Source organism: Chrysemys picta, unplaced genomic scaffold (genome assembly GCF_011386835.1).
Source record: "Chrysemys picta bellii isolate R12L10 unplaced genomic scaffold, ASM1138683v2 scaf44, whole genome shotgun sequence".
NCBI classification, from domain to species: Eukaryota; Metazoa; Chordata; order Testudines; family Emydidae; genus Chrysemys; species Chrysemys picta.
Window position 1 is genome coordinate 122,136 of NW_027052751.1, and position 127,865 is coordinate 250,000.

The window sequence follows — 127,865 nt, forward strand, 5'->3', positions numbered from 1 at the left end:
AAGAGACAGGTGACTGTACTGCTGGATAAAGGGCCAGGTTGTAACACCTTGCTTATCTGGCTTTTGTTTTATTTTATCAGTTTGTCAATTTGGCTTTAGTTCTTTTTTCTATCTTGGGGAGGGGAGGGAAATGTTTATTACATGGGGGGCATCGATATTCTGTCTTGTGTTTGGGCAGCCAACGTGCCATCACTTCGATGTTGTTTTCTGAGTGAGCTTAAGGTTTGTTTTCCACGATGATCAAGGGGTGGAAAGGAGTTGCTGTAGCTCTCTGGATGGCTGAGTTCTTGTTGAAAGGATTATTTTGATGGTGCTGGGATTGTATTGTATTAGTAATGACATGTTAGGGGACCTCCAACCTTGGACAGGCATCTTCATCATTTTAAACCTAATACAGCCACACTCTCATGTATTCATTTAGATGGAATAAATGGGCTAAAGGTGTTAACGTAATCCAGTCACTGTCCAACATTAAACAGTGTTAAAGAAGGTCTGGAACTTGGTGTACAGAAACCTCAGCTTGCTTCACACCATGGCAAACACACCATTAAAAATCCACTATTAAGCCATGTCCTCAGCTGATGGAAAGCAATGTAGTTGAAGTCAATGGAGCTATGTTGATTTACAAGAACTAAGGAGACAGCTCATTGACTTCATCAGCTCCCATAAACTTCAGACCATACACCATAACCCGAACTCTACCTTCCCAACGTCCCTTTCTTCACACACCCTGTCACTGGGTGAGCTGGGCCTTTATGAGGGAATGGATCCAACCTATCTGTGCCTTATTAACAGTCTCTCAATGGGGACTGATCGAGAGCAGCTGGTCTTTCTAGAGAGCCGGAGAGGAACAGGAAATAGGAGAGGAAGCTGTGGCAGAGGCTGCAGAGCTCAGGAGGCACCTACAGGAGACAGACCTTTGACTGAGGGGAGAGCAGAAGCAGATCCTGGGAAGGGATGAAAAGCTGTTCCCAACTTGGAAACTTGAAGATAGACAGAGAGACCTCAGGGAGAAGGGGCTGGGTCCAGCTTGAGCCCAAGGCTGGAAGACTCTTTCGTGCTAACTTTGAATTTTATGTTAATAAGCCAAACCCTAAGAAGGGACACATGCGCCTTTGTGGAGTTATTGAGGAGCTCCAAGGAAGGAAATGGTGGCCAGGCACTGCAGAGTCATCCCATGTCATGAGGTGGCATTCCAGAGATGGCCACACTATTTACACATCCCTTTACAAACTACCCTTTCCTATCCTATCCACATAATTTGTGGATATTGATGTAGTAGAGTTTTGTGCAGGGAGGGGTTAGTTTGATCCATGGTGGAGACAGAAGACTGGCAATCCCAGAGGAGCAGAGTTAAGGTTGCTAGAGGAAATCTGCCTTTAGTTTTTCCCTTAACTTCTTTCAAGGACTGTTTGGGATTTTTCACATGAGAGATTTTTCCCTTGAAAAATGTGATTTCATCAAAATTTACGTTTCCTGCTGGACAGCTGGGAGCTTGGGAGCTGAGCAGCTGGGAAGCCAGACAGCATGGGCATCTGAGCATACGAGGAATTGGGCAGCAGTCAAGCTGAAGTCAACCAGGAGCCTGCCTGATTTCCCATAAAAGTTTCAATGGATTCAACGCATTCCAATGAAAAGTTCCTATTCTGTCAAAACAGCATGTTCCAGTGGAAAATTGTTCAATGGGATAATTTTTTACCAGCTCTAATCATTATATTTTAACATATTTATCCCACTGACAGGGGTAATGTGCAAGTTATTATCAAGGCCACTCAGAAGAAGAAACGGGACTCCGACTCAGAGATCGTCAACTTCTCTGCTCAGCCCATTATGTGAGTAAGACTTTGGGTACAACATTGCGTACCAAGCTATAGTGCCCAGTTCCTTACCAGCAAGGATCAATGGGAAATTTGGGTAAGCAAGGAAAGCAGGGTTAGGACTCCAGGACTTTACTGCTTGTAGTGATAAATTATTTATTGCTTCAGATTTACCAGAGCACTTATCCTCTATTAAGCCAACTGCTAACTGATTAGGATACATGGGGACTTTCCATGGAGCCATGGTATTCCACCTTTCAGTTTTATCAAAAAGAAGACTGAGAGGTGACTTGATTAAAGCGTATATGCTCCTTCATGGAGAGAAAGCACCTGGTACTAAAGGGCACTTTCAAATTAACAGGATAAGAACCAATGGCTGGAAGCTGAAGCCAGACAAATGCAAATTAGAAATAGGGCACAAATGTTTAACAGTGAGGGTTTGAAGGGGTACAGTGACCCCGCACTGTCTGGAAAGAGGCTAATGAGGGCCTGGGCGCTCAGTCAGCCCTACCCCGTTACACCTATGAGAGGGGTCAAAGCCTGGAGGGAGCCATTGAAAAAGGGAAAGCCCAATTCAGTAGGGGCTCAGCAGGAGAAGGAGTGGACCTCTTGTGCTAGCACCTTGAAGGAAGGCCTGACTGGGGTCAGAGAAAACCTATAGATTGTGTGGAGGCAGGCTGGTCTGGAGCCAGGGGCTGTCTTGAGCCTGCTACGTGTCAGATCCTCTTTGGGGCAGATAGACCCAGTGTGGGACCTGTACATTGGCTTTGTTCACCATAATGAACCCTTTTTCCTTCTGGGAATCTGTGGAGGAGTGAGCCTAAGAAGAGGCTGTAAGAAAGGCTGAGGGATGGGCTTGTTGGTCTAGGGGTATGATTCTCACTTGGGGTGCAAGTGAGCCTGGGTTCAAATCCCAAATGAGCCTTCTTGAGGTTTTTCTGCAGAAAAGGACCTAGGGATTACAGTGGACGAGAAACTGGATATAAGTCAGCAGTGTGCACTTGTTGCCAGGAAGGCCAATGGCATATTGGGCTGTATCAGTAGAAGCATTGCCAGCAGATCAAGAGAAGTGATTATTCCCCTCTTTTCGGCACTGTTGAGGCCACACCTCAAGTATTGTGTCCAGTTTTGGTCCCCCACTACAGAAAGGATGTGGACAAATTGGAGACAGTCCAGCAGAGGGCAACAGAAATTATTAGGGGGCTGAGGCACATAATTTACGACGAGAGGCTGAGGGATCTGGGGTTATTTAGTCTGCAGAACAGAAGAGTGCGGGGGGACTTGATAGAAGCCTTCAACTACCTGATGGGGTGTTCCAAAGAGAATGGAGTTAGGCTGTTCTCAGTGTTGGCAGATGACAGAACAAGAAGCAATGGTCTCAAGTTGCAGTGGGGGAAGTCTAGATTGGATATTAGGAAACACTATTTCACTAGGAGGGTGGTGAAGCACTGGAATGGGTTACCTAGGGAAGTGGTGGAATATTCATTATTAGAGGTTTTTAAGGCTCGGCTTGACAAAGCTCTGACTGGGATGATTTAGTTTGTGTTGGTCCTGCTTTGAGCAGGGGGTTGGATTGGTGACCTCCTGAGGTCTCTTCCAACCCTATTCTTCTATGATTCTATGACAGGCTCAGTTAGAAAGTAGCCGAGGAGGAGGCAATGGGTGTGAATAGACAGATCTGAACTGCTTACTACAGAGTAGATAGTAAGCCTGGGTTCCCCTACCAGCCCCTCGAGGACGGTGGCACGAAGACCCCAGACATGTGCTGGAAGGTCAATAAAGCCTCAAGTCAGGATGAAGATCTGGCATGAAGCCACTGGACTATTGAATAGCTAGACTGGGTTTACCTCAGATTGGGTGGGAATATATGCGACTTTGCTGGAGGGCTGAGTTATGAGAAGTAGACCACAACATGGCCAGAGTGACAGTCAGCATGGAGTGCCAAAGAAGAAGACGACCTTGCTATGCCATGCCCAGCCATGAGGAGACACGCCAGCCAGGGAGACACACTTCTAGAGAAGTTGATTAACCATTGGAACAAGCTACCAAGAGAAGTGGTGAATTCTCCATCTCTTGATATCTTCAGATCAAGACCAGATGCTTTTCTGAAAGTTGCTTTAACCAAGCATAAGTTATTGGGCTAAATACTGGGGTAACTGGGTGAAATGTAATGTCCTGCTATGTACAGGAGCTCAGAGAAGATGATTCAATGTCCCTGCTGGCCTAAGATCAGTGAATCTATCAACCCTCTGCTAAAGCAATTGGTACTAGATAATTCAGAGACAGGAGAGTGGACAAGGTGGATGACTGGCCTCCTCTAGAATGGCAATTCCTATGTTCCTGAGAACTGGTAAAGAGAAACACCTCCTTTGATGTTAGACATTTTCCTATCTCCATAACTATTCCCTTGAAGCTAGAAGTTGTCCTATCTCCACAACTTTCTTACTGAGGTTAGGAGTTCACATATTAAACTTGTTTGTAAGTTCTAAAAATAAAATGTTGCATTAACGCTGCCTTTGCGGCAGTTGTAAATTCCCATTAGCGTAAGTTTCCAGGGAGTTGCTTCACTCTCATATAATGAATCAGTAAAGGCATTAACTTTTGGGGATCAGATAAAAGCCATCTGTGCGAATCAGGAGACTAGAACAGGGGATCCTCTGTAGAACTCTTAGGTCTCTTTACTGAGGTCCGTGGTGATAGACTCTGGATCCTGGTCTCTGAAACGCTGCATGAAGAGGTGACATCAGAGACTCCAGCTTTTATTATACCTGTTTTTGAGGAAGCACAACCTTTCTCATCAGATTCACAGAAGGTAAAGAATGATTTATATTGTCATGAATAATGTGTAACAGAGATACTGTGTTTCTGTGAGACACGCCCTGAACAGACAGTTTTAGATGTATGTAGAACACCCTGGGTTTACTCAGAGTCAGCCCTAGCCATAGCTAGATGGCAGGAATTTGTGAGGATTTATGAGAATTTGTGTCTCCCCAGTCATTCACTGCATAAAAGCCAACCTCCATGATCAATGCCAGTAAAAGTCCAGCGGCAGTGAGACCCCCGGATGGAGGGAGAGAAGGTAGAAACTCAAAAAATAAACTTATTCTGACGGTAACATAGTTAATGCATCTGTTAATGCATAGTTAATGTAACACATATTCAGTAGGAGGAACAAAGCTTAGAATAGGAAATCTTAAATGAGGTATCTAGCTAGCTAACTGTCTGCCCATCTGTCGCTATCTATCCTTCCCTCCACAATCTAGCTTTATTTCTGCCTCTCTATCTAGCAGTGTGTCTCTGTCTCCCCTTCATCTATCTACCTATCTATCTAACTTCATTAATTTGCCATCCAGAGTGATTTTTAGTTACAGAAGATAAAAGCAACCCTAAAACACACGAGTTTACAGTTCAATATGACTGCAAAAAATGCAATGTCTAGCAGATATGAAGAAGAAATAGGCAAGTATTAAAATGAATATTGTAGTGTGTCTGATATTTGCATGGCTAGTATTTGTAATCCTGTTAAAACTCCCTGAACAAAGACATAGAATAACAAACAAACAACTAATATTGTACTGCTTAACTCAAAATTCACATACAAATTCATCAGTAACTAAGGCATCAGGAAAAAATTCAGATACGTGTGTGACAAGGAGGTAGAAGAATAAATCATAGAACTGAAGGGCTGGAAAGGATCTTGAGAGGTCACCTAGTTCATCCTCCTGTGCTGAGCATCTAGGCCATCTCTGACAGGTGTTTGTCTAAGCTGCTTTTAAAAAAGTCCAATAATGGGGATTCCACAACCTGCCTTGTAACCTGTTCTGGGGCTTCCCTATCCTTAGAGTTAGAAAGTTTTTCTACTGTCTAAATTAAATCTCCCTTGCTGAAGATAAAGTTGATTCCTTCTTGTGCGACCCTCTGTGGACATAAAGAACAATTGATCGCTGTCCTATTTATAAAAACCTTTTACATGTTTGAAGACTCATCACGTTCCTCTCAGTTTTCTCTTCTCTAGACTAAACATGCCCAATTCTTTCCACCTTTCTTCATAGGTTAGGTTTTCTAAACCTTTTATCATTTTGTTGCTCACTTCTAAATTCTCTCCAATTTGCCCACATATTTCTTATTGTGTGATGGCCAAAACTGAACATAGTCCTCCAGCTGAGACCTTCTCGGTGCTGAGTAGAGCAGAACAATTACCTCCTGTGTCTTACATACAACACAACAGATGTGTTTGGCTTTGCTTGTTAGTGTGTACAGAAAGCTGTGAGTGATCTCATAGCACCATGAAGACGTTAAGTAACTATGTTTCTCAGCAGATGGCAAGCCAGTTTATAAAGGGCATAAAATATTATTCTGATCTTTTACAGCTGGAGAAAGTGAGGCACGGAATGATATGATTTACTCAAGGTCATGCTGGGTCAGGATTGAAGCCTTGATCTCCAGACTCCCAGTCTTGCCCATTATACTGCACAATGCTAAAGTGAACAGTGTTACTGGGGATAACTGAGGTACTAACCCAGCAAAAGGGTTTGGGGTTAGAGCATGTACGGGGACATTGATGATATTTGCAGGGCAAAGGTTCAAGAGCAGAAATCCAAGACAACCTGTCTCTCCCTCTATAACCAGATTTAAACATCAACAAAAACAAAGTAACCCCTTCCCCCCAAAGGTATCTGTTTCATGTCATATTTCACAAGCTATTATTACTACTTTTTAAATATTATTTTTCTTCCTAGAACCCATGGCAGACACAAAAGAGATAAATCAAACGTCCATCACAGGATTTATCCTCCTGGGCTTTAGGAATCTCCATGAACTGGAAATTCTTCTCTTCCCGCTGTTTCTAGTGATCTACATTGTGACAGTGGCTGGGAACATCCTCATTGTTGCACTAGTTGTGGCTAATCAGCACCTTCACACCCCCATGTACTTCTTCCTGGGGAACTTGTCCTGCTTGGAGACCTGCTACACCTCCACCATCCTGCCCAGGATGCTTGCAAGTCTCCTGACTGGGAACAAATCCATTTCTGTTAGTGGCTGCCTCATACAATATGATATCTTTGGTTCTCTCTTAGCTACAGAAAGTTGTCTCTTATCAGTGATGTCTTACGATCGGTATTTAGCCATATGCAAACCGCTGCACTATGCAGCCTGCATGAATAGTAGATTTTCCTTCCAGCTAGCAGCTGGGTCTTGGCTAAGTGGGTCTGCAGTCAGCACGATCACAGCATGTTGGCTATCACAATTGATTTTCTGTGGCCCCAATGAAATTGACCATTTCCTTTGTGAGTACACCACCTTGATAAAACTGTCCTGCAGTGACACCAGCTTGATGGTTCTTGTGATTTTCCCTCTCTCCTTCATATTCATTCTTCCCCCATTTCTATTAACCCTGACATCTTACATTTATATCATCAGCACTGTCCTGAGAATCTCTTCCAGCACTGGGAGGCAAAAGGCTTTTTCCACCTGCTCCTCTCACCTCATCGTGGTGACAATATTCTATGGGACCCTATTCATTGTCTACTTGCTCCCAGACGCTGCTGCACTGCAAGACCTGAACAAAGTGTCTTTTGTCTTCTACACCATCCTGACTCCAATGGTCAATCCCTTCATCTACAGTCTGAGAAACAAGGAGGTCAAGGAGGCCCTGAGAAAAGCTCTAAGTAAGACTATGACTTTTATAACCAATCACAAACTTTTTTCTCAACATTTATTGTAATAAAATGTATATAATGGGAGCTCATCATGTGGTGTAATGTAGCAAACCACAGCGCACATGAGAGCCCTGAATTATTTGAGCTGTTCTATTACCTACAATGAGACCCCTGGTGTGCAGAAGGGCCAGTTTATAAGTATTGATTGCAGGGCCAGTCTGATGGACCCTGGATCTGCTTGGGGTAATGTGAGCTGAAAGAGCTGCACTGCGAGATGAGCAGAGCATGTCCAGCCCACCCTGAACTGAATTCCACTGATGTCAGTGGGGACTTAAGGGGTTTATTCATGATGAAGTTCCCTACAGTGCAGAGGGTCTACGCGAGGTATACGTTGTTTGCAGTGTTGTTATAGCCGTGTTTTTCCCCAGGATATTAAAGAGACAAGGTGGGTGAGGTAATATCTTTCATTGGTCCAGCTTCTGCTGGTGAAAGAGACAAGTTTTTGAGTTTACACAAAGGTCTTCTTCAGATCAGGGACAGGTACTCGGCATGTCACAGCTACATACAAAGTTTGAAAAGATAAGGCATTAACACATGTTGCAAGAGACTATTTAAGGTGAAGTGGGCAGTTAACTCCTCTCCAGTCATAGGACAAAGAGGGTTAGTGAGTTACAGATTGCTGGAATGAGCCATAAATCCAGTGTCTTTATTAAGACCATGATTTTTGCTGTGTAGCAGATTTATGAATTTAAGTATCATTAAACAATTACAATCCATACTCACTGGGGACCACATTCTGAATGACATCTTTCCAAAACCCTTCCTTTGGCCTTCAAACACACCCTTGCAACCTCTCCAACCTCATTATCAGAAAAACGCTCCCACAGTCCAGTAGCTGCCAAGTCAAAGAGGCACCAGCCCCTGCCATAACAACAGTTGCAAAATCTGCCGACATATCTCCAGTGCACGATGGTAAACACCCCCCACAATACACATTTCCAGATCCATGGGCCCTACACATGCCTATCACAACATGTGGTGTATCTCAGCCGGTAGGCTTTCTCAGAGCAAGCCCTACCAAAGGCGGGAAGAGGGGACGGCCTCTCTTATAAACTTTAGCCCACCGCTTAGGGCAGTCACCAAGAATATTGGAGACCCCCGGTTCAATTTCCCTCTCTGCCTCAGAGGAAGAAGGGATTTGAACATTGGTTTTCTACGTTTTAGATACATGCTCTAACCCCTGGGCAAATGGTAGGCTTGAAGGATTAGAGTTTTATCTGTAAATGACCCGTACACATCAATTTTACCGCGCACACACAACATATTGAAAAAAATATTTCCATTGCTAAGAATAGAAATTTACAGAGTAAGTTTCTTACAGGCAAAGTAAGAAAAATACTGCTTGAGAATTTATTAAAGTTTAATTTAAGCATATTTGTTTTATATATTTTGATACATGATGTTGTTAACGTGTGATGTAACGGTTGTAAAGCTTTAACTTTTAAAAATCAACATTTCCTGTCATTAAATAATTATTGCCTGACCAAATCTGTTGAGTGACTCACCCTCACAATTTCCCACATCTGTGATAGTTTAAATCAATAAAAATCAGAAAAAGATCCTTAAAACTCATAATTTTGCACAACTGTGAAAATGAAAATTGATAAAAATAGAAAAAAATGCTTAAAAGTACACACTGATATTATACATTGAAATTATAAAAAAATAATAATTGAATTCTGCCAAGCCTAACTAAAAGATATGCTAATATGGTGCTCTTCCAATCTCTCCTGTTGAAGCTGTTTCACTGTGTATAAACAATTAAATATGCACTGGGCCCATAGTGAGCAAAAGTGATTTTCTATCCCAGTGGTCAGGTCAGTCATTTGAGAGATGGAAGATCCCTGTTCAAATTTCTTCTCCTGATCAACCAGAGGAGGGAATTGACCTGGGGTCTCCCACAGCCCAGGTGGGTGCCCTCACCTCTGGGCTAAATTTTATAAGGGAAGATGCTGCTGTTGCTTCCTTTTCATCCCATGTCTGTTCAGGAGTGCCAGAAGCTCCCTAGAAGTGTGGGGAGGCTACCAGTGCCCGAACCATGACCCTGCCCCTTCTGCCAAGGCCCCACACCGCACCTCCTCTTCCCCCCCCAGGCCACACCCTCATCCCGCTTCTTCTCTGAGGCCCCAACCCCACACCACCCCTTCCCTGAGTCCCCACCCTCGTGCCACTTCTTCCCATGAAGGCCCCGCACCTTGCTAGCTCGTATCCACCCCCCTCCTCCTGTCGCTTGCCCTTAAGGCCAGTAAAAAGTGATGGGGCCATGGCCCCCTGACTCCCCCATTCCAGTACCCCTGTGTCCCTCTGGCCATTTTGTGTAGAGTTATGTGTGTTCAGAGCCTGCCTACTGGATGAGGTTTCGCAGGTGAGATATGCTGGGCGACACCTATCTTTACAAGTTTGTGGATCATGCTGGAGCTTCCCGAGATGCATACCCAGAGGCACATGCCCAGAGGCCAAAAGTAAGACACTTGGGGAATGTTTACAGTGCAAATTTAGGTGCCTAGGGCCAGATTTTTAAAGGTATTTTTAAAGGTCGGGATTTCAATGGGTGTTAGGTGCTTAGATGCTTTTGAAAATCTCACTAAGCAACTAAATACCTTCAAGAATCTGGCGAGAAGTAAGTTTAGGTGCCTACAGAGTTAAGTGGCAGCAGAGCGAGTGTTTGTGGATTGCAGTGGTGCCTAAAACTGCCTAAATCTAGTCTTCAGATGCCTAAGTCCCTTTGTGGAGCTGAGCCTGGGTAACCAGAGGTCACCGGAGTCTTCTTCATTCATTGAAGCAGGAAGCCACTCACATACTCTGAATTTTAGCTCATTTTCACCTGCTCTGCTGCTACCAGACCTATTTATTGAGACCTTTACAGAATAGCTCTGAGATATTTGTTGTTACTCCAGTTATACATTGATTGAAACTCCTGAAATCAAAGCTATTGTGTTGACATAAAGCAGGGTGTTGAATCAAGGCTAGTATGTTGAAAGTTCAGCAAGAATATCAAATTGTTAATCTTCACATAGGTAGTTAGCTATCATTCCCCCCATTTTGTAATCAGGAAGATCAAACAGAAATTTATTCTTATTTATCATTTTTAGAACACCACGAATGGTTGCATGGGGATTTAACGTACAAATAAAGAAAAATGTATGTTGCCCCAAAATCATGTTGTGCTAACTACTCTGATTTTGTGTGATAAATTAATATTATTGTTGTCATTACTGTTGCTTCTTTTTATTTTCGATTCATATAATAACATTTTATTTTGTTTTTATCACCATGGTAGCTTAAAAACATAACAATACATAAAATTACCAGCCAACCATATAGATAGATAGACCCCAGTCTCAATGTCACCCACTGAATGGTACGCATCTCCCAGTGTCCATTGGGCACCCAGCAACCTTGGTATCCTGGGAAACTCCCAGCCCAGGACCCTCCCCCAGCAGGATATTTTCCAAATGGCAAAATTTGGAAAACAGTAAGAAAGTGGGGGGAGGCTACTTTCTGACCTTCCTCTAACTTTTGCCATTTGGAAAATAATAATAAAGTGCTGAAAATATTACTGTCAGAGATAAAGCAATAATTTCACTTTTAAAGAAAATGCTTTCAACACTTAACAATATTCAGTGTTTGGTGGAAATAGTTTGGAAACAGTAAGCAAGTATGAAAAAAAAAATACTTTCCTATAATACTTTCTTATATTTTCAAAATTTCTTTTAGGAAAATTGGAATTTCCAGACAGGAATCTTTCTAATGGGCATTTTTCTCATAAAATATTTCACAGGAAAAATGCTGATTTTCCCACCAGCTCTACTCAACATCAAGAGTTTTCACATTACCACCAGAAAGAACAGGGAATCTCTCTCCATTCACAGAACAGGTCAAGTGTTCACTTCAGCAATGCTCCACCCACTGCTGATCCGCATCTTGTCAGTTAAACATGACCCATGTGCAGTGATAATCAAAGAGTTGTTTGTAAGCCACGTGTTCTACACCGAGCTCTCAGTGATAGGTTCAGAATGCATCATTTGGGGTGAAATATTACCCTCCCCAGAGTGCCAGCATTAGGCCTACACAACACTTCAGCCATATTTTGAGGACTTAACTGGGAGTCAAGGGGTGCACAAGTGTTGTATTGATCTTCTGAACAGCAGTGATTTTCACCCTTTATGAATTTGGCCTGGTCCAAAGCTCACTGACTTCAGTGGGAGTCTCTCCATTGACTTCATTGGGCTTTGGCTCTTTCCCTAATAGGATTGATAGACTCAGGAGTTGGCCAAAGGATCCGTGAGAAAAATTCTTTTTTGTAGTGTACCTAGAATGGAGAAATTGGAGAACAACCAGCCAACTGGCCTACTTTATATGGACCAATTCTAGGAAGGAGAGGGAAGTATGAATGTCCATTGCCTTGCAACTTGTGCAATCATTCACACCTCTGAATGAGAATATAAATGCTCAGAACCTATTTCTCCTCTGACTTAGGCCTCTGATGGCAGTGCAGTCGCTTCTGATTTACACTGGTGTCAATCAGAGAAGAATCAGGCGCTATCATTCTGCTCTGGTAGCATTTTACATCAGCTCTGTAATTGCTTTGTACAAGTGTAATTGACTAGAGAAGATACAAGGCCATGGAGATTCATGGCATCATACTCCATGGTTTCTTTCAAACCTTGGCCAAACAGGGCAGGGATAAATGAAAATACAGAGGAATTTTCCTCACGCATAGACACCTGTAACATGAAGGAATGACTGAACCACCAGCTTACCTTGTCACAGTCAACCAAACATTCATAATTAAATTAATAGCATTTGGTCAACATTAACCTTAATGGTGAAATGAACCTAGACGTGATTCTGTCCATATCCCCTTCCCAGATCCATGCAAGCCTTTCCCAATAAATACAGGTATCTAGAAGACAATCATATACACATGTGGTCTCCAATACAGTGATTTTACATAGAGAACATTAACATTATTTTCCAAAATTAGATATATCAACAACCTTCTTCATTGCAGTTTTAAGTTGAAATGAAAACAATGAAAGCCTATTTATATTAAATGCGGATGATTTTTGTGATTTTTTTTCCAGTGTTTCAATCAGCTACAGAGATGATCATTAGTTCTGAAACTTCGATGACTTTTTTTGGCCAACATTTCTAATTCCAAGGCACACAAAAATTTGACCAAACAGTAACATTTTATGTGTTTCTTTGTGCAGTTTTTGGACACTAGTTCAACCATAGCATTGAATGCCATTGACTTCAAAGGAGCTACTCCAGATCTGCACAGTTGTGTAACTGATATCAGAAAAAGGACACATATCCAAATTACTTTCTATGAGAAAATATTTTTCTCTTCCTCATGTCCCCTCAGAGCCTCTTTCACCTCCTTGTTCCTCAGGCTGTAGATAAAGGGGTTCAAGGTGGGGGTGACAGTTGTGTATATCAGAGATAGCACTTTGTTGCTGTCTGGTAAGTTAATGGAGTTGGGTCTTAAATAGATCAGACTGCTGCACCCATAATACAATGTCACCACAATGAGGTCTGAGGAGCAGGTGGAGAAGGCTTTGTGTCTGCCTTCAGCCGATGCCATCTTTAAGACGATGGAGATAATAAAGATATAGGACAAAAGGATGAGAGTAAATGGAGTGAAGAAGACCAGTATAGCAGCTGAGAGGTGTCAATGCAAGAAAGCTTCATCAATGGAGGAATGTCAGAAGAAATAGTTAATCTTATTGGATACACAAAATGGCAAGGTGAAAACCCAGACTGTCTGTATGAGGGACACCACATTACCACTGAACCATGAGAGAACTGCCAATGAAAGGCAGACCATCCTGTTCATGATGAGCCTGTGGGTTGAATACGGCCACATGGCGGTGTCATAAATATAAAGAAAGGGTAGCATAAAATCCCTCGTTGGAAGATACTGAATCACTTTACCTGTAAGGGGTTAAGTAGCTCAAATCACCTGCTGGCGCCTGACCAGAAGGACCAATGAGAAAAGAAGATACTTTCAAATCTGGGGGGAGGGGGAGGACTGTTTGTGGCTCTCTTTGTTTTATTCCCTCTCCAGACAGAGGGAGACACCAAGCAGGTACAACATCTCCTGAAAAAATACCTGGAATAATCCATCTAAAATTACATAAATTGTAAGTAAGGCAAGGAATTGCGTTAGGTTATCTTTTGTTTTGGCTTGTGAATTTTCCTATGCTACGGAGGTAGTTTTTTTCTTGTTTTTGTAACTGTGAAGCTGAGCCCAGTGGGGAATCCTTTGTGTTTTAAATCTTTTTATTACCCTGTAAATTTACCTTCCATCCTGATTTTGCAGGTGTGATTCTTTTACTTATTTCTTTATAAATAAAGTTCTTCTTTTAAGAACCTGATTGATTTTCAGTGTCCTAAATACAAAGGGTCTGGTCTGTGCTCACATTGCTAAGCAACTGGTTGGTATATTATTCTCAAGCCTCCTCAGGAAAGGGGAGTGAATGGCCTTGGGGGGATATTTTGGGGGGATAGGGATTCCAAGTGACCCTTCCCTGGATTTTTGTATATATCACTTGGTGGTGGCAGCAATACCGTCCAAGGACAAGGAAAGGAATTTGTGCCTTGGGGAAGTTTTAACCTAAGCTAGTAAAATATTAGCTTAGGGGGTCTTTCATGCAGGTCCCCACATCTCTACCCCAGAGTTCAGATTGGAGGGGAGGAACCCTGACAAGCGGTCATACTCCATGGCGGCCAGAAGGAAGCACTTAGAGGCCTGGGTTCCCCGACCAGGCTCCCGATGATAGTTCCACGAAGACCCCCAGAGATGAACTGGAAAGCCAATAAAACCTCAAGTCAGGATGAAGACCTGGTGTGAAACCACTGGACTACTGAGGAGCTAGACTGACTTCAGCTGACTTGGATGGAGGGCTGAGTTACGAAAAGTAGACCACAGCATGGCCAGAGTGACAGTCAGCATGGAGTGCCAAAGAAGAAGACGACCTTGTTATGCCATGCCCAGCCATGAGGAGGCATGCCAGCCAGGGAGACACACTTCTAGAGAAGTTGATTAACCATTGGAACAAGCTATCAAGGGAAGTGGTGAATTCTCCATCTCTTGGTATCTCCAGATCAAGACCAGATGCTTTTCTGAAAGTTGCTTTAACCAAGCACAAGTTATTGGGCTAAATACTGGGGTAACTGGGTGAAATGTAATGTCCTGCTATGTACAGGAGCTCAGAGAAGATAATTCAATGTCCCTGCTGGCCTAAGATCAGTGAATCTATCAACCCTCTGCTAAAGCAGTTGGTACTAGATAATTCAGAGACAGGAGAGTGGACAAGGTGGATGACTGGCCTCCTCTAGAATGGCAATTCCTATGTTCCTGAGAACTGGTAAAGAGAAACACCTCCTTTGATGTTAGACATTTTCCTACCTCCATAACTATTCCTTTGAAGCTAAAAGTTGTCCTACCTCCAAAACTTTCTCACTGAGGTTAGGAGTTCACGTATTAAACTTGTTTGAAAGTTCTAAAAATAAAATGTAGCATTAACGCTGCCTTTGCGGCAGTTGTAAATTCCCATTAGCGTAAATTTCCAGGGAGTCGTTTCACTCTCATATAATGAATCAGAGAAGGCATTCACTTTTTGGGATCAGATATAAGCCAGTTTTGCCAAGCAGGAGAATAGAACAGGCAATCCTCTGTACAACTCTTAGGTCTCTTTACTGAGGTCCATGAAAAAATGGTGATCGACTCTGGATCCTGGATCCTCATCTCAGAAAGGCTGTATGAAGAGGTGACATCAGAGACTCCAGCTTTTATTATATCTGTTTTTGGGGAAGCACAACCTTTCTCATTAGATTCACAGAAGGTAAAGAATGATGTATATTGTCATGAATAATGTGTAACAGAGATCCTGTGTTTCTGTGAGACACACCCTGAACAGACAGTTTAGATGTATATAGAACACCCTGGGTTTACTCAAAGTCAGCCCTAGCCAGAGCTAGATGGCAGGAAATTGTGAGGATTTATGAGAATTTGTGCCTCCCCAGTCATTCACTGCATAAAAGCCAACCTCCATGATCAATTCTGGTTAAAGCCCTTCGGCAGTGAGACCCCAGATGGAGGGAGAGAAGGTAGAAACTCAAAAAATAAACTTATTCTGAGGGTAACATAGTTAATGCATGTAGACAAAAACAAATGTAACAAATTCAGTAGGAGGAACAATCCTTAGAATAGGAAATCTTAAATGAGGTATCTAGCTAGCTAACTGTCTGTCTGCCCATCTGTCGCTATCTATCCTTCCATCCACTATCTAGCTTTATTTCTGCCTGTCTATCTGGCAGTGTGTCTCTCCGTCCCCTTCATCTATCTATCTATCTATCTATCTATCTATCTATCTATCTATCTAACTTCATTTACTTGCTATCAGAGTGATTTCTAAGTTACAAAAGATAAAAGCAACCCTAAAACACACAAGTTTACAGTTCAATATGACTGCAAAAAATGCAATGTCTAGAAGATATGAAGAAGAAATAGGCAAGTATTAAAATGAATATTGTATTGTGTCTGATATTTGCCTGGCTAGTATTTGTAATCCTGTTAAAACTCCCTGAACAAAGACATAGAATAACAAACAAACAACTAATATTGTACTACTTAACTCAAAATTCGCATACAAATTCATCAGTAACTAAGGCATCGGGAAAAAATTCAGATATGCTTGTGACAAGGATGTAGAATAATAAATCATAGAACTGAAGGGCTGGAAAGTATCTTGAGAGGTCACCTAGTTCATCCCCCTGTGCTGACCATCTAGGCCATCTTTGACAGGTGTTTGTCAAAGGTGCTTTTAAAAAAGTCCAATAATGGGGATTCCACAACCTGCCTTGTAACCTGTTCTGGGGCTTCCCTATTCTTAGGGTTAGAAAGTTTATCTACTGTCTAAACTAAATCTCCCTTGCTGAAGATAAAGCTGATTCCTTCTTGTGCGACCATCAGTGGACATAAAGAACAATTGATCATTGTACTCTTTATAACAACCTTTTACATGTTTGAAGACTCATCAGGTTCCCCCCAGTTTTCTCTTCTCTAGACTAAACATGCCCAATTCTTTCCACTTTTCCTCATAGAGGGGAGGGATAGCTCAGTGGTTTGAGCCCTGGCCTGCTAAAGCCAGGGTTGTGAGTTCAATCCTGGAGGGGGCCACTTTGGGATCTGGGGCAAAATCAGTACTTGGTCCTATTAGTGAAGGTAGGGGGTTGGACTTTTCAAGGTCCCTTCCAGTTCTAGGAGATAGGATATCTTCTTTAATTAATATTTAATGATACATTGAGTTTTTTAAACCTTTTATCATTTTGTTGCTCACTTCTAGATTCTCCCCAATTTGTCCATGTATTTCTTACTGTGTGATGGCCAAAACTGAACATAGTCCTCCAGCTGAGACCTTCTCGGTGCTGAGTAGAGCAGAACAATTACCTCCTGTGTCTTACATACAACACAACAGATGTGTTTGGCTCTGCTTGTTAGTGTGTACAGAAAGCTGTGAGAGGTCTCATCGCACCATGTTCAGTAACTATGTTTCTCAGCAGATGGCGAGTCAGTTAATAAAGGGCATACAATATTATTCTGATCTTTTACAGCTGGAGAAAGTGAGGCACGGAATGATATGATTTACTCAAGGTCATGCTGGGTCAGGATTGAAGCCTTGATCTCCTGACTCCCAGTCTTGCCCATTACACTGCACAATGCTAAAGTGAACAGTGTTACTGGGGATAACTGAGGTACCAACCCAGCAAACAGGTTTGGGGTTAGAGCATGTACGGGGACATTGATGATATTTGCAGAGCAAAGGTTCAAGAGCAGAAATCCAAGACAACCTGTCCCTCCCTCTATAACCAGATTTAAACAACAATTAAAACAAAGTAACCCCCTCCCCCCAAAGGTATCTGTTTCATGTCATTTTTCACAAGCTATTATTACTACTTTTTAAATATTATTTTTCTTTCTAGAACCCATGGCAGACACAAAAGAGATAAATCAAACGTCCATCACAGGATTTATCCTCCTGGGCTTTAGGAATCTCCATGAACTGGAAATTCTTCTCTTCCCGCTGTTTCTAGTGATCTACATTGTGACAGTGGCTGGGAACATCCTGATTGTTGCACTAGTTGTGGCTGATCAGCACCTTCACACCCCCATGTACTTCTTCCTGGGGAACTTGTCCTGCTTGGAGACTTGCTACACCTCCACCATCCTACCCAGGATGCTTGCAAGTCTCCTGACTGGGAACAGATCTATTTCTGTTAGTGGCTGCCTCATACAATTTGATATCTTTGGTTCTCTCTTAGCTACAGAATGTTGTCTCTTATCAGTGATGTCTTACGATCGGTATTTAGCCATATGCAAACCCCTGCAATATGCAGTCCGCATGAATAGTAGATTTTCCTTCCAGCTAGCAGCTGGGTCTTGGCTAAGTGGGTCTGTAGTCAGCACCATTACAGCATGTTGGCTATCACAATTGATTTTCTGTGGCCCCAATGAAATTGACCATTTCCTTTGTGATTACACCACATTGATAAAACTGTCCTGCAGTGACACCAGCTTGATGGTTCTTGTGATTTTCCCTCTCTCCTTCATATTCATTCTTCCCCCATTTCTATTAACCCTGGCATCTTACGTTTATATCATCAGCACTGTCCTGAGAATCTCTTCCAGCACTGGGAGGCAAAAGGCTTTTTCCACCTGCTCTTCTCACCTCATCGTGGTGACAATATTCTATGGGACCTTATTCATTATCTACTTGCTCCCAGACACTGCTGCACTGCTAGACCTGAACAAAGTGTCCTCTGTCTTCTACACCATCCTGACTCCCATGGTCAATCCCTTCATCTACAGCCTGAGAAACAAGGAGGTCAAGGAGGCCCTGAGAAAAGCTTTAAGTAAGACTGTGACTTTTATAACCAATCAAAAACTTTTTTCTCTACATTTATTGTGAAGTTGCAATAAAATATATATAATGGGAGCTCATCAAGCAGTGTAATGTAGCAAACCACTGTGCATGTGGGAGCCCTGAATTATTCGAGCTGTTCTATTACCTACAGTGAGACCCCTGGTGTGCGGAAGGGCCAGTTTATAAGTAATGACTGCAGGGCCAGGTATTCGCTAACACGTAAGGCACATTCTGGATGGACCCTGGATCTGACTGGGGTAATGTGAGCTAAAAGAGTTGGACTGTGAGATGGGCAGAGCATGTCCAGCCCACCCTGAACTGAACTCCTCCAATGTCAGTGGGGAATTAAGGGATTTATTCATGATGAAGTTCCCTACAGTGCAGAGGGTCTACATGAGGTATACGATGTTTGCACTATTGTTGTAGCCGTGTTTTTCCCCAGGATATTAAGAGACAAGGTGGGTGAGGTAATATCTTTTATTTGTCCAGCTTCTGCTGGTGAAAGAGACAAGCTTCTGAGTTTACACAGAGCTCTTCTTCAGATCAGGGACAGGTACTCGGCATGTCACAGCTACATACAAATGTGGAACAGATAAGGCATTAACACATGTTGCAAGAGGCTATTCAAGGTGAAGTGGGCAGTTAACACCTCTCCAGTCACAGGACAAAGAGGGTTAGTGAGTTACAGATTGCTGGAATAAGCCATAAATCTAGTGTCTTTATTAAGGCCATGATTTTTGCTGTGTAGCAGATTTATGAATTTAAGTATCATTAAACAATTACAACCCATGCTCACTGGGGACCACATCCTGAATGACATCTTTCTGAACCCCTTCCTTTGGGCTTCAAACACACCCCTGCAACCTCTACAACCTCATTATCAGAAGCAAGTTCCCCACAGACCAGGAGCCACCAACTCAAAGAGGCACCAGCCCCTGCCATAACAACAGATGTGAAACCTGCCGACATATCTCCACTGCCATGATGGTCAACACCTACCACAACACGTTTCCAGATCCATGGGACATACACATGGCTATCACAACATGTGGCATACCTCAGCTGGTAGGCTTTCTCAGAGCAAGCCCTACCAAATGGCGGGGAGTGGAGAAGACCTCTCTTATAAACTTTAGCCCACTGCTTAGGGCACTCACTAAGAATATTGGAGACCCCCAGTTTAATTTTAAATATTGGTTTTCTACATTTTAGATACATGCTCTAACCCCAGGGCAAGAGATAGGCTTGAAGCATTAGATTTTTATCTGTAAATGACCCGTACACATCAATTTTACCGCACACACACAAAATAATGAAAAAAAATTTCCATTGATAAGAATAGAAATTTACAGATAGGCAAAGTAAGAAAAATGCTGCTTGAGAATTTATTAGAGTTTGATTTATTTATATTTCCTTGTATATTTTGACACGTGATGTTGTCAGCATGTGTTGTAACGGTTGTAAAGCTTTAACTTTTAAAAATCAACATCTCCTGTCATTAAATAATTATTGTCTGACCAACTCTGTTGTGTGACTCACCGTCACAATTTCCCACACCTGTGATTGTATAAATCAATAAAAATCAGAAAAAAAATCCTTAAAACTCATAATTTTGTGCAACTGTGAAAATGAAAATTGATAAAAATAAAAAAAAATGCTTAAAAGTACGCACTAATATTATACATTGAAATTATAAAAAAATAATAATTGAATTCTGCCAAGCCTAACTAAAGGATATGCTAATATGGTGCTCTTCCAGTCTCTCCTGTTGAAGCTGTTTCCCTGTGTATAACCAATTAAATATGCACTGGGCCCATACTGAGCGGAAGTGACTCTGTATCCCAGTGGTCAGGTCAGTCGTCTGAGAGATGGAAGATCCCTGTTCAAATTCCTTCTCCTGATCAACCAGAGGAGGAAATTGACCTGGGGTCTCCAACAGCCCAGGTGGGTGCCCTAACCACTGGAATAATTTTTATAAGGGAAGATGCTGCTGTTGCTTCCTTTTCCTCCCATGTCCCTAAAAGACCACCAGAAGCTCCCTAGAAGTTGGGGTGTTACCATTTCTGGAACCATGGCCCTGCCCCTTCTGCCCAAGGCCCCGCCCCCACACTGCCGCTTTCCTGAGGCCCCACCCCTACACTGCCTCTTCCCCCAAGGCCCCGCCTCTACACCACCCTTTCCCCCGAGACCCCACCCTCATGCCGCACCTTCCCACACAACCTCTTCCCCCGAAGGCCCTGCACATTGCTCATTCTTCTCTGCCCCCTCCCCCCTCCCACTTGCCCTTAACTCCAGTAAAAAATGATGGGTCCCCTGGTCCCCCCTATTCCAGCACCCCTGTGTCCCTCTGGCCATTTTGTGTAGAGTTATGTGTGTTCAGAGCCTGCTTATTGGATAAGGTTTTGCAGGTGAGATAAGCTGGGTGACACCCATCTTCACAGGTTTGTGGATCATGCTGGGGCTTCCAGAGATGCATGCCCAGAGGCACATGCCGAGAGGCACAAAGTAAGACACTTTGGGAATGTTTACAGTGCAAATTTAGGTGCCTAGGGCCAGATTTTTAAAGGTATTTTTAAAGGTCGGGATTTCAATGGGTGTTAGGTGCTTAAATCCCACTAGGCACCTAAATACCTTTAATAATCTGGCCAGAAGTAAATTTAGGTGCCTACAGAGTTAAGTGGCAGCAGAGCGAGCGTTTGTGGATTGAAGTGGTGCCTGAAACTGCCTAAATCTAGTCTTCAGGTGTCTAAGTCCCTTTGTGGAGCTGAGCCTGGGTAACCAGAGTTCACTGGAGTCTTCTTCATTCATTGAAGCAGGAAGCCACTCATATTCTATGAATTTTACCTCATTTTCACCTGGTCTGCTGCTACCAGATCTATTTATTGAGACCTTTACAGAATGGCTCTGAGATGTTCATGTGTTACTCCAGTTATACATTGATTGAAACTCCTGAAATCAAAGCTATTGTGCTGACATAAAGCAGGGTGCTGAATCACGGATAGTATGTTGAAAGTTCAGCCAGAATATCAAAGTGTTAATCTTCACCTGGGTAGATAATTATCATTTTCCCCATTTTGTAATCAGGAAGATCAAACAGCAAATTATTCTTATTTAGCATTTCTAGAACACCACAAATGGTTGCATGGGGATTTAACATACAAATAAAGAAAAAAATGTTTTGCCTCAAAATCATGTTGTGCTAACTAATCTGATTTTGTATGATTGATTAATATTATTGTTGTTGTTACTGTTGTTGTTTTTTAATTTTAATTCATATAATAATATTTTATTTTGTTTTAATCATCATGGTAGTTTAAAAACATGACAATACATAAAATTACAAGCCAGCCATATATATAGATAGACCCCAGTCTCAATGTCACCTACTGAATGGCACATATCTCCCAGTGTCCATTGGGCACCCAGCTCTCTTGGTCTCCTGGGAAACTCCCAGCCCAGGAGCCTCCCCCAGCAGGATATTTTCCAAATGGCAAAATTTGGAAAAGGATAAGAAAGTTTGGGGGGGGGGGAAGGCCCTACTATTTGACCTCCCTCTAACTTTTGCCATTTGGAAAATAATAATTAAGTGCTGAAAATATTACTGTCAGAGATAAAGCAATACCTTCACTTTTAATGAAAATGCTTTCAACACTTAACAATATTCAGTGTTAAGTGGAAATAGTTTGGAAACAGTAAGAAAGTACGAAAAAAATACTTTCCTATAATACTTTCCTACGTTTTCAAATTGGAAAATTGGAATTTCCAGACAGGAATCTTTCCAATGGGGATATTTCCCATTAAATTTTTCACAGGAAAAATCCTGATTTTCCCACCAGCTCTACTCAACATCAAGAGTTTTCACCTTATCACCAGAAAGAACTGGGAGCCTCTATCCATTTACAAAACAGGTCAAGTGTTCACTTCAGCAATGCTCTGCCTACTACTGATCCGCATCATGTCAGTTAAACATGACCCATGTGCAGTGATAATCAAAGAGTTGTTTGTAAGCCACGTGTTCTACACCGAGCTCTCAGTGATAGGTTCAGAATGCATCATTTGGGGTGAAATATTACCCTCCCCAGAGTGCCAGCATTAGGCCTACACAACACTTCAGCCATATTTTGAGGATTTAACTGGGAGTCAAGTAGTTCACAGGTCTTGTATTGATCTTCTGAACAGAAGTGAGTTTCACCCTTTAAGAATTTGGGCCTGGTCCAAAGCTCACTGACTTCAATGGGAGTCTCTCCATTGACTTCATTGGGCTTTGGTTCCTTCCCGACTAGGAAAACCAAGAAATGTGTTGCTTGCCAGGAGCTAGGATTCACAATGTGACGGAGAGACTGCCGAGACTCATCAAGCCCTCGGATTGCTACACCTTCCTGCTTCTCCATGTGGGCACCAATGATACTGCCAAGAATGACCTTGAGTAGATTACTGAAGACTACATGGATCTGGGAAGAAAGATAAAGCAGTCTGAGGCACAAATGGTGTTCTCGTCCATCCTCCCTGTAGAAGGAAAATGCACTGGTAGAGACCGTCGAATCATGTAAGTCAATGAATGGCTATGCAGGTGGTGTTGGAGAGAAGGCTTTGGATTCTTTGACCAAAGAACGGGATGATGTTCCAAGAAAAAGGACTGCTAAGCAAAGACGGGCTCCACCTAACGAAAAGAGGGAAGAGCATCTTCGCAAGCAGGCTGGCTAACCTACTGAGGAGGGCTTTAAATTAGGTTCACCAGGGGAAGAAGCCCAAAGTCCTGAGGTAAGTGGAATACCAGTAAGAAGCATGAGCAGGAATGCACAAGGGGGAGGACTCCTGCCTCATACTGAGAAAGCAGGACGATCAGCAAGTTATCTTAAGTGACTATACACAAATACAAGAAGCCTGGGAAACAAGCAGGGAGAACAGGAAGTCCTGGCACAGTCAAGGAATTATGATGTGATTGGAATAACAGAGACTTGGTGGGATAACTCACATGACTGGAGTACTGTCATGGATGGCTCTAAACTGTTCAGGAAGGACAGGTGGGGGAGTTGCATTGTAGGTAAGAGAGCAATATGACTTCTCAGAGCTCCGATATGAAACTGCAGAAAAACCTGAGAGTCTCTGCATTAAGTTTAGAAGTGTGAGCAACAAGGGTGATGTCATGGCTATAGACCACCAGACCAGGAGGATGAGGTGGACGAGACTTTCTTCAGGCAACTAACAAAAGTTGCTAGATCACAGGCCCTGGTTCTTATGGGGGACATCAATCACCCCAATATCTGCTGGGAGAGCAATACAGCAGTGCACAGACAATCCAGGAAGTTTTTGGAATGTGTAAGGGACAATTTCCTGGAGCAAGTGCTGGAGGAACCAACTAGGTTGGCAGAGATCTTCTTGACTTGCTGCTCACGAACAGGGAAGAATTAGTAGGGGAAGCAAAAGTGAATGGGTACCTGGGAGGCAGTGACCATGAGATGGTCGAGTTCAGGATCCTGACACAAGGAAGAAAGGAGAGCAGCAGAATATGGACCCTGGACTTCAGAAAAGCAGACTTTGACTCTCTCAGGGAACTGATGGGCAGAGTCCCTAGAGAGAATAACATGAAGGGGAAAGGAGTCTAGGAGAGCTGGCTGTATTTTAAAGAATCCTTATTGAGGTTGCAGGAACAAATCACCCCAATGTGTAGAAAGAATAGTAAATATGGCAGGCAACCAGCTTGGCTTAACAGTGAAATCCTTGCTGATGTTAAACACAAAAAAGCTTACAAGAAGTGGAAGACTGGACAAATGACCAGGGAGGAGTATGAAAATATTGCTCAGGCATGCAGGAGTGAACTCAGGAAGGCTAAATCACACTAGGAGTTGCAGCTAGCAATGGATGTTAAAAGTAATAAGAAGGGTTTCTTCAGGTATGTTAGCAACAACAAGAAGGTCAAGGAACGTGTGGGCCCCTTACTGAATGGGGGAGGCAACCTAGTGACAGAGGATTTGGAAAAAGCTAATGTACTCAATGCTTTTTTTTTTTTGCCTCTGCCTTCACGAACAAGGTCAGCTCCCAGACTACTGCACTAGACAGCACATCATGGGGAGGAGGTGACCAGCCCTCTGTGGAGAAAGAAGTGGCTCAAGACTGTTTAGAAAAGCTGGATGAGCACAGGTCCATGGGGCTGGATGCACTGCATCCGAGGGTGCTAAAGCTTGCTGAATGTGATTCAAAAGCCATTGGCCATTACACTGCTCTACAGCCAAAATGCTTCTGAAATAAATGTAGTCAAACTTTACTAATTCTGGGTCACTGAGAATGAAAATGATGCTTAAAATTGTTGATTGGCTCTAGTTTTCAAGATATGCTATTGGGTCAGTATATACAACCCTTGACTTGGGAATGGCGGAGGATAAGTGAGTTATAAAGGGAAGGGATCTCAATTTAAACCAGAAATGACTAAAATACATCTTTGACTGGATCTATGAATAAATCTATGACTGGGTTTGGACATTACTTGCTTTTTAGGCAAAACAATGAATGATGAAATCTGAAGCTGGTATTGCGTCATACATTATATGAATTGCATCATGTTATTCCTAGAAGTCGTGGATGATGTAATCATAACGAAGCTTACATCACTCTGCTGAACAAATTGCCCTATATCAGCTCTAGAAATCATACAGTGTCATGCTCTCTTATTTGTCAGTGTTTGATTTTGCAAAGGGACACATTTCTGTTTAGCCAAAGTGAGAAGAAAGGCCTCATACTTGTGTGAACAGTGCAGATAACTTCTGCTATGTTTGTGGTGAAGTGACTTTTGCAACCCAAAAGCGCAGTATAACCACTATGGTTAAGAAAGCCTATCACCTTTATTTTGGCTGCAAAATTGGAGATCAGGACAAGAGATGGGCCCCACACATATGCTGCAACACTTGTGCAACAAATCTTCGCCAGTGGTCGAACAGGAAAAGGAAATCTATTCCTTTTGCAGTGCCAATGATTTGGAGAGAGCCAACAGATCATACCAGCAATTGTTACTTATGCATGGTGCCTCCAGTTGGGAAAGGTGTGTCAAAGAAGAAAAAGTGGACTGTGCATTATCCAAACATTCCATCAGCTATACGCCCAGTACCCCACAGAGAAGGACTGCCGGTTCCTGATGCACCAGAAGCATTCTCACTTGAGTCAGACGAGGAAGAGGAAGAGGATGAAACTTCTGGTCCTGAACCATCAATGTCACAGGACCCACATTTTCTCCCATCCTCCTCCTCTGAACCACACCTCATAACACAAGGTGAACTGAATGACCTTGTCAGGGATTTGGAACTACCCAAGAGTAAGGCAGAGCTGTTGGGCTCCAGACTACAGCAGTGGAATCTCCTGGCAGGTGATGTTAGGGTTTCCATGTTCCGTGACCGTCAAAAGGATCTTGTCCCATTCTTCTTCATGGAAGGTGATCTTGTAGCCTGCAACAACATCGATGGTGTGATGGCAGCCCTCTACATCGTTCACAATCCAGATGAGTGGAGACTGTTCATTGATTCATCGAAGATGAGTCTTAAAGCTGTTTTACTGCATAATGGCAATGTTTTGCCATCAATTCCAGTTGGTCATGCAATCCATATGAAGGAAACCTATGATAACATGAAACAACTTTTGAGGTGCATAAACTATGACCAACATCAGTGGCAGCTTTGTGGCGATGTGAAGGTTGTTGCTCTCTTGCTTGGTCTGCAGACTGGATACACAAAGTACTGCTGTTTTCTCTGTGAATGGGATAGTCATGCAAGAGATTCCCACTACATCAAGAAAGATTGGCCACTCTGACAGTCATTGGAGCCTGGGAGGAAAAGTGTTCAGCATCCACCACTTGTTGAATCAAGGAAGATTTTGTTACCACCTTTACACATCAAGCTGGGTCTGATGAAGAACTTTGTCAAGGCCATTGACAAAACACAAGCAGCTTTCAAGTACCTCCGTGGAAAATTGCCAAGGTTAAGGGTATGTCTACACTATGAGAGTAGTTCGATTGTACTTAAATCGAATATGTGGAATCGATATTACAAAGTCGAATGTGTGTATCCACACTAAGAACAGTAATTCGACTGTGTGAGTCCACACTAACGGGGCAAGCGTCAACATTGGAAGCGGTGCACTGTGGACAGCTATCCCACAGTTCCTGCAGTCCCCGCTGCCCATCGTAATTCTGGGTCGAGCCCCCAATGACTGCTGGGGAAAAAAATGTGTCGAGGGTGGTTTTGGGTAACTGTTGTCATCCAACCGTCACTCCCGCCCTCCCTCCATGAAAGCGCCGGCGGGAAATCAGTTCGCGCACTTTTCTGCTGAGTGACATCGTGGACGCCACAGCACTGCGACCATGGAGCCTGCTGCAACCATCGCTGCAGTTATGGCCATTGTCAACACCTCGCACCTTATCAGCCACCTTTCCCAGAGGCAGATGTTGAGAAATCTGGAGAGGAGGCTACGGCAGCGCGGTGAGGACCTGAAGTCTGAGAGTGGCACAGACCTCTCACAAAGCACAGGTCCCCGCGCCGTGAACATAATGGTGGCAATGGGTCATGGTGATGCTGTGGAACGGCGATTCTGGGCCCGGGAAACAAGCACGGACTGGTGGGACCACATAGTGCTGCAGGTCTGGGATGAATCACAGTGGCTGCGAAACTTTCGTATGCGGAAGGGAACTTTCCTGGAACTTTGTGAGTTGCTGTCCCCTGCCCTGAAGCACAAGGACACCCGGATGCGAGCAGCCCTGATGGTCCAGAAGCGAGTGGCCATAGCCCTCTGGAAGTTTGCAACACCAGACAGCTACCGGTCAGTCGCGAATCACTTTGGCATCGGCAAATCTACCGTGGGGGTTGCTGTAATGCAAGTAGCCAACGCAATCGTTGAGCTACTGCTGTCAAAGGTAGTGACCCTTTGAAACGTCCAGGTCATCATAGATGGCTTCGCCGCGATGGGATTCCCAAACTGCGGTGGGGCTATAGATTGTTGTACTTAAAGTACTGCACAGGATCTTTTCAGGGGGAATAAGACAAAACGCCACATTTATTAGTAATCCATGTATTCATTAACACTGTATTATATGCATATAATATATTACACTTACACTTACACTCACACACACACACAAACACACTCCGTCTTGTTGTTACCAATTAGTTGCTCCCCTTAACTTCACTGGCCAGGTGAGTTAGATGCGGGAGGGGGTGGAGCCGGGCTTCTGCCGATCCGGATCGATGCTCCCATGTTGACAAGACGAGACCCGGGGTCCTCTGCAAGACACCTTACTTTTATAGCAGCTTTCCTTTTATGCAAATCTATACCAGATTTAAACTCTGTGTTTGTGTCCATTGGTCCTTTGTGCTGCTTTCTTTTGAGTGTTGTCCCAATGCTGCAAAGAGGGTGTTTCCAAAGAAGGTGCTTGCTTCTAACCCCCGAGGCCGTCGGTATGTCTGCTTGTCTTTAATGAGCCCACTTGACACGTTTTATTGTCCTTGGGTCTGGCTCCCAGCCCCTCTCCAACAGTTGAGGCTGTCTGGAGGTGCTGCCTTTTATGCCTTGCTCATCCACACAACAGGGCAATTGATTAAGAGTGGGGGGGGAGAGCTCTTGTTCTACTGCTAGCAAAAAGAAATTTTTCTTCTATCTTATTCTATCCTTAGGGGCTATAATATTATACCAAGGGCAATGCAAAGTTTCTAAATGAGGCTTTGATACAAAGTTCCATGAAAACAGAGGTAACACGTGGGTAGACCCACCACAAGATTATATGAAGAGGCACAATGTAAAGTCATATGAAAATTATCAGAGATTTATCTACATTGTCCCCCTTTTGACCTCTCAAGAACAATTCTTGAGTGGTCACCATATAAATCTTTTGTATTTGTTGCAAACAAACCAAACAATTATAACCAGGTGAATATAACTAAAACTATTAGAATTGACTAAACACCAGATATAACATAAACACAAATGCAAACAATTATAATTATAATAATTGGAAATACAACAAAACCATTACCATTACAATAATTGGGTACATTGACAAACAAAATGAGGCCCAAGTTTGATGCTACAATAGCCATCAAACAATAAAAGTCACTGAGGTCAGGACCTTTTTAAGCACACACAACAAATAAGATTTTGTAGGAGTACCACAGTTGTTATGCAAGGTTAAGCTGATTTGGACTTAAACTAACATTTAGTTGCTAAAATGTTGTAGAATTCCCTATTTTTAACAGTTGTTCTCAGAGGTTTCTGGGGACCTGAAAGATGGGGCCATTCAATTATGGGCCAAGGTCTTACAGGTTATGGGGGCCCAAGAACTACCGTTTAGGGCTTGGGGAAGAAGAACCAGAGTGCATAGAGGACAGTGTGGAATTAACAATACAAGCAAATGTAACTAACAATACAAATGTATTAATAACAAAAATTAACAACAAAATGACTATTAGAGAACCTAACAAAAAATAAACCTGATGCACTGGGGACCAAAGTGTTTTGGACACAAGTGGTATTGATAAATTGGATGGACATGGGGGAAGTAGAGGGAGGAAAAGACATTTGCCCTGTTTAGTGTAGTATCCCCTCTTTTTCTAGACCCAATGCTAGCACAGGACACCACTAGAGACAGACACAGAACATGCAACACAGAACACTGAACACAGACTTTGTCATGACACTATAACCATGGTATTTTATAACTCTTCAGCTGGTACCAGCTCTCCTGATGTTCTGGTCCAGAGCCTGAAAGATAGAAGCTTGGAAACAAATTAGCACAGTGCTTTCACCCTGGCAGAACCTGCTTGGTCTCTGCCACAGTGTGTTTGGTACTTGGGGCTGCACAAATGCTAATTAAGTGGTGCATTTTTTTGTGAGTGTAAATTCTCCCTTTCTCTCAGTAAAAGGGCGTTAACACTCCATCTAGAAAAAAAATTCTGTTTTAAAATCTCCAGCCATTTTGCCATGGCGTAGACCCACCACAAGGTTATATGAAGAGGCACAATGTAAAGTCATATGAAAATTATCAGAGATTTATCTACAAGATGGAATTCACATCCCTATCCTGGGACCAGACCACCAGGCCAGCCAGTACATTAACCGAAAGGGCCACTTTTCAATGGTGCTGCAAGCACTGGTGGACCATAGGGGACGTTTTACAAACATCAACGTCAGATGGCTGGGCAAGGTTCATGACGCTCATGTTTTCAGGAGCTCTGGTCTGTTTAGACGGCTGCAGGAAGGTATTTACTTCCCGGACCAGAAAATAACTCTTGGGGATGTGGAGATGCCTATAGTGATCCTCGGGGACCCAGCCTACCCGCTAATGCCCTGGCTCATGAAGCCCTATATAGGCGCCCTGGACACTGAAAAAGAACTCTTCAACTACTGTCTGAGCAAGTGCAGAATGGTGGTGGAGTTTGCTTTTGGACATCTCAAGGGGAGATGGAGAAGCTTACTGACTCGCTGTGATCTCAGCGAAACCAATATCCCCATTGTTATTGCAGCTTGCTGTGTGCTCCACAATCTGTGTGAGAGCAAGGGGGAGACCTTTATGGCGGGGTGGGAGGTTGAGGCCAATAGCCTGGCCGCTGATTACGCCCAGCCAGACAGCCGTGCGATTAGAAGAGCCCAGCGGGACGTGCTGTGCATCCGGGAGGCTTTGAAAGCTAGGTTCCTCAGTGAGCAGGGTAACCTGTGACTATTAAGTTTGTTTAAAGAGAAGCTGAACCTGCCCCCATTTCTTTACCCACTTACTGTTGACTATCCTCTCCAGCTACATACCCCGTTCACCCCATCCCCCCCCTTCCAACACACGTTTAAAAATAAAATAAATGGAACTTTGTTAATGAACACCGTTTTCTTTATTACGTATTTCACGGTAAAGTGTTGAAACTGGGATGCAGACTGTGGTAGGGAGCGGGCGTAGTGATGGAAAGAACGCTTCTAAACTCAAGGAATGACAGGCTCCTGCTCCTAGAGTGGTCCGCAGTGGTGGACTGGTTGTTTCAACGGAGCCTGCCACCCCTCCTTTTTGGGACTCTGTGTGTGGGGGCTATGTGACTTTGTGGTGGGGGAGGATGGTTACAGATCCCCTGCTGCGTGGCTCTGTGATCTAGGATAAGGACCGCTGCATAAGATCTCTATCCACCCTCCCACACCACAAAGTCACATGGCCCCCCACACACAGAACATGAAAACCACCTCCCAGACTGACCAGGGTGCCTAGTGACTGCAATGTGTGTGTGACCTTCTGCTGAACCAGCCCCCGTGTCTGTACCCTGGTAAAGGTAACTGTCCTCTCCAATTACCAACCTCCTTTCCCCCCTTCAAACACACTCTCCCCTAAAAGAACATGATGGAAACAGTAATTAACAGAAACGTATCTTTTATTAGCAACTAGACAGTTAGGGGATGAAACTGGGATGGGGGCTTGGGTGAGGCGGGAAGGAAAGGACTTATCAAATTTTTGGGAATGACAGCCTTCTGGTACTTGAGCGGTCTGCAGGGGTGGAGTGACAGTTTTCATGGCCCCTGCCGCCCCTCCTTCTTGGGACTTTGGGTGAGGGGGTATGGGAGTTTGTGGCGGGAGAGGGCGGTTAGAGATAGACTGCAGCGGGGCTCTGTCCTCCTGCCTCCAGTCCTGCAGAACATCCACAAGGTGCCAGAGCGTGTCCGTTTGCTCCCTCATTAGTCCAAGCAGCGTTTGAGTAGCCTGCTGGTCTTCCTGCCGCCACCTCTCCTCTCGTTCGCTGTGTGCTCACTGGTATTGTGACATGTTCTCCCTCCACTGGGTCTGCTGGGCTACATCGGCTCGGGAGCAGCCCATAAGTTCTGAGAACATGTCGTTCCATGTCCTTTTCTTTCTCCGCTTAATCTGCGCCAGCCTCTGGGAGGGGAATGCCAGGGTAGGTCGGGAGACAGTCGCAGCTTGTGGGATGGGAAAAAGGGAGTGAATTCCTCACAAAGATAATTTTTTGTGAACAATGAACATAGTCTTTCTCTGTGAACAAGACCATGCACAGCACCTATCACATGCGCACTCAGGACAAGGTCGAATTTTTGGCCTTCGCATTCAGTGCCTGGGGTCTTGCAGTGGAGATCAGACAAGCGAGGCAGCACAGCAGAATTCGGGTAGCAGGCTGACAGGCTAAGCCGTAGACTTTTGGCTGCTTAAAACTTAAATTATAGCAGTGCCCTCCTTTCACATTCAAAGCAATGCTCCTATCGTTGGCCAGTTCCTGCTGCAGGCAATCCGGCAAGCATGAACTCTGCCCCTGTCCCACCCCCTCGCAGCTGTCCCCAGGAAAGATCCCTGTATGCTGCCCCTCTCTCGCCTCCACCGCGTGGCTGTAAACTGCCGGTGACAGTTCTGTAAAGGAACAGGCAAGCAGTCCCAATAGTAACATTCCCCTAATTCTAAGCAGGTCACCATGAGTGACATCACTCTGCTGAGAATTTCTGAGACTGAGAAAGAACGCATGCTGCGTGAAAGCCAGCAAAAACCAGGGCCATATGCCGCCATGCTCTGCAAGGCAATGATCCCAGAGTACTTGATGATAACCTGGCAAGGAAAAGTTTCCTACCACGGAGGACACAATAAGGCCGCTCTTCCCAGGAACCTCATGCAAAGGCTTTCCAATTACCTCCAGGAGAGCTTCGTGGAGATGTCCCATGAGGATTTCAGCTCTATCCCCAGACATATAGACCTTCTTTTCCAGTAGCTGCACTGGCAAGGACTAAAAAGTAGAGCGCCTAGGGCAAACTAATCATGATAAACCAGACATTGTTAGATTCTTTTGCAGTAGTTGCACTGCCAAGGACTAAACGTTAAGCGCCTAGGGCAAACAAATCATGAAAAACCCATTGTTAATATTCCTGTTCTGTTCAAAATAAATGTTTACATGTTTAAAACACTTACCGACTGATCCTTCCCCTGATTCAGGGTCTGGATTAACGCCTGGGGACAGTTGGTAGGGGATCTCTGTGAGGGTGATGAAGAGATCCTGGCTGTCACAGAAATCAAAGTTGTAAGCGCTGTTGACTGCTTCGTCCTCCTCCCCACCTTCCTCATCTTCCCCATCCGCTAACATTTCCGAGGAAGCGGCCGTCGACATATCCCATCCTCAGAGTCCACGGTCAGTGGTGGGGTAGTGGTGGCGGCCGCACCTAGAATGGAATGCAGTGCCTCGTAGAAACGGCATGTCTGGGGCTGGGATCCAGAGCGTCCGTTTGACTCTTTGGTCTTCTGGTACGCTTGTCTCAGCTCCTTGATTTTCACACGGCACTGCATTGCATCCCGGCTGTATCCTCTCTCTGTCATGGCTTTTGAGATCTTCTCGTAGATCTTTGCATTCCGTCTTTTCGATCGCAGCTCTGAAAGCACGGACTCATCGCCCCACACAGCGATCAGATCCAAGACTTCCCGATCAGTCCATGCTGGGGCCTTCTTTCTATTCTGAGATTGCATGGCCATCTCTGCTGGAGAGCTCTGCATTGTTGCCAGTGCTGCTGAGCTCACCACGATGTCCAAACAGGAAATGAGATTCAAACTGCCCAGACAGGAAAAGGAATTCAAATTTTCTCAGGGCTTTTCCTGTGTGGCTGGTCAGAGCATCTGAGCTCGAACTGCTGTCCAGAACGTCAACAGAGTGGTGCACTGTGGGATAGCTCCCAGAACTATTAGCGTCGATTTCCATCCACATCTACCCTAATTCAACATGGCCATGTCGAATTTAGCGCTACTCCCCTCGTCGGGGAGGAGTACAGAAATCGAATTTAAGAGACCTCTATGTCGAACTAAATAGCTTTGTTGTGTGGACAGGTGCAGGGTTAATTCGATTTAACGCTGCTAAATTTGACATAACCTCCTAGTGTAGACCATGCCTAAGTGAAGCTAAAATAAAGGAAGGTGTCTTTGTTGGTCCTCAGATTTGTGAACTTCTTCGAGATGCTGCATTTGACCATGCACTGTGTGGCAAGGGAAAGACGGCATGGAAAGCCTTCCAGTTAGTGGCAATACATTTTCTCGGAAACAACAAGGCAGAAAACTACAGGTTGTGGGTGGAAAACCTCCTCAAGGCTTACAAAAGCCTTGGTTGCAACATGTCACTAAAGATACATTTTTTGCACTCTCATCTAGATTTTTTCCACCGAACTGCGGAGCAGTGAGCGACGAGCACGGCGAGCGATTTCACCAGGACATTGCAACAATGGAGAAACGCTATCAGGGTAAATGGAGCCCATCAGTGCTTGCAGACTATTGCTGGACAGTGACAAGAGATGCTCCATTTAATGAATATAAGAGACAAGCCAAGAAGCGCTGAGTAGACACTGAATAGGAAATTTTTGCCTTTTGTTTCATAATCAATTTTATTTATATAACCCTTTTGCTGATTTTTAAAGTGTTACATAAACAGGACAGGTGAAATATTATCATGTAAAGCAACCATAAACCCATGAAAAGACCTAGGTTTACAATTTATGATTAAAACTCTACTATCTACACAATATACATACAAAAAATGTAAAAACTTAAATATCTTAGAAACAGTAGCCAATCAGTTGTTTTAATTGTCATATTTGAATTCAGCACATCAAAATACATAATAAATAGCACATTTTATCTCTGAAGTAGACGACTTCTCAAAAATTCTAGACCAGTGTTATCTTTGAAAATTCATGGCAATCGGGGGGGGTCCCGGATGACTGGAAAAAGGCTAATGTAGTGCCCATCTTTAAAAAAAAAAGAAGAAAGAGGATCTGGGGAACTACAGGCCAGTCAGCCTCACCCCAGTCCCTGGAAAATCATGGAGCAGGTCCTCAAGGAATCTGTTCTGAAGCACTTAGAGGAGAGGAAAGTGATCAGGAACAGTCAGCATGGATTCACCAAGGGCCAGTAATGCCTGACTAACCTAATTGCCTTCTATGACAAAATAACTGGCTCTGTGGATGAGGAGAAAGCTGTGGACTTTAGCAAAGCTTTTGATACAGTCTCCCACAGTATTCTTGCCAGCAAGTTAAAAAAGTATGGATTGGATGAATGAACTATAAGATGGATAGAAAGCTGGCTAGATCATCGGGCTCAATGGGTATTGATCAATGGCTCCATGTCTAGTTGGCAGCTGGTATCAAGCAGAGTGCCCCAAGGGTCAGCCCTGTGGCCGGTTTGTTCAATATCTTCATTAATGATCTGAAGGACGGTGTGGATTGCACCCTCAGCAAGTTTGCAGATGACACTAAATTGGGAGGAGTGGTAGATATGCTGGAGGGTACAGAGGGACCTAGACAAATTAGAGGATTGGGCCAAAAGAAATCTGATGAGGTTCAACTAAGAACAAGTGCAGAGTCCTGCATTTAGGATGGAAGAATCCCATGCACTGCTATAGACTAGGGACCAACTGGCTAGGCAGCAGTTCTGCAGAAAAGGACCTAGGGGTTACAGTGGACGAGAAGCTGGATATGACTCGACAGTGTGCCCTTGTTGCCAAGAAGGATAATGGCATTTTGGGCTGTATAAGTAGGAACACTGCCAGCAGATCGAGGGACGTGAGCATTCCTCTCTATTTGGCATTGGTGAGGCCTCATATGGAGTATGAGGTCCAGTTTTGCACCCCACACTACAAGAAGGATGTGGAAAAATTGGAAAGAGTTCAGCGGAGGGCATAATAATGATTAGAGGGTGAAGCACATGACTTAAGAGGAGAGGCTGAGGGAACTGGGATTATTTAGTCTGCAGAAGAGAAGAATGAGAGGGGATTTGATAGCTGCTTCAACTACCTGAAAGGGGGTTCCAAAGAGGATGGATCTAGACTGTTCTCAGTGGCACCAGATGACAGAATAAGGAGTAATGGTCTCAAGTTGCAATGGGGGGAGGTTTAGGTTGGATATTAGGAAACACTATTTCACTAGGAGGGTGGTGAAGCACTGGAATGGGTTACCTAGGGAGGTGGTGGAATCTCCTTCCTTGGAGGTTTTTAAGGTCAGGCTTACAAAGCCCTTACTGGGATGATTTAGTTGGGGGTTGGTCCTGCTTGAGCAGGGGGTTGTACTAGATGACCTCCTGAGGTCTTTTCCAAACTTGATATTCTATGATTCTATGATTCCCTAATAGGATTGAGAGACTCAGGAGTTGGCCGAAGGGTCTGTGGAGAAAAAATCTTTTTTGTAGTGTACCTGGAGTGGAGAAATTGGAGAACAACCAGTCCTCTGGCCTACTTTATATGGACAAATTCTAGGAAGGGGAGGGAACTATGAATGTCCACTGCCTTGCAACTTGTGCAATCATTCACACTTCTGAATAAGAATATAAATGCTCAGGACCTATTTCTCCTCTGACTTAGGCCTCTGATGTTAGTACAGTAGCTTCTGATTTACACTGGTGTCAGTCAGAGAAGACTCAGGCACTGTTATTCTGCTCTGGTAGCATTTTACATCAGGTCTGTAATTGCTTTGCACAAGTGTAATCGACTACAGAAGTTGCAAGGCCATGAAGATTCATGCCATCATATTCCACGGTTTCTTTCAAACCTTGGCCAAACACGGCAGGGACGAATGAAAATTCAGAGGAATTTTCCTCACATATAGGAAGGAATGACTGAACCACCAGCTTACCTTGCCACCGTCAACCAAACATTCATAATTAAATTAATAGCATTTGGTCAACATTAATCTTAATGGTGCAATGAACCTAGAAGTGATGCTGTCCATATCCCCTTCCCATGCAAGACCTTCCCAATAAATACTGGTATCTAGAAGACAATCATATACACATGTAGTCTCCAATACAATGATATTACATAGAGAACATTACCATTATTTTCCAAAATTAGATATTTCAACAACATTCTTCATTGCAATTTTGAGTTGAAATGAAAACAATGAAAGCCTATTTATATTAAATGCAGATGATTTTTTGTGATTTTTTTCAGTGTTTCAATCAGCTATGGAGATGATAATTAGTTCTGAAACTTTGATGACTTTTTTTGGCCAACATTTCTAATTCCAATGCACACAAAAATTGGACAGAACATTAACATTTTATGTGTTTCTTTTTTGCAGTTTTTGGACACCAGTTCAACCATAGCATTGAATGCCATTGAGTTCAAAGGAGCTACTCCAGATTTGCACCGTTATATAACTGACATCAGAAAAAAGAGGTGTTCCCAAATTACTTTCTATGAGAAAATATTTTTTCTCTTTATCATGTCCCCCAATATTCTCCTCAGAGCCTCTTTTACCTCCTTGTTCCTCAGGCTGTAGATAAAGGGGTTCAAGGTGGGGGTAACAGTTGTGTATATCAGAGATAGCACTTTGTTGCTGTCTGGCAAGTTAATGGAGTTGGGTCTTAAATAGATCAGACTGCTGCACCCATAATACAATGTCACCACAATGAGGTGTGAGGAGCAGGTGGAGAAGGCTTTGTGTCTGCCTTCAGCCGATGCCATCTTTAAGATGGTGGAGATAATAAAGATGTAGGACACAAGGATGAGAGTAAATGGAGTGAAGATGACCAGTATAGCAGCTGTAAACAACTGCATTTCATACTGAGACGTGTCAATGCAAGAAAGCTTAATCAATGGGGGAATGTCACAGAAGAAATAGTTAATCTTATTGGATCCACAAAATGGCAAGGTGAAAACCCAGACTGTCTGTATGAGGGACACCACATTACCACTGAACCATGAGAGAACTGCCAAAGAAAGGCACACCATCCTGTTCATGATGAGTCTGTATCTCAGTGGGTTGCATATGGCCACATAGCGGTCATACGCCATGGCGGCCAGAAGGAAGCACTCGGAGACCCCAAGAAAGAGCAGGAAATACATTTGTACAAAGCAGCCCATGTAGGAAATGCTCTTGTCCTCTGAGAGGAAGTTCACCAGCATCTTGGGGACAGTGACTGAAGTATAGCAGATCTCCAGGAAGGATAAGACCCGGAGAAAGAAATACATGGGGGTGTGAAGGGCTGGGTCCATGGTGATTGTGATGAGAAGGATGTTCCCAGTCAGGGTAATGGCATAAAATAACAGATAAATGGAGAACAGAGGCACTTCCAGCTCGCGGTGGTTGGACAGTCCCAGTAAAATGAATTCAGTCACCACAGTGAGGTTCCCCCTTCTTGATTCTTCTGCATATTTCATCTGTGGGGGACAATAAATATCTAGATAACATGTGAAGGAATGCCCCACTGCAGGAACTAAGGGGGGGATGTTCAAAGGCACATATGGAATTTATGGACCCAATTCCCATGGACATTCAATAGGAGTTGTGGCCAACCTCCCCAAAGGTATGTGAGTGACTACTAGGGGAGTTAGGCACCTAAATACTTTAAAGTGTCTGGGAGCCTGACTGCCACATGTGCCTTTGAAAATCTTCCCCAAAAGCCACATGGGCATATTCTCTCTTCATGTCACCCACTTCAAATCTCATTGAGGCTCCTTCCAAAATCCCTGTGTGGGTTAATTGGCATTTCCATACTTTAGATATGGCCAGAAAACAGGAGAAAATGTCTCAAGGAAAAGAATCACCCCCAAAAGTTCATAATTTCTGTGTGAGCAGTCAGGACTGCCTGGAAAGGACGCCTCAGTTAGACAGATAGACTCACAGATAGACCAATAGAAAGACAGACAGACACACAGGCAGACCAATAGAAATACAGATAGACCAATAAATAAATAGACCAGTAGACCAATGGATAGATTTCACTTGGACCCAAGTTACTTGTTTAAATTCTATCCTCTTTCACATTCCTTTAACCATCCCACCTTCCCTCCTTCTCCAATAAGGATACACAGTTTGTACTTGTGGCACCTGAGAGACATAGGCTAGGTCTATACTACCCGCCTGAATCGGCGGGTAGAAATCGACCTCTCGGGGATCGATTTATCACGTCCCGTCGGGACGCGACAATCGATCCCCGAATCGGCGCTCTAACTCCACCAGCGGAGGTGGTAGTAAGCGCCGCCGACAAAAAGCCTCAGAAGTCGATTTTGCCGCGTCCTCACAACGGGGTAAGTCGGCTGCGATACGTCGAATTCAGCTACGCTATTCACGTAGCTGAATTTGCGTATCTTAAATCGACTCCCCCCTGTAGTGTAGATGTACCCTAACAAATTTGTTTGGGCATAAGCTTTCATGGACTAAAACCCACTTCATCGGATGCATGCAGTGGAAAATACAGTAGGAAGATATATATACACAGAGAACATGAAAAAATGGGAGTTGCCATGATACTGATATGGCAACATCCATTTTTTCATGTTCTCCGTGTATATATAGGCAAGTCTCATCTTACGCGGGGGTTCCATTCTGCAGTTAGCGTGTAAAGAGAAAACCGCGTATAGTGAAACACTCATTGAGTTCAATGGCTGGCAGAATCGCCCGCACTACAAATGCAGTTTTATATTGTTGTTTTTCTTTTTTCCCCATTTTTGCCTACCGCGCAAAGCTGAATTCGCGCATGTTAAATGCGCCTAAGATGCGACTTGCCTGTATATCTTCCTACTGTATTTTCCACTGCCTGCATCTGATGAAGTGGGTTTTAGCCCACGAAAGCTAATGCCCAAATAAATTTGTTAGTCTCTAAGGTGCCACAAGTACGCCTCGGTTTTTTTTTTTTTGGTTTTTTTTTTTGCTGATACAGACTAACACGGCTACCACTCTGAAACCATTTTCTGACTTGGTAATTCATAAGGAACAGATTGACTACACTGTGTTCTAAATGGTATACCATGCAGATCCCCAGGTGGTGCAGATCAGCAAAGCTGCTTTGAAGTAAATGGAGCTACTCTGATTTGCACCAGCATTTTACCCCTAGAATTCCATCTAATCAGCACAGAGTTTTCTGCCCTGCTCGGTGAATCTGAAGTATGAAGACATTACCAGAGACCAGGAGTATGTGACTATAGGTCTACAAGGAAATGTAACAACTGTATATGACATGTAGAAAAATGTAATAAAAAGTAGAACTGGTTTAAAAAATTTAGATAAATGTTTTCCCCATAAGAAAATGCGAATTCAACAAAATCTAAATGTTTAGCTGGAATGCATTGATTTTGTCAAAATTTTCCATGGGAAATTGATAAGGTTGAAATATTTTGTTTTGTTAATATAATATAATATAATATAATATAATATAATATAATATAATAATAAAGTCCAAATGAAAGATAATATAATAAAATGATAAAGTTCAAATGAAATGTTTCAACCTTATTAAAAAAAACATTGTTCCTTATTGATATGCAATATTTCAGAATATTTTGTTTCATGAAAAAGTTTGGGATTTTGACTTTTTGGCCTTATTTGGAATTAAAACAAATTTTGAAATCTATGTATTTCTTGCAGGACAGAAATTCCATTTTTTGACCAGCTCTGAAAAAGAGGTAAGGCATTGCTCTTATTCTTATTTGTAATAAATAAATAAATAATAATAATAATAATAATTAATAAGCTGATTCTTTGAGCCCATTATGCTAGACTTACTGATTATCATTTCAATTGTTCCATGAGCAATTCCACAGAAACCATTGTGATAATTTACAGAACAAGGTCCCATTCAATATGAAGGTATCACAGTCTGTCACCTATCATTTATATAGCACCTTCCATCTGAGGACCTCTAAACAACTAACATCAGTTGTGTCAGCCTCACTACCACTGGCTGAGACAGGTCAGTATTTACCTAATTTCTGCAGATGGGGAAACTGAGCCACAGAGCAGCAAGACATGATTCTCTTCCAAGGTTGAACAGCTAATGTGTGCGGGGCAGGAAGAGATTCCAAATCTCATAAGTCACCCTGGTTTAAGCATAGAACTTCCCCTGAATATTCCCTATACATGTGAGAGTATACACCTCTGCAGAAAATCAAATATATAATTAATCAAACTATAGAGATGGGGGTCATATATATATATACAGAGCGATGGAAGACAAACAGTTCATTTCATGCATCTACCAACCATCAACACAGTCCCATTGTTTGGCTCTCAAGCTGCTCCATTCTAAAGACACCAGTAAAGGCTGCATGAATACAGAGGCTGCAGAGACCACAGCCTTGACAGCTTGGATTTGGGGAATAATAATATCTGTCACTGCATAGGCGTAGTTTGATGTCTATATTTGGGGGGAGGCAACTCCATCAGGCCAATGGAGGGCCCGCATGTGTGTGGGGGGGGGCAAATTCCATGCCTGCCTGATGCTTGAAGTTTTGGGGAGGGCAACACCCCTCCTGCCCTCCCTCCAAACTACTCCCATGGTTAGGGGTCGCCTATAGCCAAAGGCTCTGATTTAGCAAACTTTGCCACATAAAGAGTGTCATTTGTGTGTATTTGTGAAACTGAGCCCCGGATAAATGTGTGATAAAGCACACAGTCCTATCTGGTTGCTAAACACCTCTAATGTTACAGAATTAGGAAGTTCTGTGTTTATCATATGACCAGGCAAAATTAAAATGTAATTGGCAATGGCCACATTCAGAGTCTGAGATTTCTGGAAATCACAGACAGCTCAGTTAAACAGGGAATTAAAAAACAAGTAAAAAAAAGCAAAACAAATACTTCATCATTAGTGTTAATTTTACACAATCTCTTTCGACGAAAATAGTAATCAAACCTGATGCAAACTCCCATTTGCCTTCAACTTAATTATAAGATACTGATTTATCTCTTTGCAGTTGTTAGAATCTGCCAGATATCTCTGTCTGGTTTAGTAGTATGTTTGGGTCTGCATCGCTTGTTGGACACATTTTCTTTCTTTCTTTCTTTCTTTCTTTCTTTCTTTCTTTCTTTCTTTCTTTCAATTACCTTAATAACTAGGAGCCCCAGTCATTGATTAGGACCCCATTGACCTATGCGCTGGATGAACCCAGAACAAAAAGACAGCCCTAAGCCCCCAAAGAACATACACCCTAATTCCATCATTTCACACTCTGTATACCTTTTGGAAGATTTTACATTTCTATATGGAGCCCTGAGATGGCTAATGCCAGGAACTTCCGAAGATGGGCACCTATTTAATTGTAGTTTTAAATTTCTTGAGAAAAGCAAGAAAAAGAAATACTAAGGGGCTGACTCTCAGGTGGTGAAAATTCTTTGTTACAAATGACGCTAGCTGAAAATCTGTCCCAGGTTTCTATGCTGAGATAGTTCAAGTTACAGGACCAAAAGCAACATGCCCTCAGCTATGTTTTCAATCTATGTAAAAGTGAACATTAACTAAAATTGAGTTAGATTCAAAATAAATTCCTCCTACCGCCAGCTCCTTCTTCTCACCTCTCTGCAGGATGAATGTGCTGGTTTCTATGGTCTATTTCAACCCCCTTAGATGACCTTTGGGGCGGTATTGTGCCAGAGTTTACACGCAACACACTGGGGGATTTTACACACGTATTCCCATTGCTTCTCTCTGATTGGGCTGTAAAAAGACTGCAGCATTAGGATTTTCAGTGTAAACTTTTCCCTTTTTTGGCTTGAGAGTCCCTAGGCCTAATTCTCATTCACATTAAAACCACTTCACGTGGCTCTCACGATGTAACAGAGCCTTGTGGTGGGAGTGAATGTAATTTATGTCCATTTTCAGGCACTTTTTACACTGCTAGAGTCGTACAAAGCAGCCTCCATATCAATGCGATTCGGGACAACTAAGCCAAATTCTACTCTAAGGCTACATCTACACTGGGAGCTGGGGGAGTGGCAGTACAGGCTAGCTGCCTCAAGTATACACCCACGTGGTCCGAGCAGGTTTGCACTCAGGGTGACTAGCACACGGTACTGTCGCTTCCCGCTGCCTGTGCTACTGTGGCCACACTCCTAATTTTAGCACACTGGCTCAATGAGAGCTAGCACAAGTATGTTTACACCAGCTGGAAGTCACATTCCTAGCTCCAAGTGTAGATGTTAGCCTAAGTTACACCCATGTGAATCAAGATTAAGTCCTCATATTGCAAACCCATTAGCCTGATCCAAAGACAGACCTGGTCTGTTTTGAACCTTTTTTGGAGGGGGTGGGGGTGACTTAGAAATTGGAATATTTTGCAAAACTAGCGTTTTGTTTTTATCAGCATTATAAAGAACCAGACACACCCAATAGCTGCAACACAGTGCCAGAGACCACTTGTGGAAGGAAAAGGTCTTTACTTTCTTTGAACTGGAAGCCAGGATCGGGGCCAGCCAAGTCGGATCAGTGCTAGCAACACCAGCCTTCCCAGTGGACAAAAGGCACCTGCCAGTGAAAGGCCCGGTTCATGGACTCTCAGTGAATGATCAGCATTTGGGGCCCATCTGAATAAGGGAAATCTGCAGTAAATTGGAGCCGACTCTGTCCATGCAGACTGGACCCTTGTCAACACACACATCCTGAAACTGACTAGCGCCTCTGACATGAACTGGCCCCATTCGGTATGTCTACACTGCAGTGTAAGGCTAAGGTTAGTAGAACTAGAGTTGGCAGAACCTGTGTTTGGTAACCTAGGGCTTGAGAGTCTACACTCATTTGTAAACCCAGTTTAGGAATTTTTGATCCCTGTGTTCCAACCTGGGGCTCCAGCATCTACACTGTATTATGTGGGCCTGAGTCCAATCCCTGACTTCCTAGCATCCTCCCCAAATTCTCTAGCCATTTGTTCATAGGGCAGCACGGGAAAACTTAACTGTCTACCAAACTTGACTGTCTAGAGGACAAAGGAAGCCGGCCCATGGGATTGTGGAATGCTTTTGATGGATGACCATTGTATCTCTACATTGCAATTAAACACCCACAGCTGGCCAATGATAGCTGACTTGGGCTTGAGGGGCTCAGCCTGTGGGGCTGTAAAATTGTGGTGTAGATGTTCGGGTTCAGGCCGGATGCCAGGTTCTGGGACCCTCCCTCCCTGTGAGGTGTTTAATTGCACAGTAGACATACCCCCAAAGCACAAATCCAGTGGGGCTGTGTCTACACTGCAAAGCAGTAGGGTTTGAACCCTGGTCCTGGCTTGACTCAGGCTTGGATCCTCCACCCCTGTGGGATCCTTGATCTGAGCCCTGGGTTAGCACAGTTTGCATGTAGATGGAAGGGGGATTAGGCTTGAGCCTGCGTTTGAACCCCGAGTTTACACTACAGTGTAGACATAACCTCTGAGGCCAACTCCAGCCAAAGAGGCTGAGAATTTTGGAGGCAATGGACCTACAAAGGGCTGGCCACTGTTAGGCACGGATCTATGGATATGTCTACACTGCAATTAAACACCTCCACCTGGCCAGTGTCAGCTGACTCGGTCTTGTGGGGCTCATCTCTTTCCGTGGAACTCCTTTCTAGGCAGTCATTTCCCATTTTGTACGTGTGCAACTGATTGTTCCTTCCTAAGTGGAGTACTTTGCATTTGTCTTTATTGAATTTCATCTTATTTACTTCAGACCATTTCTCCAGTTTGTCCACATCATTTTGAATTATAATCCTATCCTCCAAAGCACTCGCAATCCCTCCCAGCTTGGCATTGTCCACAAACTTGATAAGTGTACTCTTTATGTCATTATCTAAATCATTGATGAAGATATTGAACAGAACTGGACCCAGAACTGATCCCTGTTTATATGCCCTTCCAGCATGACTGTGAACTACTGATAACTACTCTCTGGGAATGGTTTGCCAACCAGTTATGCACCCACCTTATAGTAGGTCCATCTAGGTTGTATTTCTCTAGTTTGTTTGTGAGGTCATGTGAGACAGTATCTAAAGCCTTACTAAAGTCAAGTTATAACAAATCTTCTGCTTCCCTCCTATCCACAAGGCTTGTTACCCTGTCAAAGAAAGCTATCAGGTTGGTTTGACATGATTTGTTCTTGACAAATCCATGCTGACTGTTACTTATCACCTTATTGTCTTCTAGATATTTGCAAATTGATTACTTAATTATTTCTTCCATTATCTTTTTGGGTACAGAAGTTAAAATGACTGGTCTGTAATTCCCAGGTTGTTCTTATCTCCCTTTTTATAGATTGGCACTATATTTTCCCTTTTCCAGTCTTCTGGAATCTCTCCCATCTTCCATGACTTTTCAAAGATAATCACTAATGGCTCAGATATCTCCTCAGTCAGGTCCCTGAATATTTTAGGATGCATTTCATCTGGTCTTTGTGACTTGAAGACATCTAACTTGTCCTTTCCCTATTTTAGCCTCTAATTCTACCTCATTTTCACTGGCATTCATTATGTTAGATGACCAATCGCCACCAACCTTCTTGGTGAAAACCGAAACAAAGAATACAGTAAGCACCTCTGCCATTTCCACATTTTCTGGTATTGTTTTTCTCCCCTCATTGAAGTAACAGGCCTACCGTGTCCTTGGTCATCCTCTTGCTCCTAATGTATTTACATAATGTTTTCTTGTTACCCTTTATGTCTTTTGCTAATTTAATCTTGTTTTGTGCCTTGGCCTTTCTAATTTTGTCCCTACATACTTGTGTTATTTGCTTATATTCATCCTTTGTAATTTGACCTGGTTTCCACTTTTTGTAGGACTCTTTTTTGAGTTTTAGATCATTGAAGATCTCCTGGTTACGCCGGGGTGATTTCTCACTATACTTCCTATCTTTTCTATGCAGTTGGGATAGTTTGCTATTGCGTCCTTGGACATGGTGCTGTCCACACCGGCGTGTCTGTCGGTGTAACTTATGTCACTCAGAGGGGTGTTTTTTCACACCCCTGAGCGACGTAAGTTACACCAATAAAAGTGCTAGTGTAAACATAGCCTAAGACTCCTCAAGTGAGTAAGGTCAAGATTTTAAAAAGATATTTAGGCACCTAACTCTCACTGAAATCACTGCTTATGAATGAGAGTAGGAGTGCCGTAAGCTGACACCTTTGATCTTTTGAAAGAAAGAAAGAAAGAAAGAAAGAAAGAAAGATTCTTAGATTATGCTTTGCCAAACCACAGTGAAGATAGAAATTCACATAATGAAAACAGACAGAATTCATATCTCTTCATACTTAGATTTTTTTTTCCAAATGGTACATTCTGAATTTCATTAATTAAGTTTGCAGGTTAATAGTCTGGGATTTCCATGGTAAATGCTCATAGTAAATTTGATCTGGCAAAACATAACGCACCAAAAACCTCCCCTGAAGTCAACGTGATGTTACCCTCAAAAAATGCTGCAGAACTGGGCTGAAAGTGTGTTTTTCATTTCATGACCAAATCAAAAGGGAAATGATTTTAAGTTGTTTGTTTCACTAAATGTATTGCATCTTAAAAGGTAGAGTAAATGGGCCTGATTCTCCATACATTTATACATACTTTAGAACAGTGCAACTGCATTTACTTTAGTGGAGTGACTCCTAATTTAAGTCAAGGTGAATGAGAGAGGAATCAAGCCCATTGACTCCAGTGGTGTTATTCCTGATTTACATCAGGATTAGTGAGAGGAGAATCAGACCCACAGATTTGAATGTGGCTACTAGTGATTACACCTGGATGAGTGAATGCTCCTGATTTACATAAATAAATATGAGTGAGATTTGAAACAAGACCACTTACTTTATTGAGCTGGGTTGCAGACATGACATAGGAGTATTGTACATAGATGATCCAGTTTAACATGGACTCTATCAGTTGCCAGTACCTGATACAGGTGTCACATTGTTCACCATTTCCAAACAGCTACCTCCCCAGGCATCAGTGATAATTCAAGGACCAGATCTTGAGGTGGTGTAAATCAATGTAGATACACAGAAGTAAAATTGGCTACACCAATTTACATTACCTAAGGATTTTGACTGAGGTCATTCCTATTCAAAGTATATGTAAATATGCAAAAATATATAGAAAGTCTTTATTATTTTAAATATATTTTATGGTTATGGTCAGTGTTCTGGAAGGTGAGAAGAACAAAGGAATTGCCATGCAGCAGCATCCTGTCTCCAATGGTGGCAAGTATCATCTGTTTCAAAGGCAGGAGAATTGTATGATAAATCATGGAGAAAATGTATTCCTAACTCAGACAGGCAGTTGCTGACTATTATCCTGAAGCATGAAGTCACTATACATATCAAAGCCATTTTAGAATTATGAGAATACATTTGACTAAATAATATCCAGTGCAATGAGTTCCACTGGTCGGCTAGTCAGGTAAGGGGAAAGACAGAAAGAGAGCGAGAGACAGACACACACACACACACACACAGAAAAAAAAAATTGATAGATTGATAGATAGATGATACTGTGAATCAGAATGATTTGCTTGTACTTGCACAAAAGCTACGCCCAACAAGAAAATAAACATTTGCTCAGAATTTGATGTTGTATTGCACGATACCTTGACCCACTGAGTTTCAGCTCTATTTTCAAAGACACTGTTCATTTTTTCAAACATTTCTTGCCCACAGTCCTTTTAAAGAATCTTTCACTTCCTTGTTTCTCAGGCTGTAGATGAAGGGATTCAACATGGGAACGAAAAGGATATAAAACACAGACATCACTTTTGTTGGGAACAGAGAAGCTAGCCTAACGGGCTGGGTGTACATCAAAGCAGTGGTCCCATAAAATAAAGTCACAACCAACATGTGGGAGGTACACGTGGAGAAGGCTCTGTGACTGCCCTCAGCAGAGTGAATCCTGAGGATGGTGGAGATGATATAGATGTAGGAGATGAGCACAATCAGGGCAGTGCTCACTATGATGAGGCCACATAAGGTAAACATCACAAGATTATTGACATACATGTCACTTCAGGAGAGACTGATCAAGGGAGGGCCATCACAGAAGAAATGATTAATCTCATTAGGCCTACAATAATGCAGCATAAAGGTGAAGCCTGTTTGCACCATGCAGGGGTGGCTCTAGCTTTTTTGCTGCCCCAAGCACAGGAGGCAGGCTGCCTTTGGCGGTATGCCTGCGGGAGGTCCACTGCTCCCGCAGCTTCGGTGTACCTGCCACCGAATTGCCGCCGAATCCAGGGGACCGGCGGACCTCCCACAGGCAAGCCACCAAAGGCTGCCTGACTGCCGCCCCCACAGGGACCGACAGGGTGCCCCCCGGGGCTTGCCTCCCCAGGCACGCGCTTGGAGCGCTGGTGCCTGGAGCCGCCGCTGGCACCATGGCATTCACATAGCCGCAGATATACGACACTGCCACCCTCTGAATGCAAACCCACTTGGACATGGTGACAGAATACAGGAGCGGGTTGCAGATGGCGGTGTATCGATCATATGCCATCACTGCCAGGAGGTACCCTTCAGTGGTGAGGAATACAGTGATGAAGCAGAATTGGGTGTCACATCTGTTGTAGGAAATGGCTTTGCTCCCTGCTAGGAAGCTCGCCATGGCTCTGGGGACAATGGTGGAGAAGTAGGTCTAAGAGTGACAGGTTCATGAGGAAGAAGTACATGGGGGTGTGAAGGTGAGAGTAGGCTCTAATAAGGAGGACCAGGATGGTGTTTCTCAGCACGGTTATCATGTAAATCACCAGGAACATCACAAAGGGGACAATCTGGAACCACAGACTTCTTCCAAACCCAAGCAAGATGAGTTCTGTCACTGCTGTGTGGTTTCCCCCTCTAACTGCTTCAGTAGCTGACATTTCCTTTAGAAAATAGAACAAGATAAAAAATTTTTAAAAGGTCAAATACAGATGATACATTGAAGCTTCTCCTAAGTGTTCTTCATCTCAATTGGGGTTAGTCACCTAGATACTTTGGAAAATCCCACTAGGTGCCTAAATACCTTTAAAAATCTGGCCTCAGTTTTTTGGGGTTTTTTGGAAAATTTTGCTATGAAGCCCAAATTAACCAACTTTCCCCTACAATCATGATTCAGGACTCCTCTTCTTGGCTGATTAAGACGTGGGTAAATCCTTCATGAGAAATGCCATTGATTTATAAAAGGGTTATAGAAACAAAGCCTTTTACTTTGATTATTCTATTACTTTCAGTCTGTAAATCAGTATATATATGACTATATGATTTAATTAATCATTAATTAAATTTAATATATTAATATATATTATTTAATTAATAATCATTTCTGCTCCTGAGAGATTGCAATAGTTCTAGCTGAGAGCTTTAACCTTTGTACAGAATATCCTTACTCAGGAACATTTAATGGGAGTTTTGCCTGAGTATTGACAGAGTAAAGTCTGAGTACGAATGTAAGGACTTGGTATTTGCTTTTAACTACAAGTTCCTTCAACTGTGGCTGGATTTTGTGTTAAGTGTCTGATTCTGCCACCCTTATTCATACTGAGTAGTACCTTCCTGCCAGTGAAGCCTCCTTGATAACAATGGATTGTTCATTTCAGTTGTTTTATAATTAACCTTACAAGTATGTGTATTCAGGCTCCCTTTCCCCACTGTGTCTAACAGACGGCTTTGTCAGGGTGACCCAGGCACATTCAGTGTTGATGTCTTGTCCCTCTATCTCCCAATAAGGTCTATTGCACTTTATGCCTCCTGTGGCAGAGCTCTGACCTTGTCCCTGTGGGTCTTGCACTTCCAGGCAGTTTATGTTAGCTTCAGAGGCTCACTGCAAGCCTCCATGTAGCCCTTCTCTCTCTAGGGCCAGGGATACAGTCTACTGAGCCCTTGTCATCATAAGCCAGCAAGGAGGTTGGTGAGAGAACTCCCACAGTCTCTGTTGCTCCTACAGCCTTGTACCAAAAAAGTTTAGCCTCCTGTCCTGACAGTGGCCTGTCTTCCCCTCCCAGGAGGTGTTTCTGTAGTGGTGGGTTGGGGGGAACCTGGGCCCGCCCTCTACTCCGGGTTCCAGCCCAGGACCCTAATGGTAGCAGCTGTTGGCAGCCAACCTTTTACTGCTACATTTCCCTGGGCCACTTCCCCACAGCTCTCCTGCTTCTCCCTTACCAATGACTTGAGGGTGTCTTCATTAACCAGCCCTTCAGCCACACTTCCTCTCCTCTGGCTCCCTGGCTCTTCTCTGCCTGACTGGAGTGAAACCTTTTATAGTATCAGAGGGGCCTTAATTAGAGTCAGGTGGTCACATTAGCTTAATGGTCTCACCTGACTCTTTGCAGGTTAATTGAAGTCAGGTGTTCTCATCAGCCTGGAGCAGCCCCTGCTCTGGTCAGTCAGGGAAGAGAAAATTGTTAATCCAGTGGCCAGTATATCTGTCTTCTACTCTGCTGTGCCAAACTGGCCTGGGTTTATCACACTCCCAAACTCAAAATTTAACACACATTAACCAAAATGCTTCACACTGTCATGTAAATACAATGCAAAAGAGGACGGGCTCATCCAGTCAATTCCATTTGCTCTCCAATAGACAGTGGCAGAGAGCTCCTTCAACGATGGAGTCCTTCCACAACTGCAGTTCTTAAGTTGTTCTGGGCTCCTGTCAGGGTTCCCTCCCCACTCTGAACTCTGGGGTACAGATATGGGGACCCGCATGAAAGACCGCCTAAGCTTATTTCTACCAGCTTAGGTTAAAACTTCCCCAAGGCACTGCCACCACCAAGTGATTAAGACAAAAATTCAGGAAAAAGGGCCACTTGGAGTCCCTGTTTCCCCACAATATTCCCCCAAACCCCTTCGCCCCCTTTCCTAGGAAGGCTTGAGAATAATATACTAACCAATTAGTTACAAAGTGAGCACAAACCAAACCCCTGGGTTTTTAAACACTGAAAATCAATCAGGGTCTTAAAAGAATAATTTTATTTAAAACAAAAAAAAAGTAAAAGAATCATATCTGCAAAATCAGGATGGAAGGAAACTTTACAGGGTAAATAAAAAGATATAAAACACAGAGGATTCCCCTCTAGGCTTAGCTTCAAAGTTACAAAAAACAGGAATAACACTCCCTCTTAGCATAGGGAAAATTCACAAGCTAAAACAAAAGATAATCAAATGCATTTCCTTGCCTTTACTTATAATTTCTGTAATTTTATATGTATCATTTCAGGTATCTTTTCAAGAGATGGTTTACCTGCTTGGTCTCTCTCTCTCTCTATCCAGGGGGAGAGGCTTTGTTTGTCCTCTCTTTGTTTATTCTCTATCCAGAGAGAGCACAAACAAAGAGAGCACAAATAAAGCCTCTCCCCCTGCCTCAGATTTGAAAGTATCTTCTTTCCTTATTGGTCCTTTTGGTCAGGTGCCAACCAGGTTATTTGAGCTTCTTAACCCCTTACAGGTAAAGTGATTCTTTACCTCTGGCCAGGAGGGATTTTATTTTACTGCATACATAAAGGTTGTTACCCTTTATATTTATGACAGCCCCTCTTCCCTCATTTCATCCACAGGTGACAGTTCTGAGCTCCCTTATTTCTACTTACAGATAGAGAGAGAGAGAAAGAGAGAGACTTTCCCTGTTGGATATTATATAGGATTTTTTAAAGAGATTTTTCTTCAAGGGACTGCAACATCTTACAAATCAAACTACTCTCTGGAATTTCTTTTGCCTGCTATTATCACAATTATCACCTGAGATAACTGTTAGTAAAAGAGCTTAGAGAGCAAATATTATTCCAGGTTATCCAGCGAGATCACTGCATGTTTTAGACATAAACTATCTGTGTAGAGTCATTTTCTGTGTTTCCACCCTTAACTGGTCAGTTGTCTCTGTCGTTTGTGTTACAGTTTAACACTTCAGCAGGGAAAGAAAGCATTTTAAAATAAATCATAAATCCCCAGCAGATGGCAGGAGCACTTAGAATCATATGCCACACCTGCAACTCTTTAAAATCTATCTCTCTATCCTCATACACACACATCTATCTAACTATGTATCTATCAACTGAGTAGATTGCTGGTTGACAATGTCCGTATCAGGATCCTGATGCTGCAAACAAATACTTATGCCTGTGAAGAACTTGTCTCAAACACCTCTCAGGGATTGTCTAGGCATACTTAATTCTGCCTCAGGAAAGGGAGCCCAACTAGATGATCTCTCGAGGTCCCTTCCAGCCCTACAGTTCTGTCATTCTCTGGTAGCAGTCTCACTGAAATCAATAGGCTTATTTCTATCAATAATTGTCCTCATGTTCTTTATGTGTTTCCAGGGTCAGGCTCTTTCTTTCTTTCTTTCTTTCTTTCTTTCTTTCTTTCTTTATTTATTTATTTATTTATTTATTTATTTATTAGCCAGAGCAAGTACTTTTGTGGGTGGAAGGGAAGAACTAGTTCTTGCTAACCATGTAGCAGTTTTGGACCCAGTTCTTCAAGCACTTCCCTTCAGGCATAGTCTTTACTATGGTGCGTTCTTCCATTGACTTCAGTGCTATGCCTGGCAATATTTAACTGAAGAAATGGGCAAAAAGGCTTTTCAGTGCTAGGCTAAAATAAGGTATAATTCAGACCTGGCACTAAGGAAATCTGTGGGAGTATTGACCTAAAATCGATTACAATTGAGAGCATATAGACAGAATAAGAAAGAATAACCAGGAAATCAATAAGAAAATATACCTTTAAATACATAATGCCTCAATACCTTACCTTGTTTGGAATCCAGGTAAAGTCACCAGACTATCAAGTGTCTGGGGAACTGGTGCCTGTTTTATCACGGTGTTATGGTAAATCTCAAAAGCAGTATATGAAGAGATCACACTGGGCACTCAGCAGAGAGGAGTTTGTTCTATTGTAGGCTACATGGCTCATCTACCTCAAACATAAACTCCAGATCTTCGCTAAACTAACTCAGCAGCAGCACAAAGCAAGGTTTGCACTGTCTCCTCTAACTGAGACAGCACTACTTCTAACGGTTCCACCAGCCTTTGAGAGGCAGGGCCAAAGTGACAAAAGAATTAAAGAGATGTCCAAGGGAGCTGATGTAAGACAGGTCACAACTTGACTTGAAACACAGTTGACTTGTTTGAACTTTGTTAATATCTCCTGAGGAGGCACAAGAAACTTGTGCTTAAAATCACACCGGTGGGAATACAAAAAATCCAAGTGATTAAGTCATAGAAAGAGTGTGCTTACCAGAGAAAATACTATCTATCTATCTATCTATCTATCTATCTATCTATCTATCTATCTATCTATCTATCTATCTATCTATCTATCTTTTTGTTCGAAGGTCATTAATAAAAATGTCCATGAATGTCTCCAATGAACCTATGAAAATTATCAAAACAAAATGTTTTCCTTGACCCAATTTATTTATTCTTTTCAGATGATCTGTTCATCTCTCAATGCCAGGATAACAGCTCTCAGTACCTAAGTTTTTGACTTTGAGCATAAGCAATGCCATCTCCCTCTAGGTGTTCGGATGCCTGTCTCCCAGAGTGATCCACAAACCAGGAAAGATAGGCATTCACCCGCCTAGCATGCATGAGGGGCCTAGTCTCGTAGGTATGCTTAAAGGAGACCTACCAGATCTGGTCCCATTCAAACCCTGTTTGTCAGAAGCACAGGAAACGGCAGTGGTGGCCATCTTGTAACTTTTAGTCCAGGGCATAGAGCACTCCCCTGTGAGATACCCAAGTTCAATCCCTGTTCAGGAACAGGGGGAGAAAGGATTTAAACAGGGTTCCCCCACCTTTCCAGAGAGTGCTCTAAGCACCTGGCTATGGGATATTCTGATGTGGGACTCCTGTTGAAGCTGTTCCGGTGCAGATTGAATACTTAAAAAAACATTGGGGAGGAGACAGAGCGAGAGAATGACTCTATAGTAGTCTAATGGTTAGAGTGACAAGATGGGAGACCTTTGGTCTATCCCCTCTGGGCCAACGACTCTTTAATTAGTTAGACGAAGTGTGTATCTTCCCTCATTTGTGGATCTCTCTAGGAGACTGGCATCCAGATGCCTGGGGGGATTCAGCAGTGCCCATTCTCAAAGGCATAAACTTAGATGCTGAGGGAACATTTACCCTGAAATTTGAGGTGACGAGTGAGTTTAGGGGTCTACGGGGTTCAGCAGGAGTTGTGTGAATCACAGTGGTGCCTAAAACTGTGACTCAGGAAACTAAACCCAGACTTTGTGAAACTAGGCCTCTGTGCCTCAGTTCCCCATCTGCTAAATGGGGATAATAACACTTCCCTGCCTCGCAGCAGGATCGCGAGGATAAATGTGTTAAAGATTGGCCTAGAATAGAACCGGCTGGAAAGTGGATTTTTTTTTTCCTTTCAGAAAAAAATTAACTTTTTGTCAAAAAAGCAAAATTTCCAAAAATTGAACATTTACATCTGAAAGTTGACAAAAACTATTAAAAAGCAACAGAGAGTCCTGTGGCACCTTTAAGACTAAAAGATGTATTGGAGCATAAGCTTTCGTGGGTGAATGCCCACTTCGTCGGATGCATGCATGCTCTGGAAAGGTGGGGGAACCCTGTTTAAATCCTTTCTCTCCCTGTTCCTGAAGAGGGATTGCATGCATGCATCCGACGAAGTGGGCATTCACCCACGAAAGCTTACGCTCCAATACATCTGTTAGTCTTAAAGGTGCCACAGGACTCTCTGTTGCTTTTTACAGATCCAGACTAACACGGCTACCCCTCTGATACTTACAAACTATTAAAGTAAATTAAATTCTAAGAAAATGGATTTTCAGCCAAAAATGTTCATTTTCTATGTTTTCATCTTTTTTTCAAATGAAATCTTGACAATTTTCAAGGACTGTAGGCACTTTCTGTGAGCACTTTGTTTTGTCACCCCTGCAATTTTGCACTGGAAACAGTTTGAATGGAACATTTTTGACCACTCCTGGCACAGACACTGCAGCCATTTAATAGGTCTTGGTTTTGTGACCAGCTCTAGAGTTGAGTTATGATAGTTCCCCCACTAGAGTGGATCATGAGGCTTATTTCATCCCTGTGCAATCTTCAAAGGCGGAAGTAGACTGGAAATTTCAGAGGAGACTAAAGGAGCTTGATGCCCAACACTCATTGAAATTCAATGGTGGTGGCACATAACTTCCTTTAATTCTTTTGAAACTCTCCTCTTAAATCAGGAGATCTAGATTCTGCTCTAAGGTCTCCCACTGCCGGTGTGAGTTTAAACAAGCTACACAACCTTTGTGCCTCCCAATGTCCCTGTCAGCTGCAGTCACTATGACTGGTTTTATTGAGCCAAAGGGAGTTAGGAATCCAAATTCCATTGACAGTGTCTCTAAAAAATTCAGTTGTCATTGAAATTTGTCAGATTTTTCTTGAAAAGAAACCTCAAAAAAATTCCAGGAAAAACATTGACGAACATGAAAATAATTTCACAAACAGCTCAACTCACCACCCAGGGTACTGAGTTCTTCTGAAAATTCTGGCCTCAGGGCATACAAGTAAATTACATCCCAGGTCCAGCAGTGGGCAAGATGATTTCTGACCTGCTGTGAAGCACCAAGTATTGGCTATTGCCCAAAGCCACTAAGAAGGTCAGTGGCAAAATCAGGAGCCAAGACCCAGAGGACACAGGAGCCTAAATACCTTTGAGAACCTTGGCCTGAACCAAGTTTCTGAATTCCCATCTAGTGCACTAACTGCCTTAGACTCTTGAAAATAAAAGTCAAAATATGTAATGTTTGTGTGCAAATCTGGAGTCCTTGGAGGATGCAGAAAAACAGCAGCATTTGAAAATGTGGCTCAAATAATTATTGCAAATATTGTCTTAATAGTATCAAGACAGCAAATATAAATGTTGAAAGATCTCAGAAATGACCTGGACTTGGCATATAAGGAAATGATGCCTTGTAGACACCAACTTTGAACTCACTAAAATCTCCAGGAGCTGCAGGAACATAGCAGTTTTTGTCTTTAATACTGGGATCAGAGTTTAAGTTATTGTTAATGTTCTCTGATAAACACACTCATACCCATACTAATGTGCACATTGAAACACACTCAATAATGCACATTTACAATACATAACAACATAATGCACTCGTACAACATTTTTCACTGATAAACGCAATTTTGTGCATTCACAAATGCACAATAGTGCACAGTGAGAAACATATTCACGTTAGGTACATTCTCAATTCAGATCTGTAAATCTGAGAATGCAGTAGCTGTTGGGTGACTGGTGGGACATGAGACTGGTTGGACACAGCCCTTGTCTGAGTGAGGTAGCTCTTCAGAGCACACAAAATGCCATCTCATTCTCTCTCACACACAAACACATTTTGACACATAGCCCCTCTCTCTTTCTTTCTTTCTTTCTTTCTTTCTTTCTTTCTTAGTTTCCTCCCCATCTGTCTGTCTGTCCATTCTTTTCCCTTTATAATTTGTACTGCAGTAGCACCCATTGTGCTAAGAGCTGTACAAACAGGGGGGAAAAAACAGTGGCCTGCCATGAAGAGCTGACAATCTAAGGCCCTGATCCTGCAAAGAGCTAAATAGATCTTTTGAGTTATTTTCTGTACTTTCAAATGCTTGGGTTTCTTTTCATTTAAACCTTAGCTCTTGAATGCATCACTGAGATACTGTAATGATAACACAAAACACAGATCATCATCCACTGGCAATTGGCCAGTGGAACTCACAGTCACAAGATAGCCTGGAAGCAAGGAGATTAGTAGGAGATCCCCTGGGTCTGAGCTCAGGTGGTTAGCCCGAGCATCTGTTGATGTCACAAGTCCACACAGCTATTTCTAGCACACTAGTCTGTCTATCTGGGCTGAGAGGCTCACTCTTAGCTACAGTGAAGACATACCATTTGGGACTAGCACAATAATGATAATAGTGTAGATGAAATCTGTGGGACAACCCACATCAGATAAAAGGGCACATTTGCTTAGTCATTCTTTGTAGTTGCTTCTTATAGAGCAGCTCCTGACTGAACCATGCTTACAGTATATCCCCAGTGTCTCTTGCCAGCTCCAGGGGCAGAGTTAAGGTTATGGGGCTGTATTTCCTGATTCTCAGAGGTTTAAGTATAAGGACGTTTGACTTTCTAGACAGGTACTAGAGGCACTGACAGTCAGCTTTAGCTTTGTGTTAACAAAGTTTTCAGGTAGCGAATAGTCTAGCCCTTGGATTGTAAGCTTTAAGGGACAGAGATTTTCTACCGTATCCAGCACAATGGGGCCCTGGCCTCTCATACTACCATAAAAAATTAAGTACTACTTCCACTCTATTAATGATGGAACTAAAAGTACATGGGTGACATTCTTATACAGGGAACAAACACAGATTCTGAATAAGATTTGTTAACACTGTGCAACAAGTTCATGAAACTTGATAAAAACAAAATGTTTAAAAAGTGATCATTAAAAAAAAATTACGTCTTCATTTCCCTCCCTGAGAAGAGCATTCTGCTCATCAGTCTCCTGATAGCCTTCTTCATCTCGGTGTTCCTCAGTGTATAGATTATTGGATTCAGCATTGGGGTGATTACAGTGTAAAGGACAGAGACCACCTTGTCCATGGGGAATTTCCGGAAGGGTCGAGCGTAGATGAAGATGAAGGGTATGAATATTAAACACAAAACCATGATCTGAGTTCCGCAGGTGGAGAAAGCCTTGCGCTTCCCTTCCTTGAGGTGTGTCCTTATCTTGACTAAGATGACAGTGTATGAAATGAGCAGGAGGATGAAGATAATTATGGCAAGTACCCCACTTTGGGAGACCATCAGCAGCTCAAACAGGTAGGTGTCGGTGCAGGCCAGTTTGACAACTTGTGGGATATCGCAGTAGAAATTGTCCAGGACATTTGACCCACAGAACGGTAACTGGAGGACCAATCCAATCTGAATAGTAGAGTGAGCCAATCCACCCATCCATGTGCCTGCCACTAACCCCACACACACACCCCGGTTCATGATAGTTAAGTATCGCAATGGTTTATGGACGGCCACGTACCTATCGGCAGCCATCACCACAAGTAAAAAGACCATAGCACCAGCAATGAAGTGGAAGAAGAACATCTGGAGGATGCACTCATTGAATGAGATGGTTTTGTGCTGGGAGAGGAGACCCGACAGCATCTTCGGCACACTGACTGTAGAATCACTAATATCTATGAAAGCTAGGTTGGCCAGCAGAAAGTACATCGGGGTGTGGAGTCGGTCGTTGGAGATCACGGTGATGATGATGATGAAGTTTCCCAGCCAGGTTGTCAGGTAGACTATGGAAAAGATGATGAAGAGGAATCGCTGCAGCTCAGGACTTTGGGTGAGGCCCAAGAGGACAAATTCTGTCACTGTGGCAGTTAGGTTCTTCTGCTCCATTTCGTGTCCTTAAAATATACCTGGAATCTGAATAATGATAATAATTAATAAAATGTTTTTATATTTTTCCACCTTTAAATTACTGATATTAAATCAATGTTAACTCCACTTTAAGAAAGACATTGGGTATGGGTAGTTCCTGATTTTCCTAAATTAAACACTATCTCCTCAGCTCCACTGCAGGGGAACTCTGCTTCAGCAAACCCTAAGAGCTCCCCCCTTGGGGATCTGCATGGGATACTTGGGAGTGAAGAGGAGTGGTTTGTCCATCAAAGAAGCACTAGCTAACCCCAGTCTGCATTCATCTTCCTACAGCTCTGGTGGTGCAGTGCTCCCAAGGTCCACAGAGTCTTCTTGGAGCCTAGAGGTTCGGTGTTGGGAAGGATAGGAGTTGCAAAGGGTTGCACTTAGGTAAAGATTCTCAGAGTCCAGGGGTTCTCAGCCTGAGGGTCACAACCAGGTGTCAGAAGGTCACTATGACCAGATTGACCTACATATATGGCTAAATGGGAGTAAGGTCCCGATGGGATGGGAGCTGGAATGGAAAAAACTTGAGAGCCACCAAATTAAGGGATTCAGATGCTGAATGTATGGCCTCAATACCAGAGGTGCTGAGCATATTAACTTTTTCCCTTTACAGCAGCTCATCCACCAAAGAGATTCCATCTTACTGACTGATCTTTTCTGAGGTGAGCAGGTGTGTTTCAGTGCCTATGGATTCTGCTGCAGAACTTTAAGTACCAGTGTTTAAAAATTGTGAACACAATGATTTCCATGTATGCGCTTAGCCTGAGATGTTCAATCCCACCCAGAAGATGTGGACACCTGTTTTCCATTACAAATTTGGAAAATCTCTAGAGCTGCTTTAAAAAGATATTATTTCCATAAAAATCTTGCAAAGGAAAAATATGATATTTTTGGTTCAAACTTTTTTCACAGGGATTTTTTTAAAATGTGACAAAATGTTAATGTTCATTTCATTGCTATTCAAATCCCAATTTTATTTTGATCACTTTCATACTGACATTTTAATTTTGATTCAGCATTTTAAAAAAAAAACAAATTCTAGTTTTCTTTTTTTGGTGTTTGTATTCTCCATATCCTCCCATGCATTTTCTCTCCCATTTTTAGTTTGCCATTTGGAAAAATGAGGGGGAGGGAAGGAGGGAAGAAAAAAGTGTGAGAAGGTGAGAAAAATGGCTTTACTTCACTTTTTGCCCACTTGAAAATGTAAAGACTGGAATTTTTGGTTCAAGGTTTCATGAAACAAATATTTGTCTTTGAACTATTCAGATGATTTTTTTAAAAAAATTATTAAAACAGATTTTCCCATCCAAAATTTGTTGACAGAATTATGTATTTACTTATTTATTCATCTGTTTCTGTAAAAGAATGTCAACCAGCTCTAAATGATAGTGAGATATTGCTGTGAGCAATGTGGGGGGATGGGTTTGTGGGTAAACCACTGGCCTTGGGCTCTGAGGAGTGAGGTTCAATTTCTGTCCTGCCACAGACAACCTTTGTGCTCATGGATTACTCACATCCCCTCCTGGTGTGGGATTTTCCAAAGAGAATAAGGGAGCTAAGTGACCAATTCCACTTGATCTTCCCTTTGATAAGTGGATTCCTAACCTCTCCATGGTCCTTTGAAAATCACAAACTCTGTGCCTCGGTTTCCCTATCTGAAAGGGGGGTAGTTCTGCAACTCCCCTGCTTGGCAGGAGGGCTGTGAGGGTCAATCCTCTAATGACCATGAAGCACTCAAGGTACAATGGCAATGAGGTGGATAACTTTGGGGGGAAGGCAGTGAAATTGTTGGGGGGAGACATTGTCCACCACCATCCTGTAGACCTCAGAGACTCCCTACTTTGGTGCAGCTTTTAAGGTTTGGAGGTTTACAGGGGACATGTCCAAGGACTGAACTCAAGATATCTTGATGTAAAAGCATGAGCGTCTACTGGCTGAATTAAATGACCAAAGCTGTTAGGTCAGCTGCTGTAGGAGACCCATAAATCTCTGTCCATGCTCATGCCAATCAAACAGAGAGGCATACTGCATTAGCATGGGCTGCACCTTGATCCCTGTTAGACACGTGGTTTTTGAACATTTCAGGCACTTTTAGGCTGGGAGTTTTCAAGGAGACTAAGGGACTGAGGTGCCAAGCTCTTACCGAAATTCTGATAGCTTTGAAATCCCAGACTAAAGCTATTAGACAGCTAAAAAAAGGTAAGCTTTTATAAAAGCAAGACGCCCACAATGGGAATCTCACTGTGGTTTTATCTGCATATCAGGACACTTCCCTGGGCTCTTTCTCATTGTCATTCACACCTCCACACTGTCCCAGTGACATCTCTCTCAGATCTGAGCAGCTTACAGCCCTGCCATGAGAGAAACCTAGTTTGAGAGATTTAGGCACAGGAAGACCTCAGACAACTCTGTGAGTGTTACATGTTATCTCCCAAACCAGGTCATTCTTTCTTTATCAGTGGGGGTCTCTGAGCATCTGTCCTCCTTATAATAACAGTACCTATCCCTAGTATCACATGGCACGTTTTCTGAATCAAGAGTCAATACCTTACATGACCTGCCGTGTCTGTGATCTCAGAGCCAGCTGCCTCCAAACGATCGAGGATGGCCTGGGAAGTCAAACCTCAGAGCTGATGATTGAGGTCCTGACCAGCAGGGGAAGAAGACCTGATTCCAAGGAGGACATAGCCCCAGAAATCTTCCCCTTATATGCTTATTTACCCCTACTAAGGCTGATACTAGGAGCAAAGAGTGTCTGAAATACCCTTGAGCTTTGGTAGGCACAATCAAGACAGTTGCTCCTTTGGAGATTTGGGGATTCATTCACAAGAGGAGTCATTAAAAACTTCATGGCATTCTTCAGTCTCTTTATGTGTTTATTCTAACCATGCAAACATTAGAGGCTTTGAAAATTCCTTCCTGTGCTGAGAAGCTATTTGGGACACAGTGGAAGAACTGGATATTTGACTGGCCTCCGAAGCTGAGGAAATCCCATGACTGCTGAGTTTTGTTCCTGTTCTATCTGAGAAGGATAGAGCTAAACAAGGAGTTAGAGCGGGAGAGAAAAAATTCAGGGCTTCTCAGTTCCATGTCAATTCTAGATGGGGAGTGATCTCAACGATTAGAGCAGGGAGTAATTGTATTTCTGGATCCCTCATGGGCCCGTTTGACATATATTGTCCAAGAGCTTTACTGAAGGACTGGTAACATTTGGTGAGATATGATTCAAAAAGATCAAAGTCCAAAGTTGGTCTGCTTTTGGACTCAGCAGCCAATATACAGTCAGAGACCTGAAATGTCAATAATGAGGCTCAGCAGGCACCTGGGGACTTATTGTGTTAACGAGGTATAAAGTTGTCAATTAGAACATCCCTCTACCTAATTTTATCAGGCACTTCAGTAACAACAGTGATGGGATCCTTTTTAGTGCTTAGAGTAGAATAGAATAGAATAGAATAGAATAGAATGGAAATCAAACCTGTTGCCATGCCAAGTCATTACGGGTAGAGTTGGATGAATAACGGACTTTTTTGGTTCACTGGCTGTTTAAACATTTGAAATTAATTTTCAGTTTCAGATCAAACAGAAAATAACATTTTTAAAAAACATTTTTGGTGATTGAAAAGTCCAAGAAGTTTTGACCTCAAAACAAACTGACACATTGGCAATGCCAAAGCAAAGTATTTCATTCTGTATCAACCTGAGAAATTTTGTTTAGACTTTCAGGCATTTTGCCAAAAGCAAATAAAATATTTCCAAAACCACAGAAGGCAAACAGCATGGTGGTAGTGGTAGGGTGCACCCTCATAAGCCTTACCCAGTGGTCATGGCATTCATCAAAAATGTAAGAAACCTGGGTTCATTCCCCCTCAACCCTCATCTAATGAGGATAAAGGAATTGAATGAGGGTCTCCCCCATTACAGGAAAACAACCCTGACACTGGGCTATGGGATAGTCTGGGTTGAGTTCTTCTCAGCCTTGCCTATTGAAGCTGTTCAATTTTTTTTTTATAAATAATTAAACAGCCAATAGAGCAGGAATATGACCTTGTGTCTCCCCCATCTCAGGTGACCACATCACCAACCAAGTGGTAGAGCAATACTCACTATCACCCAGGCCAAAGACTATATATTGCCATTCATATTGGCAATTCACAGTCATTCATAATGACAGTGGATAGTCACTGGGCGAGGGAAAAAGAGTGAGGCTTCCTTACAGCACTCTGCCCAACTTAAACACTGGGCATCCTCTTATCCTTCAACCTCTCCCTTCAGTGAGCCCTGTACAACCATGTCCTTTTCAGACTCAGCCTTCAGTGACCCCTGTGCAACCCTGTACCCATCATATCCTGCTCTCATGGACGCCAGTGCAGCCCCGCCCTCATCACTCTCTGTCCCCACTCACCTCTGTTGAATACCATTCCTTTATTTTTTTCTATATATTCTCATTGACTTCATTCATTATATATAGATGTAACTCATTTGAAATTCATTGACTTTTTTAAAAGATATTACTGTCAGAACTAGCTTGTCACTATTCTCTCAGAGCAGTGTTGGTTCAGGAGATCTTACAGGCAGTGCTTAATTTGTAATGAAAGAGGTGCTGGTGTTCTGGCAATTAGGTGCCAGGGCTCAAGCCATTTTTTTACATTCATAACTGATACAGCAATCCCAGAGGTGTCGGGGCTATGAACTGACAAGCATAGAGTGCCAGGGCTCAGCCCTGGCAAGCCCTGGCACAAATTAAGCACTGCTTACAGGACTATAGATAGTTATAATTCATTTTTGGATCTGAAAACCGAATTCTGATACATAGGGAGTGTAAATCTGTTCAGGAAGAAATACCCATTTTTACCTAAATATTTTTCAGTGTAGAACACCCTCATTAGTTCTTAAATTTTGAAAATATAGAACTTGTTGGGAAAGAAAAAAGAATCACAATATTCTTTGAAAATTTACCCAATTTTTTTTTTTTGAAATTTTTGAAAAGAATTTATTTTTTCTCTTGTAAATGTCATAAATCTTTCCTTTTTTATCTAAATTCCTTTCTTTCTTTCTTTCTTAGGGAGAGAAAAGGAGTAAATGGTAAAAAAAACAAAATCTAAATATATTTAGGAAAGTTATTTGTTCTTTTATTTTTCTTGAAATTAAAGATCTGGGAAATGTGCTAAGGGATTTTTTTAAAATGTTATTGATCTATTATCAATAAAAAAGCCAGTTTTGAAAAAACAAAAGCAAAAAAATCTTTGCAACCTCTATATTTGTATTTTTTATCAGGATTAGCAGAAAAGGTAACCAAAGACAAGTTTAGTTTAACCTGTGAAGTTAGCGATAGAAATAGAAATATCGTGTAAAAAAATTAAAACCAATTCCTTGTGAAAGTAAGGTCTCAATGTTATTAAGCCATTCAGATGAGAAGTAATATTGTAAATGCACCTAATGGCATATATGTATAATGGAGAAAAGAGCAAGCCATAAAGCAAAAGAATGTACTTATCCACCTACTGGAACATTGTATAATAATATCTTCACAATCAGTACACTGGTGATGATCCATAATTTATTCAACGGGTTTTTTTCAGAGAAGATATTGATTTTTATGGATTCCTCTTCAGTTGAAATAATTCTTAGAATTTCAGCCAGCAATTCTCAGTGTCAAAGCCCCAGCTGGTGGAAGCCAATTAGGAAGATGCTCCCATTTCCTCCATCTGGGGATCTGGCCCATTTATCTGCATGGAACCATGTCTTATTTACACCGACTGCTATTTTTAATTTAGATGGCGGTTCTGGTACTCAGACCATTTGTGAGCACAGATTCTCATGAGCGTGCAGTATTTGATCTCTTTTGACTACACGCCCATTTCACATGCCTTAAACACCTGCTCTCTGATGCATCACTAAGATCAGATTTATAACACAAATGTACACTGGAAGATAAATTATGTCTCTGTGTCCCTCCCTGACATCTTAGCATGTAGATCATTGGGTTCACCACTGGGATAATTACAGTGTAAATGACTTATATCACCTTGTCCAGGGTGAACTGCTTCAAGGGTTGTGTGTAGATGAAGACTCTGGGTATGGCTTGTAAACACACCACGATTATCTGGGTCCTGCAGGTGGACAGAGTCTTGTGCTTCCCGTCTGCGACGTGTGTCCTGATCTTGACTAAGATGACAGTGTAGGAAATAAGCAGAATGATGAATATTATTATAACCCCTAACCCACTACTGAAGACCATCTGCAGTTCTATCAAGTGAGTGTCAGCGCAGGCCAGTTTGATGACCTGTGGGACATCACAGTAGAAATTGTCCAGGACATTTGGCCCACAGAACAGTAACTGGAGGAGCAGTCCAAATTGAATAGCAGAGTAAGCCAATCAACCCAGCCATGTGCCTAACACTAACATGTGCACACCCTCATTCATGATAGTCATGTTCCTCAGTGGTTTATAGATGGCCATGTACCGATTAAGCGCTATGCTCACAAGGCATAATGACATAGCACCAGCGATGAAGTGGAGGAAGAATATCTGGAGGATGCACTCTTTGAATGAGATGGTTTTATGCTTGGAGAGGAGACCTGACAACAGTTTTGGAGTATTTACTGATGATTGACATCCAGGAAAGCCAAGTTGTCCTGTAGGAAGTACATGGGGTGTGGAGCTAGTGGTCGGTGATCACGATTGTGATGATGGTGAAATTTCCCAGCCAGGCGCTCACATAAAATATGAAAAAAAACATAAAGAGTAATCGCTGCAGCTCAGGACTCTGGGTGAGGCCCCAGAGAACAAATTCTGTCATTGGGATGGTGAGGATCTTCTCCATTGATTAGCTTCAAAATGTGCCTGCAGAGGGAAGAGTGATGATAATAATTATGTTGTAATCCCAGTGCATTACTGTTATTAAATTAATATGAAACTCCACCTTTAAACAATACGTGTTTGGCAATTACCTTTATTTGCTAAATTCCACACGGTGTCTTCAGGCCCAATAGTGCATAACTCTTCTTCAGCAAAACGTACGAGCTCCACCAGTGATTGTCTCCAGTTCTGAGGTCCTTGGGAGCGAAAGGGAGTGGACTACTCACCCAAACAAGACCTCAGCCAACCATTGTCTCCATTAACCTTCCTGCAGCCCTGATGGTGAAGACCTCCCATGGGCCACAGATTCCTGATGGGGACCTAGAAGTTCAGGGTTGGGAAGAATGTGGATGTGGAGAGAGCATGCTTAGGTGGAGATTCTCAGAGTCCAAGGGTTCTCAACACAGAGGTCAGAGATGCTACATGGAAGGGAGGTCCCAGCTAGATTCTCACTAGATGGAGGGGAGATGGAATGGAAAATTTAAGAACCACCAATTTTGGGGATTCAGATGCCCAGTTCATGGCCTTGACACCTGTAACCCACTTTAACACAATGATGGTCTTTGACCCCTTTGGCATCTTCTCGGGGCTACAAAAAGAGAAGGAATTTAGTCTGATTGACTTCAGCAGGAATAGCATGTGCTCAATATCTCTGAAAAATCAAATTGCTATATTTCGGTGCCAATAGGTTCTGGTGCTGAACTTTAAACATCAGCATTGGAAAATACATAAAGGTTTCCAGGTACGCATCTAGGGTGAAATATTCAAAGCTGCCTTGAATTATGGATGCTGAACTCCCAGTAGCATTTTTGAAAATTTCTAGAGCTGATCAAAAGACTCATTTTTTAAAACAAAATACACCAATGAAATATTTGTTTTGTTTTTGTTTTTAAAAAAACGGTTTATTTTCTAAAGCAAAGAAAATGAAAGTTTGGATTTCACTGCTATTCAAATCCAAGTTTTCATTTCAATTTTAACCTTTTTTTTTTCCAAATATCAAATTCTAACTGAAATTTTCACTGTGTTTCCTTTTTCTGAGAAGCAACAAGAAATCTTTTTCAATTTTAATAATACTTACCTCTTTATAGTGCTTTTCCTCAATAGATCTCAAAGCACATTACAGGAGAGGACACTATCATTATCCTAGTTTTACAGATGGGGAAACTGAAGGAGAAAGAGGGAAGTGAGTTGTCCAATTAACTGGCAGACAAATTGCAGAGCCAGGACTAGAAGATAGCTTTTCTGAGTTCCACACCAGTGAACTGTCTGCGTGGCTATGCCACTTTCAATCTCCTCATGACCCAGTTTTCTCCCTCTTTTTTCCTTTAACTCATTTTCTCCAAAGGTAAAAATGAGAGGAAAATAAAAATATCTGAGAAAATGGTATGTGGCAGGGAGTGGGAAAACACTTTCTCTTACTTTTCTTACACTTGAAAATGTAAGAAATGAAATGTCTAGTTCAAATTTTCTGTTAAAAAATGGAATAAGAGATTTTCCTCCCCTTAGACTCCTCTAAGAACCCAAGCCAATATTAGAAAAGCTGCCCACCTACTGTTTATACCCTGCAGTAATGTAAATCCCATGACTCCTGGGTTCTCTTCCTGGCTGTGAGATATAAATCTGATCAAAGGCTTAGATCTGTAGAAAATTAGTCAGGATTTCTGGGGTTTAGGCCAGTTCCAGAAAGTGAGTTGGATGCAGTGGTGAGAACAAGGGGGAGATGAAAATACTGATGACCTTTCAATGACCTCTGACTGAACAGTCAAATTCAAATTTGGTCTCATTTTGGACTCAGCAGCCAATCGGGGTTCCCAAATTTCAACATTCCAGCTCAAAAGAAACATGGTAATTTATTGTGTGGGACCTGGTATAATCATCTCAATTGGAATATTCTATTTCCTAATTTTACTGAATAGATCAGTATCATTTCTGATAACATCCTTATTTGTGCTTTGAATATAATAGAATAGAACCATCTCTACTAGTTTATAATAGAACAGAATAGACATACATGTACTAGTTTTGAATGGAATAGGATAGAATAGAAAAGATTTCTAATCTGTAAGGTTGTGGGTGGGCCAATTCCAGTAAAGCTCCCTTCACTTTAGAATTGCCTACCATATTTCCCAACAGAATCTAAATTGGTTGAAGTCTTGGGCTTTACACCAGCTATGCTGTTCTCCAAGTTTCTCCATCTAATTATCTATGTAGGTGCTAACTATATGGTCTCCATCACTACAGCAGATAAACATGGAATTTCAAAAGCACTTAACAGGCTCAATGGGTAGTGATCAATGGCTCCATGTCTAGTTGGCAGCCGATATCAAGCGAAGTGCCCCAAGGGTCGGTCCTGGGGCTGGTTTTGTTCAATATCTTCATTAATGATCTGGAGGATGGTGTGGATTGCACCCTCAGCAAGTTTGCAGACAACACTAAACTGGGAGGAGTGGTAGATATGCTGGAAGGTACAGATAGGACACAGAAGGACCTAGAAAAATTAGAGGATTGGGCCAAAAGAAATCTGATGAGGTTCAACAAGGACAAGTGCAGAGTCCTGCACTTAAGACGGAAGAATCCCATGCACTGCTACAGATTAGGGACCAAATGGCGAGGCAGCAGTTCTGCAGAAAAGGACCTAGGGGTTACAGTAGATGAGAAGCTGGATATGAGTCAACAGTGTGCCCTTGTTGCCAAGAAGGCGAAGGGCATTTTGGGCTGTATAAGTACGAGCATTGCCAGCAGATCGAGGGACGTGATCATTCCCCTCTATTCGTCATTGGTGACACCTCATCTGGAGTACTGTGTCCAGTTTTGGGCCCCACACTACAAGAAGGATGTCAAAAAATTGGAAAGAGTCCAGCGGAGGGCAACAAAAATGATTAGGGGGCTGGAGCACATGACTTATGAGGAGAGGCTGAGGGAACTAGGATTGTTTAGTATTCAGAAGAGAAGAATGATGGGGGGGATTTGATAGCTGCTTTCAACTACCTGAAAGGGGGTTCAAAAGAAGATGGATCTAGACTGTTCTCAGAGGTAGCAGATGACAGAAGGAGTAATGGTCTCAAGTTGCAGTGGGGGATGTTTAGGTTGGATATTAGGAAAAACTTTTTCACTAGGAGAAGGATGAAGCACTGGAATGGGTTACCTAGGGAGATGGTGGACTCTCCTTGCTCAGAGGTTTTTAAGGTCAGGCTTGACAAAGCCCTTGTTGGGATGATTTAGTTGGGAATTGGTCCTGCTTTGAGCAGGGGGTTGGACTAGATGATATCCTGAGGTCCCTTCCAACCCTGATATTCTGTGATTCTATGCTTCTAAGATTTTAGGAGCACAAGTCCCACTGAAAGTCACTGATAAACCTGGGTCACAGATCGGTTGAATAAGAAGAGGCCTTTCTTTGCTTAATTAATTTTCACAGTCAAACAACAATTTAAATCCTTAAAAGTTATAAATATAAGATCAGCCATACTGGGTCAGACCAATGGTCCATCAAGCCCAAGATCCTGTCCTTCAACAGTGGCGAATGCCAGATGCCCCAAAGGAAATGAACAGGACAGGGCAATTACCAAGTGTTCCATTCCCTGTCATCCAATCCCAGCATCTGGCAGTCAGCAGCTTAGAGACACCCAGAGCATGAGGTTGCATCCCTGGCCATCTTGGCTAATAGCCATTGATGGACCTATCCTCTATGAATTTATCTAATTCTTTTGAACCTAGTTATAGACAAAATATTTCACAAAAATTTTCAATAACTTTTTCATTTCAAATATTTGACTAAAATGATTAGGTTTTGATTTTTCAGTTTTGTTTTCTTTTGTTGGATTTTTTACTACTGTTCCCTTTTAATCTTTTTTTTACTTTCTCCCCTTTTTCTAACGAGAAATGAAAGAGAGGAAGAGAAAAGGGAGAAGAATAGAAAACCCAAAGAGGAAATTAATTATATTTTGATTTTATGCTTTTTATTTTTATGCTCCAAAAATTCTCAAAAATGTATTAGAATATTTTCACTTTATTTTCTAATTTCAGTAAAAAGCCACCTTATTTTAAAATCCTCATGCCAGTAAAGAAATATTTAGGATACATAATGTTTTCAACATATTTGAAAATGTTTTTTTCCCCTTCACACCCTCCCTCAGTGACTCCTGTGTAGCCCCGTCTTCTTCATTTTCTGCCCCCACTCAACTCTGCTGAAAACCATTCCTTTATTTTTTTTTTCACATTCCTGTTGTCTTCATTTATTATATACAGGTGCAATTGATTTTAAATTCATTAACAGTGTTTTTTAAAGATGTTACTGCCAGAAGTAGCTTCTAGCTATTCTCTTAGAGCCACATTGGTTAGGAGATATTACAGGAGTATAAATAGTCATAATTCATCTTGGATCTGAAAATCCAATTTTGATACACATGGAGGGTACATCTTATCAGGAAAGAGAGCCCCTTTTATTTTTCACTATACAACTTTCTCTTTAGTACATCAACTTTGAAAATATAGAACTGCTTGGGAAAGAAAAAAGGCAACATTTCTTTGAAAAGTTATTCAAATATTTTTATTTGTTTTCCTCGTATTGTAAAATCTCACAACTGCTTCTTTCTTTCTTTCTTTCTTTGAAAAAAGGAGGAAATGTAGAAAAATTCAAAAACTAAATATATTTAGGAAAGAAGCTTGTTTTTTTCCTTGAAAGTAAAAATCTGGAAAACATATGAAAGCATTTTGTAATGTTATTTATAGATTGCCAGTGAAAAGGACACTACAACAAATCCAAGAAAAAAAATGTTTACCTCCTCTATTTGTAACTGCACTTTTATATCATGATTAGCAGAAAAGGCCACTAAAGATGAATTTAGTTTAACCTGTGAAGTCATAGACAGAAATAGAAATATTATATAACAAAATTAAAACCAATTAATTCTTATAATAATATCTCAGTGTTATTAAACCACTCTGATATGAAGCCACATGATAAGTGCGGATAAGTGTATGTATGTAAAAGGGAGAAAAGAATAAGCCATAAAGCAAAAGATTGTTCATATTCACCTGTTGGAACATTCTATAGTAATTTCCTCACCACAATCAGTACATTAGTTCTGATACACAATTTACTGAACAGATCTTTTTTCGGAGAAGCTATTGATTTTCATGAGTTCCTCATTAATTGAAATCATTCTTAGAGGAATTTCAGCCAGCAATTCTCAGTGTCAAAACCCCAACTGGTGGAAGCCAATAAGGAAGATGCTCCCATTTCCTCCTGCTGGGGAACTGACCCATTTACCTTCATGGAGCTATGTCTTATTTACACGGACTGCATTTTTTACTTACATGGAGGTTCTTGCCCTATAATGTGTTTATGAGCACAGATTCTCATGTCTGTGCAGTATTTGATCTCTTTTGACTACACACACATTTCGTGTGCCACATATATCTGCTGTCTGATTCAGTGCAGAAAATTAGATTTTTAACACAAATGTACATTGGAAGATAAATTATGTCTCTTTTTCCCTCCCCGAGGAGAGCATTCTCCTCATTAATCTCCTGATGGCATTCTTCATCTTGGCGTTTCTCAGCATGTAGATCATCAAGTTCAGCATTTAGGGTGATTACAGTGTAAATGACGGATATCACCTTGTCCAGCGTGAACTGCTTTTGAAGGGCCGAGCATAGATGAAGATGCTAGGTATGAATTGTAAACATACCACTGTCATCTGGGTTCCACAGGTGGACAGAGCCTTGCGCTTCCCTTCCATGACATGTGTCCTGATCTTGACTAAGATGACAGTGTAGGAAATCAGCAGAATGATGAATACTATTTTGAGCAACACTCCAGCATTGAAGACCATCTGCAGTTCAACCAAGTGGATGTCAGTGCAGGCCAGTTTGATGACTTGTGGGATATCACAGTAGAAATTTTCTAGGACATTTGGACCACAGAACAGTAACTGGAGGAGCAGTCCAAGCTGAACAGCAGAGTGAGCCAATCCACCCAGCCATGCATTTAGCACTAACACCACACACACACACACCGGTTCATGATAGTCAATTATCTCAGTGGTTTATAGATGGCCACGTACCGATCGATCACCATTGCCAAAAGACAAAACCCCATAGTTTCCCCAATTAAGTGGAAGAAGAACATCTGGAGGATGCACTCATTCAATGAGATGGTTTTACTAGGGGTGAGGAGACCTATGAGCAATTTTGGGGCATTTACTGATGATTCACTGACATCCAAGAAAGCCAAGTTGGCCAGCAGGAAGTACATGGGAGTGTGCAGCTGGTGGTCGGTGATCATGGTGGTGATAATGGTGAAGTTTCCCAGACAGGTGTTCACGTAGATGATGAAGAAAACCACAAAGAGGAATTGCTGCAGCTCAGGATTCTTAGTGAGGCCCAAGAGAACAAACTCCGTTACTGGGGTGGTGAGATTCTTCTCCATTTATTAATTGCAAAATGTGCCTGCAGAAGGAACAATGATGATAATGATTATGATGTAATCCCCTGCATTACTGATATTAAATTAATATTAACTCCACCTGAACAAAAAACACTTGCTTGGGAATTCCCTTTGTTTACTAAACTCTCCTCAGCCCCAGTTGTGAGTCACCCGGTTTCAGCAGAAATTGTGAGCTCCACCAGTGGTCATCTCCAGTCCTGGGGTCCTTGGGAAAGAGGAGCAGTCTACACATTGAGACAAGCCCTCTGCTAACCACTGTCTCCACTCATCTTCCTGCAGCCCTGATGGGGTACACCTCTGACGGTCCACAGATTCCTTATGGGTCCTAGAGGTTCAGTGTAGGGAAGATTGTGGATCACAAGGAAAGCGCTTCCTCATGGGAGTCTCAGATACTAAATGGGAGGAAGGTCCCAGCTAGATCCTCACTAGATAGTCCCAAAAAAGCATGTCAATGAAATATTTGTTTTTTTGGAAAAAACAAAATGTGGTTTAATAAGCAAAGAAATTGTATTTCCCTGATATTTCCTAATTTTAAACTTTTTTTTTCAAATTTCAAATTCTGCATGGAATTGTCATTTTGATTTCTTTTTTGGGAAACAAATAATATGTTTCAATTTTAATAATTTTACCTCTTTTTAGTGTTTTTCATATGTAGATCTCAAAATACTTTACAAAGGAGGTCACTTTAATTATCCCTGTTTTAGAATTGGGAAACTGAGGCACAGACAGGGGAAATGTGTGTTTGCTGTTCTCCTCCTCACTCACCTTAGCTCCTATAAAAATAAAAGCCTATATCCAAAATCCGCCCACCCACTTCCTCCCCCTGCAATTACAATGCTTATTGCTAATAGCATGTTGCAGATTTTGTGCAATAAGAGTCATTACCTCACACAACTGCTGTGCCTGTGATCTCAGACCTGGCTGCCTCTTAATGATTGAGGATGGCCTGGGGAAGTCACATCTTAGAGATGTTCATTGCCCTCCTGACTGGCAGGTGAACTGGCCTTAGTTCCAGAAATGAAAAGTTGGTTCCCCAGAGTTTTGGGGATCCCGTCATAAGGGGAATCATTAACAAGTTCACAGCATGTTTCATTTGGTTCATGTTTGTTTTTAGCCACCCAAACTCAACAGGATGGGAAAGTTTGCAGCGTTGACTGGGGCTGACACAAGGGGGGATATCCAGGACACAGAGGATGAACTGGGTATTTGTCTAGCCTCAGAAACATTGAAAATCCCAGGACTCCTGGGTGCTCTTCCTGGCACTGAGAGATCAATCCGATCAAGTGGTTATCGCTGGACATAGGAGTCAGGACTTGTTGGGCTTATGCAGTTCTAGGAGGGGAGTAATGTGTAGTGGTTGGAACAAGCAGGCACGGTCGTGCCAAGTCACTCACATTCACTTTAACATATTTGAGCCAAGAGCATAGCTGAATATTCTGATATTCTTTTGGTGAGCTCTGGCTTAAAGGTCAAAGTTCAAATTCGGTCTCATTTTACACTCCACAGCCAATGTATAATCAGAGTCCACAAATTTCTACATTCCACCTCAACAGGAAGATGGAAAGGTATGGTGTCAGTGAGGGACCTGGGATAAGCATCTCCATTAGAATGATTTTCTCCATGATTTTGCCAGCCAGGTCAGGAGTAACAGTGATGGGATAGCTACCAGGAGTCTGTACACTTTGTTGCGTGTGTAGGTTGAGCTGTCCACCCAATTGCAGAGAGCAGTGCACTGAGCTGACACCTGGATGTGCGTAGGCAGCAGCAGGGAATGTCAGTGAATTAGGGGCAGATTTTTGAAGACGTTTATGCACCTAGTAAGATTTTCAAAAGCCCTGCGTGACTAAAACCCATTGATTACAAAGGGGTTAGGGCAGCTTGATTCTTTTGAAAATGGCACTAGCCCCCTAAATACCTTTAAAAATCTTACCTTTAGGCCTAGAATACAATAGAATAAACCCACCTGTACAACAATAGAATAGAGTAGACTCACCAGTACTAGTTTAGAATAGAATATTATAGAACCATCTGTTCTAGTTTATTATAGAATAGAGAAGAATTCTGCTCCATTGAGTTGGGGGCAGGTCAATTCCAGCAAATATCCCTTCATTTGGAATTGCTTGACATTTTGCCCAGCACAAGCCAAGTCTTTTGACTTCATAGGCATGGAAGTTGCCATGGATTCCTACATAATCCAGTGCAGGAAGCCCAAGTTTTAGCAGAATGTTAATGATGACAGATCCATTAATTGAGGGAAAGAACACCTCAAAGAGACTTATTTCCCCATGGTTGGCTAAGTTTTTGAAGGTCTCACACTCAACAGCATTTCTCTGTCTGTCTGTAATGCAATAACTTTTGGATACTAGATCCCATCCGATCTCGGAAGGTAAACCGTCCTGGGCCTGGCTAGTACTTGGATGGGGACCCGCCTGGGAACCCCAGGTGCAATAGGCATTATCAGGGGGAGGGATAGCTCAGTGGTTTGAGCATTGACCTGCTAAACCAAGTATTGTGAGCTCAATCCTTGAGGGGGCCATTTAGGGATCTGTAGCAAAAATCTGTCTGGGGATTGGTCTCGCTTTGAGTAGGGGGTTGGACTAGATGACCTTCTGAGGTCCCTTCTAGCCCTGATATTCTATGATCTAACCAATTCCAAAACATCAGGGAATGCTTTAGGCATCAGTGGCCAGAGCCCTGTTAATTTTGGGGGAAATCAGAAAACCAAAAGGGGGAAAATGTGGGACACAGAGAGTTCCAGCCATCATGATTAGCACATCCATAGCGACAACCACCTCTGCAATTCTCAATAGATCATACATGGCGCCATTAAAGCCTTTCATCATGACAATACTCCATCTCATTTCTGCCCATCTTCCCACTATAGTTTAACATCCTGACACCCTGCATGACTTGCTACCAAGACAGAAAGAAGACAAATAACTAGGAGTGTTAAAGGGGAATGTGGGGGAAAGGTGGGAATGGGGTTGTGAACATTGTTGAAATGGAGGAGAAAAAGGGGGACCCAAGAATGGGGGGGAAGGAGGATGGCGGGGAAAAATCACCTGTTGGAGGAGGATTGGGGGAATTGGAGCGAGTCACTGAAATTGAGGGGAATGGGAGGTTGGCAAATAAGGAGCTAGTGAGGAAATGAAGGCATGCAAGGAGCCCCTGGTGTATGCAATGAGGTAGGTGTAGAGAAGTCATGAAATGTGCGACCCCGTCCCCCATTCAATGAATTATTACCCATGTATCTAGAAGACAAGAGCACTTTTATGGGAAAATGGGGGAAAGAATCTAAAACCACATATCACTTGAAACAATGGGAAAACCTGTGGAGGAAGGCTAAAAACACATCTATATCTGAGATATAGCTGCCTTCCTGCATTTATGCTGGGAATGCCCTAAGATATTAGGACATGCTGGGAATGCCCTAAGATATTAGGACAGTAAGAAGCCAATATTTTGGAGAAAAATCAATATATTTTTCAAGATTATTAAAGTTAGGTCACTTATGGAACCCATAGTTACAGTCTAAAGTTGGTTACTGATCCAGGGAAGGACTCATTGATAACTCAATTATTACTAGTAGCCAGATCTGTGATAGCTCATGTTTGGAGGAGAGCTCCACCAACATTAGTGGAATGGAGAAATAAACTATGGGTAATCCCTCCAATGGAGTAAATGGCAGAGATTCCCTAGATCGGTGTCAAGTAGCATAGATAATGAATCATTTCCATGTTTGGAATTTGAACATAATGAGCATAAACATCATGATAAGAGGTTGACCTCTCTACTCCTAATCAAGATTCCCCTATTTATGCATCCAAGGATTGCATTACACAGTGTCACACTAGGAATTCATGTTCAGCTAATTATCCATCATGACCCCTAATTTTTTTCAGAGTCACTGCTTCCCAGGATAGAGTCCCCCATCTTGTAAATGTGGCTGTGACTGGTTGCCTGGATGGACCACACTGAGAATTCCACACTCAGGGCAGACTGCAAGAAGTAGGCAGGCAATCCCCTAAAACTGGTGATTTATCCTATAATTAAAGTCACCAAACCAGTATCGAAAGAGCTTCTATAGTACTATAGTGGTTAACAGGAAGCCAAAGACAGCCCCTTTAAACATCCCAGTCCTTGGCTCCCATCTAGGCAAACAGGCCTAACATAGTGAGAGGTTACTGAAAACCCTATGCACCATACTTTAGGTTCTACCAATCCCAAAGGATCAGAAACTTACTCTCGGGTCAATATATATTTCAGATCTTACCCAAATATCACACTGTCAGCCAATCCTTAGTAAACTAACTAAAGATTTATAAATAAAAGAAAAGAAGAGAGTTATAAATAGTTAAGGAATCATATACATACAGGTGATTTTCAGTGTTCGTAGGTCAGAATCATAGCAGAGATATTATGTCTTCTGGTTTGCAAAAGTCTCTTCAGAATTATCCCAATAGGTCAGAATCCAAAGGCAGTTTACATGTAAAGTCTGTTAGAGTATTCCCATGCATTTTCCAAGGTATTCCAAATAACTACTTGGAAGATCTCAGTCCCACGGCTTAAACTTTCCCTGTTTAAAGTTTAGCAGACTAGAGATGCAGGATCAGGCCCGAGGTTTCATTTTTAGAGCTGAAACGGGCTGTCCAGTGTTTTGAGCACAGCATGTGACTGAGGATTCTTCTCTGTTGAGCACACACTGACCCACCACTTTGAAGTTAATATTCAATTTCCTATGCATACACAGGTTTCAGAGTAGCAATCGTGTAAGTCTGTATCCGCAAAAAGAAGAGGAGTACTTGTGGCACCTTAGAGACTAAGAAATTTATTTATGCTCAAATAAATTTGTTAGTCTCTAAGGTGCCACAAGTACTCCTCTTCTTTTTATGCATACACAGCTAATCTAGTTTCACTCATTTGCATAAAACAATTAGCCGGTCTTTTATTATAATAGAGATAGATAAGCTGAAGACAATGTAGATAATATTATTAGTTTCCTGCATTATCTCACATCTTTGATCTTAAGGTTAATTGAATGCAGTTTCATACATAATGTAAGGCAGTTAAGACATGAAAGGGAATTAGCAGCTAGAAGCTAGTTTGGTTACATTATAAAACTTCTAATGGGATATAGATAAACACAGACAAATGCACTTAGCATCTACCCTTGATTTCTATTACTACAAATGAATGAGTTAATGATTGCTGGTCTAGTACATCTCTTTGAAATTCACACACAAGTGAATTATCCTGATACGATTGTAATGCCTCTTGTTAAATTGTTGTGGGTCATACACAGGTTGGCTGGTCTGCCAGTGTCACAGTGGCCTAAATTCTTTGTTCCTAGATGTATACATTTACATTTAGCCATATTAAAATAATTTATTGTTTGCTTGCACCCACCTTACCAAGCGATCCACATCACTTTGTATCCGTGACCTGTCCTCTTCATTATTTACCATTCCTCCAATTTCTGTGTTATCTGCAAACTATATCAGTGATGATTTGATGTTTTCTTCCAGGTCATTAATAAAAATGTTAAATAGCATAGGGCCTGTCAAGGCTGCTTCCCCACTCTGAACTTTAGGGTACAAATGTGGGGGCCTGCATGAAAACTTCTAAGCTTAACTACCAGCTTAGATCTGGTCCGCTGCCACCACTCCCAAAGTGCTAATTCCCTTCCCTGGGTAGCCTTGAGAGACTCTTCACCAATTCCCTGGTGAATACAGATCCAAACCCCTTGGATCTTAAAACAAGGAGAAATTAATCGGGTTCTTAAAAAGAAGGCTTTTAATTAAAGAAAAAGGTAAAAATCATCTCTGTAAAATCAGGATGGAAAATAACTTTACAGGGTAATCAAACTTAAAGAGTCCAGAGGAATCCACTCTAGCCTTAGGTTAAAAGTTATAGCAACCAGAGATAAACACTCTAGCAAAAAGGTACATTTACAAGTTGAGAAAACAAAGATAAAAACTAACACACCTTGCTTGGCTGTTTACTTACAAGTTGGAAATATGAGAGACTTGTTCAGAAAGATTTGGAGAGCCTGGATTGATGTCTGGTCCCTCTCAGTCCCAAGAGTGAACAACCCCCAAAACAAAGAGCACAAACAAAAGTCTTCCCCCCACCAAGATTTGAAAGTATCTTGTCCCCTTATTGGTCCTTTGGGTCAGGTGTCAGCCAGGTTACCTGAGCTTCTTAACCCTTTACAGGTAAAAGGATTTTGGAGTCTCTGGCCAGGAGGGATTTTATAGTACTGTACACAGGAGGGCTGTTAACCTTCCCTTTATAGTTATGACAGGGCCAAGAACCGATCCCTGCAGGACCCTATTAGAAACACAACCATTCAATGATGATTATCTTGGCTAAGAGAGTGAAGTTCAGGAAGTGGAACATACATGGATGTCGACATATTGTTTTGAATAGGCAGTAGATTTTCTCCCGTTGAAATCAATGGTAAACCTAACAGCGACTGTAACAGTAGCATGATTGTTCTCAATCTGATCATAATATTAAAACCACAGAAACATAAAAAGAGCCCACTAAACTAAAGGCCAGATGGTGAATGGACAGCAGTCACTTAAATGAGTAGCCTCACTGCAGCCAATAAGGTTAAACAAGGGGGAAAGGTCCAGACCGCCAAACATATTTACATGCCTACCTCTCATTGAAATCAGTGGGAGTTTGATGCCTCGGTACTTTTGAGGATCTGGGCCTTACTGCTTCTGAATATGAGTAAGAGTTCCATGCTCTAGCCGTAAATCTTCACATTCTGGAAACAGAGAGAATATCTGTCCCTTCATAATTAGATCTTTATTTAAACATGTGGTGCATTCAGAGTTTCATTACCCAGGTTTGCAAGGGAGAGAAACTCAGTAATCACTGTCCTGGGACCTCCCTGTTAAATGCTGAGAGTGCACCCAAATCTACGAGTCATATACCACCAAAATCCCCATTGAATGTAAGTGGAATTTTACTTCAGTGAAACATACAGAATGGGGCCCAAAATGTTTTCATTTCATGGCCAGATCAAAAAACGCAAGTGTTTTCATAAGCTCCTGTCACTAAATTCACGGCCTCTTGCAAATGCAGAGAATGTGCCTTGTTCTTCTTTCACTGACACAAGCTTTACAAAAGTACAACTACATTGACTTTAGAGGAGTGACTCTTGATTTACAGCAGAGCAGAGAGAGACATCTCCCTCTGGCCCAGTCTAAGACTAAGTTCCTTTTGTGGATCTAGCCCCCAGTGGCCACAACCTGATACAGGTGTCACATTGTTGACCATTTTCCAGCAGTTACCAAGGTATCTGAGATACTGCAAAAACCTGATCCTCAGCTGGTGTACATCAATGTAGCTCCATGGAAGTAATTTGGGGCTCGATCCACGAAGGGACTTAGGTATTGCAACATTTAACTTTTAGGCATTTTGGCCCTGATTTATCAAGGTATTTAGGTACCTAGGCCTAGATTCACCAAGGGATTTAGGTGTTGTGATGATCAGAGTCACAAGTACTAACTTTTAGGTGCCTTGAAAATCACTGGGATTCACAAAGCCTTAGTTCGGTGCTCAGCCTTCCCATACAATGAATGCAGGGAGACAGGTGCCTGAGAATGGGATTCACAAAGCCAGCATGCTGGGTGGCTCCTTGCCTGAACTAGCCAATGGGAGGTGCCAAGCAGAGGGCTGTGTGTTAAGCCCCACCCCTTTCAGGGAGTTCTGCACCTACCTCTGCTTGTGATTCTCAGCTGTGAGCCCTTGCCTGGAGTTTGGTGCCTAAGGCATTTCTTGCAAGCGGTGGGAAAGAATTCCCTCTATCATTGCGTTTAGCCCAGCGGTCCGGGTGCTCACCTAGGAGACCATTGGTTCAAATCCCCCATCTGCTGGAGGGGGCTCTGCCACCTCCAATTTCAGGCTCTAACCACTGGGCTATAGGATATTCTCATGTGGGGCCCCCTCAATCTCTCCCATTGGTGTAGTCCAACTTTGAATAAATAATTAAAGCATCACTGGAGGTGGGGGACCAGATCCAAGGTCTTCTAAGGTAAGGTCAGGGCTCTAACCACCATGATATAGAGTCAATCTCATGCAGTCTTTCTCTCCCCCCCCCCCTATAATTCTTTCTATTCCTCCAAAGTTGAATGGTTTCAACAGGAGAAATCGAGAGAGTTCCACATCTGAATACTTGATAGCTCAGTGGTTCGGGCCCTCACCTGCAAGATAGCAGATTCCTGTTCAGCTTCTTTCTCCCCCACATGGGGCTAGAACCAAGGGTGTCCTAACCAATATGCTAAAGGTTATAAGGGAGGTCCTGCCCCCTCCCCTGCTTTTTTTATGTGGATCTAGGCCTGCTCTGAGCACATCCTACCAGATCAGACCCTGCAAGTGAGATAGACAGAGGAACACCCACCTTCTCCCAGTTTGGGAATTGCTCAAGTGGACAATAGGTGTCCAGATCCCCAAGTGAGGCTGCAGCGTGCAGGCCCAAAGGCAGAAACATAGACACCTAGGGAACATTTACACTGAGAATTTAGGCACTGGGTGAGTTTAGGGGCCTAAAGGATTCAGCAGCTGAGCGGGGGTTTTATGAATAACAGGGGGTGGGTTGGGGAGGCCTCCCTTTCTACCTTCAAGTGGTTAGTGTAGTGAGCCAGGATGTGGATGAATCCAGTTCAGTTCTGCCTTCTGCCTGATAAGAGGAAGGGTTTGCCCAACAGCATCTTTCTGTTGGATGCCCAAACCGCTGCACAATAGACTCATTCTCGCTCCCTTTGTTGCTCAGTGTATACTTAATTATTTCATTCAAAGTGGAACATCTTCTACAGGAGATATTGAGAGACATTCAGCCTATGATATCCCATAGCCCAGGGTTAGGACACTCACCTAGGAGGCTAGAAATCCAAGTCCAAATACCAACTGCACATCATGCAGGGAGGGGAACTGATCTCAGGTTTCCTGCATCCCAAGTGAGTGCTTCAACCCATGAGATAAAAGTTATAAGGGAGGCCTCACCTGTCCCCACCCTCATCATTTTGTGTCTGTTTAGGTGTGCTCTGAGCCCCACCAGCTAGTTAGGTGGTGCAACACCTGCTCTGAGGAACCCACTGGGGCTTAGGGATCAGATAGGCACCCAGGCACTTAGACCAAGGTGACTGTGCACATGCTGACTGGCAGAAACTAAAGTGTCTTGGGGACTTGAATGTTGGAAAGTCAGGCACCTAGGGATTTTTAAGGCCTACAGGGTTAAGCGACAGGGGTTTTGTGGAGCTCGGTGGCACTGAAATGTTGGATTTAGGCACCTAAAGTAGCAGTTAGATACCTAAATCCTTTTGAAGAGCACACTACTTTCAGCTCCCCGAGGATTTGGAGATGGCTATTACCTATTCTACAGATATAGGAATGTAAAAACATTACCAAAGATTTCAAGTCTATGAAAATACTTTATTGTTTTTAACATGCTGTATTGTCACTTGACAGAGAAATTGCCATGCAGCATCAGCCCGGTGTTTCTTCTAGTCCAGGCACCCTTCTCCAGTGGTAGCCAGTATCAGCTGCTTCAGAGAAAGGAAAATTATAGGCTAAACTGTGAGGAAAATTTCATCCTAGCCCAGGCAGTCAGTGGTTGACTCATGTCCTGAAGCATGAAGGTCTCTACAAATGATAAAGACATTTTAGAATTCTCTTAGTCTCCATGTCTGAATGATCTCCTGACTCACCGACATGCACAAGTGTGATTATAGTGTTAACTAGACAGAGAGAGAGAGGTGATAGTGACAGTCAGAGAGAGAGAGAGAGATATGAACAGACAGACGAGCTATTGTACTAGATTTCCACCCAGATGTCTCAAAAACTCATAGTTTTATAGCTGGATAAAAATAAGAAAGAAAAACAATGAAACAGTGTGTCATAATTTTGTAGGGTTTTTTTGTTGATCCATTTTTTTGTGCAAATTAAAATGAACACTGACACGCTATGTTCTGTCTCTATGTTGAAATGCAAGGTTCATTTTGTCAAGGTTTTGTGGCCCATAGTCCTTCTCAAAGCTTCTTTCACATCCTTGTTCCTAAGGCTGTAGATGAAGGGATTCAACATGGGGATGACAAAGGTGTAAAACACGGATACCGCTTTCCTTGGGTACAGAGAAGATAACCAAGTGGGTTGGACGTACATGAAAGCAGTGGTCCCATAAAATAAAGTCACAACCAACATGTGGGAGGTGCAGGTGGAGAAGGCTCTGCACCTTCCCTCGGCAGAGCGAATCCTGAGGATGGTGGAGATGATATAGGTGTAGGAGATGAGCACAATCAGGGCAGTGCTCGCTATAATGAATCCACATAAGGTAAACATCACAAGATTATTGATGTACGTGTCACTGCATGAGAGACTAATCAAGGCAGGGCCATCACAGAAGAAATGATCAATCTCATTAAGCCCACAATAGTGCAGCCTAAAGGTGAAGCCTGTTTGCACCATGGCGTTCACACAGCCGCAGATATATGACCCTACCACCATCTGAATGCAAACCCACTTGGACATGGTGACATGATATAGGAGCGGGTTGCAGATGGCGGCGTATCGATCATATGCCATCGCTGCCAGGAGGAACCCTTCGGTGGCGAGGAAGAGACAGAAGAAGAAGAATTGTGTGGCACATCCGTTATAGGAAATGGCTTTGCTGTCTGCTAGGAAGCTCGCAATGGCTTTGGGGGCGATGGTGGAGGTGAAGCAGAGGTCTAAGAGTGACAGGTTCATGAGGAAGAAGTACATGGGGGTGTGAAGGCGAGAGCTGACTCTAATGATGAGGACCAGGATGGTGTTTCCTAGCACGGTTACTGTGTAAATCACCAGGAACAATACAGAGGGGATCATCTGACATCCTGGACCGTTTTCAAACCCCAGCAGGATGAATTCCATGACTGCTGTGCGGTTCTGCTCTCTCACTGGCGCCATGGCTGTTAAATCCTTTGGAAAAGGCGTGAGATAAGGATTAAAGAAGAGGCAAATGAAGAAGATGCAATGACGGGCTTCATGAAAAGAGGGAGGATGGTCATGTGGAATAGACCCTGGTCTGAGATTCAGCAGATCATTGTTCATTTTCCAGCTCTGCCACAGACTCCCCGTGAGGCCTTGGCCCAGTCACTTGGGCTGGGATTTCCAAAGCAGCCAAAGGGAATTGGGCACTCAAATCCATTAAATTTCAATAGGATTTAGTCACCCAGGACCAGATTTTTGAAGGTGTTTCTGTGTCTAGTGGAATTTTCAAAAGCGCCAAGGGTCCAAAATCCCATTGATTTCAATGAGTGTTAGACACCTAGATGCTTTTGCAAAATCTCACTAGGCTCTTAGGGTACATCTACACTACAGGGGGGAGTCGATTTAAGATACGCAAATTCAGCTACGTGAATAGCGTAGCTGAATTTGACGTATCGCAGCCGACTTACCCCGCTGTGAGGACGGCGGCAAAATCGACTTCTGCGGCTTTCTGTCGACGGCGCTTACTCCCACCTCCGCTGGTGGAGTAAGAGCATCGATTCGGGGATCCCCGAGAGGTCGATTTCTACCCGCCGATTCAGGCGGGTAGTGTAGACCTAGCCCTAGATTCCTAGATTCCAAGACCAGAAGGGGCCATTCTGATCAATACCTTTAATCCTAAATGCCTAAATACCATAAATTGATCCTAAATATATTTAAAAATCAGGGGCCTAACCATTAAGCTCTTGTGAAAACTCTCAGCTTTGATATTTCTGCTCCTTAGTTCCTGGTCCTGAAAATGAAGATAGTATTATTTCCAGAACTCAGAGGGTGTTGTGATAATAAAATCATTAATATTTTGGAATTGCTCAAATGCTACCATGGCAAGGGATAAAAAAGTACCTTGTGAGTGATTTTCAAAATCAGCCACCCAACTCCCCTTTGACTTTTTATAATATTTGTGTCCTTAATTCACTAAAGTTCTATTGAAAATCTCATCATAGATAGATTGAATTTGATGGCAAAGCTGCCTTTGACTTGACTGTAAGCAGATAAGGCCCTGGTAATTCAAGTTAAACAAATTCCTCATAAAATTTGAGTTGTTCTTTTGGAAGGCATCTTTTCTAGACTAGCAGCCAAATTAACCCACTATTCCTTACAGTTGTAATACAAAGCACACCTCTTCAGCCAAGTTGGACAATTGCAGACTCTATCCACTCATGTGTGATCCCATTGATTTATAAAAAGGTGGGAGAATGAGACTTTAACATCAATAATATCATACAAGAAGATTGGATGACCTTGAAAACTGGAGTAATAGAAATGGGGATGAAATTTAATAGAATAAGTGCAAAGTCATGCACTTAGGGACTAACAACAGGATTTTTGCTATAAGCTGTGGACATATCAGTTGGAAGTGACGGAGTAGGAGAAAGACCTGGGTGTACTTGTCAGTCACAGGATAACTATGACCCATCAATATGATGTGGCCATGAAAAAGGCTAATGCAATCCTAGGATGCATCAGGAGAAGTATTTCCAGAAGAGACAGGGAAGTGTAATTACCATTATACAAGGCACAGATGAGACCTCATCTGGAATACAGTGTGCAATTCTGGTCACCCATGTTTAAGAAAGATGAATTCAGACTGGAACAGGTACAGAGAAGGGCTACTAGGATAATCAGAGGAATGGAGAACCTTCCTTACAAGAGGAGACTTAAGAAGGGATAAACATCAGGGAGGGAGAGGAGTTCTTTAAGTTAAGGGCCAATATTGGCATAAGAACAAATGGATATAAACTGACCATCAACAAGTTCAGGTGTGAAATTAGATGAAGTTTTCTAACCATCAGAGGAGTGACGTTCTGGAACAGCCTTCCACGGGGAGCAGTGGGGACAAAAAACCTAACTTATGAAGGGGATTGTATGATGACACTGCCTACAATGGCATGTGGCCCATATGCAACTTTTAGTAGCAAATATCTCCAATAGCCAGAGATGGGACACTAGATGGGGAAGGCTCTAAGTTACTATAGAAAATTCTTTCCCAGGTGTCTGGCTGGTGCATTTCTCCCACATGCTCAAGGTCTAACTGATCTCCATATTTGGCATCAGGAAGGAATTTTCCCCTGGTCAGATTGGCAGACCGTGAGGGTTTTCGCCTTCCTCTGGAGCATGAGGTGTGGATTAATAGCAGGGTTGAACTAGAGTAAATGGCAGATTCTCTGTAACTTGAAGTCATTAAATCATGATTTCAGGACTTCAGTAACTCAACTCAAGGTTACAGGTCTATTACAGGAGTGGGTAAACAAGGTTCTGTGGACTGCGACGTGCAGGAGGTCAGACTAGATGATCACAATGGTCCCTTCTGGCCTTAAAATCTGTGAATCTGGGTTGGTCCTGGGTCTGGTACTATTCAATATTTTAATTAAAAACTTGGATAATAGAGTGGGGAGTATGCTTATAACATTTGTGAATCATAGAATCTTACGTTTAAAAAGGACCGCAAGGGTCATTGAGTCCATCCCCCTGCCAAGAGGCAGATTTGTTGCTTCTAAACCATCCAAGACAGATGTCTATCCAGCTTGGATGACCTCAAGCTGGATAGCCACCTATCTTGGGGTTCACAAGCACTTTGGAGGACAGGACTGGAAATCAAAAGGATCTTGACAAACTGGAGAAATGCTCTGAAATGAGCAAACTGAAATTCAGTAAAGAAAACTGCAAAGTACTATACCTAGGAAGAAAAACATTAATTGTACAACTACAAAATGAGAAACAACTGGCTAGGTGGTGGTACTGATGAAAAGGATCTGGGGGTTATAGTGGATCACAAATTGGATAAGAATCAACAATGTGATGCAGTTGCGAAAAGGCTATCATTCTGGGGTGCATTAACAGGAGTGTCATATGTAAGACATGGGAGGTAATTATCCCACTCTACTTGGCACTGGTGAGGCCTCAGCTTGGGTACTGTGTCCAGTTCTGGGTGCCACACTTTAGGAAATTTGTGGACAAATTGGAGAGAGTCCAGAGGAGAACAACAAAAATGATGAGAGATTTAGAAAACCTGACCTATGAGGAAAGGTTAAAAAAAAACTAGGCATGTTTAGTCTTGAGAAAAGAGGACTGAGGGGGCACCTGATGAGAGTCTTCAAATATGTTAAGGACTTCTATAAAGAGAATTGTGAGCAATTGTTCTCCATGTTCACTGAAGGTAGGACAAGAAGTAAAGGGTTCAATCTGCAGCAAGGGAGACTTAGGTTAGATATCAGGTTTTTTCTAACTGTAAAGGTAGCTGAGCTCTGGAATAGGCTTCCAAGGGAGGCTGTGGAATCCCTGTCATTGGAAGTTTTTTTTAAACAGGTTAGTCAAAGTTGTAAGGGAATTCACAAACTGTCACCATAGAAGTGATTCTCTTCTGTCAGATGAAAGACAGCTGAGATCTCAACACTGGAATCTAGAGCAACACCTGAAGATGTTCAGGGACTCCTCTGAAGATGCAGAGATGTCTGTGTTTCTCTGATTCCAGTGAAGTGTTAATTCTGCCTCATGCTAGATTATTGAAGTTGGGATTTTCAGGGGTATGCGTCTCCTATTGAACTGACTGAGCTAGCAATTTTCAGACTCTTCTGAGTACTGCAGGTTAATTTTTGGAGGGAAATCCTTCAATGGTCTTCTTGAATTCTCTCATTCCTCCATTTCAGCACTATCCTAAGCCCCCCAGCCCAACCTGCCCCTCCATTCCTGAAAGAGGTTAGTTGTATTCATGCATTCACTGTTGTGAGAGCAGTAGATAGGTCACATCAAATGGCTATCTCTGAATCAGGAGGTTAATTACCTTTGTATACGGCATGGTAGAGACGAACTGTCCACTTTTGGTGTGCACGCTTCTAAAAGGACATTGAGAAAATGAAAAGGGTCCAGAGAAGAGATACAAAAATGAGTTGAGGTTTTACAATGAACTAATAAAGGAGATCAATCTATTTAAATTATTCAAGAGATGGTTAAGACATGATTTGATCATGGTCTATAAATGCCTGATGGTAGAAGATATTAGTTTTTTTAGACACAACATCACAATTCGAGCTCATGAACATACAGTTGCCCTCAATTCATGTAGGAAAATTGGAGTGGGTGCAGAAAGTAACCACAAAAATTATTTGAGTGGCGGAGAAAATACCTTACAGTGAGAGAATTAAAGAGCTCAATAAGTTTAGCGTCTCAAAACAGAGATCAGGAGATGATCATAGAAGCATTGAAATGTAAGGCTGGAAGGGACCTCAAAAGGTCATTTAGTCCATTCCCCTGCACAGAGAAAGGACCAAGTATACGTAGACCATCCCTGAGAGGTATTTGTCTAACCTGTTCTTAAAAAAACCTCCAATGACAGAGATTCCACAACCTCCCTTCAAAGCCTATTGCAGTGCTTAACTAGCCTTATAGTTAGAAGTTTTTCCTAATATCTAACCTAAATCTCCCTTGCTGCAGATTAAGCTTATTACTTCTTTTCCTGTCTGCAATGGACATGGAGAACAATTGATCTCTGTCTTCTTTATAATAGCCCTTAATATATTTGAAGATGGTTAACAGGTCCCCCCCCCCCCCCAGGCTTCTTTTCTCAAGACCGAACATGCCTAGTTTTTTTTAACCTTTCCTCATAGGTCAGGTTTTCTAAACCTTTGATCAATTTTGTGGTCTCTTCTGTACTCTCTCCAATTTGTCCACATCTTTCTTAAAGTGTGGCGCCCGGAACTGACATAGTACTCCAGCTGAGTCCTCAACAATGCCTGGTAGAGCTGGACATTTATCTCCTGTGTCTTACATACAACATTCCTGTCAATACACCCCAGAATGATATTAGCCTTTTTCACAGCTGTATCTCATTGTTGGCTCATATTCAATTTGTTTCCACTATAACCCCCAGATCCTTTTCAGCAGTACTACCACCAGCCAATTGCTTCCCATTTTTTAATTGTGCAATTGATTTTTTCCTCCAAGGTATAGTATTTTGTACTTTTCTTTACTGAATAATACCAAACCCAGGACAGACCTCTTCAGGATCCCACTAGATATGTTCCCCCTGTTTGACAGCAAACCACTGATAGCTACTCTTTGAGCACAGTCTTTCAGTATTTTACCAACTTATAGTAATTTCATCTAGACCACATTTTCCTACTTTGCTTATGACAATGGAACATTCAAGAAATATAATTTCTACAGCTTTGCCCCCATCTGCTAGGTCAATTACCCTGTCAAAGAAGGAAATGAGTTTGAATTGGCATGATTTGTTCTTCACAAATCCATGTTGGCTATAACTTATTACCCTGTTATCCTCCAGCGGCTTACACATTGATTGTTTAATAATTTGTTCCAGTAGCTTTCCAAGTACCAAAGTTCTGACTGATCTAAAATTCCCTGGATCCTCTTTCATCCTCTTTTTTAAAGACAGGAACTATATGTGCCCTTCTCCAGTCCTCTGGGACCTCACCCATCCTCCATGAGTTCTCAAAGATAATCGCTAATGGTTCTAAGATTGCTTCATTTAGTTCCTTAAGTACCCTAGGATGAATTTCATCAGGCCCTGTTGAGTTGAATATATTTAACTTATCTAAATATTCTTTGACCTGCTCTTTCCTTATTTTGGCTTGTGTTCCTTCCCCCTTGTTGTTAGTATTAATTGTGTTAAACATCTGGTCACCATTAAGCTTTTTAGTGAAGACTGAAGCAAAATAACCATTAAATACCTCAGCCTTCTTAATATTATCAGTTATTGGCTCTCCTATCCTATTAAGTAGACGACATACACTTTCCTTTTCCCTTCTCTTACTCCTAGTATAGTATTAGAGAACCTCTTCTCAGTGCCTTTTATGTCCCTTACTAGGTGTAACACATTTTGTGCCCTAGCTTTTCGGATTTTGTCCCTCATGTTTGTGCTGTCCTTTTGTGCTCATCCTTAGCATCGTATGTTTCCACTTTTTTTATTCCTTTTTCATTGTCACAACATTAAAAGCTCCTGATGGAGCCATATTGGCCTCTTACTATTCTTCCTATCTTTCTTTCACATCAGGATAGTTTGCTGTAGCACCGTTAAGACTGTATCTTTGAGAAACTGCCAACTCTCATGAACTCCTTTTTCCCTTACATTTTCTTCTCATGGGACCTTACCTACCCATTCGCTGAGGTTTGAAGTACATTGCCCTTATTCTGCTGCTCTCACTCCTTCCTTTCCTTCAAATTATTACATTTATCATTTCATGATCACTTTCACTCAAATTACCTTCAGCCTTCAGATTCTCAACCAATTCCTTCTTGTTAGTCCTAATCAAGTCTGAAATGGCTTTTCCCCCGGTTACTTCCTCCACCTTCTGAAACAAAAGTGGTCCCCCAAACATTCCAAGAACATGTTGACTATTTTGTGTTTTGCCATATTACTTTTCCAACTGATGTCTTGGTAGTTAAAGTCCCCCATTATTATCAGGTCTTATGTTTTAGATATTTTTGTTATTTGTTCTAGAAATTCCTCATCCATCTCCTCTTCCTGATTTCGTGATCTATAGCAGACCCCTACCATGACATCACCCCTCTTTTTTCACCCTTTTATCTTCACCCAGAGACATTCAACTGGTCTGCCTCTCACCTCCTTCTGGACCTCAGAACAAATCTATGAATCTACAAATCTGTGTGGTCTCCTTAAGGCAGAAATTATTTAATTTAGGTCTGATTTAAAAATCTGATAAATTACTTGTGTAGGGGCCATTCTCATGTGGATTCAACCAGACACACTGAAACATATTCACACACATACTGCCTCCGCCCAATACTTTGCTGTTACAAAATGCTTATTAGCAGGTTTGCATATTAGCATATATCCCTGCTGGCAAAAATGGAAAACTGAAAGGATAAAGACTGTATATTTAAGAAAGTCCTTTGAACTTTGTGACTCTTATAGCAGTTCTTCACTATTGTTTGCCATTGATGGTGATTGTCTCAGCTCTGCTGCCTCTTTCGCTAGCCGGCTGGAGAATGGTGACTCACCAGTCTGTGAAAATTATTTGAAGTTGAGGATGCCGTTGGGTTCCTTCACCCCAGCACAGGAAATGAAGAAATGCCTTTTCACCCAGTCCTGTGACTTCTGGAGATAAAGATACAATAGCATAAACTGATGACCCGTCTCTGACAAGGCTTCTTAAAGTCTCATGGCTTTATTTTTCTCTCCCTCCCATAACTCCACCCAGGGGCTGCAGGACAAATCAGAATAGAGCACTCCCCCTAGAATTACTTGGCCTTTCAACCAACAGAGATAGATTCAGACATTGTAATCAAAATCAGGATGGTGGGGGAAGATATCTCAATTTTGGAGAAGTCATCTGAAAACCCAGCAGCCTCGGCACTATATAATTGAACATTGCTCAGTGTATATTTCCAAACAAGGAGATATGTATTAGAAGTGGCTTTTATTTTCCCCCTAAGAAATCCAACAGGATTTCTTCAAGTATCTTAAAGTAAGGAGTTATACTTTAAACATATGTCTTTCTTGTATATATGTAACAGATAAGGCATTGTAACCTATGTTGGGAGTGGAAGGGGGTGGTTTTCTGGTTTACATAATGGTCAGAATCAACTCCATTGACTCCAGTGGAGTTACTCCTGATTTATACCAGGGTGAGTGAGAGGCAAATCAGACCCTCAGTCTGTAGCCAGACCCTGGAAAGTTCTCTGAATGTGTTTGAAATTAGACTGATTAGATTTGATTGGGCTAGTAGGTCAAATGGTATTTTTTGTCTACTCCCTGAAATTATTAATTTAACTCTGAGAGTCAGATATTGGGTGTGACTACCTGTACTTATCAGTTTAACATTTACCTGAGAGGTGTGAGTGTATCCCACAATGCATTGTGAAAATGTCCTCCAAGATAGCATGCCAAAAGGTGGGGAAAAGGACAATGGGATGCCTATCCCTACCCACATTGGCACACATCTTTTGCCACTAATACTTGATGCTATGTGGACACAATACACCAGCACAACTGGCCAAGTGTGAATGCACACCACTGAATTAGTTTTGTCAGTAGTGGAACTGGCTGGAAACTCAAATTCCCATTCTGTGGGAAATTCTGAAATTTCAAAAAGAAAAAAGTTATGTTGGAGAATTTTTTTTAAATTTCCCAGATTGGGAATTCCCAAATTTTGTTTAGAATATTTGGTTTTGACTTTTCAAAATGATTACATCTCTTCACAAACTGCTCAGAGGCCCAGCAACCTGCCAGGCAGCAAAGTGGGAAGTTCTGGGGGAATGGAAACCCCATCTCCTGGTTTTACAAGCACTTAGGTGCCTTATTTCCATTGAAATCAGTGAAAGTGAGGCACATTTGTAAATCCCACTTGGTCTAAAAATCTTCCCCCAAATGCATTAAGGACTGTGAAGCACTCAGATACTGCAGTGAAGAGAGCTAGATAAGTACTTAGGGAGCAGAGCTGATCTAAAATTTACCCATTGAACAATTTTTTCTTCAAATAAAATGCTGTTTTGTTGAAATTGAAAGTTTCCATGGGAAAGTGTCTATTTCTTCAAAATTTCATTGAAAAAAATGAAATGAATTTTTGTGACAAGATTTGCTAAGCGTTTCAACAAAAGTTCCATTTCAACCTTATTGGAACATGATGTTGCGATTTTTCATTTCAAAAGAAACTTTCTGTTTCAAAATTTATTGTATTTTAGCAAATACAATATAAAATAAAAAAGTTAAAAGCGGATTTTTATCCCAATGGAATATTTTTATTGACCCAAAAAGAGGTTTTTATCAAAACAGTTGCTTTGTGGGAAATTTTGATTTTGTTGCAATTTGGGACCAGATACTCAGATGGTGTAAATTGAGATAACTTCCATGGAAGTTTAGGCTGCAACTCAGCTGGCCAACTCTATATTTCAATCTAACCTCCTTTAAACTAAGTGATAACTAAGACCTCACACGCTCATTTGAACTAATCGAAAACTGGTAAATATTTTTCATGAAAACTCCTGAAAATGTGAAATAATGTACAAGTATCAGAAAGCAATCTTTTTCATTAATTCACCATTTTTCACGAAAAATGTTTATTGAAAATTTTATTTTCAGTTTTTCATTTTTTGGTTTCCTCTCTTTTTCCTCACTTCCACCCCTCTCCCCGCCTTTGCTTCATTTTCCATTTTTGCCACTGAAAAAAAGAAAAGAAAAGGAAAGGAAAGGAGAAAGTGGGAGGAAACGTTAAAAAAACTGAAAAGCAAAATGTTACATTGTGACACAAAAAGGAATGATATATGTCACACATATGTCAATGAGGTCATGATGTTCACGCTCTGCAATGTCATCATAGCTGTCACCATGGTGGTGATATTCATCTCCTATGCCTTCATCCCCTCCACCATTTTCAAGACCTGCTCTGCAGTAGGTAGGTATAGAGCCTTCTTCACCTGTGCCTCCCACATGATGGCCATGAGTCTGTTCTATGGGACAGCCTTCCTCATCTATGCCCAGCCAGTCACTATATCCATTCCCAACTAGAGCAGAATGGTGTCCATGTTCTATACACTGGTGATCCCCATGCTAAACCCTCTCATCTACAGCCTCAGGAACAAGGATGTGAAAGAGGCTCTCGGGAGTATGATGGGGAAAAAGAAGCTTTTTTCAATTAACTGAATAGAGTCCTGGGTCCAGTGGGCTCACAGTGGGGGTGCACATCACCCTATTCTGGAGCACAGCTGGTCTAAGCACGGGAGTTCTGTCTAGTATATCTGGAGCTGGGAGTCCCAGTCAGGAATCCTGGGTTCTACTCCCAGTTCAGCTCCAGTTGTGCCTCATAGATTAATGGGACCAGCAGTTGCAAATTGGGGAAGAGAAGAGAGCTCTACCAGTGTACACCAGCTGAAGGTGTGACCCTTAGGCTTTAAGGCACCCGTTCCATCTCTTATTTTATTTTATTTTTTTTGCATCCGTTCCATCTCTGCTATATATCAGAAAGGAAAAAAATATTCCTGTCCATCATTTGCTAATCAACTTGTGCTCTAAAACATGTTGATTGATAGCTCCTAAATACACTAGCTTGGTTCAGTTCAGGTGCTATTCCCACCTCCCAATATATTTCTTACCATCTCGATAAGCCATTGACCTGTATAACATCCTCAGTTAAGGATGTACTGAGGTGAAGTGGATTTCACTTACTCCCCATTTAAACTTGTTTTCTGTTTTATTATTTTGCTATTTCTTGCTCTTGGGAAAGTTGGCCAACTCTGGCTGATTCCTTATGTTATATGTGGGGATGGTCAAAACATTTCTGCTAAAACTTCTTTTGAAGAGAAAATAAGATTTTTCAAGTAAATAAAAATTTTCAGTAAAGTTTCTCCTTTCTGTACAAAATTTGTCTTGAAAAAACTGAACACCTGAAACCATAATTGTTTTGATTTTATGTTGACAAGTGAAATATTCCAGACAAAAAGTGCAATGTTTCATCCAAAAATTGAGGTCTTTTAATTCTGAAATGCCACTGCTGTGCCTTGTGGGAGTTATAGTTCAGGTGCCTCATGTCCCAATTATCCTCTTTGAGCAGGTCCCCAACTGGACTTCATTTTCCAGGATGTATCACAGCCATGTGACTTGCATGATGTACCACCTTCACTCACCAGGACCTGATCCTGCATGCTAGTGAGGCTGGGATTCTCAAAGGAGGCTGAGGGAGTTAGGCACCTGATTCCCTTGTAAATTCAATGGAAACTGGACACCGAACTCCTACAGGAAATCTCCTTAAATCCCAGTAATTTAAGAGTTCTCAGTGGGAGTTGGGAGCCTTTAAAGGCAATTCCCAGCACCTTGTCAGATTAAGACCTATACAATCATGGTGTTTTCAGTTACTCAGGCTGGGACTCTCAAAGGAGCCTAAAGGAGTTGGGCATCTGACCTTCACTGAAATTCAGCAGGGCCCCAGCTAAACAAATGAAAAACCAGCTTGTCCAACCAAGTATGATTCAGGGGAAGAAGAGTTTCATTTCAAAGCAGAAGCAATGCCTCTTCCAAGAATAAGGCATCAATGTCACTATTGCTGATTTACACCAGATGGGGATCTGTCCCCATTGACTCCAATGGGGCAATGCTGGGTGTTTGATCCCAATAGAGACGTGCAGATTTACATCAGATGGGGATATGGCCCCATTAAGTCTGATAGAGCAATGCTGATTTATACCAGCTGGGGGTCTGTCCCAATGACTCCATTGGTTTATGCCAGCTGGGGGTCTGACTTGAGAACTTTATCCTGCAACAAACTCATAAAGAAGGCCAACACAGAGTGTGGTTTTGAGAATTTCTGAATGTTACCCTTAGCTCTGAGGAAATCATTGAACTATGAGATGAATTGTGTTTTCTACCCACCTTCCCATATTAGCAGAGGAGCATGGTGGGGACGCTTTGGAAGAGCTGGTTCAGGAACATCAAGGCACCCCTTGCAAACAGGGGCGGTCTGCTGGTCACACGGATTCAGCGGCGCACCTGCTGGCGGTCCGCTGGTCATGAGGATTCGGTGGCATGCCTGCGGGAGGTCGGCCAGTGCCACGGCATCGGCGTCCCTGCTGAATTTCCACCGAAGCTGCGGGACCGGCGGACCTCCGGCAGGCATGCCACCGAAAGCAGCCTGACTGACGCCTTATAGATTCATAGATTCATAGATTATAGGACTGGAAGGGACCTCGAGAGGTCATCGAGTCCAGTCCCCTGCCCGCATGGCAGGACCAAATACTGTCTAGACCATCCCTGATAGACATTTATCTAACCTACTCTTAAATATCTCCAGAGACGGAGATTCCACAACGTCCCTAGGCAATTTGTTCCAGTGTTTAACCACCCTGACAGTTAGGAACTTTTTCCTAATGTCCAATCTAGACCTCCCTTGCTGCAGTTTAAACCCATTGTTTCTGGTTCTATCCTTAGAGGCTAAGGTGAACAAGTTCTCTCCCTCCTCCTTATGACACCCTTTTAGATACCTGAAAACTGCTATCATGTCCCCTCTCAGTCTTCTCTTTTCCAAACTAAACAAACCCAATTCTTTCAGCCTTCCTTCATAGGTCATGTTCTCAAGACCTTTAATCATTCTTGTTGCTCTTCTTTGGACCCTTTCCAATTTCTCCACATCTTTTTTAAAATGCGGCGCCCAGAACTGGACACAATACTCCAGCTGAGGCCTAACCAGAGCAGAGTAGAGCGGAAGAATGACTTCTTGTGTCTTGCTCACAACACACCTGTTAATACATCCCAGAATCATGTTTGCTTTTTTTGCAACAGCATCACACTGTTGACTCATATTTAGCTTGTGGTCCACTATAACCCCTAGATCCCTTTCTGCCGTACTCCTTCCTAGACAGTCTTTTCCCATTCTGTATGTGTGAAATTGATTTTTCCTTCCTAAGTGGAGCACTTTGCATTTGTCTTTGTTAAACTTCATCCTGTTTAACTCAGACCATTTCTCCAATTTGTCCAGATCATTTTGAATTATGACCCTGTCCTCCAAAGTAGTTGCAATCCCTCCCAGTTTGGTATCATCCGCAAACTTAATAAGCGTACTTTCTATGCCAATATCTAAGTCGTTGATGAAGATATTGAACAGAGCCGGTCCCAAAACAGACCCCTGCAGTACCCCACTCGTTACGCCTTTCCAGCAGGATTGGGAACCATTAATAACAACTATCTGAGTACGGTTATCCAGCCAGTTATGCACCCACCTTATAGTAGCCCCATCTAAATTGTATTTGCCTAGTTTATCGATAAGAATATCATGCGAGACCGTATCAAATGCCTTACTAAAGTCTAGGTATACCACATCCACCACTTCACCCTTATCCACAAGGCTCGTTATCCTATCAAAGAAAGCTATCAGATTGGTTTGACATGATTTGTTCTTCACAAATCCATGCTGGCTGTTCCCTATCACCTTACCACCTTCCAAGTGTTTGCAGATGATTTCCTTAATTACTTGCTCCATTATCTTCCCTGGCACAGAAGTTAAACTAACTGGTCTGTAGTTTCCTGGGTTGTTTTTATTTCCCTTTTTATAGATGGGCACTATATTTGCCTTCATGGTGACCGGCATGCTGCCTCACACAGCTTGCAACCCCAGGCACGCGCTTGCTGCGCTGGTGCCTGGAGCCGCCCCTGCTTGCAAAGTTATTTTGTTTGAACATCCCTAGTCCATATTGCAAAAGAAAGAGTGGTGTTAATCTTCCCTGCTCTGACCACAACCGAAGCTCCACCCATTCACAATTCAAACTAAAATGTCACTCACAAGAGACTGTCCCTCTTCTTGCTTGCTTGATTTGATCAGCAGGAAAATAGTTGATGTCTTTGACATTTATAGCAACGCCATTAAGTTTCAGGATGAACAATTTACTGGCCAAAAACTGGGTTTGCGACAAAACAAAAATTTCCCCCCAAAATCTCCTTCCTACAAAAAAAGTTTTATTTTCCATCTGAAAACTGGAAAACTGCAAATTTTCATCCATCTTAACTCTCCAGCCTGGGCTGTCTCTCATGATGCTTTCCTAGTGACAAGCAGCTGTTATCACCCAGGTGCTGTTATCACTCCAGGTGCTGTTATCACTCAGCCACCAACATACAGAGACTCACCCAAGTAAGTTGCATGAATGCTCTCTAAGCCACTCATGAACTATATAGAGGGAGACACCAGCAAATACCCCCAGGCCTCAGTCTTGCACCCCAGAAATGCACCATCTTACACTGCTCAAGACCTTCTCTTGAAGCTCATTAATTAGTTTGCCACTTTGTCAAAGGATAGTGGACATGCACCAGCCTTTGTAATCTGAGCAAATTCCCCAAGCACTTTAGACAAGCTCACTGGTAAAGATAAAACATTCAAATAAGTTTAACTACAGAAAGACATAAGGCATAAAGGTCAGAGATAGTTACCTAAGAAAATAAAAAGAAAACACACATTGTAAATCCTAAACTCTATTAGACGAAGCAAGATTTGGATTATACAGCTTTTCTCACCCCACTGGATGTCACAGGCAGGCTACAGTTCTTAATCCACAGATTGAATTTCCTTCTCAGCCTGGGACCAATCTCCTCAGTTCAAAGTCTTTGTCTTCCCAGCATTCTTGTTACCTTCAGCATAGGTGGGGGAGGAGAGTGGTGGTCTCAGGATGCCACTGTCCCTTATTTTGAACTCTCAATTCATCTCATGTCCCAGAGAAGATACTGGCCTAGGCATGTCCTGGTGGGCGGTTGCGCAACTGAGTCATAGAGTTGAGCAATCCCCATTGTGTGGTGCTTGCGCAACTGTCTCTTACAGAATTGTAAACCTCTTGTTTACAATTCCCCTGCTAGTCAATGGCTTGTGATGGTCGCTTAACGCCTGTTTGGATGTGGGTCACCTCCTTTCTTGCCACCGGATAGCTAGCTGTGGGCATCTCCCAGCCACACAACATATTTCACATCAACCATATAGCAGAATATCATAATTCCATATACAATGATGATACAGATATTTTGACAGAACAATGAGTTTCAATATATCATGACCTTTCATTGGATATCTTACATGACAACCTTTGTACAAAATATCATAATCATATACAAATTATTAGTATGGGGGTTACAGGGTGCTATTTTAAGGTACAGTGCATCACAAAGGCAAGCAGTGATATACTTAAAGGGAGGGGAGTTCATAGATACATATATTCCAAGGCCAGAAGGGACCATTGTGATCATCTAGTCTGATCTCCGGTATAACACAGGCCATAGAACTTCCCCACAATAATCCTAGAGTAGATCTTTTAGAAAAACATCCAGTCTTGATTTAAAAATTGTCAGTGATGGAAAATACATCACCCTAGGTAAATTGTTCCAATGGTTAATTACTCTCACTGTTAAAAATTTGCATCTTATTTCCAGGCTGAATTTGTCTAGTTTCACCTTCCACTCAGTGGATCACATTGTACCTTTCTCTGTGTCACACTTTAATCTTCTCTTTGTTAAACTAAATATATTAAGCTCCTGGAGTCTATCACTATAAGGCATGTTTTCTAATCCTTTAACCAGTCTTGTGGCTCTTCTTTGAACCCTCTCCCATTTCTCACCATCCTTCTTGAATGGTGGACACCAGAACTGGTCACAGTATTCCAGCAGCAGTTGCACCAATGCCATATACAGAGGTAATGTAACCTCTCTACTCCTACTCGAGATTCCCCTGTTTGTGAATCCCTGGATCACATTAGTCCTTTTGCCTACAGCATTGCACTGGGAGCTAATGTTCAGCTGATTACCCCCCCCCCCCAAACCTCCCGGTGCCCCAAAAATCTTTTTCAAAGTCAATGCTTCCCAGGACAGAGCCCCCAGCCTGTTAGCATGGCCTACATTGTTTATTCTGAGATGTATACATTTACATTTAGCCATATTAAAACACAAAAGTTCTTCCACATTTGTTCATCAGTTTCTTCGAAGATATTTGCATCCAATTTGTAAACAGGCTAAGAGTAATTGTCTATGTCTGGGATTTTCAGTGAAGCCCAAGGGAGTCGAGTGGCCAAATCCCATTGAAATTAATTTGCCTATGATCCCAATTATTAATCATCTCTGTGCTGTAACCCTTTGGGAGTGAGACTTGTTTGTACGAAAATGTTCCAAAGGTTTTGTTTACATAGCGTTATAGAAATGTAGGGATGGAAGGGACCCCAAGAGGTCATTTTGTCCATGCCCCCATGCTGAGGTAGGAGTAAATATACTTAGACCATCCCTGACCATCTAACCTTTAAATCTAATTTTTGCAGGGCAGATTTATTTTCTATGCTGGAAATGTAGGCTGGACTTTTCAAAAGCAGCAAAGGGAGTCAAGTGCCCAACTCCCATTACCACACTTTGGGAGTTCGGTGCCTAATTCCTTTAGGCTCTTTGGCTCCTGCCAGGCTCTGTTTCAACCTCAGCACTAGAGCTGGTCACTATTTTCCATCTAACACAATTTGGACAAAAAATGACTTTTTATCAAAAACAATGTCGGGAAAATTTTATTTTCTGCAAAAACTGAAAATTTGTTGGTCAAAAGCATTTCAGGCTTTGGTAATAATATTCAGTGTTTGAAATATGATTTTTAACAGAAAGCACTGAATCTCTGTTCAGAACAGCCCTACACCACTGCTTAATGCAGAGATTCACAATTTTTTATCCTTGAGGCCCACCTGTGCTGCTGATGGACCCAATCATGGCATTGTCCCTGGGAGGCCTGTGGAGCTGATGATCCAGGAGGCCCGGCAGCCATGGATTGCGGGGGGTGGCGACTCAGAGCGGGAATGGCCGTGAACCCTCCAGTCTCCTCCAGCTGCCCTGGGAGTCGCCACCTCTTGGGGATGGCCCTTTCTCCTCAACCACCGCCCATCGCCTGGCGTCACCGCTTCCCCTCAGCTGCCCGCCAGGGGTGCTGAGCTCCTCCGGCTCTGGGCAGAGTCCATTGCTGGCCATCATGCCATTGCTGTCCTCTTCTCAATGCCCCTCATCCTCCGCATGTCTGCGCCAGCAAACCACCCAAGACTATGGTACAACCCATCTTTGGGCCGCAGCTCACAGTTTGGGATCCCCTGGATTAATGGAATGACAACAGCTCTGCTAGCAAGGAAATCTGCACAGCTGCATGCACATCTTATAAATCACTTTGGAAAGATGGGACAGAACCATTACCTTAATTCTACTAAAGGGAAACTGAGGCACGGATAGGGAATGTGACTTGTGCAAGGTCACACAGCAGGCCAATGGGAGCATCAAGAATAGAACCCAAGTGTCCTGATTTCTTGTCTTCTTCAGTAACTAGGGATAAACTTTTCAAAAGGTCTTAAGTGACTTATAGGAGCAAAATCCCACTGAAACTCAGTGGGATTTGTGCAACTGCATCACCTCAATGTTCAATATCTTCATCAATGATTTAGATAATACCATGGAGAGTACACTTGTAAAATTTGAGGTCTCGAGGACCTCTCAAAGTCCCTTCCAGTCCTATGATTTTATGATTCTATGGTGCCTCACAATGGGATTCAAAAAAATCAGCATGATAGGTGGCTCCTCGCCTAAGCTAGCCAATGGGAGATTCCAAGAAGAGGGTTATGTCCTAAGCCCCGCCCCACTCCTAGAGTTAGGTGCCTATGTCCAGGATGTGGGGAGGTGCCTCCCTCTGGCTGGGATTCTCAGCTGAGGAAGGAAGAGCTCCTGCATAACTTTTAGCTCAGTGGTTAGGATGCTCACGTGAAGCGGCGGCTCCAGGCACCAGCGCTCCAAGCGCATGCCTGGGGCGGCAAGCCGTGGGGGGCGCCCTGCCGGTCCCTGCGAGGGCGGCAGTCAGGCAGCCTTTGGTGGCTTGCCTGTGGGAGGTCTGCCAGTCCCGCGGATTTGGTGGCAATTCGGCGGCGGGTACGCCGAATCTGCAGGACCAGGGACCTCCCACAGGCAAGCCGCCAAAGGCCTCCTGCCTGCCATGCTTGGCGCGGCAAAAAAGCTAGAGCCGCCCCTGTTCACATGGGATGTGTGAGACCCCCATTTCAAGTTCCTTCTCTACCTGAGGGAAAGTAGGGGATTTGCTACCTCCTAGGTGAGCGCTCTAATCACCAGGCTGAAGAGTCATCCTCATGCTTGCTCTCTCTCTCTCTCTCTCTCTCTGGCCTATGGATTCTTTCATTATTTATTCACAGTGGAACAGCTTAAATAGGAGGGACTGGGGAAGCCCAACATCGCAATATATCATAACCCCTCAGAGGTGACAGATCCCTGTTCAAATCCTTTCTCCCCCTCAGGCAGAGGGGGGATTTCAACTGGGGGTCTCCCACATGCTGGATGAATACCATGACAACTGATCTAAAACTTACCAGGGAACTCCTCCACCTTGTGTTTCCACCCCGTCCCCTGTTTGTTTTGTATAAACTTGCCTATAGGAGCCTAATCTGGTAGGTGAACTCTGAGCATGCTTACCAGATCAGGCTCCTCAGGCTGGTTAGATGAAGGAACAACTATCTTCCCCTATTTTCTGCATCACTGTGGGGCTCAGATGTCCAGATACCTGGCATGGGGCTTCAGTACTCATGCTCAGAGGCAGAATCATAGGTGCCTAGGGAACTTTTTCCTGAAAAAAATTAGGTTCCAAGAGAGTTGAGGCAGCTGAGCAGGGTTTTGTGATTCCCAGTGGGACCTGATTCTGGGATTTATGCACCTAACATAGCAGATAGGTACCTAAGTTCTTCAGTGAATCTAGCCCATGGTTGCCTAATTCTCATATTTCCCTTTGAAACACTTTACTTTGGAAGGTCTCTAGGGAGCAGGGACTGGCTCTCACTATTGTTTTTTTACTTTGCCAAGTCGTTGGGATTCTGATCTCATTTGACGCCTAAGGGTGTTAATGTAATAATAATAAATAATGAATAATAATTCATCTAATGTTGCCCCACAGTTAGTAGAGATGAGAGAGTCCTGCTATGACATTTGTTCAGCTCCTTCTACCCATTTTTGCCATTGTGATTTCTCCTGTAGAATCAATCTTTCAGTGGCTAACACAGATTGTTCTCCCACATTACATAGTTCATTGCCAACTTTTCGTTATGTTCAAGGGCCAGGATTGTCCCCTACAACCTGTTTTTCGTTGTCCAATGCAGACTGGCTGCTGCAGTTATATATTCTATTGCCATCTTCCCTTTGCAAGTACCACACAAAATCTGTGTTAAAACAGAGAAAATGTTTTACCTTAGTAAATTTGGGTAAAATGCATTGCAGGGATTTTGTAATTATACAAAATTAAGTGTTAAAACCCAAGAACTTCCAAGTTTGGTTAAGAGACCAGAGGCCTACCTAATAGTGATTAGCTAAGAGAAAGCAGAATAAACAAGATATCATTGCATTTGCTAAGTTATGCTTGGTCAGTAGAAATGCCAGATGTTGAATCAATAACTGAATAATTATGTTTCATCCAATGTTTCAAGTTGAACAAAGGATGCCTGTTCCTATTGTGTTTCTCCTGAAGGGAACAGTCTTCCCACAGATCCAACCTTGAGTTTATGAAAAAATGGCACATGTCACTATAATGATATGGCATCCTTCCACCTCTCTTCCAAGGGACCAATGCCCTGCCTTAAGACATAAAGGAGACAATCTCTATTTCCATATGCTTTCACTGTTTCTTTGCTTTAACCCCTAGGAATGTATCTCTTGGACAATCAAAGGAGTTGCTTTGTTCCTATGGATCCCAAATCAGAATTCAACATATATATTTTATACTAAGAACATTTTATCAAAGTATTAAACTTAAATCCAAACATATTAAGGAATGAAAATGCACAGTTAAGCCACCAAAATAACCTTAACTCTGCCCTATCATATTTTTTTCCAACTTCCCAGCTAGTTAAAACAATGAAATTTTGCATATAGGAAATATATGAATAGTCTTTTTTGTATGGTTCATGGCAATTTCCTCACCATTATCCTTCAAAGTTTCACTATCAGCAGTCATTAAGATGGAGTCAAGGTTTAGAGAACATGTCCTTAATTTAGGGTAGAATACATTTCAAATGTGTAATTTCTCCCCAAAAGCCCACAGGAAATTCAAAATTAAAGTTAAACAATATGCATACATGTTAAAGCAAGAAATGATATTAGGGCACCCAAACCAACTTAGCACTGCCCTGTAGTGACACCCTGAAGGGGAAAAAATGAGGGGAGAGGGAGAATCTAATGTGTACTTAAAAATCTTGGAGTCCAAAAAGACTAAAAGGTTTTAATCATAATTTTAAAGGGTTGTATGTGTCTTTTTTTTATTCATGTCCTTCCATGGAAGAGTTTTCTGTTCAGCAATTTCTACAGGGCAAATTTCACCTCCTCATTCCTGAGAGCTAGATCATGGGGTTCAGAATTGGGGTGACAACATTGTACATGTGGATGACTATAATGTTCCTTTCAGAGGAGACCCCAGGGGAGTTGGTACATAGCATGGAAACACCATCATGGGGTGGGAGGTGCAGGTAGAAAAGCTATTGGTCCTGATTTCCCATGATTGTCAGGAGGAAGGAAATTTAAGTAGAGGTACAGCAGGAAGTTGGGGACAAAAGAACCCAGTGTGAAGCTCCTAGTGACGATGTGGAGGAGGCTCAGGTTGAGGCGGGTGCTGCAGTAGGCCAGGCTCAGCAGGGGATTGATGTCACAGAGGAAGTCGTAGAAGCAGCTGAGGCACTAGAAACACAGCCAGGAGGTCATGATTGTCGCATCAGCACGTTCAGGGATGAAGTGGCCCAGGTGGCTGCTACCAGCCGCAGGCAGGCCTGTGGGTTCCTGACCAGCGTGTAGTGCAGCGGGTTAAAGAGGGCCATGTAGCAGTCACAGGCCATGACAGCCAGCAGAATGGCATTCCTGCTGCCCAGGAAGTGGAAGAAATGGAACTGGGTGAGGCAGCTGGTAAAGGAGATGACCTGGTGCCCTGAGAGGAAGCCGGCCAGCATCTTGGGTCTGGTGACTGTGGAATAGAAGATGTTTTGCCCAGAAAGAAGGACATTGGGGTGGAAAGTTGGGGCTGAGCCACTGTCAGAAATTTCATACAGATATGGACATTTCATAAGATCATCCCCAATTCTTAAGTGTACCAAGACAGATACCACAAATAATCACACAAGGTTTATTACATGCACAGTTGGGGCATCCAAAAAATCTTAACTCTCCATTGTTGTGACAAGAAGAGGGGTGTGGGGAAAAGAAACAAATCAATGGGGCTTTAAAAATCAGGTTCATTTAAGCTGGCTGCACAGACATTAAAATACCTCGATCACCATTGTATGTTTAGTTGCCAGCTGTGAATACAAGCCAGAGTAGAGATTTCTACTGTAAGAAATTTCATTTATGACGAATAATGGGAGGAAACGAGAATTACAACTAATACATCAATAAATATTCAAATGTGACCTATGTACCAAATTTCAGTGTGTTTTAACAATAAGAGAAGTTGGAAGAGTCTGTGACAGGACAGAGTTACGGTGGTTTGCAAGCCTGATCTGTGCATTTGTAGACCTTAACAGGGCTGGATTTCTTTTAAGTGAAATCTTAACCTTCAACTTCCAAGGTTTGTAGCGCTTGGTTTTGGAATCTATGCAATATCTCTGCAAAGTAGTTTAACTTCAATTAATCATATGTATTATAAACCTTTATACCAATTTTGTTTGGGAATAATATTTAAAATTAATCTCCAAACATTTTCCCCCATAACAATTAGTGATGAAGAAATCCTGGGAGGACATTTTTCCATCCCCATCTTGGTCACTGCAAGAATGTCTCCTACAGTCTATTTTTTCCAGGGGATATTGAAGATAGATCCCCTACATTATAATTCCCTTGGTCAACATCTCTCCTTTTCACTTCAAAACAAGAAGCAGTCATTTTATTCAGTTCCTTTCAGGGAAGAGTTTTCTAGTGATGAATTTCCTGGTGGCGTATTTCACCTCACTGTTCCGCAGGGTGTAGATGAGGGGATTCAGAGCTGGGGTGATGACACTGTACACTAGGGTGATGATCATCTCTTCTCCCTTGGAGCTTCCTGAAGAAGGACGCATGTAGGCGAAGATCGCTGTCCCATAGTACAGTGCTATCACGGTGAGGTGGGAGGTGCAAGTGGAGAAGGCCTTTCTCCTGCTTTCCTGTGACCGGACCTTCAGGAAGAGGAAGGAGATGATGTAGAGGTAGGAGAGGAGCGTGATGATGAACGGACTCACACCGACAATCCCAGTGACGATGTGGAGGAGGCTCAAGTTGAGGCGGGTGCTGCTGCAGGCCAGGCTCAGCAGGGGCTTGATGTCACAGAAGAAGTGGTGGATATGGTTGGGGCCACAGAAGTGCAGCTGGGAGGTCATGATCGTGTGCATCAGGGCGTGCAGGAAGCCAGTGGCCCAGGTGACTCCTGCCAGCAGCAGGCAGGTCTGTGGGCTCATGACCAGTGTGTAGCGCAGTGGGTAGCAGATGGCCACGTAGCGATCATAGGCCATGACAGCCAGCAGCATGGCCTCACTGCTGCCCAGGAAATGGAAGAAATGGAGCTGTGCCAGGCAGCTGGTGAAGGAGATGGTCTGGTGCCCCCAGAGGAAGCCGGCCAACATCTTGGGCACAGTGACTGTGGAGTAGAAGATGTCTAGGCTGGAGAGATTTCCCAGGAAGAAGTACATGGGGGTGTGAAGCCGGGGCTCAGCCAGTACCACCGCCACAATGGCTCCATTCCCCAAAATGCTGGCCATGTAGAGCAGCAGGAAGAGGGCAAAGAGATAGCACTGTAGACCCCCCACATTGGTGAGGCCCAGGAAAATGAACTCACTCACCTCTGTCTGGTTCTCCATCCCTGCAGGAGGAAAGGACAAAGCAGCAGAAAGTGAAAGCAGCTTAAGGTTCCACTCCCCTCTATGTTGCAGAACATGGTCCCAATGCAATGCACTGAATTGGAGTCAGACATTTTGGGGTAGAGTGTTTTCTTTCTGCAGCCATAGGTACATTCTGTAACCAGATATAATTGTATAGTAAAAAGAGGCAAAATAATTACTGATTTTTCATTTCTTTGTGAAGCTGAGATAGATAGATAGATAGATAGATAGATAGATAGATAGATAGATAGATAGATAGATAGATAGATAGATTTGATTTTCTATCACTGCAGTTATAAGAGTAATGTATAAAAGTAGACATATTAATCATACTACTTTGCAGTTGCAAAAGCATCTTCCATCCCATGTTGAAGTGGGACTCCAAAGTGCCTTACTCTCACTCATTAAACCTGACCACGGTTCTTGATGAATTTATTTTCAGCAGTTCCTAAAAGGTGAAGAACTCTTCACAGATAAACACTATGCATATCTGATACTGGGGCAATAGCAGCATGGAAAGCAGTCATTCCAGCAAAGCACAGATCTCAGAGTGTTTTAGATTTTTTGCAAAAGGGGTCCTGAAAGAAACAGGAGAGTCTCCAGTGAAAATTTTAGAGTGGTGATTTTCAAACTCTTATTGTTCTCCCTTTATTAGCCCAGTTTTCCAAGAACAATCCAGATATTTTAATTGAACCAACATAAAAAAAATCAAATATTGTTCAAAGTTTACTTCCCATTGGTTTTCATTGCCCCTTTTGTGAGATTTTTAGGGGGGAAATGTTTAACACTCCTGTTTTATTATTATTATTATTATTATTAATACTTTATTTCTATTACCCACCACTCCCACTGGAATGAATGGGAGGGGCACCTAGAGAAGAATGGACATGCTAAGAGTAGAACTGGGGATCACCCATAGCATCTGGTAGTCATTGTCACAGTTCAGGGCGACTGCACCTGTATTATCCCCTCGTGGTCCACTGAAGGCCACATTTTAGGCTCCTGGCTCCTCAGCCATTACCTTTCTTAGGCAGAGAACCATGTCTCTCCCCCTCCTGATCAGGCTTTCTCCAGGCTGCACAGTTCTCTGCCTATACTGTTTAGCCACACTGCCTAAACATGCCAGCACCAGTGCTTTCTTTTCTCTCCGAAGGCTATGAACAGCTTAATGGCTCACAGCTATGTTACCGTGCAGTTCTTTATAAGCAAGGCCATTTATTGAAAGGTGAAAGCATTACAGAGAAAACATATTAAAATAATAAAATAGCCTACACACATGCTAGAAAGATGAGCAGAGGCCAACTAACTCCAGCCTCAGGCTCTGGTAGGTGTCAGTCAATCAGATCCACAACTGGGTTTTCCCTGTGGTTACAAGTTCATAACTGTCTCAGATTCAGCACCAGAACAACCATGAAAAGTTCCATCTTTCCTTTAGATATCTTGGACCTTTGATCTTATCGTCGTGTAACAGGTGATCAGCAGACAATGGCCCACTGCTCAGGGTGTAGCTACAAATGGCTGGGATTTTGCATAAGCATAAGTGGGGAATTTACATAACTGGAGGTGGGGAATTTGCATTCACCTCCCCCTACATATTCCTCAGGAATATCCCCCACTTTTGTCTCAAAAATCTGTTCTTGTCTGGCACATTTTTCAATATAGTCTGTTGAACCCCCTACATCTCACACCTGTCACATCTCCCCCATTGAGAGGTTGCATACAATTCTGACCCACAATAATACAGAAACCGTTCATTGAATACAATGAACCTCCAAAATACTTAAACTTAATCCAGTAAGGTATCCCAAGGATATTGCAGGAAATTGCGTGTCTGGCACACTCATAACGGAGCTTAGACTGGAGGTTATGTGTTTAGAATCCTAGGACATTATCAGGAAGCTACATCTAGGGATGAATAAGCCTAATAACAATTCAACTGGGCATTTCCCATCATGTCCACTATGATTTGTAATACCGTAGCAATTAGAGGTGACAGCTGAGATTAGAGCCCTGTTTATACTGTACAGACACATAGTGAGAGATAGCCCTGCCCCAGTCCAGTGAGCTCACATCCTGAGTAAACAAGAGATACAAAGGGTGTGTGGTGAAACAAAGGGAGGAAACCATCTGCCCAAGGTCACACAGCAGGTGAGTGGCTGAGCTGGGGTAAAGTGTAGGTCCCTTGAGTCCTAGCTGGTCGTTCTATCCACTAAATTAGCCTGTTTTTTAAAAAACTGCATTGCTATCTGCTATATCTCACAAACAAGTTATGCAGGAATCATTTGGTGGGATTCTTTGGCATATGTTATACATATACTTTGAAGCATTTGTTTTTTATCAGTAAATGTCAGTGAACATCGATTTCAATGTACACACACAAACCAACGGAAAAATATTTCCATTGATAATAGAAATGTAGACACAGGCAAAGTTAGAAAAATGCTGCTGGAGCACTTATTAGAGTCCTACCTTAATGTGAATAAAATGAGTTGTAATGAATGCTGCATAAGTGGGCTTGGAGGTATCAGCTTTTTATCAGTAAATGTCAATTTCATCATACACACAAAAGAATGAAAAAATATTTCTGTTGATAATAGAAATGTATAGCTCGACAACATAAGAAAAATGTTGCTTGAGAACTCATTAGAGTTTAATTTAAGGCTATTTACTTCGTATATTTTGACGTGTGACATTGACAATTTGTGTTTTAAGGGTTATAAAGCTTAAACTTTTTGAATCTCAATGTCCACTGTCATTACATAATTATTGTCTGACCTCCCCCACTCATAAATTTCCCACAGCTGTGAAAATTTACATGGATAAAAATGTTTACAAATAAACGTTGATATTATCCATTAAAAAAATATTTTAAATAAACCAAAATTTGATTTTTTTTCAAGCCTAGTTATACAGGATCTCAGACTAGATCATAATAATGGTCCCTTCTGGCCTTGAAATTCATGAATCTATGAAACCTTTGCCACCTTCTTAAACATGCTGTGTTTTGAAACTCCTAGTCTAGAAGTCTACCTTCATTTTCGGGGTAATACACAAGTTTCCGAAACATTGGCTGTTAGGGCTACTTGCATTTCTGAAATCAGGAGCTTTTCAAAAAGTCTGAGGGAGTTTGAAAATCCTACCCTTGGTGACTCTCTCATGCTGGTCCCTCAAAGCTCAGCCAGGGGCCACTTTGGTCCTCCTTGTAATGGAAACAATAACAATGACTGGAGTCAATGGGCACCGAAGAGAAATAGCAGGAATATCTGTCTATTCAGAATAGAGGAGAGAAGCAAGCTCCTATTGAATAAACTTCTGGATGGTGTGCTGAATCTGTGGAACAAATGAACCTTTTTATCATATTCGCAGTCTGAATCACAGGGGGAAACCAATTTTCATTCTCTAGATGGCTCCTCTGGGGCAGAATCTCTGAACCACATAAGGGTTACTCGTCTGTTCATAACAAGCCAAAAGTTCCCTACAGAGAACAAAGTCAAGCATTATTGTGCAGGCAGGAGCTGCTGGGAAAATAAATAAATAAAGCAGAAATCCTAAGGGAGTTAGGCATTCAACTTCCATTCAATATATTTGAGTATCCCAGCCTAAAAAAATTAAACCAGAGTTAGCAAATATTGTTGCTGGCTTTATTTATTTAGTTATTTATTTATACTAAAACCATTGAATTGGTCCACCATGATTCTGATTTGGTTCACTGTGATTAATTATTAGTTGGGGGCAGGGATTGCTCAGTGGCTTGAGCGTTGGCTTGCTAAATTTAGGATTATGAGTTCAATCCTTGAGGGGGGTACTTAGGGATCTGGGGCAAAATCAGTACGTGGTCCTGCTAGTGAAGGCAGAGGGCTGGACTTGATGACTTTTCAGGGTCCCTTCCAGTTCTACAAGATAGGTATATCTCTCTCTATATATATATATTAGACCATGAAGGGTTAAAACAGATTTAGCAAATTAGATGCAATTTTGCAGGGGGTATAGTATTTATGAACAGAACCAAAGCAACTCAGAGCATCAGTGTGGCAAAGAAGTGAGCGAATTGCCCCAGTCTACCACGTTTTGGTAATGACTTGTACCTGAAAGACTTCACCCCCTACAGACATGACTGAGAATGTGATGGAAATTTTTCAGATGAAAAGTAGAAAAATGGCCATTGTTACACCCTCACTGAAGTCAACTGGAGTTTTTTCAAGATTTTCCTATTCAACCTGCTAATCTGTCAACCCCAAGCTATCAAAGCCTTGTTGGAGAAGTTGAGGAAGATTCTAATATGTGTCCGACATGGTGATGACATTCAGAAGACTTCATTGTGTTGGGAGACTTTGACATCATTGTTGGGATTCCCTCCAAGACCTTTCCACTTGGCTCATCTAGAACACCTCATTCATTTCTGGGAGAACGCTTTATCCAGTTCTCTGGGATCCAAAAACCCCACCTCATTTCAACTCCAGCTCATCACTAAGGTTTTTTTATTAGGCATGTAACAGCTCTTTGCCCATGCTGGCCAGGCCCAGATGCAGGGGGCTTAGGTACAAGGTGATACCACAATTCCAATTCATATCACACACTACACAGTTAATATACATCTTTCCTGGCTATTAACATCTATGCATCTTGTATGTAAGGACCAAGATCTTCGGAAATTTTGTTCACGCCAATCACTCTGCACATTGTCTAAGGCAATCTTCCCAGTTCAGCGGGTTCCTGCCTACTTTATTTATTATTAACATACCCACAATAGTTAGTTTAGTTAGCTTCTGCCTCCCTCATTTACTATAAACATATTCACAATAGTTATATCAGAAATTACTTGTCCAGACTTAACCAATGAGGAGTCCTTGTGGCACCTTTGAGACTAACAAATTTGTTTGGGCATAAGCGTTTGTGGGCTATAACCCACTTCATCAGATGCATGGAGTGAAAAATACAGTAAGCAGGTATAAATATACAGCACATGAAAAGATGGGAATCGCCTTACCAAGTGGGGGATCAGTGCTAACGAGGCCAATTCAATCATGCTGGAAGTGGCCCATTCCCAACAGTTGACAAGAAGGTGTGAATATCAAGAGAGGAAAAGTTATTTTTTGTAGTGACCCAGCCACTCCCAGTCTTTATTCAGGCCTAATCTGATGGTGTCAAACTTTCAGATTAATTCCAGTTCTGCAGTTTCTCGTTGAAGTCTGCTTTTGAAGTTTTTTTGTTGAAGAATGGCCACTTTTAAGTCTGTTATTGAGTGTCCAGGAAGATTGAAATGCTTTCCTACTGGTTTTTGAAAGTTACAATTCTTGATGTCTGATTTGTGTCCATTTATTCTTTTGCATAGAGACTGTCCGGTTTGGCCAACGTACATGGCAGAGGGGCATTGCTGACACATGATGGCATATATCACATTGGTAGATGTACAGTTGGAAGAGCCACTGATGGTGTGGCTGATATGGTTATGTCCTATGATAGTGTCCCTTGAATAGATATGCGGACAGACTTGGCAATGGGGTTTCTTGCAGAGATTGGTTCCTGGGTTAGTGTTTTTGTTGTGTGGTGTGTAGTTGCTGGTGAGTATTTGCTTCAGGTTGGGGGGCTGTCTGTAAACAAGGATGGCCTGTCTCACAAGGTCTGTGAGAGTGAGAGATTGTCCTTCAGGATGGTTGTAGATCCTTCATGATGCGCCAGAGAGGTTTTAATGGGGACTGTAGGTGATGGTTAGTGGCGTTCTGTTACTTTCTTTGTTGGGCCTGTCCTGTAGTAGGTGACATCTGGGTACCCTTTTGGCTCTGTCAAACTCTTTCTTCAATTCCCCAGGTGGGTATTGTAGTTTTAAGAATGCTTGATAGAGATCCTGTAGGTGTGTGTCTCTGTCTGAGGGATTGCAGCAAATGCGGTTGTATCTTAGGGCTTGGCTGTAGACAATGGATTGTGTGATGTGTTCTGGATGAAAGCTGCGGGCATGTAGGTAAGTATAGTGGTCAGTAGGTTTCCGGTATAGGGTGGTGTTTAAGTGACCATCGCTTATTTGCACTGTCCAGGAAGTGGATATCTTGTGTGGACTGGTCCAAGCTGAGGTTGATGGGGTGGTGGATATTGTTGAAATCCTCATGGAATTCCTCAAGGGCCTCCTTCCCATGGGTCCAGATGATGAAGATGTCATCAATGTAGCGCAAGTAGATTAGGGGTGCTATGGGACAAGAGCCGAGGAAGCATTGGTCTAAGTCAGCCATAAAAATGTTGGCAAACTGTGGGGCCATGTAGGTACCCATAGGAGTGCCACTGACTTGAAGGAATAAATCATCCCCAAATATGAAATAGTTGTGGGTGAGGACAAAGTCACAAAGCTCAGCCACCAGGTTTGCTGTGACATTATCGGGGATACTGTTCCTGATAGCTTGTAGTCCGTCTTTGTGTGGAATGTTGGTGTAGAGATCTTCTAAATCCATAGTGGCTAGGATGGTGTTTTCTGGAAGATCACCAATGGATTGTAGTTCCCTCAGGAAGTCAGTGGTGTCTCGAAGATAGCTGGGAGTGCTGCTAGTGTAGGGCCTGAGGAGACACTCCACCTAGCCAGACAATCCTGCTGTCAGGGTGCCAATGCCTGAGATGATGGGGCATCCAGGATTCCCAGGCTTATGGATCTTGGGTAGCAGACAGAATACCCCTGGCCGGGGCTCTAGGGGTGTGTCAGTGTAGATTTGTTCCTCTGCTTCTTCAGGGAGCATATGGTGCAGTTTCTTTTCGTACCTATCAGTGACATTAATCTATTGAGAGATCTTTCCTATTAATATAGCCAAAAAGGAAATTGTACTAGTTAAATGAATGAACTGAGATCTTCTTCGTCTTACTATTCTTATGGGGTTGAATAAAGAAGGATTGAGAGGTAGAGAAATGTGCCTTTTAGGCACATTAGGTCAGTTTGTGAATGAAAGTAGAAGCTCTTGAAAGAAAAACGAATGGTTTTTATAAGCTAATACCGGATTTAAGGCTGGAGTTGGCTTGTAGTGTCTAAAGCAGAGAGGTGGGGATGATCCAACATTGATCATGCTGGGTTTGATCCACTCGCCCACCCTGACACTGCCCAGACAGTGGCTTAGCCACCTAAGTTTTCTTTAACAAGTTATGGGCTGTGCAAGCAGGCCAAGATGGCACAACTCTTTCAACTCCCAGAGCACTTCTACAGCACAGATGATTTGTATACACTGTCACTCTGAGCCAAATGTGCAGGTTCACGGGAAACCTGTGAGATCCATGGTGTTTTAGTCCCCGGGCTGATTGATTAGGAGAATAAAAGATGGACACCAGAAATGAGGCAGAATACAGACACTTTCTGTCCAAATTGGGGAACTGGTCCAGTATCCATTCCCCTGTGAGAACAAGAGCAGAGAGTAAAGGAACCCCTATGCTCAGAATCACAAACTGAACCCAATCAGAGGCATTGAAAAAAATGGAATTATGCTTCCCGTTCCTCCATCAGGAACACAAGGGAAACACACAAAAATCCCAAGAGGAACAATTCTTCTCTGTTTTATTTACCCCCAACGCAATCCTCTCCGCTTCTTATGCCTACCTCAAGGCTCTTCCAGGGAAAAAAATCATTGAGCTGATAGTATTTCAGGGATAGAAACTGAGAGAGGATACCTCCTGATAGGATGTTGACACAATAGAACAGGGCTCTCAGTTTTAGATGCCTCCTATCCTGGCTCATTTGTTGTCAATTCTGTGCCTTCAGGAAGGAGCCAAACCAGAGTACATAGGACACCATCTGACGTTGCACTCCATATGTTTTATGGAAATATGCTTATAAGTGGAATATACGTTACGCAAAAGGTCAGAGAAACCTGTGCGGGAGGGTGGAATTTAGGATCCTCCCACCAGGAGGAGGTGCGGTTTCTCAGAAAAAGCTTCTCAGCACCCAAACAGGGGGCAGACAAGACAGTTCCCCACCGGCCGCCAGACACATGTTTTCACAGGGAATCAGATCCCCCTGGGGACGGGGTAAAACTCCTCCAAGGATGCGCGGCTCCAGGAATGTCAGAGAAGGCAATGACTGTTTGCCTTAGGAGGTGGGTGAGGGAAACCTGCAGGTCCTTAGGTCCCTCCAGCATCTGAAGAAACCATTTTTGGGGAAGGGGCCGGGGTAGCCGAGGAAGACAAAGACAGGAAAGAAGGGCTTGCAGCTCCTGTGCAAACACCATGTTCCCAGCGGTCCAAGAGAAGCAGGGGGGTTCAGCACTTTGGCTGCTTCCTGAGGGCAGAGAACTCACAACACGGCAATGCTCAGAGCCCCATGACACGGATTCAGAATGCTATCAGCTCACAGCGAGGGGGAGCAACACCCCTCCCTTAGTTTCTATGCAAGAACTCCTATCTGCTGCGGGTCCTTCCCGGAAGAGGGTGCAGGTAGGCTGCTGAGAGGGTGGCGCTGGGGTAAATGAAAGCAGTGGAGGCTTGTTCCTCTTGAGTTTTCTTTGTGTTGCTCTTGTGATCCTGAGGGAGGAACCTGAAGCATCATTTGAGTTTGTTTCAGTGCCTTTGGTTGAGCTAAGGTTGTGACCCTGAGCACAGGGACTCCAGCTCGTAACCCCTCAGGGGAATGGACAATGGAGCAACTTAATATGTTGGACAGGAAGTAGACTGAAAAAATCAAATTATGCTTCCGGTTCCTTCATCAGGATCACAAGACAAACACAAAAAATCCCCCCAAGAGGAACAATTCTTCTCTGCTTTATTTACCTCCATCGCAATCCTCTCCTCCTCTTCTTCTGCCTACCTAGCAGCTCTTTGAGGGAAATACATCATTGAACGTATAGAATTTCTGAGATACAAACTGAGAGAGGGGCTTTGAGAGCTCCTGATAGGATGTTGATACAATATAACAGGGCTCTTGGTTTTAGCTGCCTCCTATCTATGCTCCCTATGTTGTCAATTCTGTACCTTCATGAAGCAGCCAAACCAGAGTGGGTAGAGCACCCAGTTTAGGACTCAAGCCCAAAACCTGAGACTAAGTTTTACATTCCATTTATCAGTGTTTACTGTACTGCTCCCCTCTTCCTCCACCTGTATGTTTAACATCCATACCTGCCCAACATCAAGCAATACCAACTTTCTCCTGGGGAATAAGCTGGAATTTACCCAACTAGGTGCCTTGAACGCATGGATTCTGAAAATCCCTGTAAAATTCCCTGTAACTTCTCTTGCTGCTACTCTAACAAAAATACTAAATAAGTGCTCTTCAAATGTTACAAGAGAGATTGAAATAAGGCCATTTCTTCAGGTAGCATAAAGAGGTTGTGCCAGGAGTGGGATTTGAACCCACATCTCCAGAGGGAGACCAGAACACCCAATTGTGGGAAAGACAGAGCCTTGAGTCTAGTGCCTTAGACCACTTGGCCATCCTGATGCTGTTAGAAATAAAAGCCCTCTCTCAACCCTAGTTTTCTTAAATATTTTATACAGCACAGCTGGTTTTTAGACACAATCACCCTCACCTAAAGTTGCAGGTTTCCTAGAACCCTGGGACTTCTGAGGTGTTCTAGTCTCCCTGCTCGCTTATTAGGGGAATAAAAGATGGACCCGAGGATAGAGGCAGAATACAGACACTCAGCTTTACAAGAACCTCAGACTCCCGCACGGTGAGCCACATAGTCAAGCAGCCAGCACTCACAATCGGATCCGGCTTTTTTTTCTTCTTCTCCAAAATAGCTCAGCACTCAGTATGTTGAGCACTTCTGGAAATCTTGCAAAAGAGTTTGGTGCCTGAATGGGAGTTGAGTTCTTATGACAATGATTTTTTTTTGGTTTTGTTTCACCAAGAAAATTGGGGGGGGGGATATTAATCTAGGGTGAACCTGAATCTTTATTGCTGTTTTTGGTCAGCTCCACTAAGCTGTTTCGGAAGCCGGTCTAGTCCCCATTACAGAGGGTACAAGAAGAGAGAGTGAAGGAACCCCTGTGCTCAGTATCACAACATGAGCCCAACCAAAAACATTGAAACAAGCTTTGGCTTCTCCCAGTTTGTCAACTCTGTGCAGGCAGGAAGCAGGCAAAGTGCTAACCTCCGCCCCCCATGGCCTCACTCATTTTGCTGATTTTCTTGCCTCTGTTTCCCTTAACCAAAATAAGAAAACAGAAGATAACAAACAAGTAACCACTTTGTCTGTTCTCCAGCCAGCACACTTTAAACTCACTTAAAATCATTACCCGTGTCTCTTGTAAGGTATCATAACAAAGGTTATAAGCTACTGAATATATTCCTCCTATTTGTATGCATGTATCATTCTTGTACCTGAAGCTAGAACTATGAAGTAGAACGTTGAGGTCCTATTGTAATTATGCAAAGCGTGGGCCACTAATGGTGGTTTAAAATCTTGATGGCTCCCCTTGACCCAGACAATTGGTTGTAAATGGTTTATTTACCTGCAAACCTTCCTGTGTATGTGTGGGCCAACCCAGGAAGAATGGAGACTGGGGGGGGGGGGGGTCTTACAGTGACATGTGACCATGTCACATGATACTGGAATCCATCTTAAATCTGGTATTTTTCCATTTAGAAGGATGGGTGGAGACCCAGAGAGACAAAAGATTCCCGCCTTGTGCCAAAGCTATAAAAGGGGGCGAAACAGGACAAAGGGGCTGCTGGTCATGAGAAAACCCCTGCTTAGAACCTAAGATGTCTGCTGGAACTAACAAGGACTGTACCAGGGGACAGGTTTGGGCTCAGACTAGGAAGGAGTCTAATCTGTGAAAGAAGCTTATTGGACCATCTCTGAGGGTGAGATATTACCTGTGATCAGTTTCTTAATATATTAGGCTTAGGCTTGCGTGTTTTGTTTTATTTTGCTTTGTGACTTACTTTGTTCTGTCTGTTATTACTCGAAACCACTTAAATCCTACCTTTTTATACTTAATAAAATCACTTTTCTTTATTAATAAACCCAGAGTAAGTGTTAATATCTGGGGGAGCAAACAGCTGTGCATATCTCTCTATCAGTGATATCGAAGGGGAACAATTGACGAATTTACCCTGTATAAGCTTTATACAGGGTACAACGGATTTATTTGGGGTTTGAATCCCATTGGGAGCTGGGTGTCTGGGTGCTGGAGACAGGTGCTGAGCTGTTTTGCGTTAAAGTCTACAGCTTTGGGGGCGTGGCCCAGACCCTGGGTTTGTGTTGCAGCAGGCTAGGGTGTCTGGCTCAACAAGGCAGGGTTCTGGAGTCCCAAGCTGGCAGGGAAAACGGGATCAGAGGTAATTTCAGCACATCAGGTGACAGTCCCAAGGGGATCTCTGTGACCAAAACCATCACAGTTGCGTAGTCGACCAGGATATGTGCACAGCTGATTGCTTTGAGACACTGGTAATGATTTTAAGTGCGTTTTAAGTGTGCTGGCTGGAAAACAGACAAAGCGGTTACTGCTTTGTTATTTCCTGGTTGCTTATTTCGGTTAAGGGAAACTGAGGCAGGAAAATCAGCAAAATGAGTGAGAGTGAGGAACAATGTGTTGAGCCCTTCTGAAAATCTGGCTAAAGATTTTAGTGCCTAACTGGGAGCCTATTTCTTCTGAAAATCTGGCTCCAGTGGTGGGTGTGAGACCTTCTGAAAATTCTGGCCATTGTGTCTGGAAGCTCCAAGAACCGTCACAACTTTGAGCATTTACTAGAACAGGGTGAAAAAACCTTCCTTCCTTGACCTACAATCCCAATATTTCATCTTGATTCCAGGTTTAGGTTTTATGTTTAGATGCAATGCCAAACAAACACCCCTCTCTAGACATTTGAAGAGGGAGAAAGAAATAGACCTGCCACTAAACCATGTTGCCTTTCATCAGTAGCCACCTGAGCAACAGGGTAACCACTGGCCTACAGGTGAAAGGCCCATAGCCCATGCTCAGAAGCCTTCAGCAGCTAGATCTCAGGAATGGAAGAGTTTAATCATCTGTCTCCGGGGTGGTTACTTCCAAACACTTGTATATAGCGTTGGGTGAAAGATTTGGGGGTGAATATTATATTTGGTGAAATATTTTGGTGGACCCAAAATGATTGTTTTGTTTCACCAAGAAAATGGGGGGGGGGGAATTGCAGTTTGACCCAAGATCAATGTTGTTATAATTTGGGTTAGGCTAGGTAGCAAGGGAAAAAATCAATTGTTTGCACAAGTGTATTGGTCTAAGAGGCCATAGAGCCTGGGCTTTAAGGGGCAGAGAGGGAAGCTGTCCATATTTTATTCATAGGTAGAGTGAAGTTTTGGTTGTCACCTGCACTGCAAACAGTTTTCCAGCATTCTAAAGGAGCATGGGAAGTTACCTTTTTTCTGTTGAATCGCAAGTTAGGAAGGGAAGGAAGCTTTTTGTTGAAAAATGTCATTCCCTGACCGGGAATTGAACCCGGGCCGTGGCAGTGAAAGCGCCAAATCCTAACCACTAGACCACCAGGGAAAGTGCTTTTGATTGGTTGGGCTTGACTTTCTAGCCCTACTTTCTGTCCAACTGATGAACTTCCTTCCTCTTCAAAGGATGTTAACACAAGCTCTGAGCTCCTCATTTCCTTACGGTTCCCTTCATAGTTTTAGCACAGTAAATTGATATAAAAGAGAAACAGAAAACATTAAAACAATTTCCAGTATTATTATATATTGAGGCCACGTCTTTTTGTTGTTGTTGTTGTTGTTATAATAGTTTTATGGCTATCTTGTTTTACTCTCCATGCGCTTACAGAAATGTACAAGGGATGAATAAGATATGGTTGGAATCTTCAGCCTCAAGCAATCTCCATCACAATGAAGAGGGCTGGTGGAGGATTTGAGAAAGGAGTATTTATCTCAACTACTGAGTGCTGGCAACGATGTAGCAAGAAGTAGAGAAGCTACAGATCACTGATGGGGGGGCAATCAGCTTCTGTCACCTTATTTTTTCCCTCTCTTCCCTGCGCTAGAAGAGACTCAACTCTCCTAGGACCACGGAATTGTCAATTTGTCTTCTCTTCATCTTCTACTAAAGGTCTGAGGAGAGAAAGTGGATTCCATTCTGGCCTGAGAATATAAGGGAAAGAGCCATATCTAAGACTGCAAGATCAAACGCCCAATGTGGGGCTTGAACCCACGACCCTGAGATTAAGAGTCTCATGCTCTACCAACTGAGCTAGTCAGGTGATGCCTGAAGGCTTCTCAAAGGCACAGAGGGTACCGAAAGAGCCCTAAGGAAGTTTCTTTGCACGCTGAGATTCGTTTTCTGACATTTGCCTTCTTTCCTGGTGCCTTCGCTCTGCAGCTAGCAAATAGGGCCTGTTACAAAGCTGGTTAGATGCTGGCGTCTAGACCAGAGAAGTGGGGTTCATCTAGCAGCTGCTCAGAGAAACCTGTGTGGGAGGGTGGAATTTAGGATTCTCCCAAGAGGAGGTGCTGTTTCTCAGAAAAAGCTTCTCAGCGCCCAAACAGGGGGCAGTCAAGACAGTTCCCCACCCTAGATTTATATTAAAATATTAATCTAGGGTGAACCTGAATGTATATTGCTGTTTTTGGTCAGCTCCACGAGGCTGTTTCGGAAACTGGTCTAGTCCCCAGTACAGAGGGTACAAGAAGAGAGAGTGAAGGAACCCCTGTGCTCAGTATCACAACCTGAGCCCAACCAAAAGCATTGAAACAAGCTCAAATTACGCTTTAGGTTCTTCCATCAGAATCCCAAGAGCAAGACAAAGAAATCTCAGGAGGAACAGTCCTCTGCTTTCATTTACCCCATCGCAACCCTCTTCACTTCTACTTCTGCCTACCTAGAGGCTCGTCCAGGAAAATCACTCAGCTGATTATAATTTTGGCATAGAAACCCAGGGAGGGCTTGTGCTCCCCCTCGATGTGAGCGGATAGCATTCTGACTTTGTCTAAAGGGTTTCTCAGCTTTGGCTTCTCCCAGTTTGGAGTGTCTAAGGGAATTGCTTGTGTGGCTTGTGGTTAGCCAGTGGGGCAAAACCAAAGTCCTCTCTGTCTGGCTGGTTTGGTTTGCCTTAGAGGTGGAAAAACCTCAGCCTTGGGTTATAACTGCCCTGTTTTAAGCAAATTGTCCTGATTTGGCACTCTCAGTTGGGTCCCGCCAGAACCAGCATCCTTACAGCATGCCAGATTTCTAGCCAGCTTTTTCCAGTCCTTTGTTCCTATAGAACCCAACGTGGCTGGAACATTAGACTGGAAGAGTTTGCAACAAAAACTATATGCAGCATTCTGGGTGTTTGAGTACATAAGCCATGGCCTCTCCACTTTGTCACCATTGGGGATTTCACGCCAGTAATGAATTAGATGGAAACTTCTATTTTCATTGTCTTTGGGGAACATGAAGTTTTTCACTTGCTGTGGCCCATGCGGTACAAACAAGTCCCTCAGGCTACTGCTCAAGTGGGTCCACAGTCCTGAATCATCTAGACTTAAGGAACTAAACTCAGCAGCAGCTGTTTCTTGCGCCTGCACCACACTCTTCTCTGATCTACACTTTTCTTCAGGAATGTGCATGGTTACATCCATTTGAGATGGAGATATGGATGCTGCAGTAGCTGTCAGGTCACCTGCACTCTGACTAACTGGAAGATCAGGCATCTCCTCACCACTCACATCCTCCCTGGGGCCGGAAGGCTCACCATGAACATTTGTGTCTATGTATCTCAGGAGAGCGCCTTCCTTCTTAGATAGAAAAGCTTCCTTTGCTTTCTTTCTTTTTCCGAATGCTGCCCCAGAGGGGTGTTTTCTTCTTTCACTCATGACTGCTGTTCTGTGCCAGCTATAGTGGCTCTCAACACTCAATTGAAGGGGACAAATAAGCAGGCTGGTAGCAGGGCCTGAGTGAGGAAAGATATCAGCATCTTAAGGGCCTAACTGGCTCCTACTACTTCAGTTGACTGCCTGTTCTCCTCAAGTGGGTTCAGGGAAGCAGCAGGAAACAGGAAGCTCCCTGAGAAGCTGGTGTTAATCAGTCCAGGCTTCTGGGGGTGCTAGAGAGGTACATAAGAGGCTCCTCCTCTCTCTCAGTGCAGCTCCTGCTGCTTTCTGTTATTCCCCCTGTCAAGGCTGCTTCTCCACTCTGAACTTTAGGGTACAGATGTGGGGGCCTGCATGAAAAATTCTAAGCTTAACTACCAGCTTAGATCTGGTCCGCTGCCACCACTCTCGATGCTAATTCCCTTCCCTGGGTAGCCTTGAGAGACTCTTCACCAATTCCCTGGTGAATACAGATCCACCCCCCCTTGGATCTAAAAACAAGGAAAATCAATCAGGTTCTTAAAAAGAAGGCTTTTAATTACAGAAAAAGGTAAAAATCATCTCTGTAAAATCAGGATGGAAAATAACTAACTTTACAGGGTAATCAAACTTAAAGAGCCCAGAGGACCTCCCTCTAGCCTTAGGTTCAAAGTTACAGCAAACAGAGGTAAACACCCTAGTAAAAGGTACATTTACAAGTTGAGAAAACAAAGGTAAACTAACACGCCTTGCCTGGCTTTTTACTTACAAGTTTGAAATATGAGAGACTTGTTCAGAAAGATGTGGAGAGCCTGGATTGATGTCTGGTCCCTCTCAGTCCCAAGAGCGAACAACCCCCAAAACAAAGAGCACAAACAAAAACCTTCCCCCCGCCCCCAAGATTTGAAAGTATCTTGTCCCCTTATTGGTCCTTTGGGTCAGGTGTCAGCCAGGTTACCTGAGCTTCTTAACCCTTTACAGGTAAAAGGATTTTGGAGTCTTTGGCCAGGAGGGATTTTATAGTACTGTACACAGGAGAGCTGTTACCCTTCCCTTTATAGTTATGACACCCCCTCTCCTTTTCTCCTGCCTGCCTGTTATGTCTCTTGTGCCCTCCTTCCTCCAGCACAGCACTCCACCATCGCTGTGCATCTAGAGCAGAGACAATACATATGCACCAGCAGCAGACACAATTTTCTACACTCTGGTTCCTAGTGGTGCCCCCCCACACACACACACAGTCTGGCACCTGAGGTGGCCACCTCAGTTCGCCTCATGGTAAGTCCAGCCCTGCCTCCACCCCAAAACTCGCTTTGCATCCAGCATTTATAATGGTGTTAAATATATTTTAAAAGTGTTCTTAATTTATAAGGGAGGGGGTCGCACTCAGAGGCTTGCTATGTGAAAGGAGGTCACCAGTACAAAAAATTGAGAACCATTAATACTTGCCTTTTTTTTTTTTTTTTTTTTTGAGAACAGCAATGTCCGAGTTTTCCATGGACATATTCCTTCCAGTGCCTCAGGCCCCATCCAGCAATACAAAAAACCGAAATGCAGTGAAATACAAGGCAAGTTTCTCACCATAGGGTTCATTGACCAGGTGGGGGGAAAGGTTTTGCCAGAACACTTGGTTATAATATCCCTCCCTGGCCTTACATGGAAAGCAGTGTGATAACTCTCAGAACACACAACCAGAGTAGGTAGGGCACCAAGCCATAGATTGAGTCTTACATTCTACATGTACTGCCCTTTTCTCCCTCCATCTGTATATTGAACAGTCAAGCCTGCCTCCCCTCAAGCCATGCTAAGTCTCTTCTGGATAACAGGCTTGGAATTTACCCAACTAGGTACCCTTAACACACTGCTTTTGAAGATGTTTGAAGTCCCTCCACTTCTCTCATAGAAATGCTAAGCAGCTGGTGTTACAAGAGATGTTGACAGAAGGTCATTTCTTCAGGTAGAAAGGAATGCTTGTGTCAGGCAGGGGATTTGAACGCACAGTCTATATGGAGCCCAGAACACCAAATGAGGGAAAGACACAACTGTGAGTTTGATGTGCTACACCATTCAGCGACCCTAATACTGCTAGTCAAGGAAGTTATCAACCTTATTTTTCTTTAACTTGTTATGAACTTTTCAGGAAGGCAGAGATGGCACATCTCTTTCAACTTCTAGAGACCTTCTAATGCACAGCTAATTTTTATATGTAGTCTCCCTGCTCACTTTTCAAGTGAATAAAAGATGGTTGCTAGCATTCTGAGAAAGTAATGGTGAACCTCAGACTCCTGAACGGTGGGCCAGACAGCCAATCAACCAGCATCCACAACCTCTACCACCTTTTGTTTTCAAAATAGCTCAGCCCTCAGTGTGTTGAGCCTTTCTGAAAACCTGGCCAAATTTTTTGTTGCCTAAATGGGAGCTGAGTTCTTCTGAATATGGCTGTAGTAGTGGGTATGAGACCTTCTGAAAATTCTGGCCCATGTGTCTGGAAGCTCTAAGAACCTTCAGAACTTTTAGCGTGTGCGAGAACCTGATGAGTGGTCAGTTTCTCCGGGATGGTTACTTCCAAAGACTGGTATATAGAGTGGGATGAAAGTTTTTTTGGATGAATATTTTATTCACTGAAATATTTTGATTGACCCAAAATGATTTTTTGGGTTTGTTTCAACAAGAAAATTGGAAAAAATATTAATCTTGGGTCAACCTGAATGTCTATTATTGTCATTATAATTTTGGTTAGGCTAGCTAGCAAGGAAAAAAATAATTTGCACATCTGTTTGTGTAAAAGGGCATGCAGCCTTGACTTTGAGGTGCACAGTGGAAACATGCCCACATTCTGCTACTAGTCAGTGGGAAGCCTTGATTTTTATATGGTCTTCAATGCCCTTCCCAACATCATGTAGAAGAAGGGGGAATCAGGAAAAAAATGTGGATTTGTTTAAATTGCAAGTGAAGAACAAACTAAGAATTGTTGTTGTGAAATTAATTTCCCTGGCTGGAGAGCGAAGAAACTAGGAAAGAAGGGAAATGTCAGAAAAGCAACCTCATCTCCCAAAGAAACTTCCTTAGGGTTCCTTCTACACTGTCTGTGCCTTTGAATCATTTTTAAACAGAGCCTGACTAGCTCACTTGGTAAAGTGTAAGACTCTTAATTGCAAGGTTGTGGGTTCAAGCACCCTGTTTGGCATTTGATTTTGCAGCTTTTTAGATATCATTCTTTTCCTTATATTCTCAGGCCAGAATGAAATCCACTCTCTGTCCTCTCTACAATCTTAGGCAGGAAATGCCTCTTCCTTTCTCAGAGCTTTAGTAGAACATAAAGAAAAAACAAATTGACATTTCCATCTTCCTATGACAGTGAGAGTTGAGAGAGATTTCCTGCTCTTCTATTCTACTCCAGCCAAGAGAGGGGAAAAGATAATCCTTCTGGAGCTGATTGTCCCCTTCAGTGCTCTGTAGCTTCACTATTTCTTTCTACATAGTGTCCAGCACTGCGTAGTTCAGATAACTGCTTCTTTCTCAAATCTCCCCCCTCCCCCACCCCCGCCAGTGCTCTTCATTTTCATGGAGATTGTTTCAGGCTTCAGATTCCAACCACATTTTATTCATCCCTTGTACATTTCTGTAACCCCTCTGTCATAAACAGATAGTTAAGGTTTAATGCCTCTTTTACCTGTAAAGGGTTAAGAAGTTCACCTAGCCTAGCTGACACCTGACCAGAGGAACCAATGGGAGGACAAGATGGTTCAAAGGTAAGGAGGGAAGTTCCCTTTGTCTGTTGAGTTTCACTTTGGACTGGGGTGGGAAAGCTCCAGAATTCAGCCTCTTATTAAGTAGTGAGTATTACTGAAGGAAATAAATAGGTTTATGTTTATTTCTTTGTAACCTGTCTTATGCAATTAGAGGAATAGTCAAATTGGGTATTTGGGGGGGGGGGTTTGTGTGTGTAACTAAGTTTTTGCCCAGGGGAACATCCTCTGTGTTTGGAATCTATTGTCTGTAAGAGTAGCTGGTATGCTAATCTCTCCCACGGGGTTTTCTTTTACCTTTCTTTTCTTTAATTAAAAGCCTTTTTTAATAACCTGATTGATTTTTCCTTGTTTTTAGATCCAAGGGGTTGGATCTGGATCCACCAGGAGTTGGTGGGAGAAAGGAGTGGGGATGGTTAATTTCTCCTTGTGGTCACCAGGAAATTGGTGAAGTCTCTCAAGGCTACCCAGGGAAGGGACTAGTGCTTGGGAGTGGTGTCAGCCAGACCAGATCTAAGCTGTTAATTGAGCTTAGAGCTTCTCATGCAGGTCCCCCACATCTGTACCCTAAAGTTCAGAGTGGGGAAGAAACCTTGACACCCTCCTTACTGAATTTGTGATGATTTACAATAACTGGTTGGAGAGGAAAACAAGATGATAATAAACTATGTTTTGTTTCTAAAAAAGATGTGGCCTCGATGTATAATACTGGAAAATGTTTTAATTTGTTTCCTGTTTCTCTTTTATATCAATTTACTGTGCTAAAAATATCAAGGAAATGAAGAGCTCAGAGTTTGTGTTAACATCATTTGAAGAAGAACAAGAGGTCGAGTTTTTTAAAGGATAAAGGAAATGATGTTACTTCAAAAGGGGAAAGTGGTGGTGTGTGTTAAAAGGCTGGCTTAGAAATTTCCAATTGTTATTTTCTGATTCCTCACACCCTGACCCTGCCTTGACAGGAAAGGAGGGGAAATGTGATCATCAGTCATTAGATGTTTGTGACTTGAAAAGGGGACATGAGGTGGTTTGTAGTTAGCTCCAAAGAAATGAAAGAGGGGAAAGCTGCTGGCGGGGAGCTAAATCTGCAGAACCAAGGGTTGGGATTCTTCAGGGCTCATATTTGTTAAGTAGCCAGCAATCTCCCAAATCATGGTCTATTCATTCCTTCAAAATGCAGGGTAATCCCTCCCGTCAGACCTTAAAGTTTCATGAAAGCAAAAAATAATGAGGAAGAAAGCTCGATAAGGGACTTGGAATGAAAGAAAACACAAATAATCTGAAAAAAAAAAAAAGAAAGCAGGACGTTGTTTCTGCCTGGTTTCGAACCAGGGACCTTTCGCGTGTGAGGCGAACGTGATAACCACTACACTACAGAAACCAATAGCTGCTAGGCTTTGGCCCACTGAATAGAACTTTCTTAGTAGCCATAGCATCAGCTCTGTTTCCCTTTGAAGAATTGGAAAACAAAGTACACCAGTAGCTTCTTTTTTAACTCAAACAATCATCAGAAATGCTGCAATAGCTCCTCCAATTTCCCCTTCTCACAAGGAGACAAAACACAGGAAATCTCCGAACCAAGAAAGCTCATTTTCACTTCACTTTCCCATGGACATTCCCTGACAACTCCCAGGCATAACAATACAACACTCCGAAATGCAGTAAAATAAAGATGAGGGAGGGAAACCTGCAGATATTTAGATCCCTCCAGCTTCGGATGAAACCATTTGTGGGAAAGGGTCTGGCTTACCGAGGAGGACAAGGAGATGAAACATGGACTTGCCGATGCTGTGCAAAATAGCGTGATCCCGGAGCCCAGGTGGGGCGAGGGTCAGCACTTTGGCTGCTTCCTGCCTGCACAGAGTTGACAAACAGGGCAGCCAAAGCTGAGAGCCCCGATATACTGAGTCAGAATGCAATCCACTCACATCATGTGGGAGCAAATCCTCTCCCTGGGTTTCTATGCCAAAATTATAATCAGCAGAGTGGTTTTCCTGGACAAGCCACTAGGTCGGCAGAAGAAGAAGCGGAGAAGGTTGTGATGGGGTAAATGAAAGCAAAGGAGGATTGTTCCTCTTTGTGTCACTCTTAGGTTCCCCCATCGGAATCATAAAGCGTAATTTGAGCTTGTTTTAATGCTTTTGCTTGGGCTCAGGTTATGACACTGAGCACAGGGGTTCCTTCACTCTCTGTTCTTGTCCCCTCTGAAATGGGGAATGGACCATTTCCTAAATTGGAGAGAAAGTAGCCGGGTGGATTTGATTTAAATCTAATTGATTTAAATCATGATTTATCACTAGTCAGGAAGACTCGATTTAATCATGGTTTTCTACATAAAAGTGCATTCTTGCTGGTTGTTACAACCTTAATACGTATTCTTCACAATTCAGAGATAGATGTAGGTTTCATTTTTAGAAGGTACACACTATACATTTTAAACAGTGATTTATTTTGAAAACTTTTCAGGTTAGTTTTACAGCTATATCAGAAAATGAATGATTGTTTGGTTATTTCATTTACCAAAGGTAATTGAAGCAGATGTTTATGAAGCCATTGGGAGGTGAACTATCTCCAATTCAACAGGTTAATCATTAATATTTAGAGGATTTTCTTGCCATGCTGTATTAGGAGGAGAACAGCACCAGTCAGACACTTAAATTGTTTTATTTAACTAAAAAAACAATGTTAAGTATTCTGGATTTTTTTCTTCAACAGCAAACATATCATATTTTAACAAAACAAGCATATGTCCCTCGCTTCTCACATGTATCTCCAGATTTCTTCTCCTTGTCCAGATCTATTCCACCCCAACAATCTTCTATTCATTGAACTTTTTAAAACTTTTCACTTTTAGAGAGAGGTAAGGGATTGACTCGGTGTACACAAATTTGCAGAGGGACAATAGAGTTGAGGTCTGTTATTTCTCACCTCTATATATTATTTATTTTAAAACATTTTTGCTGTTAACAAGCAAGTTACCTCTGGAGACACAAATCCACAGTTTGAGAACTGCAAAACTAAGCATCTATGATGGTATCTTCTAGACTGAGCACTGAGTCCCATTGGGTAGATAGAAAGATTAACCTCAATCAGGGCCGGCTCCAGGGTTTTGGCCGCCCCAAGCAGCCAAACAAAACAAAACAAAACAAGCCACGATCGCGATCTGCGGTGGCAATTCAGCGGGAGGTCCTTCGCTCTGAGCAGGAGTGAGGGACTGTCCGCCGAATTGCCGCCGAACAGCTGGACGTGCCACCCCTCTCCGAATTGGCCGCCCCAAGCACCTGCTTGGTAAGCTGGTGCCTGGAGCCAGCCCTGACCTTAATAATCTCTACAGAAGCCTGTGGAACCCCATAAGATTGGGTCCCTAATCCATGAACTATTGGAACTCATTTACAAAACTTTAGGATTCTCTTTGCTGCTGCCTTGGCTCCATCCTCAATCAGGGAAAGAAACTTTTCAACACAATTTTCCATTCATACTTCACTGCGAATTAAAAGAAATGCAGCACTTTCCCCGCAATAGCTTATTACCTGGCCATTTTTTGCCCTATCCCTTATAAACAACACTAAAAAGAGCATTTTTTTAAAAGCAAAGATTTTGAGATGGCAGAGAACTGGCTGACTCCAACTGCCCATCTCAATTCACTTGTGTGCATAACTGAATGAATCTCTGTGAATATACTGCAGCATAAATCTGATTCAATGGATATACTAGAAGCGATATTGTCTAAATAATACCTGGCTTTTTTTCAAAAACAGCAATATTCACAAGAGGTCACAGAATCGTCGGAGATTGATTCTAGCTGACAACGGGGCATTGCCCATTTTTCTGCTACGAATTAAACTTCTTTGTTCCATTTTTTTCTGCTTTGAGTCTGTTTCCTCATTTCTCAGGTAGTGTGGCTAGCAAATGCTCAGGTGGGTGAGATAATATCTTTCACTTGGCCAGCTTCTGTTGGTGAGAAAGACAAGCTTTCCTGGGACCTGTATGGCTACAACTACATAGCAAACCCTCCTAAGACATGAAAGGGTTGTTCTTTCACACTAGAATGCATCACTTTTGGTGTTACACCAAGAACCAGTTACTAGCCTGCATACCATTTCTTCTCCACATTTTGAGATTATCTTTTGGGTGTAATGCCATCACTGATTAAAATTCCAAATGGCCAATTAGCAAGCACCAACCTAAAGAACAGCCGATTATTGATCTGCCCCACTCCTAGCCCTGCCCAGCATCTCTGCATTGGTTTAGAAAATATTTTCACATAGATATTTGCATATAGGGAAGGTCTTAATTGTGGCAACTTCAATCTAGACAGAGAGAGCGGTAAGCTAACTTACTCAAACACAGGTTTCCCCATCTATGTGAAAGAAAGAATTAGAAAGAAATAAAGAAAGTGAATCCAACATAAATGATTCTGACCTTTCCTTTGAAATGCTAGGTGCAATGAATCAGTGAATATTCCCATAAGTAAGATCGTGTAAGTGACAGAAAGGAGGGCCTAGGAAAGGGCTGTAAAATGTTGTGTTAAACTTTAATTCGTGAGCAAAGTTGTGTGGCAATTAAATTAAGACCCTAAAGTTTTATAAAAGGAAAGAATAATGAATAAAAAGTGTGGGCAATACGGGTGTTTTTCAGAAAAGGGCTTGGAATGAAGGAAGACCAAAACTGATCAGTAGAGAGAAAAGGCACTGTTTCTGCCTAGTTTTAAGCCAGGGACATTTTGCGTGTGAAGCAAACATGATAACCACTCCAGTACAGAAACTGATTGTGCCCAGCTTTGGATGTCCCCTTCTAAGGCTTTCTCAGCTGCCAGTGTATATCCATTCACTCACTTTCCCTTTGAAGAACAGAAAAACAAAGAGCTTACTTTCCAAACTCAAACAGTCATCAGAAATGCTGCAATGTCTCATCCAATTTGCCCTTCTCACAGTCACAATGAGGACAAAACGCAGGCAAATCTCGGAACCAAGAAAGCTCACATCCGCTCCACTTTTCCATGGACATTTCCCTGCCAGCTCCTAGGGAGCCACCAACAAGAAAAGAAACCAAAATGTAGTAAAATCAAGGGCAAGTTTCTCACCATAGGTTTCACTGACTGGGAAGGGTCATTTAGAAAAGTTATGCCATTTAATACCAGAAGACTTGGTTATTCTCTCCT

General features: G+C 42.6%; 6 protein-coding genes, 4 non-coding genes and 3 pseudogenes across 10 annotated transcripts; 2 read left to right on the plus strand and 11 right to left on the minus strand.

Moving 5' to 3' along the window:
• The first annotated feature begins 6,561 nt into the window (after nucleotides 1-6,561).
• LOC135977846 (olfactory receptor 2G3-like) lies at nucleotides 6,562-7,542 on the plus strand. The gene has a single exon (XM_065579026.1). The coding sequence runs from the start codon at nucleotides 6,562-6,564 to the stop codon at nucleotides 7,540-7,542; it is 981 nt and encodes a 326-aa protein (XP_065435098.1).
• Nucleotides 7,543-17,535: 9,993 nt separating this feature from the next.
• LOC135977847 (olfactory receptor 10A7-like) lies at nucleotides 17,536-18,516 on the plus strand. The gene has a single exon (XM_065579027.1). It carries the CDS (start codon nucleotides 17,536-17,538, stop codon nucleotides 18,514-18,516), a length of 981 nt encoding a protein of 326 aa, XP_065435099.1.
• Nucleotides 18,517-36,635: 18,119 nt separating this feature from the next.
• On the minus strand, nucleotides 36,636-37,601 carry LOC101943989 (olfactory receptor 10A7-like). The gene has a single exon (XM_005286731.2). The coding sequence runs from the start codon at nucleotides 37,599-37,601 to the stop codon at nucleotides 36,636-36,638; it is 966 nt and encodes a 321-aa protein (XP_005286788.1).
• An 8,704-nt stretch (nucleotides 37,602-46,305) lies between these two features.
• LOC135972172 (olfactory receptor 9S13-like) lies at nucleotides 46,306-47,263 on the minus strand (annotated as a pseudogene).
• A 12-nt stretch (nucleotides 47,264-47,275) lies between these two features.
• On the minus strand, nucleotides 47,276-48,015 carry LOC112059633 (olfactory receptor 5I1-like; annotated as a pseudogene).
• An 8,578-nt stretch (nucleotides 48,016-56,593) lies between these two features.
• LOC101943719 (olfactory receptor 4D2-like) lies at nucleotides 56,594-57,541 on the minus strand. Its single transcript, XM_005286730.1, has one exon. The coding sequence runs from the start codon at nucleotides 57,539-57,541 to the stop codon at nucleotides 56,594-56,596; it is 948 nt and encodes a 315-aa protein (XP_005286787.1).
• A 12,369-nt stretch (nucleotides 57,542-69,910) lies between these two features.
• On the minus strand, nucleotides 69,911-70,860 carry LOC101943435 (olfactory receptor 4D9-like; annotated as a pseudogene).
• A 10,023-nt stretch (nucleotides 70,861-80,883) lies between these two features.
• Nucleotides 80,884-81,834, minus strand: LOC101943164 (olfactory receptor 5AR1-like). Its single transcript, XM_005286729.2, has one exon. The coding sequence runs from the start codon at nucleotides 81,829-81,831 to the stop codon at nucleotides 80,884-80,886; it is 948 nt and encodes a 315-aa protein (XP_005286786.1). The 5' UTR covers nucleotides 81,832-81,834.
• Nucleotides 81,835-103,270: 21,436 nt separating this feature from the next.
• LOC103306145 (olfactory receptor 12D1-like) lies at nucleotides 103,271-104,223 on the minus strand. The gene has a single exon (XM_008168818.3). It carries the CDS (start codon nucleotides 104,221-104,223, stop codon nucleotides 103,282-103,284), a length of 942 nt encoding a protein of 313 aa, XP_008167040.2. The 3' UTR covers nucleotides 103,271-103,281.
• A 9,309-nt stretch (nucleotides 104,224-113,532) lies between these two features.
• TRNAL-CAA (transfer RNA leucine (anticodon CAA)) lies at nucleotides 113,533-113,641 on the minus strand. Its single transcript has 2 exons — nucleotides 113,604-113,641; nucleotides 113,533-113,567 (listed from the first exon to the last, which is right to left on the minus strand). It is a non-coding gene; the product is annotated as a tRNA-Leu (tRNA).
• Nucleotides 113,642-116,604: 2,963 nt separating this feature from the next.
• TRNAE-UUC (transfer RNA glutamic acid (anticodon UUC)) lies at nucleotides 116,605-116,676 on the minus strand. The gene has a single exon. It is a non-coding gene; the product is annotated as a tRNA-Glu (tRNA).
• Nucleotides 116,677-117,315: 639 nt separating this feature from the next.
• Nucleotides 117,316-117,388, minus strand: TRNAK-CUU (transfer RNA lysine (anticodon CUU)). The gene has a single exon. It is a non-coding gene; the product is annotated as a tRNA-Lys (tRNA).
• Nucleotides 117,389-124,012: 6,624 nt separating this feature from the next.
• Nucleotides 124,013-124,085, minus strand: TRNAV-CAC (transfer RNA valine (anticodon CAC)). Its single transcript has one exon. It is a non-coding gene; the product is annotated as a tRNA-Val (tRNA).
• Nucleotides 124,086-127,865: the final 3,780 nt, after the last annotated feature.

Bases quoted from the DNA above. Each gene is read 5' to 3' on its own strand.
- LOC135977846 (XM_065579026.1), top strand. From the start codon at position 6,562: ATGGCAGACACAAAAGAGATAAATCAAACGTCCATCACAGGATTTATC.
- LOC135977847 (XM_065579027.1), top strand. From the start codon at position 17,536: ATGGCAGACACAAAAGAGATAAATCAAACGTCCATCACAGGATTTATC.
- LOC101943989 (XM_005286731.2), bottom strand. From the start codon at position 37,601: ATGAAATATGCAGAAGAATCAAGAAGGGGGAACCTCACTGTGGTGACT.
- LOC101943719 (XM_005286730.1), bottom strand. From the start codon at position 57,541: ATGGAGCAGAAGAACCTAACTGCCACAGTGACAGAATTTGTCCTCTTG.
- LOC101943164 (XM_005286729.2), bottom strand. From the start codon at position 81,831: ATGGCGCCAGTGAGAGAGCAGAACCGCACAGCAGTCATGGAATTCATC.
- LOC103306145 (XM_008168818.3), bottom strand. From the start codon at position 104,223: ATGGAGAACCAGACAGAGGTGAGTGAGTTCATTTTCCTGGGCCTCACC.